This window comes from Lytechinus pictus, chromosome 6, assembly GCF_037042905.1.
Source record: "Lytechinus pictus isolate F3 Inbred chromosome 6, Lp3.0, whole genome shotgun sequence".
In the NCBI taxonomy this organism is placed as follows: Eukaryota; Metazoa; Echinodermata; class Echinoidea; order Temnopleuroida; family Toxopneustidae; genus Lytechinus; species Lytechinus pictus.
This window is the reverse complement of record NC_087250.1, coordinates 7,973,290-8,117,234: the sequence shown is the minus strand read 5'-3', so window position 1 is coordinate 8,117,234 and position 143,945 is coordinate 7,973,290. Positions and strand designations below refer to the sequence as shown.

The following is a 143,945-nucleotide window of genomic DNA, read 5'->3' as shown; positions in this document are numbered from 1 at the left end:
ATAGATAATTTCTTATGTTATTTAGGTGATAAATGCTATATTTAAATTTCAAAATGGCGGCAATATGTTTCTTTGTGGAAATTATCTTTCCCCATTCAAACTTTACATATTAAGATAAGGGACTATGGCGGCCATTTTTTCATTTTTAAAAGACTGCATTCATCACCTTTATGACACAAGCTATGATATATTTCGTTAGAAATCATTGGGTTTAGACAATGCTTAACACTTACATCAAAATTAAGCCATTTTCATAGTAAAAATTTTGTCAAAATTATCTGTCCCCAGTTACAATGTACATACTACTTTGGGCTATGGCAGCAATTTTGAATTTCAAAGTAAGGCCTTTATTACCTTCTCAACCATTATGTGATGTATTTAGTCAGAAATCATGTTCAAGACCAAATTTTACCTATACATCACATAGTTACGTGCGTTTTTGGTTCTCATTCTGGTGATGATTGGTTTCCCTATACGCATGTTACAGAATTTGTAGGGGCTTGTGCGGCCGTTTTGAAAGTCAAAATACGGTATTTATCACCTATGGGAGGGGAAATGTTATATTTCATTAAAAAAATCACGTTTTCAAACAATATTTTCCCTATACAACAGAATTATATGGATTTCATAGTCAGGCAAATCCTAATTCTTCCAAAAGTATTTGTCCCCATTTACATTGTAGATAATACTGTAAGGGCCCATAGGGGCCATTTTGAATTTTACAATACAGCATTTATCTCATGCATGAAAAATGAAATGATATGTTTCGCCAGAAATCATGTGTTTAGACAATATTTCACTCGTATAGATTACAATTACATTCATTTTATTGTTTTTACTCTTGTGAAAATTAGTTTCTTCATTCGCGTTGTTCATAATACAGATAGGGCCTATGGCAGCCATTTTGAATGTCAACATGCAGCATAATTACCGAAATTGCAAGGGAAATGATATGTTTCGTTAGAAATCCTTGTTGTCAGACAGTGTTACACCAATATTTCGCAGTTATTGGCATTTTAAAGTCAAACAAATTCAAAGGTTGTGAAAATTATTTGTCCCCTTTTATATATTGTACACAGTATGAGGGGTCTATGACAGCCATTTTGAATATCATAATACAGCATTTATCACATTAGATAGTATACAAATGACATAGTTTTGTTAATAGTCATGTTTTCAGACAGTAGTCCACTCGCAGGTCACAATCACATGCAATAATAGTGCTCTTGTTTGAAAAAATATTTTCCCCATTCATATTGTACATAATAAAGTATACAGGGGTTATGGCGGCCATTTTGAATATCAATAAAATAAATATTTTGTCAAATATCGCTTTTCCAATTGGTATTTCACTTCTGCACAACAACTACATGCATTTTATAGCTCATGTGTTGGCAATTTTATGATTTTCATGGGTAATTTGCATATTTTGGCGGCCATATTGGATTTTGCCAATTTGCGGAAAATGCTCAAGGTTACACGAGTGGCATCATTCAGATTCGGAATCAGCACCCTCGAATTGACAAGAAACCATCAAAAAAATTGTATATCTAAAAAAACAAGGTTCGATCCCTTGTCTATGGGGCCTATCCTGGACTAAGTTCGTAGTTCCATTCTGCGCATGATCAGAGGAAGATCATTGGTACTCAAGTGACATGGTGGTTTAAAATTCAATGAGATAAGCGCTAACTTTGATGTCTTGATTATTCATATATTCTTTTGAATTGCGTTTTTCATTTACATCCACAAAAAATGCGTCCACGAATGAATGGTATATTTCACAGTGTTTGCCAAGTACATTGTACAACGTCCTCTAATATGGATTCAAAGTAGAAATACAACAAATACCTTCATAGAGTGTTCATTGATATGATATTCTAGTCACATGGTCTATTCAATTTCTTCACCCTGCTATGTAAGGCATGCATACGTAATATCTTGCTTTGAAATCTGCCTATCATAATGAAAGAAATGAAAGGTTATTTGACTAAAATTGTCCATGAAGTAACTGCGAACTGGTCTATAGGTTTAGTACAGGAGCGGATCCAGGATTTTTTTAAAGGGGTGGGGCATATTTTCCTGAGGAAAAATTTGACGCAAAAGCAAAAAAAAAAGTCTTCACTTTCAAAAGGGGGACACACTTCTGTTTTAATGGCATTTTTACACTTCACATTTTAAATATGCCTCTCAAAGGGGGGAGAAGGAGCCGACTGTACCCCCCCCCCCCACCCCGATCCGCCAGTAGGTTGGTATGAGTATGCTTGAGCAGGGCCCAGGAAACTATTTTACGGGGGTGCTGGTGTAAATTTGACAAGCAAAAAAAAAGCGGGTTTCACAACAAAATTAACGTCATTTTGGTCTCGAGAATTTGACCAGCAAGAAGAAGGGTTTCAATACAGAATGAAGGTCGCTTTGGTTATATTTCTCCTTTTTGTCACAATCTATCAGAATTCAAAAGGGGTGCTGCCTATATGGAGAATAATACACGCGCAGCACTCCCAGGAAAACACCCCTGCTTGCAGGGCCTGGGGCCCGTAACACAAAATTTAGCAATGATCGTAGAACATTTTTCTACGATTGATTGCATAGACTACAATGTAAAATCAATCGTAAAGATCAAGCGTAGGATCAATCGCTAACCTTTGTGTTACGGGACCCAGGAGTGAATTCCAGTGAAGGAGACAGGCTTGTGGAGGTGTATGTGGGGAATGACTGAAGCAAGGGAGAATGAGTGAGAGTGAGACACACCCAAGTTCCACCGTTGCTTCTAGCCATGAGAGTTTGTCATTAATAAGACATGGACTGATTTTCTTCCATGCATATTTCTATTAATTTAGCATCAATTCTCTAACAAGATGTTGATTTGTTACTGCATTATGTGGACAGGCGAATCCTTCTGTTGGACCTGGACATTCTCATCCAGAGAGGAACTGTAAGTGGAATATTTACTGCATTTGCCTTTTCTAACTATTGTGTATACCGAACTATGAAGTAATCAAATTAACCACATTCCGGTGCTGGGGTAATAATACCCTGGAGGCTCCTAGAGAGTAAAAATAATTTAGTAACGTATGCTTACTCTCAACGGAGCCTGGATTTTTTTTCCCATACATCTACACGCACCGCTCAAAAACCTGAAACTTTCGCCCCCGAGATTTCTACTTTCCTTCCGAAATATCTAGCCCTAAATTATGTACATGGGATACAACTTCATTTCCGACATTTCTACGATAATTATTGATTTCATTTTTAAACAAGAATTCATTAAAAAAACGCAAATCGCGCTTTGCGTGCTGTCGCCAAGCGAAAGACAATATAATCAAGATGGCGACGTAAACACTGGCAAGTTCTTCCCGACTTTTTATAACATTTTTTTCGTTTTTTGAATGAATTCTTGTTAAAAAATGAAATCTATATCGTAGAAATGTCGGAAATGAAGTTGTATCCAATGTACATGATTTAGGGCTAGATCTTTTAGAAGGAAAGTAGAAATCTCGGGGGCGAAAGTTTCAGGTTTTTGAACGGTGCGTGTAGATGTATGGGAAGCAAATCCAGGCTCCATTGAAAGTAAGCATACGTTACTAAATGAAGGAGCCTCCAGACTATGTAATAATGATTTAAATACTTTGAATAATTTCAGAGTTATTTCATTCCTCATGTGAATTCAAATAAAACTTATAGAGCAAAGTAGCTCAGTTTCTTTAATGATGTATGCCTTTAATTTCATATAAATTGTAGTACTGAAAGGGGAAAAATGCGTTTCTATTAAACTTTGGGCATTGGGACTGGTAGTTTGTTAGTTAGGTCAATGGATGTTTACTTGTAAGCTATTATCTCCTTTTGAATTTCATTATCATGCCTAATTTGTGCATGATAAAAGTAAGTTTTTCTGAATTAAATATATGATCCTTGTACAAACTGATACCTAGTAGAAATAGCATCATGGTCGATGTAAGGCTAGTCAGGAGGCTTCTAGAGAGTAAAAATCATTTACTAACGTAGGCTTAATCTCGATGAAGTAAGCCGACGTTAGTAAATGATTTTTACTCTCTAGAAGCCTCCTGGCTATGTAAGGCGGAGAGCAGATGTCCTGCACCATTAGCATCTTAAGAGATTCCGGCAGCTCGTAATGAGAGTTTGTTAAAAATAATAAGGCAATTCATCTTTGCTGTAGTTGAGATACGTAATGTCAGACACTTAATGCCATTTACTATGACAGAAGCTGCAGCTCTAATGATGGCCTTCTTTTCGGAATTGATTTTCTGATAGAAATATATGTATCTTAGACGTGGGAATCAAATGCAACATATCGCATTTGAATAGAAAGTTGGAAAGATTGGTAAAAATTGATTGCAAATTTGAGTTTTGTTCCAAAAGGAGCGAAATCCAAAACAGTTTTTTTCCAAAAGGAGCTAAATCCACTATACGGTTATTTAAAATTTGTGATTTTTCCTATTTTACATTAAGTTATGCATTCAATGTTTTAGGTGCATGTTGTGGATACAAGTTCACACCATCAGTGCAAATTTTGATGAAAATAACAGAATTTTATAATTGTTATGGATATTTTTTTATTTAGCTCTTTTTGGAATTAGATATCGAAAAATCTAATTCGAAAAGATGACAAAATATCATTTTTTATATTTCTGTAATTTTCAGAGGATTAACATCAGAAAAGATGTGGAATGTACTCTGCCAGTCATATATATGTGTTTCGTGTTAAATTTCCAATATCAATCATGTTTAAATTTGCAAAAAAAAATCATTTTACTAAGGTTTTGTTCCAAAAGGTCCTAAATCCATGAAGAATAAAATTTCAAAATTCTTTAATAATTGATAATGATGCTTGATTTTTGAAACCATGATTTAATTAATCTAAGATTACAGTAATACCATATATATCAAAATAGAACAACAGTGGCTAAGGGAACGTGGTGAATTAAAAAACCTTGATTTACAGAAAAACACCAAAAGTTGATCTAGCTTCTTTTGGAACAAAACTCTTCAAATAAATAAAAACTTATTTGCGATAATTTCGTTAAAAAGTTACTTGCGTTCCAATCATGGTTACTTATTGTTCCAAGATAGTTAAGTGGATATGGACGAAGTACTATAACATGCGATGGAAAACAGAAATTTCCAAGTATAATAATTGATGTATAAGCTTATAAGGTATCTCGTCTTAATATTTATATTTTGCTTTGATTTGTCTTTGTAATAATCAAGAAGTCTCATTTGTATTATCATACTTTTTGGGGCGGATGTAAGATTTAATGGCAAATATCAGATCTAAACCTACAGAAAAATAGACAAATGAATCCGGAGTCCAGAGCTAAGATTTTGAAAAATAACAATACTGACAGGGGGTCGTATTCTGAACTCAGGTTTAAATCAAACCCTGGTTTAATAACTATGGAGAGCCAAATTGGGCACAAATGCGTAACAGCACACATCAATTTTATTAACCCATTTGACACTCAAATTGTTAATAATTTTCTGGGAATGATAACTGAAGTATTTTTTCTTCATTATGAAAGCATCAGGAAACACAATAGTAAACATGAGATACATACAATATAAACATAATTTTTAAATTTTTGGCGCCCCATAATTATAGCACAGAGTAAGACCGTGGTCTAAGTTTACCCTGACTTCACAATTCGAGGCAGGAAGTTTAACTTTCCTTTAAATAATATATTTGTGGTTAATCTCTGTGAAAGTGATATGCCCTACCAATGTGTCTCCGACGGGACGTGAACTTTGATTCCTTGAAAAGGATATGAAATTAACTAAATAAATAACGCAAGGGCGAAGCGCAGAGCATGGCCATGGAAAGCGTAACATTTCTACAGCAAGTTCCCCTGGTTTTTTTTTCTATATCTTATAATTTCAGTCATTAGACTTTCGGATCGTGTTGTCCAGTGGTTAGAGCATTGAACTCATAATCGCAAGGTTGTGAGTTCGAATCCACACTCTGCCATTGTTTCCACTTTAATAAAAAGGCCCGAGATCAATATCTGTCTATAAGGACAGCCACTATGACTGATTAAGCTAGACGTAAAATGTTTCCTATAGTTAATTGATTAATTACCTGCAAAACGCTGTCCTGTCGAGTTCCTGCGGGGGTTACCACAAACAGAAACAGACACTTCGTTTACAAATTATCACAGAGCCCACAGTCATAAAGCTTGTTCTATAAATAAAATACTCTACTTTTTTTCACAAAATTTTACATAAAAGTATCACTCGATCGGTAACACTGGCCCGAATCCTTATACACAGGCACACACTGTTCATCAACATCGGACAAACCATGTTATGAGATTGTAAAGTTTTGCATTGTTTTTGTGGAGCAGTTCTATGCATGTGTTAATGAATAGGCAATGAGCAAAATTGATGATTGCATATACCCACATTTTTTTTTTTTTTTTTGGGGGGGGGATATATTACATGAAGTTATATACAGGCCTATCCATTTCTTTTCACGGACCTAGATGGAAAAAATGGATTGACAACTGGGGGCGTTTCATGAAAGGACTTGTCGGACGTTTTATCCGACAAGTCCCATTTTATCCGACAGTTACCATAGGAACAGTGCCTCTCAGCCAATCAAAATCATGGAAAGATGTCAGATCTGACAACTTGTCGGATGAAAATATTGATGAAACGGTCCCCTGATCTAATGCATAAGATATTCATACTGCACATTATTTAATTACAAGGAAGACATACCATAAACACGCTCACGCATGGAAATATGAAATAATTATCATTTCATGTAATAACGTCAGATAAAGTTAAAGGTAAATGCTAGTTTTGGTAACGATATCAAAATGAGTTCGTACAGAATCCAATGAAATGACCACCAAAGTGTCTGTTTGTATAAATAAAACGCATGTGCCAAAGGATTCTGGAAGAAATTGTGTAATTGCTGAGAAATCAGCAAATAAGCACAGGATTCGGGTAGAGCGTCGGGCCCGACGCTCAAAGCAATAATTATACACAGTCCCACGTGCGCTTATCTGTGTTGGGGAAGTTCAGTCTGAACATTTTTCAGCGTAGATTTCAAGATTTCACAAAGTTCAGTTTATGTAACTGTACCAGATCTAGATCCTCTATGATATACTGACAATTAAGCCTGGTTTTACAGACTTTCTCATAAAATCAGTGTTTACTGCAACTACTGGAATTTCTCTTAAGTGGGGACATGGTATCATCAACACCTAATGAATATTCATGACGATGTGCATATAAGTTTTCACCGTGACACAGAACGCTTTCAAGAACATATAAATGTATTGTAGTAATATGTCATGTTATGCAGGGCCCGCTGGTAGAGCAGTTCCCTAACTGAAGTAGCTACCCTAGGTAACTAAGACGTTATTACTATTATTATTATTGTTATTATTATTATTTCTATTTGTCCAAATGCCCTTTATGACAAAGAGCAACCAAGAAGTCTTTGTCGAAAATTGATGCCTGGAAAACAGCAGTTTTGTCTTGAGGAGCGTTCCACGAAAGGAGTTGTCGGACTTTTTATCCGACAAGTCCTGTTTTACCCGACAGTTACCATAGTAACAGTGCTTCTCAGCCAATCAAAATCAAGCAAAGTTGTCAGATCTGACAACTCGTCGGATGAAAATGTTGAGGAAATGCCCCCTCGACTCTGGAGAAACGACATATTTGTTTTGTTCGTCAGCTCCGAAATGTCACACCAAAACTGCTGTTCCTGTTTACCTTCAGTTTTTCACAATTACATCCCAGCTGTTCATTGTCGATTACTGGGCATTTTCAATACGTTTAATGTGCTTTTGAATTCGTTCTGCGTTTTAAGGCCACCGCACACATTACGACTGTTCGCGATCCGATTTTGGAACAAATCGCATTTTGCTCATTTTCTGAAAATGTGAATGAAACATATCATTTTAAATGTACTTTACCGTTAGGGGAAAATAATTTGTATTATAACTCAAAACAAAAGGTACCCAACAGGCAAAGACTCAAGGCATCAGAAATAATTTAATTAAAATGATACGCTTACCAAAGAAAAGAAACTTTAATAAATCTAAATAACTCCAAATTGGCCAAATAAATCTAAAATCACGAAATTCAAAATACATGGAAAAGCTCTTAAACAAGCAATTAATTTATCAAATGGTGAAATTGAGTCTTACGGTGAACACTATAAATTGGAGATTCCGAAAAATTTGGGGGGCACGGGAAGGCCTTGGAATGGTTCATAAATATACTTGTCCAATAGACAAAAATTTGTATATTGGCCATACGTCGCACATGCTTTCATAATTATATTAATTGTGGAGTCCCACAAGGCAGTTTGTTAGGCCCTCTGTTGATTATCATCAATGTTAATGACTTTTGTAAATCGGCTGACGTCCTTACGTTCATACCTTTACAGATGATCTTGATACATTTTATTACCATGAACATCCTTATACCTTAGTTTAGATCAGCTTATTCCACTTTAAAAAAAAAAGAAACATGGAAAACACATGGTATGGAGAAATAAAAAAGTATAAAGTTAGTAGTAAAGTATAGTATACATAGTATGAATATTAGCAATTAAGTGCGATAACTGATGCTAATGATGATGCTAATGATGATGATGATGATGATAATGATAATTATGATTATTATAATAGTAGTAATTAATTGATGACGGGATATGGTGGCTCATTGGTAAAGAGCGCCCCCCCCCCTCCCCTCATGAACGGGAGGTCGTGGGTTCCATTTACCATTGGTAAATAAGAATTAGTAGTAGAAGCAGTAGTAGTAGCAGTAATAGTAGTAGTAGTAGTAGTAGTAGTATTGTATTATGACGATGATAACGATATTTATAATAATTCCTTCATGACATTATGAGATTTTTCTTCTTTTTGTTACATATAATATTTTTTTTGGAAATGTATGCCATTGCAAGAGGAAATAATGTTTTAATTTCTACTATGTACAGTATATATTTAGTTGTTTAAATAGAAGAATCGAATTAATAATGAGAGCTGTACAGGTGAGGGTGAAATCCCTCTCGCATATATGCAGCCTGGCGTAAATCCTCCGAGATATCGGTGGGATATAGCGCCATCATCTCTATAACCAAGCGATCAAATTACCTTACACATTTTGGGATTTGATATTATTAAGCTACAAACAAAGATTTTATCCTGAGATTTTCATTCTCATTCAGAAGCTGCTATAATTCGGAGATAATTCAGAGATAATTGCACTACGTGCAATTACAAACTCTCATCCAAGAACTCCATCTGGACCTCTTTTTAGAAAATTTAATATGCTAACTATATTTCAAATACATGAACTGCAAGTTGGATCATTTATGTACATGTATAATAAAAACTTGCTTCCCCATATTTTTTATGATATGTTTAAAATGACAAAGGATGTTCATACACTTAATACAAGACATGCTAATAATATGTATATTCCTCTGTTGAAATATCAAACTTCACGTAAATCGGTGAAATATTCTGGAGTAATTACTTGAAATGCAATACCTGTTAATATAAAATTGTCCCCATCTATTGCCTCATTTAAACGAAAGTATAAAATGCATCTCATGAATGAATCTTAAGTACTATATAATTTACCCATCACGATTCAGACATAAATGTACCCCCCCCTTTCTCTCTCTATATTATGTATGTTTCAATATGGCATTGGAGTCCAGCCTTTGAAAGGTCAACGGCCTCTGCTGGCTCTCCCATATTCTTGGTATTTATATTCATATGTTTTCTTTTTGTAAATATTTGATTGTATTTGAATGTTTTTTTACCAGAAATGGAAATGAATGAATGAATAATACTTGTTAGAGATACTACCCCAAATATTACGAGTTGTTTATCAGAAAACTATATACTCAGCTTAAGCTTTCACTGGATATAACAACTGTGTTGTGAAGGACAATCTGATAGTCCGTGTTTTGGATTCCGCATTTATTTTTTAAAAATTTGAGTCATTGTAAACCAGAAAATACCAAGGAGAATTTGTGAGTACACATTATTTTATTATTACAATTGCACGAGATATGCATTTTTTTTGTTATTAGTTTAGCCATTGTCATTTTGAATTTTACTGTGCTGTGCACATATTGTGATTATGCTCGATATCCCTATTGTACGTATAATGTTTAATTGTGATATCAAGAATAAATATTGCAATAGTATCATTTGCAAGATCGATTTATAATCCCAGCATTGGTTATAATGTGATGGATGTGAGTAAATATACTTTTAATTCTGACTATTGCACTTTGGTGCATTCACCATGTTCACAAAGTCATTTCTTTTAAGAAATACAGCTGGAAACCAAAGGAGAGATAATCTGACATTCATATTAGGAGAAATAGAAAGAAGAATGGAAATGCAAGCTCGGTACAGAAAAAGATATGTCCATAAGAATCTAAATACTCTATGCCACAGTCAGTCAAATAATTATGAACATTTATTTTAAATTTGTTTTATTTCTTTTTCTTACAGGAAATAGATCAATCATACACTAAACAAAACAGAACCAAATATCGTACATGTCTTGAAGAGTTACATGCGCAATCCAAAGTTATGATAGTCCTGAATTAAATCCAGATTAAATCCAAACTAGATATAATATATTAAATGTGTTTTTTTTGGAACACCATAGTTTTCAAGTATATTTGAGAGACCTGACGTCAAATCAAGTCAATAAGCACCAAATATATTTCCTCGCACTTCGAGTTATTATTATTTTATGAAGTGACATATGCTTCTTTTTTCATGACTACTTGAAGAGATTGCCCCATTTTAAGGTCTTAATATCAAACATTTCCTGTCCGTGCTTACGTTCGCATTAGTGGATTGGTGAGATATGTCTGCTCTTCATGAATTTCTCAAATCAGTCCTTATGATGTCCCTTTTTCTCGCATCATTTGGTTAGTGAAATACGTATGGTCTTATTGAATTCCTAGGTACAAGCCATAGAATGTCCTTTTTCAGGTCTGAATTTCCTAAGTTTTCAGCTCACGCTTCGTGCACACAGTAATTGATTAGTAAGATGCGTATGATAATCATGATTACAATGACTACAAAAAGTGCTTCATGTGTTTAAATGTGATTCTAACAAAATCAGCAGGCGTTTGGCACCTGGCACTGATGACTATGGTGAGATATGCGTACTCTTAATGGATTCCTTAAAAAAATAGTCCTTAAAATATCCGGCTACACTTCGTAATTCCGAAGGTTCGTAACTCCGAAACACGTAAATTGCCTATACCTCGATGTTCGTTAATCCGAAAACGTAAAAGGGTTCGTTAATTCGAGCATTTGTGGCGTTATTCCAAAGGTTCGATAATCCGAAAACGAAATAAGGTTCGATGTTCCGAAAGTTCGTTAATCTGAAAACGAAATAAGGTTCGTTGTTCAGAAGGTTCGTTAATCCGAAAACGAAATAAGGTTCGTTGTTCCGAAGGTTCGTTAGTCCGAAAACGAAATAAGGTTCGTTAATCATTTCGTTTTCGGACTAACGAACCTTCGGAATTACGAACCTCATTTCGTTTTCGGATTAACGAACCCTTGGAATTGCGAACCTCACTTCGTTTTCGGACTATCGAACCTTCGGAATTACGAACCTCATTTCGTTTTCGGACTAACGAACCTTCGGAATTACGAACCTTCGGAAATACGAACCTTCGGAATAACGAACCTTTGGAATATCCGAACCTTCGGAATAACGAAGCTTCGGAATTACGAATGTATGCGAAAATATCCAAGTCTTGAGTCAATATATAGGCCTACTTGAATTTCAGCTCGAGCTTCACACTCGTGTTGTTTGTTTAGCGAGACGAATACGTATCATGATAACAAAAAATTTCTTATAATGTCTCTTTTAAGGTCTGAATATCAACATTTTTCAGCTCGCGCTTCGCGTTCGCATTATTTGATCAGTGAGATACATATCCATTTAATGGCACTTTCCTTAAAATGTCTCTATTAGGACAGTATACCTTCGTGCGCTCACTAAGTGACTCAAAATTTTTGCTGCTGCCCCCCCCCCCCCCCCAAGCCGTGACCCACGGTCCACCTCTAATTGCTAGCATATTTTCCCTCACCAGGTTTATTGTGGGATTCAAATTACCCTTTACCTTTCTTCTTCCAATAATTCTTGAAAGGAGGCCTATTATGATCTCCACTACCTTTATGTGTGACCTCAAATTCATCAGCTACTATTTCTGCATACTGACTTCAGTAACTATATGGTCATCTGAGTGAGATTTAATGCCAAAAGCAAGACTCTTTTTTAATTCTTATAGGACAATTTACCTAAGGTGAAAAAAATCTTTGTCAACTTTCAGTGATCTGTACCACTCATCGAACATCATCTCTTGGTCCTTTGCAAATTCACATATGTCTGGCCTGATTGTCTTTGCATGCTCCTAAATTTACGTCTGTACGCTTCTGGGACCAACTCGTATGCATTGAGAATTGTTTCTTTTACTGTAGCATAGTCACATGATTGCATTTAAGAGAGCAAAGAATAGACTTTTTCAGCCTTTCCAACAAAAACTCTTTAGAGGAGAAGGGTCTAGTATTCCTCAGGCCAATTCAGTCTCTTGGCCACTTTTTCAAATGACACAAAACAGTATCAACTCCACCTTCATCAAATTTTGGCACAAGGCAAATGTTCTTCGCTACATCAAAGCCTTGGGAAATTTAAATTGAGTACAGTTAGTATTGCATGAGCTAACTCCATTTCTTTCAACTTTAACTGATACTACAATCTCATTTCTTTCATCTTTATTTTCTCCAATTAAATGTTTTCTGATTTTCTCTTTTTCCAATTCAATGTTTGCCAGTTATTCTGTCATTGCTAGGAATTATTCAACATCAAATGTAGCCATGGTGGAATATACAGAAATACCATCAAGTGATAACACATTATTTTCTAGAACTTTCCAAAGATTTCAAGTATGTTTTCAAATTGGATTCCTTTTGCCTGAAAAATTGGCTTTGGTTTCAAATTGGCTTTTCGTGCGAATTGGCTTTCGTTTCCCTGAAAAATTGGTTTTGGTTTCAAATTGGCTTTTCGTGCGAATTGGCTTTCGTTTCCCTGAAAAAATGGTTTTGGTTTCAAATAGACTTTTCGTGCGAATTGGCTTTCGTTTCCCTGAAAAAAATGGTTTTGGTTTCATCATCTCTATAACCAACCAACCAATTTACCTTACACATTTAGGCATTTGATATTATTAAGCTACAAACAAAGATTGTATCCTGAGATTTTCATTCTCATTCAGAAGCTGCTATAATTCGGAGATATTTTTTTTAGATACTACCCCAAATATTACGAGTTGTTCATCAGAAAACTATATACGCAGTTCAAGCTTTCACTGAATATAACAACTGTGTTGTTAAGGACAATCTGATAGTCCGTGTCTTTGGATTCCGCATTTATTTTTTAAAAATTGGAGTCATTGTAAACCAGAAAATACCAAGGAGAATTTGTGAGTACACATTATTTTATTATTACAATTGCACGAGATATGCATTTTTTGTTATTAGTTTAGCCATTATCATTTTGAATTTTATTGTGCTGAATATTGTGATTGTGCTCGATATCCCTATGTTAAATAATGTTCAATTGTGATATCAAGAATAAATATTGCAATAGTATCATTTGCAAGATCGATTTATAATCCCAGCATTAGTTTTAATAGTGATGGATGTGAGTAAATATACTTTTAATTCTGACTATTGCACTTTGGTGCATTTGCCATGTTCACAAAGTCATTTCTTTTAAGAAATACAGCTGGAAACGAAAAGAGAGATAATCTGACATTCATATTAGGGGAAATAGAAAGAAGAATGCAAGCTCGGTACAGTAAAAGATATGTCCATAAGAATCAAAATACTCTATGCCACAGTCCGTCAAATAATTATTAAAATTTATTTTTAAATTTGTTTTCTTTTTTTTCTTACAGGAAAAAGATCAATCATACACTAAACAAAAGATAACCAAACATCTTACATATGTCTTGAAGAGTTACATGTGCAATCTAAAGTTATGATAGTTCTGTATTAAATCCAGATAAAATCCAAAATGGTTGGCGAAGATTCCTTAAATTAAAGTTCACAATGATGGCGATGATGAAATTGATGTTGAAGCACGGTGAATAACAAGAGTACTGTAATGAGTTGAAATGTCTGTGAAGAAGATGTTTGTGATGATTAACAGTCAATTTCAGCAATCCATGGGTAGAAGAGCGTTCATTAAAACGGGTTGATGATCTCGATGAGATCTGAGAATTCCTCTCTCAAAGTAAAATGCGAACAGTTTATTTATGGCGTGCAAATAATTCCATAGAAGATAAATGTTGTATTCCAGTTGGAAATAAACTATGCTCTGAGATAAAGTCTGGTGTGAAACTCTAAGTTCTGATCTGATATGATGAAGAAGCTGCCAGCTTATATAAATTTCCACTAGTCTGGAAGCTTTTAGTATTGTCTTAAAAAAGAACATTCTCCTTCTTTCTAGAGCAATTCAATTCTAGGAGACTCTTGAATGACCTCAGTGAAATTAACAATGTAAACAAAATAGCTAATCCTATTGTGATTTTCCACTGCTGGCAGGCTCTATTGTTTAGGAGTTTATATCGTCTATCTTTGTACATTCCAGAAATAACAAAAATTATCTCATTATAATAGGCATGCTTAACAAAGGTTTACTGAGACATTCTGGAATATTCTTAATCATTATATGCTATGAATATCCTTAAAAAGGAAATAAATAAATGTAATTGATCTTACAATTCAATATATATACTGTGTGTGTGTGTGTGTATATATATATATATACAGTGCGTCCCAGAAAAAACGAAACCGAGATTTAGCGATGATTTATCATAACTTAATCACAAATAAAATAGACAAATGACCTACCAATGTAAAGCTTAGAATCTCCTCTTTCATCTGATATTACTTAGATTATTTCTTCTTCACGCATGAGTGAGCAAAAACAATTTGAAGAGGGGATACCAAAAAGTCATTTGGCGGGTTGTATCTGGCTTTTTAAAGGAAAACCACATTTTTATAAAGTTCAATATCTGCTCTTTAATTTGATACCTCAATTACTGTAACAGAAAATGGTCAAGAAATAACAAAGTTCTGGTTATTTGAAATAAGGCTTGAATTTCAATAATTTCATAAAATGAAGAGGTTTTACAGGCTAGCGTTCAAACTCACTCAACACTCCGTTTTGTTTACGATCAGCCATGCATTAAGTCTTTTGTTAACCATGTGATAGCTTCTGTGGGAAACTGGTGAAAATCTCGGTTTCGTTTTTTTCTGGGACGCACTGTATATATATATATATATATATAACGAGATGCTCATCTCTTTACTCATTTAAGGACAACGTTATATCCATGTTATCAGAATATTTGAAGTAAAATTTTCTTTATCAATGTTTCAGTTCATCATGATATCATTCTTCCTTTGATTTAATCATCACCAATATATCCATCAAGACGGTGACCATCATTATTTATAGCTTCTATTTCACCACCATCCTCATCCTTATATTTATTTATTGCATCTCCTTCTTCATTATAAACTGATGTTTCTCGTATAAAAATATACCCATTCTGCTGTATATATAAATGTACAATCAATTCAATGAGTTGGAATCTGAGGTTGTAATGTTTTTCAAGCAATATGACAATCCTTCTCCTGCTAATTGTAAATATGATATTTTGGTACATGTAGATCATTTTTTGTGTGTTTAATGATATTTTTAGTACATTTCATATCAAACAAACAGTAAATAATATCCTATAAAAAAATATTATATACGAATGATAATTATGAATGCATACAGAAGAGAACAATAAATCAAATCAGATCAAAGAAGTCAATGAGTAATTATGAAACAGGTGAATATTTTGTTTCATCTCAACGTACTACAAACGCTAAAGCTTACCTAAGAATACTACACAAATGCATGTACTTTTACTTTTGTATCGGATGTTAATTTCCCTTCGTGTCATGTATTAATTATTATGAAGATGTTTTGTTGTAAATGAAATCTTCTAATTATTGCATGGAGGCATACAAATGTTTTTGGAAAGGAATATTACTAATCTTCAATAACATAATTAACCTGTCAAGAGAATTGAACTTCTTGTAATTATGATGATAATCCTCCTCCTGCAAATTGTTAATGTTATGATGATTTGGATATTAGCTAGAAGACATTTATGTTGAAATTATCATAGTACAGTTTTTCTGTGATTTAATTATGCCAAAACACTAATCTATATATTCATGTTCGTTATGACAAATGTATTGCAGAAGTAAACAATAAATCAAATCAAAATACGAGGTTTGAATAAATCACTAGAAATTATTTTTGTTATGTCGAATTTGACAAGGTGTTTAGGATTAGAGTGTAACTGGAGTTATATGGAGAGATTTGGTATGCAGCTTGACTCGGGAGCCTTACAATATTTTAAAGTTTTAAGGTTAAGTTTGGCAGAAAAATTAACATTATCATAAAGGATTTTCTTCCCAAAAGAGACCCAAGTTAAAAATTTTCCAGTCCTTCGTAAATGACGTGGATGACATCCCCCGAAAGCCAATAAACTGTTTAACCCACCCCCCCCCCCCCCGGAGACGAAAGCTAGGGGCTCGCAAAAAGGGCTAAAAGGAAAGAAAAAGGAGAACGAGAGAAGAGATAGAAAATGAAGAAAAGAGGAAAAGGGAGAAAGTGAAAAAAGGATATGAAATGATAAACAAGAATAATTAAGGCGGATGGTATGACGGCATTGCTATATATATATTTCGCCTATGTCCCGCCTATGTATTTTTTTTCTTTCTATTTATTTATAATTTTTTTCTTACATTTTTCTTTTGAGAGCCGATTTTAATAACTTGGATAGGCGCCAAATTGAGTGTTCAACTCGCATGACTATACATCCCATAGGGAGAATATTGGGGCACCAATAACTTGATGTTTAACAGGGGGGCACCAATGATCTCTAACTGGAGCCACATTGCTATATAAAAAATTGATCCAAATTAAAGAATTGGGGTGCCGAAGTTCGACCTTCGGAGGCGGGGGGAGGGGGTAATGGTTTAAAAATTAGGAGGGGCTAAATTATTGAGCTTAAATTCGGGGAGTCGGAGTCATATTGATCACTCCATAGATGCACCATTATTTACCAAAAACTAGGGGTGTGAATTTAGTTGACGGGAGTTTCGATCTTGAACTCTTATCGCGGCGGGTTTTTCTCTTTTTTTGGGGGGGGGGTGCGCAAATCAATTTTAAACCGAAGGGCACCAACATGATTCTTACGTTCAAACTGATCAATTTTAACTTGGGGTGCTAATTGAAATTGACGAAAGTAAGGGGCATCAAAAAAAGCCAGCGCTTTTCGTACGTGTATTTGATTTATGTACATCATTTTCGATACTACCAAACTTTCTTAAAATCCCTTTTTTCACGTACGTAATAATCTTCAATCATTTTAGTTTGCCTGCATATTGAATGACATTTCCCTACTTCATTTCCGAGTTAGTAATAAACTTCATGAGAAAAGGACCTTGTTCACGATTTCCAAAAATGTTTAAATATCCCAGGACCAAAATCCAGTTAAAACCGATTAGAGCAAAACCAATTGAAACCAGTTGGCCAACTGGTTTCAATAGGGAAATTGGAACAACTGGTTCCAATTGAAACCAGTTGCCAATGATATAAAGGAAATAGGAAACTTTTTGCATTTTAAGAGGAAATTGAAAGAATATCTTTCACTTGAGAGTCAAAAAGAAGATGCAAATGATATGTTGTACGGTTGATTTAGCCTGAATACTGACCTAGTTCTTTTCTCTTCTCTATACTAGGTATTATTATGTATTTTACATAGTTTGATTGAAGCTTCGATATGTCCTTTCTTCTATTCTTTCTATTTTATTCTATTTATCTCTTCCTATTCTCCTCTTCTTGTTGTTATTGTCGTCACGTTTATGCTGTTGTTCTTCTCCTTATTTATTTCCCTTAATTCGTTATCAGTTTCTTCCGTCTCCTTCTAATCCTCTCTTCTTCTGTTCCTCCTCTTCCTTCTCCTTCTTTTCTTCTTCTTCTTCGTTATATTCTTGTATATATCTTATTTATTGTCTATATATCTTATTTATTGGTAATAGTAAATTCTGATTTTTTTTCTTCATTTTAATATGTAAATAGTATAATTTTAACATTTTATTTTCTTAATTCTGTATATTGAGGACCCCACTGGAAATAAGCTATCGAGCTTTCGTGGGTCATCCTGTGCAAGCCTGTTTTTTTTTTTTTTAATTGAATCCAGTTAAAACAAATTGGGCAACTGGAACCAGTTGGCAATGGTTTCAATTGGTTCCAGTTGTTCCAATTTCCCTATTATAAAACCAGTTGAATCCGATTGGAGGCATCTGGTTTCAGTCGGTTAACCAATTGGAGGCAACTGGTTTTGGTTTCCAACTGGATATCCAATTGGAACTTCCAGTTGGAATGAACTTGATTAGTTACAATTCCATAGTACGTCTTGAGGTCTGAAGATATAGCCTAATAAAAAAACATATAACATGTGCTTAGCACTCAGATTGTGAAATTAATCCCTTCATGAATTTACAATAGTATTTAAATATACAGTATTTGGACACTTTATTATTTCATTTGTTTAAAAACATGTTTCCTTAAGTTTCATCAATGATGCTTTACATATAACATGAGAAGTTAATATATTTCCTGGGGAAATAGATTGAATTTGAATAAACATCATAAAACAATCCAATATAAGTGAGATATATGACATCAGCTCGATCGTTTACTTTTCATATCACAATCAGATGCGCGGATATAGCTGTGGCGGAAATAAGCTTAAAGTTTGGTGCCCCCACCCGGGGGCTAAAGTTTTACTTATATTCATTATGCGTTTTAAGAGGTTTATAACTATAGCAGTCATCACCCATCATCACACTGTGATATCCAGGGGCGGATACAGGATTTTCCAAAAAGGGGGGGGGGCGGGGCACATTTTTCCGAGGAAAAATTTGACAAGCCCAAAATTAAAAAGGTTTTAAACCAAAAATTAAGGATATTTCGTCCCCGAAAAAAAATTTGACAAGCAAAAAAAAAATGGTCTTCACTTTCAAAAAAGGGGGGGGGGGGCACGAACACTTTTATTTTAGTGGCATTTTTACATTACAAATTTCAGTTTTGCTTCTCAAAAGGGGAAGGGGACGCGGGCCGGCTGTGCCCCCCCCCCCCCCCCCCAGATCTGCCAGTGGTGATATCCCTTATTCAATCCGTTTTCAATAACATATTTAAATGCTCTCCTTCGCTGTGAATAGGAAATGAATATTTAATTTCAATTGTGGTTTGACCATACAAGTCACCGTCAATCCCCGGTCGATTTCACCCATTTTAAACGCAGGCTAAATTCTGCGAAAGTCTATTATGTTAATTAGGGACTGTCCCGACTCCCGAAAATGATGGCAACCGGCTGATGACGCGAATCGCGATTACGTCCGAAAGAGGTTCAAAATAGTCATTGCTACAAATTACAATGCGGTAAGTACGTCGTTTATTAAAGGTATTAATTGATAAATAAGCATTATCATGTTCTAAACGTAGGAATGCTTCCATTTGTGACAGTCATCCTGTTTGGAATAAAAAGAAGTGCCGGGGACTGGGGAGTCATTGCGGAGCTCGGCGATGGAGATGGATTCCTGCCACAGGCACAGGAGGAGGCTATTATATCCCAAATAAGGGCACATGCGATTGTTCTGCACAAATATCGAACAGACTCAACACTATTCTGTGATACAGTCATTCAAACTGCAGAGGAATGTTGGGGCAAATGTTGGATCTAAATCGGCCAAATCGTGATTTCGGTTATGAACATTCTCTTTGTTTTGTAGTTGTATGATGGGGGGACCTAAAGCTACGCACTTTGTTTCCAAATGATAAAAACTATGCCAATTGTAATATTTGAACAATTATTTTTCACTAATTTGTAATAAATATTCTAAATATCCTTAACCAAGAAGAAAATATCACAAAACTCACTAATACGAAAATCCCGCCGTGTTTTCCGAACACCTCTTAATTTCGCCGCCCGATGTAGAAGGGGTCCTAAAGCTACGCACTCAATTTATCATGCAAAGAAATAGTATTTCCTGTGCCTCAATTTCTAAAATATGTCCGTATTATTATAGGAAAATATGAAATCAAAGTGAATATAACTCCGAAATTCCAAACATTTGCTGGTTTTCTCTGCATTCAAGGATTTATTGCAGCCTCTGTAGAAAAATTGAATAGGGATCGTTCGTCACAGCTTCACACACAGAGCTAGAGTGCGCATTTATTTTGCCATTGGAATTGCATGCGCGATGAGTGGTGCGTAGCTTTAGGACCCCTTACCATACTATCTATAGACAGTTACATGCGCGCGCACTTGTCTTAAGTTTAATAAAAGTAAAGTGAATGATTACTGAATGGAGGTGGAAATAATATTAAGAACCATGTGGCATGTCATGTGCCTGATGCCCTGAATTGATTTGAAGTACACGGTTGTTCCTAATTTCACGATATAATTCCGCTAAATCCCCCAGCATAGCATTAGCACATGTTGAGTTGTTAAGAGGTCACCTTGCTTTTATACTTATTCACTAATTCTTAAGCAGCCTTAGCAAAAATGAGTGTGACTGTGAGCGCAGGTGAGTGAGCCAACTCGACTCTTGCTTTAACTTAATTTTAAGGCTGCCTAATTTTACTAAAGTGAACTAGATTCTCTACATAATTAAGCACTGAGTTTGGCATCAACGGGAAGAATGAGGTCTGTTGCCATGGTTACATTTATCCATTCTATTTAAAATATGGTAGATGGGCTCTAGAATCGGCTTCCAGGATACATTTTTCTACCAAATTTTGGAATATATTGGATGCACTTGCTGAACATCGGACATGGCAAGTTGTGCGATGCGCCGCACGGCGCAATAAATTTCAGCGTTTTAAATCAAACCCCTTTTTAATTATATGCTCTTAGCTGCAGACCAAGCCAAATAATTTCTGTTATTGCTTATCACTATAGTTAACTCATTCAATGAACAAGGATATGATATAACTGATTAGATATAACCTTGTTCTCTGTTAGTGTTAGAACTCCCTGTGTGGTGAAATAAGGTTGCATTTTGGCTAATTTTCTCTTGTTCTTGGGGGCAAATCCTTTTTTTTTTACACGGTCAGTTTCCATTACTTGGCTCTGTTCAAGTAAATTGAATCTTTTGATTATTTTTGTTTTCTAAATTAAAAGTAAGAGATTGTTTTTTGACAATTCTGAAGCAATATTACTTACCACCAATAAAGGGCCTAAACAACAAAATGTTCAAAATTAAAGTTTTTGAGCTCTCTGGTGAAAAAAAAATGATCCCCAAGTTTTATGAAAAGTAAATTACAAATAACATTTTATGGAAATAATTATTTTTGGTTACAAACTAAAGTGATATTTTGAAGAATTTTGTAAGTGTGTGTAGTGAACTGCATAGATAGGCAGGGTGGTTGCAGTGAACAAGTGAATGAAATCAGGAAATAATAATTATTAGCAACTTCTTTTTTTCTCTAAAATCGGATGTGTTTGCTCAGCTCCATTCACCTCTGCTCTGAGTCTGACTGCAATACCGGTAGATCTAGACTCTAACTTCATTTCCCATTCACCCAGCAGAGCCAGCGATGTCCCATATTTAAGAGATTGCCATATTTGGAAGGACGTTGAATTTCCCGCAATGGCCAGGGGGGGGGGGGAATCATCTAAATGGTAATTTTTTATAGTAGCCACTTATGAATCTTTTTAATGGATTTGGTCATTTCATTCTTATTATCGTGAGTTGTTGTATTCCCGACTGGCCTGGTATTACCGAATAGAATAAAATTGAATTCAATTATTTCACGTTTTCCTCATTTATTTTTCTTTCGCTTGAAACCAAACAAAGGAATTACGAGAATATGATGAAGCGGTACCCACAGCGGTTCCGAAACCATGCAGTGTGGAACCTGAGTCAACGAAGCGATTCCTCAACAGACTCCAGTGATGAGGAGGAGGAAGGGAGGGGTACCCCCTCGCCCCCTTTCACCGACAATGACTCCGGGAGCGAAGGAGAGTCGGAAAGTTCACAGTCGGAATCGGAGCCCGAGATGCCCGGCGGGAAAGCAAGCTTTAGAATCTTGGCCAGGAAAGTCCGTGGGAACTCGCTTCTTAAGGTATATTCTTTCTTCCAATGGGGGGAACTCCTTCCTTAAAGTTCATTCCATTCTTACAATGAGGTAAACTCTCTTTAAGGTTTGTTGCATCTTACAATGAGGGGAATTCCCTTCTTAGGGTGCATTCCATCTTTTACAACGAAGGGAAGTCACTTTGTAAGGCACATTCTATTCTTTCAATGAGGGAAACTCCCTTCACATATTTTTACAATGAGGGGGAACTCCCTTCTTAATATAAATAATAATAATATAGAGTATTTATATTGCGCACATATCCACCTTGTTAGGTGCTAAAGGCACATTTTAGTACATTTTATTCTTGCAATAATGATAAAAATGATATGGACATTGGAAATGCACTGGTATCCATATAAAAAGATACTCATGGTGCAGTAAAGAGAAGAAAATACTGTAAATGCAAATCTAAGAGTACATTCCTTTCTTACAATGAGGGGAACTCCCTTCGTAAGGTATAATGTTTTAGATATTGAAAACAGAAGTGCCTGGAAGACTGAAACATGTTATTTCTTCACAAAATTTTCTATGTGATATATTTTTTTGTAAAAAATCAAAGGAAATAATTCATTGTTTTAATGGGAATGTATTTCAAGACTACGTCGTAGATAAGGATGCAGCTTTGTGTGTACAGTATGTGTATAATTGAGTGTTTTTTTCAGATGTGTATCAGATATGATTATTAGGTGGGATCAATTAACATCAAACTCAGAAAGACACTGGTCCGTTTCATAAAACTTGATACAATAACAAATTTAGAATAACAGTTAGCTGCTGAAATCATCTCATTGGCTCATAGTAAATTTGTTATAGAAATTATGCATTTGTAACTTTCCAACGTTGAGACCTTAAGATTGAACTGCTCAAAGTGACTTCTGCGTAGTGAAATTAATAACAGTTTTTAAAAATCTTCTTTTTTACAAAATCCTCTCATTTTCTACTAATGTATATGATTTATTATATTGCTGCTATTATTAATGGTTATTGTGATTTTATTTTGAAGAAATGAAATCTTTATTTTTAAAAAGAATGTAAAAAAATTCTCTCATTTTGTATCCAGTTAGTAAACTCCAAGCAACCTGATTTAGAGAAAGCCAAAAGAGTCCTGGAGAACCTCACCCCGGAACAGATCTCAAAGGAGATAGCCACAAAAGATGGGAGGGGTAACAGCATTATCCACTATGCCTGTATGAAGGTCTTAATACCTTGGGTTGAGATGCTCATCCGACATGGGGCAGGTAGGATATGATATAAAACAAATAATGCATATTTAGGAGTCTGTTGTGGCGATGCAGCGCATTTGAGGGTATTTGCCATATGTGAAGGCACGAGGCACTTGCACCGAGTACCTTTTCATGTTATTGCGAATACCCGAGATGCCTGCATCGTCAATAACATCACAATTTCTAAAATGTGCATTATTTGTTTCATAGAACAGGTCGGCAGTGTAAGTTTGTAGTGGAAAGGGTGTTGTAATCCCTCCAAATATTCTAGGGAGCGCACAGACGAAGCGGTCACACCCGTACCTGCTTTCTATTAAACATCACAGACATATCTAGTATGCAGGCCTAAGTAAGCGCTGGTACTGATAGCCTTTTCTTTGAAAGAACGCGTATTTCAGATGCCATCTCAGTTTTTACGCACTATGGGTAAGATGATGCCTTCAAAATGCATAGTGCTGCACAAAATATCACAGGTAGGAGATTGCGTAGAATTAAACCAGAACATGTGACTTGAATACACGCTTACTATTGGCTACATCCTTGAACCCGTTTTATAAAACCAATTATACCTTTGATATTGTTATAATTTATGATAATGACAATGATGTAATATAGTCATCATTGTCATTCAGTGGCGTACCTAGGATTTTCTACAGGGGGGGGCAAAACCGTCCGCCAAAAAAATTGACAAGCAAAAAAAAAAAAAAAAAAAATGGTCTTCGATCACAAATAAAGGATTCCGTACCAGAAAAAAATTGACAAGCAAAAAAAAAAAAAAAAAAAAGGTCTTCAAGCTCGTCAGGGGGGCAATAAAGGTCTTCAAGCTCGTCAGGGGGGGCAAAGATACGTCTTTTGCATTGGTTGTGACTCGTCAGGGGGGTACGCTAGTGTTGTCATTCAACATGGAGCGAATGGGACATAGAGCTGTACATGTAAGTGTACCTATGATATTAATATTGAATATGATGCATTATAGTGATATTGAAGTGATACAGGACTGTGATTATCGTCACCCAACATCAAGTTCATGTAGGTAGGATGTAACCAATAATAACTATGATATTGATGTCGGTCGAATCCATGGTTTAAGCAAATGTCATGTATAAATTGCACTTGTTTAACCTGTAATAACAGGTGTCCAGTGCTGATGCGCGTTTTATTCAGAGTGCGCCAAAATGATGCCTGTTGCTATTGTTTAGTACGCTATTGTATTCATGAGTCCACTGTTCTTAATTAAATGAGTTCACTCTTCAAACAGTGGACTCGTGAATAAAATAGCATATTAAGCCATGGCAACAGGCATAATTTTGGCACACTGTGACAAAAGCCTGCATCAGCATTGGACATTTGTTTAAAATATGCGGTAAATAAGCACAATTTATACATGAAATCTGCATAAACCATGGGTTCAACCGACAGTTTAAAAAAAAACCAGCTTTGTGAATTTGGGCCGACATAAACAAGTTCACAAGACACCCAGGGTCCATTATCAAACCCAATAGTTTTTCTGATGCTCGCCTTGTAATCGGAAGGTCATGTGAATTCTGTATAAACCATGGGTTCAACTCACCTATGTGATTTTGGGCCATTGTATTCTTTAAAAATCTGTATTACATGCACTATAGAAAGAACACATGATCTACTGATAGATGTGATAAAAGAGGCAGTTTAAGTGAAATATATACTAAAGTAATGGGAAGAATTGTTCACAAGTGACATCACATATCTTTGTCGCATTGCCAATTTGAGGATCTCAATAACATTAGTGATCGCAATATTCAAATGCTCATAACTTTCTCATTATTTGTCCGATTCTTCTCAAACTTTCGTTGATCTGTTTCTTTGATTTTTCTGTTTTTCACACAAGCTATCTTGTTCCAAATGTTTCATTCTCCTTCAAACCACAACTTTAAACCAGGGTTTAATTTAAACCTGAGTTAGGAATACGGGCCTAGGTGTCTTGTGAACTTGTTCATGTTACCTCGCTTTGTTTTTAGATCTTAATGTGAGGGGTGCAGGAGGGAAGAGGCCCATACACCTTGCTGTCAGAGACAAAGCTAGGCTAGAGGGGCAGGTAAGTCACCCCAAAACCAAAATAATTTTTAAATTTGTAGCCTATTGAGTTTCAAAAAAAAAAATCATCATCATCTCATCATATCTTTGTTGTCACCCCCCATCCATATTCGAGGATCAACGGTTATCCGCAGGATCAGCGGTTATCCACAGGATAATTCGAAGCTTTAAAAAATATATCACTTGTCAAAGTTGATTTATAGTAAAAGCTAACACAATTGCTTGATTGAAGAATTAGGAGAAAACAAGGATTGATGTTTCATTCAAGCGTGAGATGTGCACACTGCACTTTCAATTGAACTTCCAAGAAGTCTCGAAAAAAAGTGATGTGAAAGAAATTCTTGTACATATATCTCATCTTTTATATACATGTAACTTTACAACTTCACATTTTTACAGTATGACAAATAATAATTATTCTTTGAGATAAGCTAATTTTTACATTTTCTTTTTTTAGTACAAAATGTATCTTTTGCTTTTTACAGAGAAATTTCCCTGACGACTTATTGTTGGTTTGGTGATGGCTAGTGACATTTATTTTTCATTCAGAGATCAATATATGAAAAAATACATAAAAACGATGTATAACAATGTGTGAAGGTGGACCCCACGTCTACACACCTAACTATGTAAGTTAAGATTTAACATGAATTTCTTTTTATTTCACAACAATTTTCATTTGATAATGTTCCTATCATTCTTATGAGTAAAGTGTGCCAAAAATCTCACAAAAATTTGAAAGAAATATGTGATTTTGGGAAAAACCTCCGCCAGTTATTTTCAGATTGAACAAAAAAAATGGTACCCCATGTCTGTGCACCCATTCACTCAGGGATTGTGATGAGAAACGCTGCATTTTGAGGCCATCACATGAAATGCAATTAAATGAAATTGTTATTATTTTAATGATTATTATTATTGGAATTGCCAATTTGAGGATATGAAACCTTTTTATATTTCCACCAGGCAAAGGATAAAGCTCAGTTGGTTGAACTGTTGGTTGCTAATAAGGTGCAGGTGAATGTCAAGGACAATCAAGGTCAAACTCCTCTACAGCTCGCGTGTAAATTTGACGGTCAGAAGATGATGGTCAGAGCTCTACTCTCACATCCAGATATCCGAGTGGATGTAAGTAATGATGGTATTGCCAAGATTTATCTACCTTTGTTCCCTAATTTGGCAATAATTAGTGATTTTATTTTTGTCTCACCTCCATAGCAGAGTGAGACTATAGGCGCCGCTTTTCCCAACGGCGGCGGCGTCAACACCAAATCTTAACCTAAGGTTAAGTTTTTGAAATGACAACATAACTTAGAAAGTATATGGACCTAGTTCATGAAACTTGGCCATAAAGTTAATCAAGTATTACTGAACATTCTGTTTGAGTTTCAGGTCACATGACCAAGGTCAAAGGTCATTTAGGGTCAATGAACTTAGACCATGTTGGGGGAATTAACATCAAAATCTTAACCTAAGGTTAAGTTTTTGAAATGTCATTATAACTTAGAAATATATGGACCTAGTTCATGAAACTTGGACATAAGGTTAATCAAGTATTACTGAACATCCTGCTTGAGTTTCAGGTCACATGACCAAGGTCAAAGGTCATTTAGGGTCAATGAACTTTGGCCAAAATGGGGGTATCTGTTGAATTACCATCATAACTTTGAAAGTTTATGGATCTGATTCATGAAACTTGGACATAATAGTAATCAAGTATCACTGAACATCCTGTGCAAGTTTCAGGTCACATGATTAAGGTCAAAGGTCATTTAGGGTCAATGAACTTTGGCCAAATTGGGGGTATTTGTTGAATTACCATCATAACTTTGAAAGTTTATTGGTCTAGTTCATAAAACTTGGACATAAAAGTAATCAAGTATCACTAAACATCCTGTGCGAATTTCAGGTCACATGACCAACGTAAAAGGTCAATGAATTTTGGCTATAATGGGGTATCTGCTGAATTACCATCATAACTTTGAAAGTTTATAGATTTGATTCATGAAACTTGGCCGTAAGAGTAATCAGGTATCTTTGAACATCCCGTCCTAGTTTCAGGTCACATGACCAAGGTCAAAAGTCATTTAAGGACGTTCCACAGTTATGTTTGTGCGCATTATGATCTGCGCATAGTTTACACTCTGCGCGCTGACGTCACAATGGATGAACAGGTGATTAATTAGCTGCGGGTATGTGCTGATTTTTCACATCTTCTGCACTTTAACTGCAGATCCGATGCGTTATTTCATGAAGCTAAAATATTGAATTATTCCATGGACCATTCAAAAAAAGATTCTCTACAATTTCAAAATACTTTACCCTGCAGTGCTGCCAAGAATCACGAATATTACCCCGAGTTTGAATAAATGGTAGAGTGGTTTTGATTTTTTCTTCACATAGATACAAAGCATTCGGCGCATTTTTGGTGTTCTAAAAAGCACATTTGCTCTAATAAAATTGCTGATAGTTTAAAAACAAGCACATGAAGCCCTATTTTTTAATGTTTGTTCCTCTTATGTATACCTTCCTCTACAACTCTACAAATTTTGGTGAAAATGACATGGATTTTGAATAAAGTGCAGCATTTATTGTACTTTTGTAGTTTGTTACTGAAATTTCACATTTTTTAGATTGGGATTTTGTTATCTTTTACGCCATTTTTAAGAACTGACAGTGCTGTTAAACTTAAAATTGCAAACAAATAGCACTATAAATATATTCTCCATTCTAACGATACAATTATTAACTCTCTTGCGAAATTTGATGACTTTTTCATGTATTTTGACTGAGTAATACAGGTTTAAACTCATTGTAGTAATCTTGGGCGGTCTAAAAATGCCAAATTCTTTTAAATGCGCAATTCTTAAGAACATCAATTTGGGTGAACTTTGAAGTTCTATAGCAAAAAATCAAGCACATGGACCTGTGTTAATTTTTGCATATTTCGAATATTAAGGTTCTAAAGTATCTATGTGCAAAGTTTGGTGAAAATGACATGGATTTCACTTTAACTGTGGAACGTCCTTAAGGTCAACGAACTTTGGCCATGTTGGAGGTATTTGTTGAATTACCATCATATCTCTGTAAGTGTATTGGTCTAGTTCATAAAACGTGGACATTAGAGTAACCAAGTATCACTGAACATCTTGTGCGAGTTTCAGATCACATGACTAATGTCAAAGGTCATTTAAGGTCATTGAAATTTTGCCATTTTAGAGGTAATTATTAGATTGCTGTCATAACTTTCAAAGTTTATAGATATAGTGTATAAAATGTGGATAAAGGGGTAGGTAATCAAGTATCACTGACAAGTTTTAGGTCACATGATCAAGGTCAAATATCAATGAACTTAGTATTGTATCATTATATGAATGGTGTTTTTTGTGAATAATTATTTTATAGTAGTTTTCAACGTCAGCACTGCTGCTATATTGAATCGCGTGATGCAGGTGAGACAGCCAGAGGCATTCCACTTGTTATTTTCATACTTTGAAAAAAAAATGGAAATGTGTGAGTCTAAATGAATGAGAATGAAGAATTTTAGGAAATTGTTGCCAATTTGCATTTTTAAACAGTGATTTCATTATTTTCAATGTGTTGCCAATTTGCCAGTCAGAAGATGGTGGTCAGAGCTCTACTCTCACATCCACATATCCGAGTGGATGTAGGTATTGATGACATTGCCAAGATTTATTTACCTTTGTTCCCTAAATTGGCAATAATTGGTGAATTTGTATTTCTTTTCATACTTGAAAAAGAGAAATATGGATATACATGTAACATGGGTCAAAATGAATATTGAAGGCAAAATTCATATGAAAATATGCCATTTTGTATTTTAAATAGTTATTTCGTTTTATTGCATTGCCAATTTAGAGTGTGCAATTATTACTGCTTTGATTTACATGTACATGTATTTACTGTTCCTTTGCTTTAACTTGGATCACTGTGTTTTATGATGTGCAACTTTATATGAGCTTGTACGCAAATGTGTGTTTGCAACCGAACATTTTTCTGCGTAGAGTGTGGTACTTTAGGCAGCGTATTGCTGCTTTCCCCTAATGCAGCAATATGCAGCTTGAGAACATAAAAGTGTGAGCTAGGCTTGTGAAAGAAATAAACCTCTTTTCATTCTGTTCCCTCTACACAGCAACCAGTCAAGTTTGGAAGGGTCAATTCAAACCTTCTCAACATCCTCTGCCACAACGGTCAGTTTGAGAGCGCCCTCTTGCTTCTGAAGCACGGAGCCAATCCCCTCGCCGTCAATGCCGCCAAGAACACCCCCCTCTACATCATCCTGAAAAAAGGCAACGTCAAGTACGCTTTGCGATTCCTTTCGGGCTGTCAGCATAGAGGATGTGACATGCGGAAGGTAAGAAAGGACGGTTACACTTCGTAATTCCAAAGGTTCGTAATTCCGAAGGTTCTTTATTCCGAAGGTTCGTAATTCCGAAACACGTAAATTGCCTATACCTCGATGTTCGTTAATCCGAAAACGTAAAAGGGTTCGTTAATCCGAACATTTGTGGCGTTATTCCGAAGGTTCAATAATCTGAAAACGAAATAAGGTTCGATGTTCCGAAGGTTCGTTAGTCCGAAAACGAAATAAGGTTAGTTAATCATTTAGTTTTCGGACTAACGAACCTTCGGAATTACGAACCTCATTTCTTTTTCGGATTAACGAACCTTCGGAATAACGAACCTCATTTCGTTTTCGGACTAACGAACCTTCGGAATTACGAACCTTCGGAAATACGAACCTTCGGAATAATGAACCTTCGGAATATCCGAACCTTCGGAATAACGAAGCTTCGGAATTACGAATGTATGCGAGAAAGGACAAAGGTCACCACTAAATTGAAGCAATGTTCCTTCCTCCCCCCCCCCCTCCCGAAAAAAAAACACAAAAAAAATATATGAATAAATTGATCTAGATAGGGTCCTTGGCACCTCCCCCCCCTCCCGATAAAAAAAAAATATATATATATATATGAATAAATTGACCTAGATAGGGTCCTTGGCACCTCCCCCGCCCCCCCCCCCCCCCCATACACCCTTTTCCCATCCCTTAATGGACATGGAGGCTCGAATTTGTCAAAGGTGGTTTTGAAGTAGTGGTTTAAAACCATGGTTCACACAGATTTCATCATCAATTAAGCTTAATTCAGCGAGTATATTGAGAAAGCGTATAATAGGAGCAAAATTATCAACCGTTACTAAGGTTACGGCATTAATGAGCCCACTGTTATATACATTAATCAAAACAAAAATGAGAACTCATTGGTTCTGTATCCTCGGTAACAAGCATCAATTTAGAGGCGACGGGCCAGAGTGTTTTTGGAAGAAAATCAAATATTTAGCTCTAATTTTGATGCGATATTGGGCACACTTGCTTTTGAGGATATTAAAAACAGTATCAGTTGATTTTTTTGGGGGGGGAATTTAAAAAAATTATTCTATATATTCCAGTGTAAGTCCAAATTTAACTATATTTGAGTTGCTCTGGGGAGCGTTTCATGAAAGCTAGCTCTTGTGGGACATTTCATCCGACAAGTCCTGTTTTACCCGACAGTTGTCATAGTAACAGTGCTTCCCAGCCAATCAAAATCAAGAAAAGTTGTCAGATCTGACAACTTGTCGGACAATAATGTTGTTGAAACACTCCCCCTGGGGAGCATTTCATGAAAGGAATTGTCAGACGTTTTATCCGACAAGTACTGTTTTATCCGAAATTTACCATGCGATCCGTGCATCTCAGCCAATCAAAATCAAGAACGGATGTCAGGGGCCCGTTGCAGAAAGAGTTGCAATCAATCGCAACTCTAAAAATTATGCGCAACTTGATTTTCAACCAATCAACAGCGCGCATTTGGGACTTGCGATTGATTTTTGTACTTGCGTTTAAACGCAACTCTTTCTGCAACAGGCCCCAGATCAGACAACTTGTCAGACGCAAATGTTGATGAAAGACTCCCCTGATCAGAATTTAGTCCAAATAAGTAGCCTATAATGCAATACTTTTTTCTCGGTTATTTGCAGATTTTGTTGGCTCAGAACATCTATCAGAAGACGGTGCTCCACGAGGTTATCAAGACGGGTAATGAGATGCTGATCAGGTGCTGTATGCTCTGTGGTAGGTATTTAATTTCTAAAGATACATAGCTTCATGGGGTCGAGATTAATCATCATTTGTTCATCAAAATGGCAACCTCAAATTGGCAACAATCATTAATTTTCTATTCATTTTCATACTCTACAATAATAAAATATCGATATTTAAAGTAGGCCTGAGTCGAACTCTGATGGTTCAATGGTGCCTGCCCAAAGCCATCAGTCACCGGTGCAATTTCTTCCAGACCAGTGGACCACTAAAATAAAGAAAACATAGAAAAATTCAGTGTCACCAAAGACCGAGAATATCAAGCACTTTCAGACTTCAATTTCCTTATCTTGATCTATATATTAAAACTTTTACATGATACGATTTTTCCAAACCATAAATCAAGCAAGTAGCTATGAAAATAATATTACTGAGCAGGAATTCTCAATTTTTGTCTCGCACACCAGAGGTGAAGGCGAGACTTAGGGATCCAAATGTCGTCCATTGTCCGTCCGTCACAAACCTTCTGACACATAATTCAACAACTGTAAGTCACTTTTCAACCAAACTTGGATGGTAGATGGGCTTGCGGGACCTGCATGTTATGCTGCAGTCGAAGGTCACATGGTAAGGTCAAAGGTCATTTTCAGGTCAACGTTAAAGTTTACATGCAAGACTCTCTTATGACACCTAACTCCGCAACCGCAAGTCACTTTTCACAAAAACTTGTATTGTCGATGTAGTTATGAGACCTTGGGGGCGTTTCATGAAAGGACTTGTCGGACATTTTATCCGACAAGTACCAGTTTATCCGACAGTTACCATAGGAACAGTGCCTCTCAGCCAATCAGAATCAAGGAAAGATGTCAGATCTGACAACTTGTCGGATGAAAATATTGATGAAACGCTCCCCAGGATGTCATGCTGCAGTCGGAGGTCACATGGTAAGGTCAAAGGTCATTTTCAGGTCAACATTAAAGTTTTCGTGCAAGACTCTCTTATGACATATAACTCTGCAACCGTAAATCACTTTTCAACCAAACTTGGATGGTAGATGTAGGGACCTGCATGCTATTGTGTTGGGCGGTCACATGGTATGGTCAAAGTTCATTTTGAGGTCAACATTAAAGTTTACGTAGTCTTATGACAAGTGTTATTCCATCCCAGTCATTTCACAGTGACCCTCACTGCCTGGCAGCACTGGCAGGGAGAGAGGAAGAGAGACATGCAATATTCCAGAACTTCTTTTGTTTTACTTATTCTAATTTCGCCAATTGTGGGTCATTTTGCATCGTTCAAACTTCCATTTTGATCTTCATCTAAATTTCGATATGCCAATGTCCTAAAACAAATAGAATACAAATTAATCATTCCTAGATTTCTGTCAGCCAGGAAGGGCCAGGAAGCTCTTAAAAGTTTGTTTATACTTTTACGTAAGGTGGACAGCTGCAATCCAACTTCACTCGCTGTGGTCATCATTGGTTGCTGTGTGTTATCAGCTCTTATCAGCTGTCAGTCCACCCCTCCCCAGTTTAAAAGAGAGAAATGAAACTCTCCCAAAAACTGAAAGTGGGGTGTCGAATATACCCCACTTGAGCTCCCATTGACATAACACGCAGGGCAAAGGGGTTCCTGTGTTATAACCTGGTGGGGTATTTCTTAAACGGAGGAAACACGTCATGGTTTCGATACAATTCTGTTGCGTGCCCTAGCAAATCAAGATATTTCTGGTTATTTTCAAAAATTGGGCGAGACACAAAATCGCTTTTGCCTTGTCTCGCTTGAATTTATCAGCCTGAAGCATTGTAATCCCCATGCATGGGTGCAACCATTTTTATTCTGTTTCGGAGCGCAATCGATCAATATCGCAGCAATTCTGCAAAATTTTTGCATGGTTCATAGCCTTTTTTCTTGCTATCTCTCACAGTCTAGAATATATATTTCTCTTCTTCATTAATTACTATTTTCAGTAAGCCCAGAAGATCAGAAAGAGGGTGCGTCTGCCAATTATCTCCTCAACGTCAAGTCTCGCTACGTACATGGATCTACCATCAAGTCAGTCATCCATACGGCCTTCATACTGACATCTTGATATCATTCATATACTCTCTTTCTCTTCTTTATCGACAATTTTTTTCAGTAAGTCCAGAGGATCAGAAAGAGGATGCGTCTGCCAATTATCTCCTAGATGTCAAGTCTCGCTACGAATCAACCATCATGCACACAAACACCTTGATATCTTCCACAGCCTACATGTATTATCATTATAACATTTTATTTTTTTATTGATGAATTTTTTCAGTAAGTCCAGAAGATCAAAAGGAGGGTGCCTCTGCCAATTATCTCCTGGACGTCAAGTCTCGCTACGGATCTACCATCATGCACACGGCCTGCAAACAGACATCTAGATATCCTCCACAGTTTAGTATCATTATAACATTTTATTTCTTTATTGATAAATTTTTTCAGTAAGTCCAGAAGATCAAAAGGAGGGTGTGTCTGCCAATTATCTCCTGGACGTCAAGTCTCGCTACGAATCTACCATCATGCACACGGCCTGCAAACAGACATCTAGATATCCTCCACAGTTTAGTATCATTATAACATTTTATTTCTTTATTGATAATTTTTTCAGTAAGTCCAGAAGATCAGAAAGAAAATGCCTCTGCCAATTATCTTCTGGACGTCAAGTCTCGCTACGGATCTACCATCATGCACACTGCCTGCAAACAGGGACACCTCGATATCCTCCATATGCTCCACGACCTTTGCCCTCTACTCCTCGATGCAAAGAATTCAAAAGGGCTGACGCCTCTGCACTATGCCTGCAGGGGAAATTATGCCGAAGTCACAGAAGAAATATGCATCATGTATCAAAGGTATGTGTGTGTGTAATAAACAAGAATTACTCAGTACTGTACATCCGCACCGTTGTATCACAGATACGACATCGCAAACCCGTTTCAGACAAAAATGAATTAAAAGTTTACTGTAATCTCCACATTTTTGTCCCCAGCCGTACGATATTTTTATTGCCAGAAAAACTACATAGTTGGAAAAGCTAGATATTTGCTTGACATCGATATTTCAATTTTTACACAGTACTGAGAATAGGAGAAAATATCACAAATGAAATACTGTACATGATTGTAATTTTAGTTAAAGCGGTTTACATTTCCCCTGTGCAAAAAAAAGATCATAGGGAATACACCAGTCCTGATTGCATTTTCAATACACGCAAACTGTGGTAACATTCTTTCATCTGCAAAGTCAATGCATACGGATAGAAAGGTTTGCTGACCGCATGTTTGCTCATTAAATGCACGCAGCTGTTGTTTGCTCTGCCGCAGTACACGTTTCCAATCAGATTTATGCCATTGTCTTGAAAATGCTCTCTTTTCTCCGAAACTAAAATAAATCGATGGATAGAAAGTTAACTATGTATAGAGTATGACTTGTTCTTTCATTTTCTGTGAAAAATCTCACCATCGATATTTTGACTAAAATGGTCTGATATGTCAGACCGGATGAACGCTGACGTTGGTCGTTTTCATTAATGAATAACATTATTTCATACCAGTTGCTAAGTTATGTGTTCGTACTAAAGAAGAACTACATGTAAGTATACTCTATAGGCCTACTTGTTTTGATATAAATATTGGTTTCCCTATATATGTGGGTGTGTCGTAGTCTAGTGGTTATGACTTTAATCTGTCAATCTGAGGGACGTGGGTTCGAATCCCAGCCATGGCGTAATTTCCTTCAGCAAGAAACTCATCTACATTGTGCTGCACTCAACCTATGTGAGGTGAATGGGTACCCGGTAGGAAGAAATTCCTTGCATGCTTGAGCGCCTAGGCTATAGAGTATGGAAGTGTGATGTCATCAGTTTTCACTTTTAGCATTTCAGGGTTTTTGATACCATACTTTTTGTAGAGCATGATGAAAAACCCCCACAATCCAAATTTGGTGGGAATCGGTCCATGGGGCCCCAAGATATGACCTCATGAATACATAATTAGCCCCATTGAAGTCAATGTATCATTGACCTGGTTCCTAATATTTAAAACCAGACCAATAATACATTGACTTCAATGGGGCTAATTATGTATTCGTGAGGTCATATCTAAGGCCCCAATGGACCGATTCCCACCAAATTTTGGTAGTGGGGGTTTTTCATCATGCTCTACCAAAATATGGTATCTAAAATGCTAAAAAAGTTTTTTGTGACATCATCACTTCGGTACTCTATAGTCGGGGTAATAATAATTGCAGGGCAGGCCCATTGGGAGAACATTTTTCGCAACTGAAGTGGCTACCCTGGGTAAATAGGCCTATGCCGTTTTTATTAATATTATTATTTATATTTTATTTTCAGTCATGACAAGGAGGTGAAACTAAATTTAAATGACTACGAAGTTGACGGATCTCCATCTCTGCTGAAGTTCACTGCTTTGAAAGGATCTAGCGATAGCCTGGTTGTCCTTCTCAAACACATCAAAGATTCATCCATCCTGATTGAACTCATCAAATGGATCTCAGTCGAAAAAAATCTTTCTTTGGTGCTTCAGGTATGTCTAATTTATTCATCTATGTATCATGTTTTAAAGATACCAATTATGACATTGGTAATACGTTCAGTTTGCTTTTACCTGTGACTTTTTTTTACCTCTATCATTTGTATACCAGGTGATACGACATTTGCTCTGCCGACAATTGGGTTAGGTTTGGAATAGGGGTTTTGTGTTAGTTTTATGATAGGGTATAGTAATATATCCAGGGTTTAAGTTGGTCATTCCTTTAGTGTGTGGAATTTACAGCGGAGCAGTTGTCGCCGTAGCAAATGTCATAGGACCGTATACCACCACCAGCAGAGTCAAGAAGCGTCCTAGATACTGCTGACATTTTTACCGAGTACCTTTACATTGTCCTTAAAGTAGACACATAAAAAAAAATCTGACGGAATTTGGTATGGATTGACAGGAAATTTTATGTAGAAGTATACTGAATAGATTAAATGCCTTAAAATCAAGTTAGTTTCTTGAAATTTAATGTAGAAAGGATCCAAATCTTCCTCCCTGATTTAGAGAAGAATTGTTTGTAAATTTCTTTGGAAGTTTGTTTGTGTTTATAATTTTAAAGATAAACACCAGTTGTGGTAACGTTCTCAAAATGAGTCCAAACAGAATCCAATAAAATGACCACCCAAGTGTAAGAATGTATAGATAGAAAATATGTGCCAAATGACTGTGGAGGAAAATGTGTAATTGCTCAGAAATGAGCAAAATAAGCACGGAATTTCATAAAATGTCCGGTATTATTCCAAATAATATTAATACATCGTCCCGCATATGCCTTTTTTTGTTAGTGATCATCAGAATTATCCGTTTTTAGCATAGATTTCATGATTTCACAAAGATGAGGTGATTTCAATGTACCAGAAATAGATATATGATAATATGGTGGCATTCACCTTGATTTCAAAGACTTTCTCATGAAATTATTGTTTGCTGCAACTACTTTCTTTTACCTTTAACTCTCTCTTGTAGGAGTTGCTAAACCGGTTTGATGACATCAGTACAGGATGTGAATCTATGGAGATGGAGAAGATTATCCTGCTCTGTGCAGCCAAAGGACAGACAGAGTAAGTATCGGAATAAATCCAGTTTTTCTACTTTCCTTTTCCACCCCAAAACCAACAATAACTTGACCAAAATGAATTTTGAGATATTAATTAAGCCAATTTTTAAATTTTGGCTTTTTGAAGACCAATTTACTATTTTGACTATTACAGAGAACCTTCCCTAGCGACTTATTGGTGGTTTTGGAGTCGCTGGTCACATTTGGTCTACATCCATTTTGCCATGTAGCCCATTTACTATTTTGAATAACATGGTTTCTATACAGTAATCTTTACTAAGCACAGTAAGAGATTCCTTCAATCACAGAGAGAGTGTAGCCTATCACATCAATTGTTTTCAGAATCCAAAGTCACGAAACATGCAAAGTGGCAAAAGAGAGACCATTGAAATTGAGACATGACTAATCAAACTTCTGAGTTTACTATACATGTCTTCACTGGCATGTTTTAGTGCTTGGCTCAATCAAAAAAGAAGCTATAGGAAATTAACATCAAAATTTTAAATGACTGTAACAATCACATAGCAGCATACAACACCCCCCCCCCCCCCCCCGAAGATGTCCCGGTAAGTGGGGGATAATCTGAACACGGAGCGTGTCTCTGTGTATCTAACTCAGACACACACAGAAAAACGCTGAGTTCAGATTATCCCTCGCTTACCGGGACATTCCCGGGGATCTGTTCCTGTGTGATTCTTCTAGTCATTTAACATTTTTATTTTGACTTCCTGTTGCTTCTTTGAGATCAAGCCATTCACTTAAAGTGGCCTGTGAAGGAAATGTGTGATAAAGTGGGAAGTTTGTTTAATCGCATCTCATTTTCAGTGGTTGTTCTTTTGCCATTTCATGACTTTGGGTTCTGAAACCAATTGATTTGAGGGGCTATAACCTCTCTGTGATTGAACCAATCTCTTAATTATTGACATATGTGTAGTAAAGATTATTGAAGCTAGCCTGTGTAAAAATATTGTTCATTTTGACTGAGTGAAATTTGAGAAGCGCCCTTGTAAAGTTTGATCAGTTTCTTTTGGAACCCAGTTTAAATAAATGCCTGTATCTTGATCCATAACCCCTCAGTTACAATGTCATCAATTCATGTTTTCATTCTTATGTACATGTAGGAGTCTATTGGAGTTTGCATCATGGCACAGGCGTTCTCTCCATCTGAAAGACTCCCAAGATAACAGTATCATGCACCTGATCGCCCAGGGGGGTCATTTAGACACGGCCAAAGCTATCCTGAAGAACCAGGACGATGATGATGTCAGACTCTGTGAACAGTAAGATAGGATTATTTTCAAACTTGTAGGCCGAAATGACTTTGAATCTGTAGTTTTGGACTAGTCTGCAAGCGCAGACTCAAATTGGACACTCTAGCCAATTACACCCTGTCTGGAGTAAAGACTACTGTAGACCCGAAACTTTCCGTCTGTCTGTCAAATAAGAGGCAGCCACAGTACATACATGTAGTGAGTCTAGTCTCACTACTTCAGACTTTGCAATGTGCACTATGCGAATTTTGAAAACCAAAGGTTTGTGCCTGTATACTAGTTTTGACCCATTTATGCAGATTGCATCTAAAATTATGCTTAATCCAGTATGCATTCTGAGAACCCTAGTAAGAGTTTTACTGACTGTACTAATGAGTTGACTGTTGATGTCTTACCTGAAGACATTTCTCACCACATAACTTATTCTCAGACAGACAAGTCACTCATCACAATGATTCTTTTCTTTGATTGATTAGGAATAGTTTAGGACAAACACTTCTTCTTGCTTTCGAAGTGGGTTGTAAACTTACCACTTAATTTGTTCTCAAGACAGACCCGTTACTCACCACAATGATTGTTTTCTTTGAGTGATCAGGAAAAGTTTAGGACAAACACTTCTTCTTGCTTTCGAAATGGGTTGTAAACTTACCACTTAATTTGTTCTCAAGACAGACCCGTTACTCACTACAATGATTGTTTTCTTTGAGTGATCAGGAAAAGTTTAGGACAAACACTTCTTCTTGCTTTCGAAATGGGTTGTAAACTTACCACTTAATTTGTTCTCAAGACAGACCCGTTACTCACCACAATGATTGTTTTCTTTGAGTGATCAGGAAAAGTTTAGGACAAACACTTCTTCTTGCTTTCGAAATGGGTTGTAAACTTACCACTTAATTTGTTCTCAAGACAGACCCGTTACTCACCACAATGATTGTTTTCTTTGAGTGATCAGGAAAAGTTTAGGACAAACACTTCTTCTTGCTTTCGAAATGGGTTGTAAACTTACCACTTAATTTGTTCTCAAGACAGACCCGTTACTCACCACAATGATTGTTTTCTTTGAGTGATCAGGAAAAGTTTAGGACAAACACTTCTTCTTGCTTTCGAAATGGGTTGTAAACTTACCACTTAATTTGTTCTCAAGACAGACCCGTTACTCACCACAATGATTGTTTTCTTTGAGTGATCAGGAAAAGTTTAGGACAAACACTTCTTCTTGCTTTCGAAATGAGTTGTAAACTTACCACTTAATTTGTTCTCAAGACAGACCCGTTACTCACCACAATGATTGTTTTCTTTGAGTGATCAGGAAAAGTTTAGGACAAACACTTCTTCTTGCTTTCGAAATGAGTTGTAAACTTACCACTTAATTTGTTCTCAAGACAGACCCGTTACTCACCACAATGATTGTTTTCTTTGAGTGATCAGGAAAAGTTTAGGACAAACACTTCTTCTTGCTTTCGAAATGAGTTGTAAACTTACCACTTAATTTGTTCTCAAGACAGACCCGTTACTCACCACAATGATTGTTTTCTTTGAGTGATCAGGAAAAGTTTAGGACAAACACTTCTTCTTGCTTTCGAAATGAGTTGTAAACTTACCACTTAATTTGTTCTCAAGACAGACCCGTTACTCACCACAATGATTGTTTTCTTTGAGTGATCAGGAAAAGTTTAGGACAAACACTTCTTCTTGCTTTCGAAATGAGTTGTAAACTTACCACTTAATTTGTTCTCAAGACAGACCCGTTACTCACCACAATGATTGTTTTCTTTGAGTGATCAGGAAAAGTTTAGGACAAACACTTCTTCTTGCTTTCGAAATGAGTTGTAAACTTACCACTTAATTTGTTCTCAAGACAGACCCGTTACTCACCACAATGATTGTTTTCTTTGAGTGATCAGGAAAAGTTTAGGACAAACACTTCTTCTTGCTTTCGAAATGAGTTGTAAACTTACCACTTAATTTGTTCTCAAGACAGACCCGTTACTCACCACAATGATTGTTTTCTTTGAGTGATCAGGAAAAGTTTAGGACAAACACTTCTTCTTGCTTTCGAAATGAGTTGTAAACTTACCACTTAATTTGTTCTCAAGACAGACCCGTTACTCACCACAATGATTGTTTTCTTTGATTGACTAGGAATCATCACAATGATGGTTTTTTTTGAGTGATTAGGAATATTTTAGGACAAACACTTCATATTGCTTTCAAAAGGGCTCATAAACTAATAACCGCCCAGTTTCTTCTAAAGATAGACAAGTCACTCATCACTGTTGTTTTCTTTGAGTGATTAGGAATAGTTTAGGACAAACACTACTTCATATTGCTTTCAAAAGGGCTCATAAACTAATAACCGCCAAGCTTCTCCTGAAGACTGTTTAGTCACGCATCACAATGATTCTTTTTTTTTATTGGTTGTGAATAGTTTAGGACAAACACCGCTTCATCTAGCTTTCAAAAGGGCTCATAAACTAGTCGCCAAGATAGACAAGTCACTCATCATCATCATCATCATGATTCTTTTCTTTGATTGACTAGGAATACTTTTGAACAAACACCACTTCATCTTGCTCATAAAATAATAACCACCCAGCTTCTTCTCAAGACAGACAAGTCACTCATCACAATGATTGTTTTCTTTGATTGATTAGGAATGTTTTAGAACAAACACCACTTCATCTTGTTTTCAATATGGGTAATAAGCTCACCAATTACCTTATTCTAAAGACAGACAAGTCACTCAATGATTGTTTTCTTTGATTGATTAGGAATAGTTTAGGACAAACACTTCTTCATCTTGCTTTCAATATGGGTAATAAACTCACCAATTACCTTATTCTAAAGACAGACAAGTCACTCAATCATTCTTTTCTTTGATTGATTAGGAATAGTTTAGGACAAACACCTCTTCATCTTTCGATCAAAAAAGGCCATAAACTAACCACCAAGCTTCTCCTGAAGACTGACAAGTCACTTGTGACGATTCAAGACAATAAAGGGGTAAGTCATTTTTTATTATCATCACTTAAATGTCAAGTCTACCCCAGCAAAAATGTTGCTTTGAATCAAAAGAGAAAAATCAAACAAGCGTAATGCTGAAAATTTCATCAAAATTGGATGTAAAATAAAGCTATGACATTTTAAGGTTTCGCTTTATATGCACAATGCAGTGACGTGCAAATGGGAGATTCAGTGATGTCCATCACCGAAGTTTTCTTTTGTCTTTATTGTTTGAATTATACAATATTTCAATTTTTACTGATCACATCATTTGCATACCGACCAGGATGTGCATATAACTATTTTGCTAAATTAAGTGAAAGTTGAAGATTTCATAACTTTGTTATTATACATCCGATTTTGATAAAATTTCCAGTGTTACGCTTGTTGGATTTTTGTCTTTTTATTCAAATAAAATTTTTATTGGGGTGGACTTTTCCTTTAAAAAATCAAATAGCATTTCAATGAACAAATAGTGATTTTCACTGAAGCCCATTTATCTAATTGGCTTAGAACTAATTAGCCAGGAAATACATGTAACACCAACTACTAATGCATCTTCAAATACTCGTAATTTGTAATGACCTTGTTTGACCTCGTGTAGATGACCCTGTTTATGTAACGCCTATAAAGTAAGAAATTTTCTTGAAGTCTGCTTCCATGCTCATGAAATGATTGCTAAATGATTATCTTACCTCCAACTTGTACCATTTGTAATGACCTTGTTGACCTTTGACCTTGTGCAGATGACCCCATTGATGTATGCTTGTAAGATAGGGAATATTCTGATTGTGGAGATGCTCTTTGAGCAGGATCAGGATCAAATCAAGTTCTTTGAGTGTGACGCGAAGGGGAGGAATTGCTTGGACCATGCTATCCGTAATGGTCATGAGTAAGTGGCACTTATATTCTGCCATGTAAACATGATTTTGATTGGCTGGCGATCCCCATTGCCATGGTAAACTGACTCAACAGCCAATAAATTTATTTATTTATTTATTTATAAGTCTTTTTTTAGTAGGGTGGCTCCATCAGTAATTGGTATAATGTTGTCCTTGGAGGCCCTACAACAAAAATACAAACATATAACAAACATATATTGATAAATATCAAGTTCTTAGAATTTGATTCGAAGAGAAGAACTTGCTTGGACCATGCTATCCATAATCATGAGTAGGTTGCAGTAGAGCATAAGCTTACCATGTAACCATGATTTTGATTGGCTGCTGAGCCCCATCACCATGGTATCATGCCTCAGCAGCCAATCAAAACGGAGTTCTTAGAGTGCGATGTGAAGAGAAGGAATTGCTTGGACCATTCTATCTGTAATCATGAGTAGGTTGCAGTGGAACATATCTTTGCAATGATTTTGATTAGCTACATGTACTATTAAAAGCACTGTTAGAATGTAAATTTTATTTTACAAGCACACCACAATGCTTCCTGATAAATAATTAATTTGAATGAATTTTTTTTTTGGCCAATAGAATGGTTGCCGTAACTCTGTTATCACAAGAGAAGTGGCGGTATCTGATGACTCACTCTACCGGCGAAGGAGCAAACAAAACTACCCCCATGAGGAAACTCATCACAACTATGCCAGGTAAGTCACATTGTCATCGTCATCACAAGCACCACTGTCATCATCATTATCAGTATCGCCATCATCATCACCATTGTCATCAACATCATCATCAGCATCATCACCACCACCATCATCATCATTATCATGACCGTCATCTTCATCAACACCATTATTACAATCATCATCACCATCATCATCATCACCAACATCATCATCACCATCATAATCACCATCATCATCATCATTACCATCATCATCACCACAAGCATCATCATCACCATCATCATCATCATCACCACAATCATTATCATCCCCACCATCATCATCACCATCATCACCACCATCATCATCATCACCACCATCTTCATCACCACCATCATCATCACCATTATTACAAACATCATCCCCACTTGCCTACTTCAATCAACCATTTTTTTTTCCTTTTTATCTCCCAGTCTCATCTGAATATTTCTCTCTCTTCAGAACTTGTGTCCAAGAAATGATACTGTACTAATTACCACTCTACTATTTGCCTTTATGCCTCTCAATTCCTCTATACCTCTTTCATTTTCTTACATTTATTACACCAAACCCATCATTCCTATTCACGACTATTCACATGGTGAATCCCAATGCTTAAATCATTTTGAAATGATAATGAATTCTGTAACTTGATCTTTTTTTATTTCAGGTGTCTGTCGTTTTGTCCTTGATAAATGCATCACAAGACTGACAGATACAGACATGGACGACACAACATCGGTAAAGATCAAAGTCGACTATGAGCTCCTTGAGGACTGGTTTTCTGATTGGATGCAAACCTCACCAACCTCTAGTAAGATATCTTATTTCATTTCCACAACGTGCATTATTGGTTTTATAAGAACGGTCGGCAGAATGAATTTGTATTGTTTTTCGGACTGGGATGCAAACCTCACCAACCCGTAGTAAGATATCTTCCATTCATTCATTTCAATTCACATCGTGCATCATTGGTTTTATAAGAACGGTCGGCAGAATGAATTTGTATTGTTTTTCGGACTGGGATGCAAACCTCACCAACCCGTAGTAAGATATCTTCCATTCATTCATTTCAATTCACATCATGCATCATTTGTTTTATAAAATGGGTCGGTAGAATGAATTTGGATGCAAACCTCACCAACCCCTAATAAGAAATCTTCCATTCATTCATTTCAATTCACATCTTGCATCATTTGTTTTATAAAATGGGTCGGTCGAATGAATTTGTTTTGGTTTTCGGATTTGGATGCGAACCTCACCAACCCCTAGTAAGATACATGTATCTTCCATTCATTCATTTCAATTCACGTCGTGCATCATTTGTTTTATAAAATGGGTCGGCAGAATGAATTTGTATTGGTTTTCAGATGTGAGGTTATTTAAAGGAATATGCTGCACAAAATGTTGCATTATGGGTTCAGAAACTGGCCAGATTAAATTTGTTGAGGACTTTAAGTGGCACTATACATCGCTGCTGGTGGGAAAAGTTTTAATGCCCCTTTGTGGGGCGTCGTGGTCTAGTGGTTAAGACTCTTGTCTTTCATTCTGAAGGACATGGGTTCCATTCCAAAGAAATTTACCCACATTGTGCTGCACTCAACCCGGGGGAGTTTAATGGGTACCGACAGGAGTACCTAGCAAGGTGGATACATGTATGTGCGCGATACAAATCCTGTATTATTATTTATTATTTTTGTACTGAGAGCCTACCTCAGTGATGGATCTCTCCTTTTGACAGCAATAAAAAGATATTCGGATGGAAAATATGGGGCATGCTGAAATGAAACCCTTTTTTTTTTCTTGTCAAATCTTTTGTGACATAACTAACCTTCATCCAAGAGTGAAGGCTTTATTTCCCCCTTATGGAAAATCCATGATCTGCTCCAGGCCTATTTCACTAGGGTTAACAGAAATCCAATATTTTACCCTTCGTGATTTGTTACAGGAAGCCGAGGGAACTTTGCTGATAGAGGTTACGGGATGTTGATGCGTACGATCAGCCAACTTGGGACTGCGGACTACCACCTCGACGATGCAGAAGAATCGGTAAGACCCATGGAGGGTGTCATAAAACTTACGATAACAAATTTACAATAACAACTTTAAAGATAAATTCCAGTTTTGGTAACGATCTAAAAATGACTTTTTACAGAATCTAATATAATGACCACCTAAGTGTCTGTTTGTATGAATAAAAAATATGTGCCAAAGGATTCTGGAAGAAATTGTGTAATTGCTGAGAAATAAGCAAAATAAGCGCGGATTCGGTCACTTCCGTCGGGTCTTTATTTTAGCAATAATAATACACTGTCCCACGTGTGCCTATCTGTGTTGGTGATCTTCAGTGTGAACATTTTTCAGCGTAGATTTCAAGATTTCACAAAGTTCAGTTTATGTAACTGTACCAGATCTAGATCCTCGATGATATACTGACAATTAAGCCTTGTTTTACAGACTTTCTCATGAAATCAGTGTTTACTGCAAATACTGGAATTTCTCTTTAAAGTCACAGGAATCATTCAATTTAATTTGCTAAGTTTGTTATTACTACAGGGGGCTTCACAAAGAGTACTGTATGACATATCGGGTGCTGCAAGAAACTTGCGATCAATTGCAGGTCTATTATTTGAGCCTAAATCAATCATATATCCTGCAATTAATTGCAAATCTGTGATTGATTTCTAATCTGCTTCTCGAAACATGGAGTGTGATCTCCTTTGCTACAATTAAACTTGATCTATCAGTTGTAAGATTGCAACAGAATATTTGCAATCGATTGCAAATATTTTCTTGCAACACCCCCTAATCAGAGTCGCACTTAAATGCCTCGTTGCGTGCGGCATAAAAGGCATGACCACATTGGTCAGATCATGCCAAGAGGATGCGCACTACTGCGTAGTGATCAATAAGATCGCGCGTTGCATATCATGTACGTGTCAGCATTAAAGTGTGACTTAAAGTCATACTTAAATCTTTGTGAAACAAGACCATGGAGAGGACTTCATGGTGTATTCACTGACTAATTAGCTCCCAGCCAATCGAGCGCAAGGATTCACAGTAGCTTATAACTTCTGTCAGGGGGTGCCGTGGTCTAGTGGTCACGACTCTCGTCTTTCAATCAGAGGGACGTGGGTTCAAGTCCCAGCCATGGCGTCTTTTCCTTCTGCAAGAAATCCCACCTATCTCCTCCTCAGTAATTAACTGTAGTACGAGATTTGCTGGTCACTGTTTTCGTAGTGAGAAGGAAGTTATTTCTGATGTACTTTTTGTTGCGCCTCCCTCATAAAACAAGAGGACGGAGACCTTTAAATTTTATTAATTACATATATGTAGGATACAAATAATTTCTTACATGATTACCCAATTCTCATGTCAGATCGCGAAGCCTGGGCCCGTCTTACAAAGAGTTACGATCAATCATAACTCTATGGAAATCCATCAGTGTCATAACTTTTTTCTTTAAAAAAATTGCACAATGTCTTTTGTATGCAAAGAGAAGCACGGTGAATTTTCAAGAAAATAATGAATGCATGAATTTACATCATAGCTAGAAAATATTTTGAACAAACATGCATAATAGATGTTTACGTTGCTGGTCGTCCATAGTTTTGATTGATCAGATCAATCATAACTCATTGTAAGACGGGGCCCAGAGTTACCATTGATGTGTCATTCTTGGATGCGTCCAATTTGTAGTGTAGTATATGTAATACAATTTATTGGCTTTCAATCCAGTAAATAAGATCACATTGATCGATCTATTTGATAAGTCAAAAAAAAAATCGAGGAACCAGCAGGATTTGAACCTCTCATCTACTGATTGCCGGTCAGCGGCTGTACCACCGGGCCATCACTGGTCCATGGCACAGTCACGATGAAATAAGAACAAAGCCCTCCGTTCCCCTGATTCAATCTGACATGCATTCTTATATTAGTCCACCATGGACGATGAATAGGAATGTTAAAGGCTTGCTGGGGAAGTTTCATTATATTGTAAATACAACTTATGGCTTTCAACCTAGTTATATGCTGACTGGCAATCCGTAGATGAGAGCTTCAAATCCTGCTGGTTCATAGATTTTTTTTCAGACTTATCAGAAGGATCGATCAATGCGATTTTATTTACTGAGTTAAAAGCCATTGTATTTACAATATAATGAAATTTCCCCAGCAAGCCTTTAACATTCCCAGACCTGCCAACCAGTACGTTTTAGCCGTATTTAGTACGTTTTTGCAAAAAAAAATAATAATTAAAATAATTTTTTTTTTTACTAAATCGTAATTTATTGAGAAAAATAATCTCTATATGTCTCTATTTCATAAAACGTCACAAACATGGTTATTAGATCAATGTAATTTCAGGTAACTTTTTTTTTTTTCAATCATTTTGTTAAAACCAGGGTGAAGATATACACATGTTTTAATATATATTTTTTTTCCATCTGCAAGAGCAGTGCGCATTTTAGCTTGCATGCAGCTTGAGCGCCGCGATGAGCGAGTGCGCCAAGTATTTTATTATGAAATACACAGTGATGGGAGATTGAAAGAGAACGCAGTAATATATGTGACCGACCCCGTCTACCGAGCTCAGAATCATCCAATAAGGCTCATGGTATGTAACAAGATTCACCCTAATGGTCCGTTCACACTTTGCAGGTCTTTCACAAGAGGAGCTTTAAATCATTAGTTGATATCATAAACAGGATTTTTTTTTTTTTGAAAATACAGTTTTTTTTTCACAGAATACAGTTTTTCATTCCCAGAGGTTGGCAGGTCTGCATTCCATGTTTTACTTATACGTTTACATTCAATAATTGGTTAAAATGTTCATTGAAATTCACCTTTGATAACAAATGGAAGATTGCATGGTGATACATGAATGATATTCAAATGAAAACATTCAAGAAGTATTTATTTGCAAAAGGGGTTAGATCCACGTCAGACCATTCCAAGAATTTTTTTTTTTATAATAATAATTATAATAATAATGGATATTTAGAGGCGCTAAAAACAAAAAGTACCATAGCGCGTACAATGTATGAATAATAATTTAACAACTACAATATTCAAGATAAAAAGGGAAATTCATTATTGAGGAAAAAGTTATGTCTTAAGGGAAGATTTGAAGCCAAGAACACTGGAAGCATTTCTTATTGAAAGAGGGATAGCATTCCAAGTCTTGGCAGCTGCTACAGCAAAACGTTTTTCGGCAGAGGAGAGTTTTGACAAGGGAATGCAAAGTCTGCATGTGTCAGTGATTGAACGAAGATTACGAGAGGGTGTGTATAATTTGATGGTATTATTAAGATATTCAGGTGCCAATTGATTTAGAGTTTTGTTTTTTTATTCTACCATATTGCAATATTCTTACGCGAAACTAAATTGTCATGATAAAATACCCTACCATGTGAACATAAAATTGGGTATAAGAGAATTCTGCCTGTCTGCATATTTTTTTTTTCTCCAAAAATTACCTTTGTGGATCTAGCCCCTTTTGCAAACAAACTGAAATGGATCTAAAAAGGTGATTTTTCTTTGCCAATTTTGTTCACTTTTTAATGTGAATTTCAACTTTTCTTTGGTATCATCTTAGAGAGCTACTAAAACCCTATACATTGAGACAAAAAAAAAATCAAATTTGATGAAAAATGGATCAAACCCCTTTTTGCAATTGAGCTCATCATATATTAGATATGTTATATGCTTTACTTGGAAATTTTCTTTGCTACCATTTATGGGGATATGATTTTGACTGAAATTGTTTATTTTCCTATTGTTCGTACAAAAGGACTCCAATTTCTACAGTGATGGGAGATTGAAAGAGAACGCAGTAATATATGTGACCGACCCCGTCTACCGAGCTCAGAATCATCCAATAAGGCTCATGGTATGTAACAAGATTCACCCTAATGGTCCGTTCACACTTTGCAGGTCTTTCACAAGAGGAGCTTTAAATCATTAGTTGATATCATAAACAGGATTAGCAGGAGTGGGTCTAGTAATACTGGTGATAAATACTAGTTAATACTGCCTCAATAATTTTTTATGGGAAATGATAGATTTTTATACATATTGTTCATATATGGATAAAAAACACCGAAGAAGGAAATGAAAATTGTAAACATGTGATGTGTCTTTTTTTCGTTAATATTTACATTATGCTTTTTAATTTATTTTGTCATGACAACGAATGCATTTCTTTATGGTTAATTTCTTTGTGTTTAGCCAGTTGAGGAAACATTTCCATGTATATATTGTAGCGTTGTGGTCTAGTGGTTCTGACCCTCACCTTTGAAACAGAGGGTCATGTGTTCAGATCCCAGCCATGGCATAATTTCCTCAGCAAGAAGTTGATTCACATTGTGCTGCACTCAACCCAGGTGAGATGAATGGGTAACCAGCAGGCTTGATTCCTTGAATGCGCCTTCAAGCAGCTCGAGCTAAAGCCGGCGTAATATATAGTTTGCCACTGAAAAGTGAACTAGATAATCCGCATACATTCGTAATTCCGAAGCTTCGTTATTCCGAAGGTTCGGTTATTCCGAAGGTTCGTATTTCCGAAGGTTCGCAATTCCGAAAGTTCGTAATTCCGAAGGTTCGTTAATCTGAAAACGAAATGAGGTTCGTAATTCCGAAGGTTCGTTAATCCGAAAACGTAATGAGGTTCGTAATTCCGAAGGTTCGTTAGTCCGAAAACGAAATGATTAACGAACCTTTTTCGTTTTCGGATTAACGAACCTTCGGAACAACGAACCTTATTTCGTTTTTGGATTAACGAACCTTCGGAACATCGAACCTTATTTCGTTTTCGGATTTTCGAACCTTCGAAAAAAACGAACCTTCGGAACAACGCCACAAATGTTCGGATTAACGAACCCTTTTACGTTTTCGGATTAACGAACATCGAGGTATAGGCAATTTACGTGTTTTGGAATTACGAACCTTCAGAATTACGAAGTGTAACCAGATAATCAGCGCCTCATGTTTATCATTATATCATAGATTGATAAAAAGAAATAATGATAGTAATGATTATCATTATTATATGTATTATCATTAACCGTATCAGACATCTGAGCAGGGTAGCTTTCATACATTGTTGCCTGCTTAAGAGTGTGATCAAGTGGTTGGTCGGTTTCCACTTGTTTAACCACAGACAAATTTATTGCCCGCTCAGGAAAGTCTATGAGAAAATGCGTGTAAATGTAGCGGGCAATAAGGCAGAGAGCTAACATCCCCGTATTCTACGCGTTTTTGTAAGCGTCCATGAATCACACAGTGCTATACGTCACGATGTTAATCAAGTTGAGACAATGTTGGATTCTGCGTCCCCAGGCCGGGGACACATCATTTCAATTACATCACAGTGGTAAAGTTCTGAGGCCCAGTCTGCTCAAGATGACAAAAATAGATTCCCATTCTTAAACTCTAAAATATCTGAATTTTAACGATTTTTGCTCTAGATGTCTGATTTGGTTAATAATAGCAATATTGACTGGCCTGGGGGCAAAAGGACATATCTCGCCCCCACTAAAATTGATATCACCCTCGTCTACGACTCGGGCGATATAAATCTAGTTTGGGCGATATATGTCATAGCGCCCCGAGGCCAGTCAATATTGCTTTATTATTATCATCGTCATCATCTTTATTTTTATCCTCTTTTAGATCCAGAAAGACGAGAGTAAAATGCTCCTAAATCACCCGGTCGTGCGCCTGATGTTCCGCTACAAGAACAAATCAACGCGGCTCAAATACTGGATCAGTCTGTTCCTCCAGCTGACCTTGGTGATCCTGGTGACCGGACATAGCCTGGTCATTCCTCCGCCGTTCTACATAGAAACAAACGAAGACGGCACCAACTACACGTGGTTGGCCGATGGGCGCACCAAGTGGCTCGACAACATGAATCCGTCGGCTCTTGTTGTCTTTGGTCAAATCGGCACCTGGATAATCATCGTGCTCACTCTCATCTACTTCATAGAATTTGTAAGAAAATTCTTATTCTATCTTTTCACAAGGGTGTCTCAATTTGAATTTTAAATATTTGGCTTATTAACCCTATTTTCACTGGGCTATTTCAGACCAGGATATACGGAGGGGGGGTCGCTGCGCGATCGCCGCAAAAATTTGCACGCGTGTAGAGCCAGATGTAAACTACATTACAAGACTGTATAGTAATATTTTCAAAAAATTAGTTTTTGTATTAATTATGCAAATAAGCTTATGAAATTTGCAATAATTTTTTTTTTTTTTTGCCTTTAACTCAATTTATATAACTAGTAGAAAGCTAATTTTTTGTGAGCCTATGTTTACATTTCTAACAAATATCTACAAAAAATTGGAAAAATATAACTAATTTCTTATCTATTTTATTGGTTTTTTTTTCGTCTGATACATGTATTTCTTTGTTTTTTAATGTTTTTTTCCACTGAACTTTGTTGGGGGACGCTTTTGCGATCATAAATAGCATTTTAAAAATCCATTTAAACAAACAAAAGAAAAATAATCATACATTTATGATTCTTGGTTGTTAAATTTGCATTGGCTTTATACACGGAATCACGTTTTTGAGTAATTTTGGGTCTGACGTGCTCTTACAAAATGATGCGTGATTTCGGAACCACGTAGCCGGGCGTCGCAAATTTGGTCTCAAAAGATGCGCAAGACTTGAAAGTAAAAAGTCAGCGAGCGGAGCAATAAAAAGATTTCGCGCGACGGTGTAGTGACGAAATTTGTTGATCAGTTTAATAAGGCTTAAAGGATTCCCTTGATGTTCCGTGCAATTTTTCGGAGTGCACAAATAAAATGTGTTCAAGATAATGGAAGATAAAAATCATAAATTTTCTTATTTTTTTATCCTAAAAAAGTTATCAATTTAGCGGTAAATTTGGTTGCTTAATGGTCTGTAGTGACTTCCATTGAAAATGGAAAAAGAAAATTCATAAACGAGTCCGGAAACAAAAAGGGGAAATTTTGCTTTTTTTTGTGAAAATCTATAAATAAAATTGCAAAGATGACATCTACAATAAAAAAAGTTTTCATGAATTGAATTTGAGCGTTGTTCATGTTTTTTTATGAATGTTCATGCCAAATTATGGCACGGTCACGCCAACAGCAGCTGAGATGAGAAGGGGGATTGTGGTGTCCCACAGTACTCAGTATATCTGAAACAGCCCAGTCCTAATAGGCACTGGCGGATCCAGGGGGGGGGGGCAAAGCTGGGCCATGCCCCTTTTTGAGAGGTACAATTAAACTTTGTTTTGTAAAAATGCTGTTAACACAGAAGTGTGTGCCCGCCCCTTTTGAAAGTGAAAACCTCTTTTTTGTCTCGCCCACCAGAGGTGAAAGCGAAACTTAGGGATCCAAATGTCGTCTGTCGTCCGTCCGTCACAAACCTAATGACACATAACTCCACAACCATAGGTCGCTTTTCAACCAAACTTTGATGGTAGATGGACTTGGGGGACCTGCATCTTATGCTGCAGTCGGAGGTCACATGGTAAGGTCAAAGGTCATTTTCAGGTCAACGTTAAAGTTTACATGCAAGACTCTCTTATGACGCCTAACTCCGTAAGTCGCTTTTCAACCAAACTTGGATCGTAGACGGACTTGGGGGACCTGCACCTTATGCTGCAGTCGGAGGTCACATGATAAGGTCAAAGGTCATTTTAAGGTCAACGTTAAAGTTTACATGCAAGACTCTTGTGACACCTAACTCCGCGACCGTAAGTCACTTTTCAACCAAACTTGGATGGTAGATGGACTTGGGGGACCTGCATCTTATGCTGCAGTCGGAGGTCACATGGTAAGGTCAAAGTTCATTTTCAGGTCAACGTTAAAGTTTACATGCAAGACTCTCTTATGATGCCTAACTCCGTAAGTCACTTTTCAACCAAACTTGGATGGTAGATGGACTTGGGGGACCTGCATGTTAGGCTGCAGTCGGAGGTCACATGATAAGGTCAAAGGTCATTTTAAGGTCAACGTTAAAGTTTACATGCAAGACTCTTATGACACCTAACTCCGCGACCGTAAGTCACTTTTCAACCAAACTTGGATGGTAGATGGACTTGGGGGACCTGCATCTTATGCTGCAGTCGGAGGTCACATGGTAAGGTCAAAGTTCATTTTCAGGTCAACGTTAAAGTTTACATGCAAGACTCTCTTATGATGCCTAACTCCGTAAGTCACTTTTCAACCAAACTTGGATGGTAGATGGACTTGGGGGACCTGCATGTTAGGCTGCAGTCGGAGGTCACATGATAAGGTCAAAGGTCATTTTAAGGTCAACGTTAAAGTTTACATGCAAGACTCTTATGACACCTAACTCCGCGACCGTAAGTCACTTTTCAACCAAACTTGGATGGTAGATGGACTTGGGGGACCTGCATCTTATGCTGCAGTCGTCGGAGGTCACATGGTAAGGTCAAAGGTCATTTTCAGCTCAACATTTAAGTTTACGTGCAAGGCTCTTATGACAAGTGTTACTCCATCCCAGTCATTTCACGATGAAGTTTCGATACAATTCTGTTGCGTGCCCTCGCGAATCACGATATTTCTGGTTATTTTCATAAGCGGGCGAGACACATAATTGCTTTTGCCTTGTTTTTTGCTTGTCAAATTTTTCCTCGGGATAATGTGTCCCCTTTTTGGAAAATCCTGGATCCACCCCTGCTATTTTAGGATTAAACTTTTTGTGTCAATAAACATTTAAAATATTACACATTTCAATTATCAAACATTTTTACTTATTTAATATTAGAAATAATTTATTATTTGAATAATTGAATATTTTATTAATTGAACAAGCTAATATAATGGCATGTAATGTACATGTACATGTAATAATGATTCTTGCATATAGGCTTACCGTGTGTGGATCTACAGACACTCGTCGTTGAACTCCATCCGCGGATTAGCCAGCATTGTTCGAGAGATGGCCCTTCTTATTTTCATCATCCTCTTCATCATACCGGGCCTTGGTGAATGGACATATGGCCATGGGGTCAAGTTCAAACCGGTCAGTACTTGTTTATTATTAAACATATGGCCATGGAGTCAAGTTCAAACTGGTCCGTACTTGTATATTAAGGCATATGGCCATGGGGTCAAGTTCAAACCAGTCAGTACTTGTTTATTACTACACATCTGGCTATGGGGTCAAGTTCAAACCAGTCAGTAGTTGTTTATTAAGATAATGGCCATGGGGTCAAGTTCAAACCGGTCAGTAGATTATGAAGACATATGGCCATGGGGTCAAGTTCATACCGGTCAGTACTTGTTTATTATAAGACATATGGCCACGGGGTCATGTTCAAACCGGTCAGTACTTGTTTATTATTAGACATATGGCCATGGGGTCAAGTTTTAACCGGTCAGTACTTGTTTATTATAAGACATATGGCCATGGGGTCAAGTTCAAACTGGTCAGTACTTGTTTATGAAAGACATATGGCCATGGGGTCAAGTTCAAACTGGTCAGTCCTTGTTTATTATTAGACATATGGCCATGGGGTCAAGTTCAAACTGGTCAGTACTTGTTTATGAAAGACATATGGCCATGGGGTCAAGTTCAAACCGGTCAGTACTTGTTAATTAAGACATATGGCCATGGGGTCAAGTTCAAACCGGTCAGTCCTTGTTTATGAAGACAAATGGCCATGGGGTCGAGTTCAAACCGGTCAGTACTTGTTTATTAAGACATATGGCCATGGGGTCAAGTTCAAACTGGTCAGTAGTTGTTTATGAAGACATATGGCCATGGGGTCAAGTTCAAACCGGTCAGTACTTGTTTATTATTAGACATATGGCCATGGGGTCAAGTTCAATCCGGTCAGTACTTGTTTATTATTAGACATATGGCCATGGGGTCAAGTTCAAACCGGTCAGTACTTGTTTATTAAGACATATGGCCATGGGGTCAAGTTCAAACTGGTCAGTACTTGTTTATTATTAGACATCTGGCTATGGAGTGAAATTTAATATGGTCAAAACTTCATTCCTAAGACCTATGGCTATGGGGTAAATTTCAAACATGTCAGTACCTCATTCTTAAAACATGGCTGTAGGGTCAAGTTTTAACCGGTCTTTACATCATTCTTAAGACATATGACTATGGGATCAAGTTTATAAACTGGTAAGAACTTCTTTCTTAAAGCCTGCTATTGGTAAAGGTTCAAGAACGTAAATCTAACTTTAAAGTCTTACAAATGTAGAGTGGCCATTAATTTTTTTTTTCCGAATGGTATAATTAAAAATTTGGAATGTTTTGTACATGGTACCCGCTCATTTCTTTGAAAGAGGACTTTATGAGCTATTATTTTACAAATTCAGCAATTGGATATCAGAAACCACAGGCAACAATTCAGTAACTTTTATATCAAAAGGAAAATAAAAACCATGCAGATATTCTATTTTGATCGGGCACCAAACCAAGATGAATCTTCATGTAAAAATTTCATTTTAAAAGTGTAGTGCTTATCCTTATTCAAGATGGGAAAGTTCGAGAGAAAAGTTTCTTGTGAGCTACTTGCTTATTACAGGATTCCCAGCCTATCAGGGAAATCAAGGAAAAAGTATAAACCAAGAATTTGATGAAAAATACCTCAAACCAGGGAAAAGTGCCTCAAATGAGGGAAAAATCAGGGAATTTTGATCAGCCCAAAAGTTGAAAGCACGGTAGTCAGTCAGACTCTATTATATTTTGTTGCATATCAAAGCAACATCCATTGAATGACTGGTTATGGTGGTACTAATTAGTTTTACATGATTGTTTTTATACTAAAAAAAAGTAATTTCCTGTAACAACTTAGAAAACATGCGAAACTGCTAATGGGTTTAAATAATTATCAGGGAATTTTTAAACTTCATCAGCGAAAAAATCAGGGAAATATCAGGGAAGTTTGTTTTCTTGAAAAGCCGGGAACCCTGTTATTAGCCAAATTTGCTGTTTCACAATTCATGTATATCACCTTAGGGAGGCAGCGTAGCTCAGTCGGTTAGAGCGCCTTTTCCGGATAAGATCGTAGACGTGCGTGGGTTCGAGTCCCGCAGCATGCTGGAAGACGTCTAACAAAAAAACTGATGCTAGCATTGTGTGTTTACGTGCCTCACCGCTGTGTTTAGTGCGGGTGAGAATGCAGTTGGAAAACACTCCATCCATCCGAAAGGACGCAAATGTTGGTCGCGTGTATAGGAGAGTCACAACCTATGCATGTTAAAACCAATACACTATTCGTCAGAGAGTAGGGTGTTCACCCGGTGTATTGCACCTGCCGGTCCCTGGTACAATACTGCAAGAATCTTTAGGATTGAAGGAGGCAGTCAGTGTAGCTTGAAGAACTTGAAGAACCTTAATTTCTTTATTTCTTTCCCTTTTTTTGCAGGATTGGCAATGGCAGCTGGGTGCATTCGCAGTGTTTCTGACCTGGTTCAACTTTATCCTTTTCCTGCAGACCGTCCCATTCTTTGGTCTATACATATTCATGTTCCTCGGTAAGACGTCTTTCTTTTCAAATTACTGATCGGTGTTACACCTTAGTGCAGTGGCAGATCCAGGGGGGCATATCCGACCTGTGCCCCCACCCTTCCCCCCTCCCCCCTTTTGAGAGCCATAATCAAAATTTGTAATGTAAATATGCCGTTCTTACACAAGTGTGCCCCGCCCCCCATTTTGAAAGTCACATATCAATGGGACTATGTCGTTCATACACCTTTTTTTCTAAATTTTACATGGACGAAATGACCTTCAAATTTTCGTCTGAAAAATGTGTCCCCCCCCCCCCCTTTTGGAAAGTGCTGGAGTGAGTAGAGATGCTCAAGGCACACAAGTGAAGGAGAAGCTAACAAAATAACAAATAACAGAGAATCTTCATTGATAAAATGAGTTAGAGAGGTGAGTTTTTAGCTTGATCTTAAATGCTTCGACACACTTGCTAATACGGATCTCTCGTGGGAGGGAATTCCATAGCGAGGGCCCTGCATAGATGATTGCTCCTTTATATATGATTTTTTGTTTAATCTCCCCCTAAACAGAGGTGCTATCAACTCTTCTGAACTTCATCTTTGTGGTTGGTATTTTCATCCTGGCCTTTGCTGTTGTTTTCTGCATTCTTCTCTTGAACCAGGTAAAAATTTATTGAATGTGAATTTATCAACGACAACAACAACTACATAATACAAATTTACACATAATTCATGACATTGTCAAAATACAAACACAAATACCGAGCATATTCCAACATTATTAACAAAGTACATTGTATACAAAATTTAATCAACGAATCAATAATTCCCGATCATATCATCTGTACATGTATGTATTGTACATTGAACATTATGTATAATTTGGTTGATTTCTTAAACAATGGAAACAAAGAAGTTGCCATGAAATTTAAATTAACAAATGTCAATATTGGTAAGCTATTGAAGAAAATTCTCTTATTAACAGTACACAAAAAGGGGGGATTGTTGTTAAAAGGAAAACCAAAAGTTAGTGCTAGTCGAGATTGGTTCTCCAAGATTCTTGAACCAGGTAAAAATTTATGAAAAATCTTTTCTGGCTTGCAGAAGTTTAGTAGGTTGCACATGCGCTTGGATTTTCAATTATTGTACAGCTACATGTAGCTTAATGGATTTACCTCAAGCATGTGCTACGAAAAAATGAATAATGTCGGCAGGAGCTAACGTCCTTCCTCCTGCCAACATGAATGGAAATTGGTGAATAATAATAACAGTTACATTTATATAGTGCTTATTACACTTTGTTTCTAAACGCTTTACATTGCAATTATTATTACCCCGGACATGACCTTTTGGTGTTGGTGTTAGGTCAATTTTTACACGAGTATAACACCAAACACAAAATGAAGATGGTCCTGAAAAGTTACTCACTAGTTGTTGAGGTATCAATAATGCAATCTGGCTCAGTTTAACTAACTCAGAATAGGTTTTGGAGCTAGGGAAACCAATCCAAATTGTGCTTCCAACGCCAACACCAGACTTGTTGAATGTATGCACATTCTCCACTCCCTGGGGAGCATTCCATCAAGAGTTCCAAGGCTTGATTGCTCGGCATGCTACAGAGGCTTTCACATTCGACATTCCACGATTGATGTACTTGGAAATCTCAATACCCTTTTGAAAGCCAGGTTGTTAATTTATAGCTCTGCGGAGGCTGAATGGATTTTAACGTAGGGGTGTTGTGGCTCAGGGGATAAGTTTCTGGACTTTGAACCACAAGGTCCAGGATTCGTATTTTTTCAAGCAATATTAATACACTGTCCCACATGTGCTTTTCTGTGTTAGCGATCAACACAATTATCGGTTTTCAGCTAAGATTTCATGATTTCACAAAGTCCATTTCAATGTACCAGATCTAGATCTATGATAGTAATAAGCCTCAATTTTGAAAGCTTTCCTATGAAATAATTGTTCGCTGCAATTTTCTTTAGCCTTTAAGCTCTATGTAAACGTATATTGATATTATCATTATTTACTTAATTGTATATATATTTTCAATGATTCCTTTGCCAGGATCCTTTCCACACAATGGGGAACTCCATAGCTAAGATATTGGGTATGGCCACGGGAGAGCTCAACTTTGACACGGTCTTTCATTCCCTGGACTACCTCTACCAGCCCGTGGCTTCCATCGACTTTACAAACATGGTCTTCTACCCAGCCTCTACGCACATCATCTTCTTCTTGTTCATTATCTTCATGCCGATACTCATCACGAACCTGCTGGTAAGGAGTCTAACTCTTGACTTAATATTGATGTGGGCCCTGTATATTTGGGTACGGTACTTGATTGAATGAGCAAGAAATTCAGTGAGAGCTTCAAATAACAAGGAAAAACTTTTTTAAAAGTTCAAAGCTGGGCGTTCACTCAAACATTTGATGTACGCTCTGCAATCTTCCAAGCAGTCCACATAATGGTGTCAAAGAAACTCTTGTTTCTTGTCTTTTATTCAACTATGTTCAAATTTTCACAGTATGAAGAGCGAGATTAACAGTTACACTTTCAGATGAGCCCACTTTCTAATTTTTGCTTTTGAAGATCAATTATATAATTTTTGTTGGTTTAAGGTATGTGGTCATATACTCCTTCTTTTAAATTGAAGTGTTTGAAAGTGGAATTATTTCATCTTTATAGTGTTTTCTTTCTGTTACAGACTGGTTTAGCTGTGTACGACATTGAGATTATTCAGAAGAAGGCCAAAATGTACAAACGTACACTGGAGGTAAGAATATTTTTCTTTCATCTGAATTAGGTTTTTCTCCTCTTTACATCGAACCAGTAACCCTATTTTTAACTGGCCTTTTGCAGACAAACTTCAAAATGGGGGTGGGCTAGTTTTCTGTGCAAACCTTCACTCAAGAAGAGTGGTCTGAATATTCAGTTTAAAGTCTCTGACTGGGACTTATGCACAGAAAGATCATCTCATTTTAAGTTGTATTTGTGCTAGTCTTGTGTCAAGGCCCCATTTTTTGTTGTAAAGTTCATTCCCCTTTGGATCCCGGATGCGAAAGGTCTGATCAGCACAGTAGTCTACCAACAATCAGCAATTTCACTTCTTAACTATGGAGCAAAGAAGACTGACTCTGTTTAACAGGGGTAGTGTCGACACAGTAAAGGGTGTCACTAAGTAGGTTTTTCACAAACTAATTTTTTTTTTAATTATATTAATCAAATGAAATGCATGTATGTATATGTATGTTAGGACAGCATTTGCTCCTCTGCTAATTTGTCTAAAGATTTATGGTGTCGGTTAGTATTTTTTGTCAAAATTTTTTTCACAGGGATTGGGTTTAGAATCATGATTAGGATTAAAATAAAGGCCCTGTCACCGTGAAAGCCTTGTGTGTAACTATTTTTGCTACCAGCAGGTCACCTGCATTAACAGTATCTCGCACGTATCTCACAGAAGCACACGCAAGTCTAATTTGCATGCGGAAAAGTTTTGAACATGCTCAAAACTTTTTTGTGGGTGAGTAGCGGGCAACCAGCTGCAAGGCTTGCAAGGAACGATGTGACGGCCTTCAAGTTAAGGTAAGGTTTGAAGTAAGGGATTGTTTGGCTTAATGTGTGGATATTCTTTAGGAGCAATTTTCATAGGACCACATGTATAGAACCATATTTGAATACCTCTGCCCATCATAATATCATCCCACCCTAGGCCAAAGGCATCCTGGATGTGCAGGACAACTCCGTGATCTTGCTTTGGAAGCACAGTGTCCTACGAGACCAGGTCAAAAGCATCCGAACCGAGATCTCACCCATGCACAAGCTCTACTACAAAGCCATTGGTTACAAAGAGATTCACGATCAGCTCGTCGCCTTTCTGGAAGAACTGGAGAAAACGGTAAAGCAATTTTTTTTTCTTATGCCATCCACTGCCTGGGCCCCGTTGCATAAAAGTTACTGTTATAGGTAACTTTTTCAATTGAAAATTTGATCTAATTATATATGCTAAATGTAAATGGTGTTAGACCAAATGGCTAATAGTGAAAATGGTAATATCCTATATGTAACTTAAAATTAGACAAAAGGGCAAATGGGCTAAATGACAATTAGACTAGATGGTTAGTAGACGTACTGGTTGTAGATGAACTAGGATAAGAACATGTGCAATTACACCAAAAGAACAGTAGACAGAATGGGTTTAGACCAGCTGGCAATTTACCATTACACATACCATTACCATAGTAGACCAAGTGACAATTTACCAGTGTGCATACCATTATTATATGACATACATGTTTTGCCATTAAGGGGAAGTATACATGTACAAACGGAAAGTAGACAAAGTGGGTGTGGACCAAATGACAATTCACCATTACGTAGTAGTGACACATACCACTACGTAGTAGACCAAGTGACAATTTACCATTACACATACCACTACATAGTAGACCAAGTGACAATTTACCATTACGTAGTAGTGACACATACCACTACGTAGTAGACCAAGTGACAATTTACCATTACACATACCACTACGTAGTAGACCAAGTAACAATTTACCATTACACATACCATTACGTAGTAGACCAAGTGACAATTTACCATTACACATACCACAAGGTAGTAGACCAAGTGACAATTTACCATTACACATACCACTACGTAGTAGACCACGTGACAATTTACCATTACACATACCACTACGTAGAAGATCACGTGACAATTAACCATTACACATACCACTACGTAGAAGATCACGTGACAATTTACCATTACACATACCACTAGGTAGTAGACCAAGTGACAATTTACCATTACACATACCACTACGTAGTAGACCACGTGACAATTTACCATTACACATACCACTACGTAGAAGATCACGTGACATTTTACCATTACACATACCACTACGTAGTAGACCAAGTGACAATTTACCATTACACATACCACTACGTAGTAGACCAAGTGACAATTTACCATTACACATACCACTACGTAGTAGACCAAGTGACAATTTACCATTACACATACCACTACGTAGTAGACCAAGTGACAATTTACCATTACACATACCACTACGTAGTAGACCACGTGACAATTTACCATTACACATACCACTACGTAGTAGACCACGTGACAATTTACCATTACACATACCACTACGTAGTAGACCAAGTGACAATTTACCATTACACATTCCACTACGTACATGTAGTAGACCAAGTGACAATTTACCATTACACATTCCACTACGTAGTAGACCAAGTGACAATTTACCATTACACATACCACTACGTAGTAGACCAAGTGACAATTTACCATTACACATACCACTACGTAGTAGACCACGTGACAATTTACCATTACACATACCACTACGTAGTAGACCACGTGACAATTTACCATTACACATACCACTACGTAGTAGACCAAGTGACAATTTACCATTACACATACCACTACGTACATGTAGTAGACCAAGTGACAATTTACCATTACACATACCACTACGTAGTAGACCAAGTGACAATTTACCATTACACATACCACTACGTAGTAGACCAAGTGACCATTTACCATTACACATACCACTACGTAGTAGACCAAGTGACATTTTACCATTACACATACCACTACGTAGTAGACCAAGTGACAATTTACCATTACACATACCACTACGTAGTACACCACGTGACAATTTACCATTACACATACCACTGCGTACATGTAGTAGACCAAGTGACAATTTACCATTACACATACCACTACATAGTAGACCAAGTGACAATTTTCCATTACACATACATGTACCACTACGTAGTAGACCAAGTGACAATTTGCCATTAAACATACCACTACGTAGTAGACCAAGTGACATTTTACCATTACACATACCATTACGTAGTAGACCAAGTGACAATTTACCATTACACATACCACTACGTAGTAGACCAAGTGACATTTTACCATTACACATACCACTACGTAGTAGACCAAGTGACATTTTACCATTACACATACCATTACATAGTAGACCAAGTGACAATTTACCATTACACATACCATTACATAGTAGACCAAGTGACAATTTACCATTACACATACCACTACGTAGTAGACCAAGTGACATTTTACCATTACACATACCACTACGTAGTAGACCAAGTGACAATTTACCGTTACACATACCATAGAGTACCGAAGTGTGATGTCATCAATTTTCACATTTTTTAATATCAACGTTTATGATGCCATACATGTATTTTGGTAGAGCATGATGAAAACCCTCCACAACCCAATTTGGCGGGAATCGGTCCATGGGGCCCCAAGATATGACCTCATGAATACATAATTAGCCCCATTAAAGTCAGTGTATTATTGGCCTGGTTCTAAATGTTAGGAATCAGGCTGATATGTCATTTGGGTTCTTACAGCTACTCATAAGTGATCTCAGAAAGATGACATTTCTAAGGCGAATCTAACATCGTGTCTCGTTTATCCGACCATGCACAAACTCTTACAGTAGCGATATACCATATTACACATACCATTATCATATCATTGATTGTAATGATAATGGCTTCTATTAATATACGTTGCAATTTCTAGGGAAGCGTGCAGTTCACAAAAACAACGGAGATGAAGATCGAAGACATGGCCGTAAACATCAGCGACATGAGGAACAAACTGATAATGCTGTCCGAGAATGCGATAGACTCGAAGATAGAACAACTGGAGACCATGAGCAGCATGCAGGAACTGAAGCAGCAGATGCAGTCGCTTCAGGAAAGGTTTGATAAGATAGACAGCAAGAGAGGTTACTAGGTATCCACCTTGTCACAATAGAGTACTGCCCCGTCTTGCAGAGAGTTACGATTGATCTGATCAATCGCCACTATGGACGGCCAGCAACGTCAACATATAAAATGCATGCTTGTTTAACAAAATTTCTAGATATATCCATTAATTCATTGATTTCTTGACAATTCGGTGTGTTCTCCTTCGTTTACAGAGGACGTTTTGCAGATTTCCTGCAGAAAAAATTATGACACTGATGGACTTCCATAGAGTTACGATTGATTGGATCAATCGTAACTCTTTGTAAGACAGGGCTCAGGAATGATGACATAAAAAACTTGTTTTGCATTTCAGCATTTTTGATACCATATTTCAAAAGAACATGATGAAATACTTCTACTATGCAAATTTGGTGGGAATCGGTCCATGGGGGTTTGAGATATGCCCTCATGAGTACGTAATTAGCCCCATTGAAGTCAATGTATTATTGGCAAGGTTCTAAATGTTGGGCTACAATTGCTCCGTCGTAAATAGTAATATTATAAATTTGTATAGCGCAGGCACTATATAGATATACTCTACTGCGCTTTGGTTACTCCTATCGCTCATACTACATGTACTTACTAAAAAAAGATGATGATCTACTTAAACACTCTACTGCACCGATGTGTATTCAATAATGTTTTGAAAGCAGGTATGAATTGGGCCATTCTAATTCTAAGGGGATGTTGGTTCCACAGTTTCTGAGCTGCATAGTCTCCAAGAGTTGCTTCGGTCTTAGAGTATGGTATTTTCAACAGGAATCTATCCTTATCACTTTGCAGGTTGTGTGAGGTTGATGGCAGTTTCAAGGAAAGCAATTCTGAAAGATAACTACGGACTGGGCCATTCAATGCTTTAAACACCAGTAAAAGTATCTTAAAATTCCACAAACTATTTTCACATGACCAACTTCAACCCTGGATTTAACACTATACCCTACCCTAAACCTAACATAAACCCCATTGCAACCCTAACCCTATATCTTAGAGGAAATCAAGCCCGGAGCAATTGTAGCCAGAGCAAATGTTTAGGCACTGCTCAATTCATGATCAGTGTGCGTAGATGCACCTGATAATTTTTTTTTTCCTGGGGCTTTTTTTAAAGCTCACCGGTCCAATTTTGCTTCATTGTAATTACAATTTATATTAGACCCTATGGCCCGTATTCTGAACTCGGTTTTGGATTAAACCCTGGTTTAAAGTTGTAGTTTAACTATGGAGAGCCAATTGGGGCACAATTCTCTATTAGTACATGTTCAATTTATTAACTCTTATGACACTCAAATCATTGATAACTCTCTCAGAATGATAACGTAAAGTATTTTTCTTCATTATGAAAGCAAAGGGAAACAAAATAGTAAATATAAGAAATATACAATATGAGCAGAATTTTTCTGGTCTTTAGCTCACCATAATTTTAGCACAGAGTTAGACCATGGTCTAAGTGAAACCTGACTTCAGAATACGGGCCTTTGGGAATGTCAGGGTCTCTTATTGAGTTTTTCAGGGCTTTGTAGGGCATTCTGTTTCTGTAAAATGTGGAAATTGCATTTAGATTCTAGGCCTAGATCTAGATCTACGCTACCATTGAGTACCTAGAATGTAAATTAGATCCAGCTTAGGCCTAGATCTACATGTATTTCAACAATCAAATAATGCGAACGCGAAGCGCGAGCTGAAAATTTATGACATTTTGACCTAAAAATTTGACATTCTAAGCACTCTTTGTAATCGTATACAGAATAGGTATATTACTAAACATCTCATGCGAGCGTGAAGCGCAAGCGAAAAAAATGAGATCGAGACCTAAAACGGGACACACTATTCATGTTTCGTAAATCACAAAAGGATGACTATGACATGAATAATGCGAACGCGAAGCGCGAGAAGAAAATTTTTGAAATTTTGAAACTGGATAATTCAAGCGCGTTTTGAGTAAAGAACAAACTGCGTGTTTTTGAGATTTAGACCTAGAATCTGGGCATTCTAGATACATTTCTTTTATTATGAAAATCAATAAAGCGCGAGCTGAAAAAAAATTATGGCGATCTGAAGACGGTCAATTTAAGCACTATTTCAAGCATCGTAGGAAAATTGTGAAGTGGATATTTCTGTTTGTTTCTGTTTATGGTAACTCCTGTAGGAACTCGGCAGGACAGCGTTTTGCTGGTAAACGCCAAGCTGGTATATAACCAATTACCTCGGAAGCATTTTACGTCTAGGTTAATCAGTCATAGTGGCTGACGTTATAGACGACAGATATCACCCTCGGGCCTTTTTATCCAAGTGGAGACAATGGCAGAGTAGGGATTCGAATTCACAACCTTGCGATTATGAGTCCAATGCTCTAACCACTGGACCACACGACCCGATTTCATGGGGAACTAACCCCGAACCTCCGTGTAATAATTTTCCCAGGGTAGGGTAGAAGACAGGGTAGAATATTATTTAATTGATATTCAAATTATTTCCAAGTTTTGTAAACTCCTTGTAATATGCAGCCTTTTAGCTGCCATGTGTGGTTTATATGAACAGATTTATCTTCACGTTCAATGAATGCCTTTGATAATAATACTCACCATTAAGAAAGTGCATAATACAATGTTTCTAAGTGCTACACATTACATGTTAATGTTAGGTCATGTAAAAGTAATCAGGTTACACAGGGGCCGCAGAAGGGGGGGGGGGCTAGGGGGGATTCAGCCCCCCCCCCCACTTTTTTCCAAAACCGTGCACAAAAACGTGGAAATGACCATAGGATTGTGATTTTTTGCATGGTCAGCCCCCCGCCCCCACTTTGAAAACCTTTCCGTGGCCCCTGTTACATGTATTATATACAGATAGATCACATACCTGTATAAATAAGGTACACCCTAACCGCACTCTCCAGGAGCTGAAAACAATGGATTTCAGGCTTATGTTGATTTCAATTTTACCTGTGAAATTCGTAATCATTATTTATACTTTAATAACTCTGAATTTGCAATATTTGTACATGTACTCTTTATGTATGTTAAACATACCTATGTATTTATTGTTGTATATATGTTATCATGTGCGTATATACTTGTTTTGTTTTTATGCATATGACACCAAGTGATACCAGCATATTGCTAAATGGGCACCTGAAGTAAATTATTGTTCAAATATAAAATAAAGTAAATTAATATATATATATATATATATTATAAACATTCATTATTTGTATAATATGTGTTTACTATAAAATATATATTTATGTTAAGAGAGGAATCTCATCTTTGATATGAGATCAACATCATAGCAAATCATTCGCGGATTGCAGATTGCAAGCAATAAATATCGAGGCATGTCAGAAGTGATTTGCGCAGAACTTCGCGTGTGAATCTGAATCCACTCTCATTTCAGGGATCAGTGACAATAACTTAACAAAGAATACAAAAGAAATGCTAATAAGCCAATCGTCAAATAAGCATGGTCATTGTATCATTAAACCAATCTTGTTTAACTTTTCTGCGCAACCTGATTTTGACATTAAAATTTCAAACTCGTCTTGCTCATTAATGCGTCAGTGAAGTGTTCATCTCATATCAGGTATCAAAATGAAGAGGAATAATTGAATTGTATGATGATGTAAATTAAATATCATAATTCATTTTCCTTAGAAGAAAAAAGACATGGGAATCGCGGCTTCCTTTTTTTCTGCGATGCACTGGATATATCTGGCTATGATAAAAAGGTGTGGCCTTCAAGCTAGGTAACTGTTTGATCATGTGTTTGGTTATATATATCAGTGAATAAATTTTAGTCAAATCTTACTATACAGATCATTGTTTCAATGGCCATTCATATTACCGGTACTGAGAATGTACGTAATGAGGAGTTACACAAAACAAAAAAGATCATCAAAATGCTATTGATTATATCAATATTTGATCGCATGGCTGTAAATATATCATTGAATAAGTTTCATTCCGATGTTGCTGTGCAGAGTATCGTTGCAATGAATGTTCGTATTACTGAGAATGTATGTAATGAGGAATTTAGGAAGAAGAAATGATAATCATATAATGGTATTAATTGTATCAATGTTTGATTGTGTGGCTATATATATATTAATTAAGTTTATTCAAATCTTACTATGCAAATCATTGTTACAATTAACTTTCATATTACTGAGAAAATGCATGATGAGGAATTGAACAAGAAGACAAAATAATCATAATATCAATTGTATTAATTTTTTTATAATGTGTCGATCTGTATTTATTTAAATAAATGAAAAGTATTCAAATCATACTATGCAGAGCATTGTTACAATGAACGTTCAAATTACTGAGAATGTAGTAATGAGGAATTTAACAAGAAACAAAAGTAATCATGATGATAATAAATAGTGCTTAATAGTAATAACACATTTACAGATCACCCCTGTCATTGGATCCTGGTATGCAGTTTTTCACAAATACCTACATGTAGGCTTTTGCATCATACATGAAATTGAGAAGACTTATTAATGCTTGGAAGAAGTATTCTGTCCTATTGTAACAAAAATATCTGTAGTTAAGAATAAAATGAGACTTTGTTTCTGTTATGGTTACTCTAGTCTAGACCAATGTATAATAGCATTGGGGAATCCCCCCCCCCCACCACCACCAAGGCTATGCCCCTCGCCCTTCTCATGGTCCAGGAGACTTTAACACCCTTTTTTATTCAAGTTTTGGCCTTGTTCTTGTGCTATAATTGAGAAATGTGTTCTATAAAAAAGGACCCTGAAAATATCAACATTTATGGCCCCCCCCCCTCCTAAATTTTGAAAATCACATGTGTGGGGTTCACACAGTTGTACCCCTGGGGAGCAATTCATGAAAGGATTTGTGGATGTTTTATCCGACAGTTGCCATAGTAACAGTGCTTCTCGGCCAATCAAAATCAAGGAAAGTTTTCAGATCTGTCAACTTTGTCGGATGAAAATGTTGATGAAATGCTCCTGTGATCAAAGATAATGGAATGAAATCATGTTTATACATGTATTTCATATTGTACCGTATGTATTAATAGGTGTTAATTCTAAGACACCGTTTGCCATCGCCAACTCATGTTATTATACTTCAGATTGCCTTGCCAAATTGTCATCCATTTTTTAATTATTCTACTTCAATCTGTTTGCCAGATATACATGTATCTTCTTGTCATTTTTATACTGTAAAAAATGGTTGGTTATTATTGTAAGATTTTGAAATATATTTTCTACTTCAATATGGAGCAGAATAAATAGAAGACATGCATGTAAAATTATTCATATGATTATGTTTTAAGGTCAATTCCTATTCAAGTTGATAAGAATAAAGAAAAATTTATAGCATTTCCTTTTCTACCAAAACCTAATGGACCTACTGGAATAGGAAAAATAACATATACTTTTAATGACATTGAACTCAATTTCTATTAAAGCAAATAAACCTTTACATGTATGAATTCTAAATAACAATGACATTTGACTTCATGACAATGAAGTCAAATTAAAAATAATAGTACTGCTGTATTGATTTTGTAATTGTATATTCAGGTTGATCATTTATAATATAAATATTTTGTTGCTTGAAATAGAAATCAGGAATCAAAATCCTCCAAAAATTCATTTTGCCCAATTGATCGTGGGCGTGGCAGTCTCTGAGCAGAGCCAGATAATTAATGTTTTGTGTGATGTTTATTATAAACCAGAGCATCATCTGAGTGTAATTTTCAATAATCGGGTATTTTTTATCCAATTATTGAGTGTGTGATGTGTATTGGAACCCAGAATATAATCTGAATGCACGCATGATTTAATAATGAGATTGATTAGGTTCAATTATGGTGTGTGTGTGGTGTTTTGTAACGAAGAAAATAATCTAAGTGCATTTTTTTATTATACTGATTGGTTATTATGTTCAGTTATGGTTTGTGCTTGAATATATATATATATATATATGGGGGCCAGGGTTCGATTCCCGGCAGAGACATTTTTTCGGCATAACCAATTTTTCCAAAGGGAAGATAGCTCTGGGAAACCTTGATTTAAGCTACGCCTACCATTGTTCTCTTCATCCATTTCTTTCACTATATATATATATATATATATTTGAGTGCAATTTTCAATAATCAGATAGGTAATTGATTATGTTCAATTATTGCATACATGTACATGTGTGATGTGTTTTATAACCCAGAAAATAATCTGAATGCGTGTTTTAATAACTTAGTAATCAGATTATTGAATATGTGATGTGTATTGATATTATTTAATAAATAGGGGAGACCGGGGTTAGTTGGAACATTTTTGACAAAAATGGCTGTAAAATCCAAATAGATTTTATTCGAGAAACAATAAATATATCAGCTTGAAGCATATATCTCAGGGCTTCAAATGTACCCCATAAAATTTTTAACTCTATTATGGTTACTGAAAAAATCCACCTTGAACAAGACTATCGCAAACGTTCCAACTTACCCCCATATCGGGGTAAGTTGGAACATGGTATGGGGTAAGTTGGAACACTGCATGGTCAATTAAGAATTATACTAAAACTACTTAAAACTGTAATATTACATGGTTTTAGCCTATTTGCTTTATCTTATTCAAGTTCAAAATATTAAAGTGTGGATTCGTTGAACTTTATGTTTTCTATTATACAGCCACTCACGCAAGCAGACTGTGTAGTAGAATTCCGCATATTTGGGTGCGTTTGAGTTTACATGCAATTAAGTGTACTATCAGCAATTTCATGTACTTCTGCATCAAATTTATGAGACAAAAATTGATTGTTTTTATTTTTTTCATAATTAATTATGCAAATAAGCATATAAAATTTTCCAGAAATTTGTTTTTTTTTGTATGTTTTTGCCTTAAACTATATTTATTAAGCTAGTAGAATTTTTGGTGAGAGTATCAATTTTCACATTTATAACAAATATCCACCAAAAAATGCAAAAAATATAATTTCTTATGTATTTTTTTTTTTTCGAACTTTGTTTTCTCCGATGGACTTTGTCAGGAGTCTTTTGCGATCATAAATAGCATAAAATTAATCTATGTGAACCAGCAAAAGTAAAAAATAATCATACATTTATGACTTTTGGTTGAAAAACGCAATTTGCATTGACCTTGTACATGGAATCACCTTTTTGAACAATTTTGGGTCCGAACATGCACATACAATTTGTTGCGTAATTTTTGTTGCGTAATTTTGAAACACAGGCATCACAAATTTGGTCTCAAATGATGCACAAGACTTGAAAGTAAAAAGTCAGCTAGCAGTGTAATAAAAAAAATTCGTGCGACGGCGTAGTGACAAAATTTCTTGAGGGGGGCTCAAATTGACCCCCCCCCCTTTTGATAAGGGTTAACATTGCATTAGGTGCCTACAATAGGCCTTAAATGCACACTCAGACCTAACTGATAAACAAAACAAGCATGGTATACAATACATGTTCAGAAGAGTGTGAAATACTTTGTTTTTTTTTCTCATATCCAATATTTTCATTCATAATTATGTTTGGGGTAAGTTGGAACATGTTCCAACTAGCCCCTTCAATTTTGTTCCAACTAACCCCGGAGGCTCATTTGACGTTTATAAGCTTACAGCACAAAAAAGGGACTTCACCATGGCATATTAATAACCTCATTTTGTAGCTTGGTATAAGTGTCTATTATACCCCTAAACTGGCCAACTTGATCTGTAAACTTCTCTGAGATAATCAAACATTTCTGAACGAGAAAAAATTTACTCAGAAGGTCAAAAAACAAAAATTTGTTTCTAACTTCACCAGGCTTGTTGCACATGTGTTGTCTGTAATATGGTGGATGGCCGTTGATAATGACAATAACTTGAGGGCAGTATTGCAGAAATTTATTTAAAGACGTTAAAGAAAATTACAATGTTTCAACTTACCCCATGTTCCAACTAACCCCGGTCTCCCCTACTGCTAGAAATTGTATTGAATCAACCGAGATAAAGTAGTCATGCATTGTCTTAAAATGCATACTTGCCTATAGTTTCTATTTCGTACATTGTAAAAACTCCGGTGTTGATTTAACACCAGCACGGAATATATATGTCCACACCAGAGAAGTATTGAAACAACACCAGTTTGGAATCAAACTGATGCTGTTTTAATACTAATTGGTGTTGTATAAACACCTACATGTATCTGGTGTTAGACCAAAACCAAACTGGTGTTGTTTAACACTTGTCTCGTGTGGACTTATACAGATTCCGGGCTGGTGTTAAATCAACACCAGAGTTTTTGCAGTGTAGGGACAATCCCTAGAGAGGAAGAAAAGAAGTGACACTTTTCACCCCCTCACTGCCTTGTGTTTTTTTGTTTTTGTTGAAAAAGTGTCTGTAGTATTGTGTATGATATTAAGCAGTACTTTTATCTATATTTTTTTACCCTTTCTTTATCATTTACCGTATTTGCATATATGGACCGACAGGCTTTGCAAGTGAAAAAAAATGCAATGAAAGTTCTCTTACGTGTATTAAACTAGAAAAGATTTGAAATATAATGTTCTATAACTCATCGATTTTTATTTCTTTCTCTACCTCGTGCATAAGGTTTTATCATGACTGGCTTTCACATTTTAATATGTATATTGTACTTATACCTTTCTACATGCACATGAACATTCCAGCTGCCACGGTGGCATAGTCTGCATGGCACAGACACTTGGTTTTTGCAATTCGCATAGTGCATATTAAATAGCGTCTGAAATAGTAAGACTAGATTCACTATGTATTGTGGCTGGCACAGACAGAGAGCTTGACATATAGTCTTCAATCTAGACATGGTATGATTGGTCATAAAATTTCTAATATGAGTCTGCTTGCAGACTAGCTGTGGTCTGGCGGTTCTGACTCTCGCGTTTGAAACAGAGGTTCATGGGTTCAGATCCCAGCCATGGTTTACATGTAATTTCCTTAAGCAAGAAATGACTCCACATTGTGCTGCACTCAACCCAGGTGAGGTGCATGGCAGGGTTGGGCTCAATTTCTTCAATTACAATTACGATAACAATTACGTAATTGAAGAAATGTTCAAATACAATTACTTTTCAATTAAATTACTTTTTTTTCATTTACAATTGCCAATTGCTTTTGTCAATTACAATTACATTTAGTTATTTTCTATAAAAGTCATAAATGAAATTAATTTGTATTCTGTACGTAGCACCACCTATTTCAATATAATTCTAAGTTACAGAGAAACTATGTGTTAAAGAGCACCGATTCTGCCTCTTTCTCTCTTTGATGCTGAAGCAGTTGACATGTAAAATGTCATGAATTTAAATCATAAATTAAGTAAGTTTATTGTAAAGTAATAAAATGTAATTGACAGTAATTGAAGTCAATTGCATTTTTTTTTCAATTACAATTACTTTTCCTTTCAAAATTTCAAATACAATTACAATTACTAATAAAACGTAATTACTTACATAATTGATCAATTACCTTGTAATTGTGCCCAACCCTGGTGAATGGGTACCTGGTCACGATAAATTCCATCAATGCACTAGGCACCGTTAATATTAACAGCTGGAGCTGAAGCTCGGGTAATATATAGTCCGCCAGTGAATGGGCAAATATAGAGAATCACTGCCTCATAAATATTGTGTATTAACTGAAAAGAAGATCGAAATTAAGCAACTTAAATAACTGGTTACAACACCTACAATCAGGGAAGATGCATGATGCAATTTAATACTTTTTCATGGAAAATTTTAGAATAATAAACAAATCAGAAAATTTTTTCAATTTTTTTATCAGACAAATATTTCATTCAATTTATCTGCTTGCTTATTCATTTTGCCATTTATATGATTTTCATGTATTTGATCACTTCTATATCTTAGCATTTATGGATTCCTTTCATTGTTTGTGTGTGTGGAGGGACAATGCAGATATGTATTTTGAGATGACTATTTGATATTTGTTTAAGAAATGTTATTAATATTTAGTGATTAAGACAAAGGATTGACCGTCCTGTGTTTGTGTGATTTGCAATCATTTAGTAATCCTTAGTCAATTTTGCAATTGGCTGAATTTGTTAATAATAAAAACAGAATTAAAAAAGTCAATCCTTTGGATTTGTACATCAGATATATTCAGACTAAAACTCATATATGTTTTTATTTGAAAGCCTTACTTTTGTTTCTCTATAAATTATTTTATACCCTTTGTTTATACTTTCAAGTAAATATTATGTATATTTCGTTCAGATGACGGTCTAGTTGGATGACAATGTGAAAATGAGGAATAAATATTTGATGTGATTTCTACTTTGTTATGACTCTTTTGTTCTTGTTGTTGTTGCCCAACATGGTGCATTTGGGGGAGGTTTATTTCCAATTGGTCCAATGCCAGTTCGTCCAATATTGCCAACTCGTCTACTCTCATTTGGTCTACCATCAGTTCGTCCACTATCCACATGATTGTTAATTCTTCTACTAGGCTCACCATTTTGTCTAATAACCAGTTGGTCCAATAACTGTTTAGTCCATATACCATTTGGTCTAATTGGACCAAGTGTTAATTGTGCAAAATGAATGAAAATAAAACGGATATTGGACCAACTGATTATGAGATGAAATGGTCATCTATAGACGAAATAGTGATTAGATGAAGTGATGATTGGAACAAATGGTCATTGGACCAAATGGTTGTTAGACGAAATGGCATTAGACTAAATGAAAGTAGACCATGTGTTGAGTGGACGAGTTGGCAGTAGACGAATTGGCAATTCACCATCGGGGAACTTTGGCGGGAGGTGTGGTTTAAATTAAAATGGAAATCCATGGACTCTAGCAAAACATTTATTTGAATAAAAAGAGAAAAATCAGCCAAGCATGACATTAATAAGTTCAATCGAAATCAAATGTAAAATGAGAATTTAATGACATTTTGAAATTTCATTTATTTTTCATAAACCACGATGCAACTATACAGTGATATGCAAATGAGACAATGATGTGGGGGGTGTGGTCTAGTGGTTATGACTTTCGTCTCAATCAGAGGAATGTGGGTTCTATTCCCAGCCATGGCGTGTTTTCCTTCAGCAAGAAATATACCCACATAGTGCGAACCCAGGGGGTGTTTCACAAAGATTTAAGCCGGGATGACGTAAGTCGCACTTAAATGCCAATATGTGTACACGATTTACAACGCGCGAACTTATTGATCAATGTACACAGTATAGTGCGCGTCCTCATGACACGATCTGACCAATGAGGTCAAGCCTTTTATACTGTACGCACCTAGACAGGTAAATGCCGGGTACCATGCAGCGGTTGAGGATATTCACACCACAGTTAAAATTAAACGTCCATCAAGAAAATATTGTTCGAATCTTGCCCCCTTCCCCCCCCAAAAAAAAAAAATTGTTTAAATGTTGGCTTCGAGTGGACACCCATTCCGAATTGTTTCAATCCTCAACCGTGTTCTATAATTATATACAAAACAAACTATATTTAAGTATTATTGAATATGAGAAATAATTCCATTTCTAACTTGCTCTTGGAAGATACGGTGCTAAGTTGCACAGTACACGTACGTGTGCTACATTCAGCATTTAAATGCATGTTCGTGTGGGAAAGCAAATTTCACAAGCTACGAAAAATGAAACACAAACAAGTAACGCTTTCAGAGCAAATTCTTGCTTTGAATAATCCTACACCTGTAGATGATCCTATTGATTACTGGGATGAAAGTGAGTATGATATTTACTGAATAAATATTGTTCTATATAGATAATACGATACTGCCATTAAAGAGCAGTGTGTCATTTCAGTCCCACACATGTCATTTTGTGTAACCGAGATTATCGGGGAGCCACGCCGCCGCGAGTAGCAGCCGAAGGCGAAGCCAAGCAAACGAAGACACTGGCCAGGAGCTCTCAGGCGCAGGCGCCACTTGTTCACTGCAACCATCCTGCCTGTGGGGAATCTATCATTAAAATATCAGTTTTTTGACCAAAATTATTAATTTCCATACAGTTACCCTTCCTGGTGGAGTACTTCAGGGATTGACAGTAGAGGCGCTGGTCCAAAAATTGGGATTGTCCCAGAAAACAAGGATATCCTCATAAACCAAGACAAATCATGTCTTGATAAATTGAGACTGTCCTTGTTTATGGGGACGTTTTTTTTTCACTTCCCCCTACGGGACAAAGACAGCAATTACGGGAATTGAGAGTGCTAAAAATAGATTCAGTGACCTCAATTCCCCCCAGTTCACCGTCTATTTTTCATGACTTACTGTCTTCCAATAATCTTGTTATGAAACCCGATATGTTTACATTGACTAGCACACTTGATTGGTGTCGGCACTTGACAGGTGAATGAACTTTCCTAGATTTCTTGTGTGAAGAAATCCTTATAAACTGAGACAGTCCCTGTAAACTGGGACGATCCCAATTTTCTGACCAGCGCCTCTACTGATTGAAACTAGGCCTACAAGGTAATTTATTTTTCATTAATCATGACATCAGTAACTTGGGAATAATTTTTGTATTCACCGGAGCGTTCAAAAACTTGAATTTTGGGGATATTTTTGTGTACGCCCTCTATTGGTGGAAAGTAATATGGCAAGAAAATTTTCATTTTTCAATCTCTATTTTAATTCAGAAAAAAATAATTTAAAGAATCAAATTTACGTAAGAGCGCAGAGCCAAGTTGTATGATGAATAGGTGTAATGGAAACTCTGTAAAAAAAATCAAGCATTTGTCCCAAAGAAAAAGAGAAAATAAGCCAAATATTGCCACCCTCAATATTTTGCCACACATGGAGATATAACAGAGAACAAGGTTATATCATAACCTTGTCCATTGAATGAGTGTCGGGCGCCTGGCTAGAATCGCGAATTTGATTAAGAGACTTGCTTTGACTTTTGCGATCAATTACTGGCATGACTGGTGGATTAGTTCTAACACTAAAAACAGATCTATCTCGAAGTTGGCCAGTGAGTACGAAGCCAAAACTGCGCTGAGGCTGAGCTGTGTGTGTGTGATTTGGAATTCTTGAATCTTAATGATAATGTTTTTTTTTTGTTATTTGAAATTGTTACTTAATCTTGTTGTGGTAGGCACGGCCATAGCGCACTAATCAGTGGTGCTCTCGCGGATATGCACAAAATTTGTGTAGGCGCGTCGGTTTGCTTATCAGTCAGAGGCGCACGGCCAATATGGGAGACTCTCCAATAAGGGAGACAATCTCCCATATTGGAGACTTGCTTTGTAAAAGAACAAAAGAAACAGCACCAACAAAAACATGATTTTTTTTCCACCCAAAATTTTGTCTCACTGAGGTCAGAAGCCCATTTGTTTTGTGTGTGATTGACAACAGAAATCCTTATCAAAACAAAGTAGACAGTGAATTTTTAAAGTAGACGGTGAAAAGGGGTAATTTTTCATGAGGAATCTGCTTATCAAATTTTTATTTGCCGCCAAGGTAATCCTTTTCCAGCAAATGTAAACAAAGGAAATTGATCTCCAAAACTGGAGACTGTCTCTGAAGTTGGATACCCAAATTCTTTACAAAAGTCTCTGATATTGGAGATAATCTCCCACATTGGAGACAGTCTCCAATATTGGCCATGCGCCTCTACTGGCCAATATGGGAGACAATCTCTCATATTGCAGAGATGCCAACCCTCCCGATTTCATCGGGAGGCTCCCGAAAATTCATCCCAACTCCCGCCCTTACGATTACCATCCTTATCCTCCCGAAATTACGATTTTTTTTTGCATTGATCAAATTGGATTGGAAGTACATGTATCGTCTGCTAACTTTAGCATGTAGTAACTCCATTACGTTTCGCTGCTACTAAATTCTGTGTGAAAGGCAGACAAATAAGGAGCAGCGAAAAGCTGGTGCATGTGATATGCCCAACGGGAATCCACTGTGCACCAGGCCGGTAGGCCCGGCTAGCTTCGCGAGGCGTGTGCGCTCGCGGCCGCTGGATTTGTCGAGTGGTGCGATGGAATATCGGTGTGTGATTTCGGCGTATTGATGGGTTGATATTGACACGAAATGGCGGAAAATCAACAAAAAAAGACCAAGAAATGGTCTCAGAAGTATAAGACTGAATACAGTCTCCAGTACCCGTGTATTCGGAAGTCGGAAAGAGGAATCTACCATGCATTTTGCACAATTTGCAGCGTGGACATTAAAGTTGAGCACGGAGGTCGTGATGATGTTCGGAAGCACGTAGGGAACAAACGGCATACGGACATTGCGAAGACGAGATCTTCGAGCTCCACTAGTATACCCTGTTGACTTATTTCACCAAGCAAGGGACCAGCGAGGAGGAAGACGTTACCCGCGCTTTAATAATAATAAAGAGGATAATTCCTCATTATTATAGTTGAAAAGGTAGGCTACTTTTCTTCTATTGTCCCCTCATTTTTTTTACATGTAAAAATGCATATTTGATATTTTTATTTTTATGTCAAAAAAGTGGGAACAATGTTTTTTTAAAAACATGTGAAATGCTCCAAAATAAGGGTCAGATTGCACCAGAGAGCATCTAGAAACCCAGAGCTTCCAGGGCCCTAAGGCGGGCCCTCGACCCCGGCCGCAAGGGTCGAGCGCTCCGCGCTCGAGATGTGCGCTACGCGCACATAATTTGGTGTCGGTTGCAAATCCTCCCTAATTCTGATTTCCAAAAGTTGGCATCTCTGATATTGGAGACTTGCTTTGTAAAAGAACAAAAGAAACAACACCAACCAAAGCGTTATTTTTTCCACCCAAAATTTTGTCTCGCTGAGGTCAGAAGCCCATTTGTTTTGTGTGTGGATAACAACAAATATCCTTATCGAAACAAAAGTAGACGGTGAATTTTTAAAATAGACGGTGAAAAGGAGTAATTTTTCATGAGGAATCTGCCTATCACATTTTTATTTGCCGCCAAGGTAATCCTTTTGCAGCAAATGTAAACAAAGGAGATTGGTCCCCCAAACTGGAGAATGTCGCTGAAATTGGATACCCAAATTCTCTCTCATGGGAGACAGTCTCCCATATTGGCCATGCGCCTCTACTGTCAGTGCGTTGATGCCCAGTTTGGTGCCAATATTATGGCAAATTGTAACGACTAACGTTTAAGTCTATGGCAGGGCGGAGGAATACTCAATTTCCCCCTCTGTGATTGTACCCCTGTACAATGCATACAGCGGCATCGTAACCGACTGGATTTTAGCTAGATTTTGATACCAAATTTAGCTTCGAAATCCAACGTAACCCGCTCAAAATAAGCTCAAATCTATCGATGATTCAGAGAATCTGATAAGCTCATTTTACGTTTCACCACTTTTTTTTCTCATTTTATGAATTTAGGGTTTGAATGGGTCCATAAATATGGATCGTCATCGAAACTTGAATTGAAGTTTCGATGTACATGGCTTTATATAGACCTGCGCAGGGAATCGCCCTATGCATACTGAAGTCCTAGATATAGGCTTGCAATTGCATGATGATGTTCATGGATTTTCCTGACGTGCGGCACGATGTTTACACACGAAATATGTATATTACGTCACTTAAAGTGATTGGTTAACATTGGTTTGACTTTTTAAAAATCTGAGCTAGAAGGTCACACTTGTCACCTGTGTCTGTGATATGTTACAAAAACGAAGCCCAGAAAAAATTGCGTTCGAAAATAATTATTTAGTGCTTCAAAAATTGAAATATAAAGTGACCGAAAACACCATCTTAATTTCATCCCATACACTTATGTGTACTATAGACGCGACGCCTCTTTACAAAATTGGGGTTTGCCTTGTAGTTTTAGCTTTTCATTCTCAATAATGGTTGTTTTCAGGGTTTATTAGTTCAAATACATGCACTTGTACACATGATTCATCTTGGTTTGAGGATTTTTTAAATCGGCTGCTCACAAAATTAAACAATACCTTTAATGTGCTTGCGCGCATCCGTGGAACATACAGTTGCAAGGTCAATTTCTTCTATGTAATTTTTGGCATATAAAAATGATATACTTTGCTACTTTTTCAAAAGTTATATGGAATTTCAGTAACTTTTAAGTAATTTTTATTATGTTTTAGGACTTGAGGATTATTGTTACGTATTTTTCATGACAAATTATAGAGCTTTGTAAATTTTAGGGTCCTACCTTCTTGTGGTGAGCTAAGCGATATCTGTCATTCTGTGTTTGGAGTTTGATGTGTGTGTGATGTGATTGGATGTACCGGCTTGTGGAAATAAGATTGACTGTCAATCTTGACGCGTACAGCATGACAGTGTGTACGTTACTTAACAGGTAGATCTATGTTACCATGGTTACACAGATAATTGTCTTTATAATCACTGAATTTACGGTCATCAAAGTGATAATAAAGTTGTCATGCAGTAAAGCTAAGCTTATCGTGGCAACATTTTTAATTACATACATACATGTAGATAATACAACTTTGTTCACTGTCTTGCTTGTAATTTGAGACACTCTTGAATAAAAATGAAATATTTTGTTACATACTCTGTTTGTTGTATTTTCTTTGTTAATTTGTTCTTGATAAAGTTGCAGAGATCAATAAATGAAAAGTAAAATAAAAATAGAAAGATTGTAAGTGATAATCAATGAATTGAAAGTTAAAACGATGATAATACTATAGAAACGTTAATAATATCTGAATTTGTTTTATTATTTCTAGACACTACAGCCAAAGTAGCAGAGTTTGATGAGGGAGATGAAGAAGATACTATTAAAAAGGCTCCTTCAGTTTTAAGAAGAAAGACTGCTCATCAATCGATTGAGGAAGATGGGAGATACACGGGACTGAAGACCTCGAGGAAACAATGGTCGTCATCAGGTCAGGAAACTGGGTGGGGTTTCACAAAAAATTGAAGTATGTCTAAGATGGTGTTGTAAGAAAATATTTGCAATCAAATGAAACAAATTCTGTCGCAAATTTTACAACTGAGAGATCAATTTTAGGTGTACTAGATCTGGGCCCCATATTACAAAGAGTTACGTTTGATCCGATCAATCTCAACTATATGGAAATCCATCAGTGTCATAATTTTTTCTACCGGAAATTTTCACAATGCACTTTGTGAACCAAGATAAGCACACTGAATTGTCAAGAAAACGATGAATGTGTGAATATACATCATATCCAGAAAATGTTTTGAATAATTATGCATTTTAGATGTTGACATTGCTGGCCTTCCATAGATGTGGTTGATCGGATCAATCACAACTTTTTATAAGACGGGGCCCTGATTACACTCTATGTTTCAAGAAGCAGATCAGCTCCCATTTGCAATTAATTGCAAGACATATGATTGATTTAGGGACTGAAAGTAGACTTACAATTGATCTCAAGTTTCTTGCAACACCCCATTAGTGTCGCATCACCACGTTGGTCAAATTAGGCCACAAGGATGCGTGCCACTGCGTATTAATAAGTTTGCGCGTTACTTAATCATGTGCTGATCAGCACGAAGCATGACTTAGTTGGAATCACTCTTAACTCTCTGTGAAACATCCCCCTAGTTGATCAACTTTGACTGCTTTTATACTTGCTTTACAAAGACATATCAGGCTTCAAGATTCAATATTTTTAAGGGAAATGCTACTTTCTCATTGGGTGCATTTCTATATTACTGCACAAATGGGTGAAAAGTGAAAAGGTTTTCATCAGGTCTACTTGGGGGCAGACTGATTTGAATCGCCATTTAAACCGGGGATTATGATCACCCCTTTTACAGAAATTTGTATGTTATACTGGGTCTGTATCTTGGTAAAACCCCTGCTCAGATAAACCATGTGGTGCCTCTTTTATTGTAGGACAAGGAGACAATGAATACATCAGTGAAGAAGATGATGAACTGGATGGAGATGAGGAGGATGACGATGTTGAAGATGCTGAGGAAGATGACGATGACCAAGACGATGATGATGATGACGCTGAGGAAGATGACAATGACCAAGAAGTTGATAATGATGAAGAAGACGAACTCATGACTCAACAGATCAGAGAGATGACTAGGAAGTTGAAAGGTACAGTAAACTAGTATTTGAAATAAAGGATGGGGATGATGATACTGCCGCTGCTGCTGCTGCTGAAGATGATGATGGTGATGATGATGATGATGATGATGATGATGGTGATGATGATGGTGATGATGATGATGATGATGACAACGACGATGATATGTCTAGAGGGTATTTCATGGAATTTGTGTGCACTGACTAAATTGCCAGCTCTATTTCATTGAAATCCTTGTCATTGATTGGTTGAGAAGCACTAGTCTCTGTCTGTTACCACGGTTACTGTCGAAGCTGACAACTTTCATGAAACACCCCCCCCCCCCCCCCTGATGATGATAATGGTGATAATGATATTGACGAAGATGATTGTGTGACTGGGTAAAAATTGATAATTGTTGTGAATTCATGAAATCAAAGCACCTTGATGTAAACTATACTTCTAGCCAAAATAAAAACTGCTTCAATAACTGAAGCTAATCAGTATTTCCTCTAAATTGGTATGTCACAATACAATAATGAATTATGTAATTGGGTAAAAATGTGAAATTGTGGCTAATTTAAGGAATGGAAGCAGATTTATTTTAAATCATAAGAAAAGTTGTGGAAATCTATTTGAGTTTGACTATGATTTTTTTTCAGGTAAAAGAGAGAATGTCTCAATGGATGTTGATGAGGAGATCTCAGATGATTATGATGAAGTGGATGACAATGACGATGATGATGAAGACGAGGACGATGATGATGAAGAGGATTATGATGATGAAGATGAGGAGGAAGAGGAGGATGGAGGTATCGAAGGCTTCTCCCAAATAAATACATCAGAGGAGATAGAGAAAGGAAAGGCAGTTCAGTCACAGCTAGGTCAGTAAAAAATTACTTTCATATTTTTTTTATTAATTGTTTTTTTGCCAAATAATATCCACTAAAAGGGTCAGGGCCATATGGGGGCAAGTTAAAAGCGACTTTAAGAACGACTGGTAAATGTGGTAACTGATATTCACCATTAAATGTTTATTGAGGGTTATTTAGGTGTAAGAAAGATTCACCAGTCGTTCTTAAAGTCATTCTGAACTTACGAACAGCTTAAAAACTCACCTGGGGGACCAACCCAGATATGCATTTTCAAGTAGTAAGGCAAAAGAGAAAAGCGAAAAAAAGGACGAAGAAGAAGAAAAAAAAAAAAAAAAAAATTAGGTCCGGGACAGTTCAGTCACTGCTAGGTTAGTAAAAAATTACTTTCATATTTTCTTATAATATTTTGTTTGCCAAATAGCATCCACTAGAGGGTCAGGGCCGTATGGGGGCAGCTGTTCGTAAGTCAATAGTGACTTTAAGAATGGCTGCTGATCCTTTCTTGTGGTAAATGATATTCACCATTAAATGTTCATTGAGGGTTATTTAGGCGGAAGAAAGGTTCACCAGTCGTTCTTAAAGTCATTCTGAACTTATAAATAGCTTTATGAAATGCCCACCTGGGGGCAACCAACCCAGATATGTGTTTTCAAGTAGTAAGGCAAAAGAGAAAAGAAAAAAACTAAAAAAGGGACGAAGAAGAAGAAAAAAAATTAGGTCCGGGGCAGTTCAGTCACTGCTAGGTTAGTAAAAAATTACTTTCATATTTTCTTAAATTTTTGTTTGCCAAGTAGCATCCACTAGAGGATCAGGGCTGTATGGGGGCAGCTGTTCGTATTAAAGTCAATAGTGACTTTAAGAATGGCTGCTGATCCTTTCTTGTGGTAAATGATATTCACCATTAAATGTTCATTGAGGGTTATTTAGGCGTAAGAAAGATTCACCAGTCGTTCTTAAAGTCGTTCTGAACTTTCAAACAGCTTTATAAAACACCCACCTGAGGGCAACCTACCCAGGTATGCGTTTTCAAGTAGTAAGGAAAAATAGAAGAGAAAAAAAAGAGAGAAAATGAAAGAAGAAGAAAAAAATATATATGAATTAGGTCCGGGGCTGTCAGTACCTTGCAACCTCTGCTCATTGAAAATCACTATTTATTTCTTCCCACAGATAATTTTGCTATGAGCCAATCAGATGCAAGGATTTCAGTAGCTTACAACAAATAGTCAGTGAAAATGCTCCCCATTGATAATTTTGCTTTGAGCCCATCAGGTGCAAAGCTTTCAGTAGCTTATAACTAAATGAAAATTGCTGACAATATTTCTCTAAGGCCGTGTTTATGCATCCACTTTTCAGGCCAGAATCAGCGTTTCCAAACGTGGTTAGTCCAAAACACGGTTGCGTCCATGCTTACTTTCATTTAAACGCTGATCGTAAACTCACAAAAAGGTGCGTTTGTAAACGTCGTTTGACCAGAATCAGGCTTTCTGGGGAAGTATAAACAGAACCACGATCGTAAACATGTTTAAATGACGTCATTTGGTGCATGCTTCCGGTGAGATGAAAATCCGCGGGCAAATACAGTCGCATTGCTCCATGGTCGCATGTTACCTCCACGGAATTGCCACTCATCTCCCTTGTTACATTTGCATGTGTGATAATTGATATAAGTACTATCACTAGTATTACTCTTCCAATTTGTCATCACGATGAATGTTGAGGGATTTACAAAAAAAAAACCTGGAATATGAGTTATAATGAGGAGACATCGCCAGATGCCCATAAACAAATAGATGTTATATTATTTTATTATGTATACTTTAATTTAATTCTTTATTTTTTCTCACTATTATCCTCACCATGGTGGAAAATATATGGCTGGGTCAAGTAGCTTAATGCAATGACTAAAATATCGGAAATTGTTCGATGTTTAAAAAACAGTCAACGTACCTTCCCCATAACAACTCTTTCGAAAAAGGGCGCGCCCAATTTGACCTCGCTTTCCTGCTCAACGAAAATTACGATGCGAAGCCAGCTGGAGTTAGTGATTTCGCCTCTGAAAAGTGAAGCATAAACAGCACTCCAAGAACCACGTTTACGATCGGCGTTTTGAATCGACGTTTGAAAAAGCTGATTCTGTCCTCGCAATGGAAGCATAAACACACCCTAAGTCAATCATTTCAGTAGCATACGTGTACAACAAATAATGCAAATCATTTACTTTCTCATGAAATTCTCCCAACATCATTTCTTTCCACAGGATTATGGGATGGCTTCATGGAAAGTCGTATAAAACTTCAGAAGGCTCTTCACCTTTCTAACCAGCTCCCTCAATGTCAGACGTTAGACAGGTTCTTAGAAGACGGGGAGGAGGACGGAGATCTGCCGATTATTCTCAAGAAAAGTATATACCTTTGTTCAATATTCTCACCTTAAAGTAAAAAGCCTTACATTCAATTTTAAAATTTTCTTTGTAGTATTATATTAGAGAAAGGAGGGTAAGAAATAGAAGGAGAAGGCGTAGAAGAAGAGGGATAAGATGGGGGAATAGGGGAAGAAGGCGAAGAAGAAGAAGCATTATGGGATAGCTTCACAGAAGGTCGTATAAAACGGGGGCTGCGGAACGGTTTTCAAAGTGGGGGGGGGGGCTGACCATGCAAAAAATCACAATCATATCGTCATTTTTACGTTTTTGTACATGGTTTTTGAAACGGCCCCTGTAAAACAGCAAAAGGCTCTACACCTTTCTAACCAGCTCCCTCATTGTCAGACCTTAGACAGGTTCTTAGAAGACGGGGAGGAGGATGGAGATCTACCGATTATTCTCAAGAAAAGTATTGAACTCTTCAATCAGTATTCTCAGAAGGAATTGTAAACGTTCATACACTATTCTTATCCTATACATGTATGTACTGTCTATTCTTTGCATTATCAGAAAAAGTAAGAGTATTTAAAATGTGGTATATGAAATAATAGTAGTAGGAGTAGTAGATGTGGTAGGAGGAGGCGGAGAAGAATGAAAATAAGAAGTAAAAATATAGGAGAATGAGAAGAAGTTAACTTTCCTCTGTTGATAGGCTGCATTACCTTTTGGAGATGACACGAAAATAAAAAGGAGAAGAAGGAAATTTACCCAAATGTGATGTAACTTCTGAAGGTTTCTATGGCGAAGAAGAATAGTGTAGTAGGTTTCACGGTACACCATGTATCTTTCTTGGGCAAGTGTTGATGGATGGTCCTTTTCAGGACCAACACTTGCCCAAGAAACATACATGGTGTACCGTGAAACCTGCTTCACTGACCCAAATGTATATTACATGTATTTATGTAATATTAACAGCACTATAGGGAGACATCTGAAAATTATACCTTACGGTGTAAGTACAGCATATGACTATTATGTTACAAATGTTTCTTCCCTCTTTGCAGGTGAGAAAGAATTGACTAGACTCATGCAGTCTCTTGTCAGTCTCCAGGATACATTATTACAGCAAAACCCAGAGACAGAGCACATCATCCATGGAGAAACTCCTGGTAATCAGTCTATGAAGTGAGTAAAATTGACAACCATATTGCACATCTGTATGAAGTTTTTCACACGTGCACAGTAGCATATCCAGCTGCCAATTCTTACTTTCTTGCCATAAATAATACTCTTTTGCAACCAAAATTATGGCATCCTGTGTTTCTTCATTAAATTCAAATATCCAACATCAACAACATTTAATAAAAAGTGATATCCTTTTATGAAAAATTGTCTGTATTTGGCATTATTTTAAAAAGAACTAACAGGATTCAAGATTCTTTTGTTGGTCAGTGTATGCATGCAAATAAATTTAGCTTCCAATTGCTTTAACACTAAGTATACACAAAGATGATTAGTACAATATATCATTACCATATAGAAAACTGTACATAAACAAACAAAATAAATTATTAATACTAAATCATCATTATTTATTTCATTTAACTGGATAAAATGAATTTTAGGTAACTGCATGCAAACAAAGGTCAAAGGATTACTGTATGCAGTTTCTTATTCCCATAGGTTAGCAGGTCTGGTTTTAATGGTCATGTCGAGAAATTCCTCTTTTTTGTGATGGAATTTCCTCATTTTTTGCTGGTATGATTCCTTTTTTATTTTTTTGATTAAGATTGGCAGCTCTTTCATTTCAGGGCCGGCATTGTTTGCACACAATGGTCGGCCCATCTAAACTATCGAATCTGTATATCTACATGTTTGTATTAAATGTAAAAGAATTTAGTTGCAGCAAACAATTATTTCTTGAGAAAGTCTTTTAAATCAAGGTTACCTGTAATTGTTACCATATTATCAAATATCTAGATCTGGTACATTAATGTAAATTTATTTTTGTGAAATCATGAAATCTTAGCTCAAAACTGATAATTCTGATGATCGCTAACACAGAAAAGTATATATGGGACAGTGTGTTAATATTGCTTGGAAAAATACCTTGACATTTGATGGAATTCTGTACTTATTTTTCTCAGCAATTACGCATTTTCTTCCAGAGCCATTTGGCACATATTTTTTATTTATATATACAAACACGGTAATTTTATTGGATTCTGTCCGAACTCATTTTTAGAGCGTTATTACAACTGATTATCTTTAAACTCATCTTATTAATCATTTCATCAGTGTCTCCCCTTCTCTTCCCCCTTCGCTTTCTTAATCAATCGTTGTTGTATACTTTCTACCACTCAGTGCAAACAAAGGCGACGACGATGACGAGGAGATACCCAGCGACGACGATGAGCCAAAGACGGTGTCGCCTGCCGTGGAGAGAAAATCACTGAAGCGGAAACTGGATCCCTCGGACTTTGAGGAGCACCTTGCCAAACATCACAAGAACTTTGAATCATATAGGAACAATACAATCCAAAAGTGGTACGAAAAGACGAGGTTGTCAACCGGAAAATTAAATAAAAAGGTCAGTCATTATTATCATGATACTAACAATGATAATGGAACATAATGCGTAATGCTTGTGTTTCGTAGCATTTTACAGTTAATTGTCATTACATGTACTTGCATCCATCACTTATCCACACAGAAAGTGTGCTATCTCCATTCCCTAAGCAGCAACTTAGGCAACTCTGCTCTACAATCACATTGCAGTTCACATCCCACCGTGTAGCATGCTTGAGTGGAGAGTAACATATATGTATATGTGCCTTGCCAAAGGAGATAAGCTGTGGGTAGGATATGAACCCTCAACCCTTAGATTAAGAGTCAAGTGACTGAACCACTAGACCACCGACCACCTTCACGAGAAATCGCAACCTATAACTGAAGGAAAATGTGATTCCTGAATTAAAACAAAATTGTAAATATTTTCATTCTGGTTGTGTAAGGTGACAGTTTGACTTCTTAAATGAAATAATTTTGACCTTGATTTACTGATTAATGCATTTACATTTTTGAATATATTTGGTTGATTTTTAAATTCAAAATTGGAACTCATATTTTTATTCTGAATTTTGTATGTTTATTTTCTCCCGAATTTCTGAATATTCAGTCTTTCAGCGGCTTTGAGAGGTCAGCACTGGTCCAAATCCAGCAGATTTTACAGGATCAGAACCGATTGGTGCAGAGGACGCAGCTTAAGAGGTCAGAGTACACAGTCTTAGGTCAAAGGTCACAGGTTTCAAAGAGAGAAGAGGAAAGCGAAGATGGAGAGAAAAAAGTAAGCATAAGATGGGAGGTAAAGAGAATGGATGAAAGTAAGAGAGCAGTGGAGAAAAGGAGAGAGAGAATGGGAGATTATCTGAGGAAAGGAGAAGAGATGCTAAAGAAATCAACACAAAAAAGAATAAGTAGTTTCCTCTTTAAAGGAGATGTTCACCCTGACAAAAAAGTTTAATGTTAAAAAAACAGAAAGAATAAGAAATATTGGTGAAGGTTTGAAGAAAGTACATTAAAGATATATAAGTTATTAGAATTATAATTTGATTTGTGAAGTCATATGCGAGCAGCTTTTCTACATATCATTTGGTAAAACAAATCAATCAAATGTCATTTTCTCAGAAAATTGAAAGTGGTTTTTATTGTACCTTCAGTATATCGGTACACAAATGATTTCACACACACCTCAAAAAGAAAATGAAAAAAAAGGCACCACGAACCATTAAAAAATTATATTTCTGCATTTCATATTCCATAACATATGGGGCAGCTGCTCGTTTATGACATCACAAATCAAAAACTTGAAATAATAATAAGTCCCTTAATTTTTAATGGATTTTCTTCAAACCTTCACCAATATTTCTTATTATTTTTTTCTGCTATTTGTACGACACAGTTTTTGTCAGGGTGAACTTCCCCTTTAAGAAAAAAAATGTTATCAAAACGGTTATGATCAAAAAACTTTTGCAAAAAACATTGATTCTTTAAGCGTGTGAGATAGCATGTACTAAAAGCATGGCATTACTTCATAAGTGATAACGGTACCGTAATTTAAATCAGGGGACTATTTTCATTCTCATTTCTGAAATGCGTATACTTTGTTTACCAATGGAGGGGGAGGATAGGCCTGGCGCATGCCTTCTTTATTGCCACACAAGGCCCATTTATCCTATTTCAGAGTGCTAAGAAACTCCATTCTTATTTGCACTATATAAACACTGAGTATCATTATTATCATTATTGCTTTTATCATCATCATTATTATTCAGGGTTCCTACAGTCATGGAAAATCCTGGAAAATCCTAGAAAAATGTGTGGTCATGGAAAGTCAGGGAATTTGGAAAATTTGTGAAAAGTCATAGAAAAGTCATGGAATTGCATTTACCTCTTGGCTATGGCAGCTTTCCAGTTTGTCGCGTCTCGCAACTCTCATACTCTGTGGTCATACTCTGCTATTATAATAAGTGTTCATGATTTCCATTTTTCCCAGTTTTGTGACATCCCAAATTCCACATAACTCCGGGATGTCATGGGAAGTCATGGAAAGCAGCAATTCAGTCATGGAAAAGTCATGGAATCCTGTTTTCAAATTTCTGTGGGAACCCTATTATTGTTTGTGGGGTTTTTTTGTTATCAATTTGCTATGGAAAAAGATATTGTCTGTTATCGCGAACAACTTTTGTGATTGCCTTTCTCTCCAGGATGAAGACATACCAGAACTAGCCAACCAACATCTCAAGAACCATGATCCAGAGATCTTTGATGATGATGACTTCTACCATCAGGTATGATAGGCTTGAATTTATCGTCATTCGTGCCTCAAATTGGCAACAATTTTAATTTATACCAGAAACTGTTGACCAACATCTGAAGAAAAATAATCGGGGGTTCTTATTTTTATTTGGCAACCAGTCAATTTGACTATTTTCGCCATCATAAATATTATATTATTAACGTTTGTTTTCTTTGAAAAAAGTAATTGAATAAAGTAAAATTCAAATATTTATTTCTTTTTCCTTTCTTTTTTCTTTTTCTTTTCTATGTCTTTTTTTTTTCTTCTTTCTCTCTTTTCTTCTTCTTTCTCTGCTTTAAATTACCAAATTGGCAACAATTATAATTAATGCCAGAAACAGTCGACCAGCATCTGAAGAAAAATGATCTGCTTTAAATTAGGTGTACCAAATTGGCAATAATTAGAATTTTTGCCAGAAACAGTTGATCAACATCTGAAGAAAATTGTTCTGCTTTAAATTACCAAATTGGCAACAATTATAATTTATGCCAGAAACAGTTGACCAGCATCTGAAGAAAAATGATCTGCTTAATTTACCAGATTGGCAAAAATTATAATATATTCCAGAAAAAGTTGATCAACATCTGAAGAATAATGTTCTGCTTTAAATTACCAAATTGGCAACAATTACAATTTATGCCAGAAACTGTTGACCAGCATCTGAAGAAAAACAATCTGTTTTAAATTACCAAATTGGCAACAACTATAATTCATTTACTAAATTACTCAGATTGATTCCATTCTGCTTAGGATTTGATGAAAGTGTTGCCAAAAAATTTAATTGAAAAAAAAACAAACGTGAAAACAAATCTATTTGTATGTAAGATAATAAAAGGACTGCTGATAATGATAAATTTTATGTGTGTGTATTTCAGCTGCTGCGTGAATTGATAGAAAGAAGAACAAGTTCAACAACTGATCCTATACAACTAACCAGGTGAGTTGTACAGCGAGAGAGCAAGAAGTTTGGTGAATGATGTACATGTAATTACATTATGTGGTCAAACCGGGCTTGCACACAACTTTTTATACGCCCGTCGTAGACGGGACTATTATGATATCACGCTCAGTGTCCGTCCGTCCGTTAACTTTTTCTTGTAAACGCGATAACTTCGGTTTGACTTAACCTAGGCTCATATAATTGATGTGTATGATACTAGCATAGATCCCATGAAGCCTATTGATTATGAGGTCAGAAGGTCAAGATCACAGTGACATGTTTTCATCTTACCCTTCTGAAGTCCTTGTTGACGCGATAACTTAGTTGAACTTAACCTACATGTAGGCTCATATAATGTGGTGTGTATGATACTAGCATGGATCGTAGCAATTCTGTTGATTTTGAGGTCAAAGGTGAAGTCACCACCTTCCACTTTTCTTGCTTGACCAATAACTCCATTTTCCACGTTACAGGCGGTCGTATTATGTGCTCGCCTTAACGACACTCTTGTTAGGGTTGAAAATCGCAATGAGTTGGATTATTTCCAGACATGCCTGTATGCCTGGCTTCTCAGAAATGATGTTTCGTACAAAGTTTGTTTGATGGTTGTTTTATGATATTCCAATTTCTTTCATGTTCATGAATGAAAAATGTGAAAAATAGATGAGTTTCTTGTTTACTTGATTTCACTGTTTTACTTGAAATTTCTGTGACATTTTCCCTGTATTTTACTCAAACAATAAAAGAACGTCATGGACAGTCGTAGAAACTGTTCTTTTCCAAAATATTAATTTCACTCAGATTCACGGTCATTTGCAAACGGTCTGACACTTTCTTAGCAGTTTAAGGTAAACTCTTGTTCACTTTAGAGCGAATTTGAGTTCACCACAAAATGAAAACCGGTTGATATTTACACTGCTCCACCATGCCTTGGTGATGTGTCTTCCCGACTGCCCTTTTTCTTTTAGTTTATCAAATAAAGTCATAGATATTTCATATTTTTATATGTGTGTGTGTAAAATATGTCACTCATGTAACAAAATAAACTTCAGCAAGTATTATCTTACTCAATTAATCAATAGTCCATCTTTTTTTCTACATTCTTGGAGGACAGACTTTGAATTAACAGAATACAAAAGAATAATAAAGTAGGGAGATGACATCATCAGCTTGCTCATTGCATATTCAGGAGGATATGCATAGACCCGTTTCACCAAAATAATGCAAAACTTTGAAATGTCAATTTTCAGTGTTTTGACCCTCTGTTTTACTCTTTTTATTCAAAGTACACAATTTTCAGTCCTGCATATCCCTTCAAAGTAAGTTAATGTTCTTAATTTATTTGTTGGGGGGTGTCGTGGTCTAGTGGTTAGACTCGTCTTTCAATAAGAGGGACATGGGTTCGAATCAAAGCCGGGGCCTAATTTCCTTCAGCAAGAAATTTATCCACACTATGCTGCACTCAACCCAGGTGAGGTGAATGGGTACCCGGCAGGATTAACTCCTTGAATGCACGAAGCGCCTTTAGCAGCCGGAGCTAAAGCTGGGGTAATATATAGTGCGCCATTGAATCGGTGCCTCATAAAAGCTGTATTATTATTATTATTTTACAGACAATGGTTACAAGTGCAGAAGCTTAGAACGAAGGTTAAGAGACAGGTCGATACCAAGGCGAGCAAAGGAAGAAAAGTCAGGTAATTAAACCATTCAGGAGTGTGTTGTGGCTCTGTCTCCCATCCTTGGGGTGTTTTGTGAAATGAGGGTGGCAGAATGATCCCCCCACAGGTTACAATGTACATATGGGCTATTCCACGGTTACTCACGTTACATTTGGAGACACCTTGACTCATACTTGGAGCTGTAACTCCATTATTATTGATAGAAACTAAACATCTCTTTATCACAACATAGTACGCAGTCTGAATATCCTTTGTATAAAAACAAAACTTGGGAAATTTCATTATGCTCCTGGCAAATCTTTGAAATATGTCGGTTACTCATGTTACATGATTTGGACATGCATAAAATGAAAAGTGGACTTAAGTGAAAAGTGTCCTCATGCAAGGCTTTTATGAAAGTTGATTATATCCATTTCAAAGAAGTATATTAGGGAGACAAATTTGTATATAATTAAAAAAATAAAGAACACATGGTTTTTACTTGGGGTGCAGATAAAGTGGTTACTCACGTTATGGTTCAGATGGGCTATATGTACAAAGACACATTGAGCTCATGTCCACCAACCTATGGAATTGCCCATATGTATAAGAAATATGTCACATCACTTAATGACTTTATCTTCCTAGATATGGGCCCCGTCTTACAAAGAGTTACGATTGGTCCAATCAACCTCTAATGTATGGAAATCCATCAGTGCGCAGTGTCCTATTTTTTCCTGCAGGAAATTTGCAATGTTCTTTGTAAACAAAGAGAAGCACCCTTTTCAGAAAGCAATGAATGTGTGACGAAAACATTCATTTTAGATGTTAACGTTACTGGCTTTCCATAGATGTGGTTGATCGTATCAATCGCAACTCTTTATAAGACAGGGCCATGATGTTCATGACAAGCTATATAGTTTTATGGCACCTATTAAAAGACCTACGGTACATGTATCTTACTTAATTACTTCCTGCCCGTTATGCCTCCTGGCATGTAGGGCAGCAACAAAAGCTCTCCACTCCTGTCTGTCATGGGCCAGTCTCTGCAGTGATCCCCAGGTCTGTCAGAGGTTAGACATTTGGCCCTCTATGGTCCATCGTCAGGTGTTCTTGGGTCGACCTCGTTTTCTCCTTTCTTCTTGGGTCCATTGCAGTGCTGTCCTTGTAATGTCATCCACTTCTTTTTTTTTTATATACCCAATTTTAATCATTAAAGAGTGGGGGTTAGCTAGCAGCATGACAAATCGCCCCTCCCCTTTTTTCACCTGAGATTACAATTAAACTAAATCTACTTCTACCTATTAAATGATTTTTTCGTTTTCTTCCCAGATATGACGTCCATCAGAAGCTAGTTAGTTTTATGGCACCAGTGGATACATCCACCATGTTACAGGAGGCTAGGTAAATTAACAAAGTGCTTTTCTGTTTTGCTACATACCGGTAATTTGGTTTGGTGCCCTAATGCAGACCTGCCAACCTTCTACAACCAAAAAAAAGTATTCTTAGAAGGAAAAAAGGTATTTTTTAAAATTTGGCTCAACATAACAATCACCAGCCTGTTGTAGTGAGATCGGTGAAAAAACATGTGAAATGACTCTACTTATAAACTTGATAATTCACTCTTTTCAACATTTGCTTGTAGGCGAGATTTACTTGTTCTTTTCATGCAACAAGTTACTCGCCCGACAGTGATTTTTACTGGTCTGGGACTGTCGGACTGGCACTAGTGTCACGCGCTGTGACATACTCCATGATCAGAATTTTTTTTAATAGGTAACAAATCATAGAAAAATTTATTGATGTATTCAAAGCAAAAAAGAGGAACAAATACTCTAAAAAGGGAACGGTTGGCATGTCTGCTGATGAGGAAGGATGCAATGAAATTTAACAAGTATCAAACAGGCTGGAAAGATATTAGGTATTGAAATAAACTCTGATTACAGATGTAATGTCATTAGTAAGTTCAAAGACATTCTCACAGATAACAAATACCCTCTGCATAGTTGCTATAGATTGCTGCATTCCGGAAAACATCTTCAAAGTTTGAAGAGTCGTACAGATAGATCTCTGAATTCTTTTGTACCCATCTCAATAAGATTGTACAACTCAACTCCTGAAAATCAAGCGTACGATTAATCGCTAACCTTTGTGTTAAGGGACCCGGGTCGTCCATCTGTTAGTCCCTTTATTTGAGATTTTGTCTAAAAATTATGAATTTTAAGCCAGTTGAGGACTACCTTATACTTCTAAAGTTTGGCCAGCATGACCAATATTTAGAATGCATATTAACTGTCTGTGTAAGGCAGTTCCCTGGATGTCTAATTTTGCTGATTCATATCAGTGATGTTGCTTCCTATAACTTTATATAGGTTGGGTATTGCCAGACAAGTTAATACATACATTCACAGACTATTTACTCCAATAAACTTTTTTCTGTAGGATGTGCAAGTATTCATTCCCACACGACTAGCTAAAATAAGCATAATTCTTTCATTTTCTGTAAGATGTACCAGAATTCATTCACTCACTCAAATCATTTTTTTCTGTAGGATGTACATGTACATGTATTCATGCAGAGACTATCGACTCCAGTAAACTTGATTCTTTTCTTTTTTCTTCCTCAGGATGGAACTTTTCAAATCCATCTTTGGGCAGAGCCTGACAGAGGAAGAAACAGCAAGATAACATTGACTTTGAGAGACACCCTAAGTTGCATCTTTATCGTGAAATCGCTCGTTTCTTTTTTTCCCCGAGGAGAGACTGGCAGACAATGGCATACTCACCGCCATGCATCATCATCATCAGTTCTTCCATACTGTCATTTTGGGTACTTGTGGGTGATGTTTGACAATAGATTTGCAATATAAGCAGATGATATGGGTCAATAGACCAGTTTGTAGTTACTTCATGGACAATTTTGGTAAAATGACCTTTCATTTCTTTCACGATAGGCAGATTTCAAAGCAAGATATTACGTAAGCTTACCTTACATAGCAGGATGAAGAAATTGAATGGACCAGGTGACTAGAATAGCACACCAATGAACACTTTATGAAGGTATTTGTTGCATTCCTACTTTGAATGCATATCATAGCATGTTGCACAATGTACTTGGCAAACTGTGAAATACCAGTCGTTCGTGTACGAATTGTTGTTTTTTGTGGATGTACATGTAAATGAAAGCCACTATTCAAAAGAATATATGAATAATCAAGATATCAAAGTTGGTGCTTATCTCATTAGATTTTAAACCACCATGTCACTTTAGTACAAATGACCTTCCTCTGATCATGCATAGAATCTTTTGATCATGCGCAGAGTGGAACTACGAACTGGCTTATTGTCTGGTATTTTTCAATACACTGTCCCACATGTGCTCATCTGTGTTGGTGATCTACAGTGTGATTGTATTCCAGCTTAGATTTTCGGGATTTCACAAAGTTCAGTTTATGTAACTACCACATCCACAATGATATACTGTAGTTTATCATTCATCTTGGGGTTTTACAGTCTTTCTTGTAAAATAGGTGTTTAAACAACTCCACCCAATTATCTTTAATCAGTGATTTTCTTTAAGACTTATTGCAAATCCTTAGTAAGACAACAGCTTTCTGGGGCTTAACTTATATTTCTATCAATTGATCCTTTTTTTTTATTCCTCAGTTAAATGTTTCTTTAATTTATGAATCTCACTCGCATTGCATCCTATAGGCCTCTAGGGAAAAATTAAGTTGTGGACCTTCAAGTAAGAGTCTGTCTTTCAGGATTGGTAGCTCATAAAATAATAAAAACACACAAATTTCAAAGCCCTTTGTTGTTTGTTGCATTAGGTGTTAACAACGCAAATAATAATGATGCAAATTACTACAGAAAGCTAAAGTTTATATCATGTACTTAGTTTATTTATTTATAGTGATTAAAATTGTTCACATATTTTACCAGACGTAGATGATATACATTGTTATATTTACCCAGTTGATCAGGGCCCCGTCTTACAAAGAATTGCGATTGATCCAATCAACTACAACTATGGAAAGCCAGCAATGTCATCTCAAAAGCATGTTTGTGCAACATATTTTCTAGATATGATGCCCATTCATAAATCTATATTTTTCTTGAAAATTCAGTGATTATCTTTGTTTACAAAAGGACATTGTGCAAATTTTCTGAGAAAATTATGACATTGATGGATTTCCATATACTTCAGGTTTATTGGATCAATCGTAACTCTTTGTAAGACGGGGCCTTAGTGTACTGTCTGGTAATAAATATTAAGTAGACTAAGGGGGTTGTGCAAGAAAATACTTGCGATCAATTGCAAATTTCTATTGCAATTTTACAATCGATTCTATCAATTCTATCAATTTCATCTTAAGAAAATTAGAATACATTCCTTGTTGCAAGAGGAAGATTAGCAATCAATTCGGTTGATTCACAATATGGAGCGCCACCTATCAGATTCAGCGGACAGGCCGAAATTTGGGTTTATTTCCAAATCGTCCAGTTGCCAACTCGTCTACTATCATTTGGTCTAATTGGACGACTAACTGTTAAATTGTGCAAAATGAATGAAAATTAATTGGATATTAGACCAACTGGTTATGAGACGTAATGGTGATTAGACGAAGTGATGATTGGACCAAACGGTTGTTAGAGGAAATGTTGTACAAAATGGCATTAGACTAAATGAAAGTAGACCATGTGGTGAGTGGACGAGTTGGCAGTAGACGAATTGGCAATTTACCAAAATTCGCATGCCTCATGGGAAACTGTAGACATTGAAATTAATCTCTGTGGTGCGCGCTGCATGCATGCGACTCGGACGGCTTGCATATGCTGTCGACCAGGGTCCAGGAAGAGAAATTTGCTGCATACTTCTTTGCGAAATTTAAAGCGTTTGCTGCCTGTAATGCCGACCCTAAAGTTAGAACTTGGCGCGTCCACCGCAACCGATAGGGGGCGCACTGTATTGTGAATCCAGCGACTTGACAGACATAAATTGTATAAATGACTTGGAGACCACCAAAAGATTTGCAATTGATCAAAATTGTCTTGCAAAGCCCCTTTACAAATACAAATGATTCATATACAGTACATGTATGCCGTGTTTCTTGAATCTCGCCGAATCAGCGAAAGCCTCGTACAATATGAATGAATGCCATGATCGACCTAAAACACAATTTCCATTTTCGCATTACAATTAGTTGTTTGTTGCAGAATAAATGTTTCATATATTGTTAAAAACATAACTGTATTTAAAAGTTGTGTCGGCTTCCTGTGTTTCTGCCATTTTAAAGAGAAGTATATAGAATAGACAACCCCCGGATAAAATCAGCTTTTCCCCTAAATTCAGCAGCATATGTCCCCTCCATTCTAAAAATAAAAATGTAAACAAATAAAACTATAGCAAATTTCAAAAAATAAAAGTTACAAGAATAACAGAATATTTCTAATATTTTTTACAAAATTCAACATAGCTCTCACATTCATTGCATCATAGTCTTTACTAATACTAATAATTTTCATGGAATATATTATATATCAATTGTAAGGAGATATTTCACAGAAATAATCAGGAAATTATATGGAACTACATTAGGGCAACACATCTACAGTATCATATAAAAGATTGGTCAATATAATTAGTAAGTTAACAACTCAGAACTACAAAATGTATACATGTACACTACAGAGATAGTTATATTGAAAAGGAGCTTAAAGACAACCAATAAGTGCAAAAAAGTTTAAGTCTGACTGTAAAATTGCACTATATTCCAAGTTGCATGTGGTATATTTAGGGAAAAGTTTGCCATTTGCCAATTAAAATGAAAGGTCAGTTTTCTTTCCTTCTCATGTGAGAATTCACTGACTTTACCTTTGCAAAACGCAATTCATGTTTTGGGTGTGTACATTTTCTTTTAAAAAACAACAAGAATTTCGAACTTAGATAAAGTTTGAAACGGAAAATCACCGTGACTATGGGGGTGCTGCAAGAAAATATTTGCAATCGATTGCAAATATCCTGTTGTAATTTTACAATCAATGGATCAATTTTATCTGTAGCAAATCAGATAACGCTCCTTGTCGCAAGAATCAATTCAGCAATCGATCACATATTACAATTTATTGCAAGACATACAATTGATTTAGAGACCGAAAACAGACTTGCAATGGATCGCAAGTTTCCTGCAACACCCCAATACATCATGCTGATAAGACGCGCTCTAGTACAGTTATTTATGAGATTACATGTGAAATATAATTTGTGCATTGACAATGCATGACTTTTTTGAAGTCTTTTTAGTCCCGACTTACATGTAACCCTATGTGAGGGGATGAGAAATAACCGTTTCTTTATAATGCAAATTTTTAGTCAGGTACAAAAGGAATGTAGCTAAAGAGGAGCGATATGCTCCAGTGGACATACACTCACTGCATGCAGGAAAAAGCTCATACATGCAGTGAGCAGATGAGACTGGCTGTAGCTGCATGTGCCTACATGAAGCGGTAATCGATGTCTCATCCTGATATTCTTGATGTATATAGTTGATTTTGGACACCTTAATATCAACTGAAGTGACCTCAGTCAAGGGTCTTCTACCCTCTTTTATTCGATTTGAACATGATGAAATAAAGATTGGCCTCATACCCAATAGAACCGCAAAAACAACTGCTTCGTCTGATTTATGACTTTGAACCCTTATCCCCTTATTTCTTGCAACACCCAATACATCATGCTGATAAGACACGCTCTACTACAGTTATTTATGAGATTACATGTGAAATATCATTTGTGCATTGACCCTTATGCATGACTTTTCTGTTTTTTTAGTCCAACTTAAACAAGAGGAACAATTTAAAACAAGTTTCATCAAAATCGGTTATGAAATAGGCAAGTTGTGGACATTTAAAAAGTCTTGTAATTTTCTATGGGGATTCACAAACTTTTTAGACGTCCATAACTTGCTTATTTCACAACCGATTTTTGATGAAACTTGTTTTAAATTGTTCCTCTCATTTTACTCTTTCCAACAAGATTGCTTCTCTTCTTAGGTTTTGGTTTCCTTTAACCCCATGTTCTACACTCCAACAGTACATTACAGTAATATTACAATTGTCATTTTTGAAGTCCTTTCTAAGAACTTGGTCATGCTATCCATGGAAAATGGAACAAATCTTGCAGTGGAAGTCCTGTTGCCTGTCCTGTATGCTTATCGATTTCAACCAATTTTTGTAAGCAGTACTAAGGCTACATTTTCTCTCATAAATAAGGCAATTTAGGAACGCTATAGATACATGTAGTATGATGGTGGGCCCCAAGTCTGCGCACCTAACAATTTGAGTTAAGATTTAACCTGAATTCCTTCTTATTTCACAAAATCTTTTGGTTAATAGTGTTCCTTATATTATCAAGAGTAAGTGTACCAAAATTCTCATTAAAAAATGAAAGAAAATATAAGATTTTCTTGAAAAATCCTTTGGGCAGTCATTTTCAGATTGAAAAAAAAATGGTACCCCATGTCCTAGCACTCATTCACTTTGCACACGATTCGGGGATTTTGATGACAAAGGCTGCATTTTGAGGCCGTCACATGAAATGCCCTGAATTCATTATTTTTCCACCATTTTGAGTCGGATTTTTTTATGAATACCTGTCTATGTATTGCATGTGTAAAGTTCGTGCTCGTTGCGTATCTTCTTTTACTAGAATCGCGCAGATACGCGGGTGCGCAGACTTGGGGGAACTGACCATACACTACATGTATATCATAGCGTTAACACTGTAGAAATTGTTTTCTTGTGCCTCAATTCCCATGGTACTTGGCTTTTACATAGCACTTAATACTTTGGAATGACATCTCTGTTCACAGATACATGTATATTACCCCGGTCATCGGATCCTTGCATGCCCGCACACAATGTATGCACCTTCTCCACTCCCTGGAGAGCATTAAAAAACAAGTTTCAAGACTCAATTGCTCGAAATATGTAGATATAACCATGTCATTGTAAGAAATTCAATTTAAGACCGGTTATATCCCAAACTGCAAAAGCGATAGTATTTTTTAATTTTTTGCATCATTGGCTTTATTGCAGGGACTGAAAATTTGTGAATAGTAGTCATAGCCCCATCGCAGTCAAAGTCCCATACATCCGGTGCGAGTTTGATATTTGCAATTAATATATATGTTGTGCCTACCTATTAGTCCTATTAGTGTATACCTATTAGTCCGTACATCGTCCTAAAAAAAATGAGTAACCTGGACTTATTGTCATTGTTTGTAACTTTCCTTTGTTTTGTTTTTAATAAAGGTGATATTAAAAAAATAAGGACCACTAACATGTACTATACACCTCTAATGCCCCCGCTGAATGCAATATAATATGATATAGCACTCGATGCCAGTCAATAGTATTACCATGATAGTATTAGAGTAAAAATAAAACAATCATATAGCTTACATGAATGCATACAATAAACAAAACTTCTACAATGTATCTTCTACATGTATGTACATCAAGGAACAGTGATTTTCCATTTTATACCGGTAAATCAAAATGGAAAATCTGTTTGGTTCTTTATTTTGATGTGAAAATTCATTGAATTTACCTTTTTTGCAAAACAGACAGAATTCATGTTTTTACCGTGTAAATTTTCTATGACAAAACAGATTTTTTCCATTTTTGATCAAGTTCGCAATGGAATTACAAGGTTTCAGAAACGGAAATTACCTTTTTTTTTTATTAAATGGAAAATTACTGTCCCTATATAAAACATCTAAACACTAGTCTGTAGGTGGAATAAGGCTGCATGAAATCAATTTTATATGATTGAAAAAATAGAACAAAATCTCTAAGAACTATACATGTATTTACATTTATCACAAATTATTATTTGCATGATTAATTTCAGGAAATAATATATAATTGCACATGGATGGAATGATTCCAAATATTGAAAACTAGGTGTTAAAATTGACATCAGTTGGTGTCCCTTTAGAAGACTACAACCTGAGGTGTTAAAATTACACCCTAGTTATTGAACAGAACACATAGGGTTAAAGTACATGTAACACCCAAAGGTGTTGTCATATTACCCATACATGTGTAGGTGTTGAACTAACAGCAAAATTAACACCAGAGTATTATTTTCCTAGTCTATACACCAATCATACACACCATAGTGTCCGCTGTGTAAGGTAGAGAAAATAGAGAATAATAATGATAATAATAACAGGCATTTGTATAGCGCCATCTATCTATAAACGATCTATTCCGAGGTGCATTGTTATTATTATTATTACCCCGGCTTTAGCTCGAGCTGCCTTTCTGTGCTTGTGCATTCAAGGAATTAATCCTGCCGGGTACCCATTTCACCTCACCTGGGTTGAGTGCAGCACAATGTGGATAGAGTCAGAAGACTAATCCACTGGGCCACAACGCTCCACAAATATAGAAGTAAAAAAATAAAATATATACGATTGGGGGTAGAATATACTGCATGGGAGGGGGAGAGGTGGAATATACATGTAGCCTAAAGGAGGGGGGCGGATGTAATCTTTCAAAAGATTCTCTATTATTCTAGGCATCTTTCTGTATTAAAGTCTGGATTAGAAAATGTGTAAATGGATATATACGTGTATGCCTAAAGTCTATCTAAATTTACAAAGTTAATCAATTAATTAATATACAAACTATAATTCAAAGGGTTGAAAAAGAAATATCTTATTAAACACAAACATGGTCAGCCTGATCCCAAAAATTTCACAACAAATTTTGTAAATAGTGTACAAGTCCTTGAATGGGATTGCGCAATAAGGCAGCAAGTGGCATCTTAACAGAAACTGAGGTTTTTAAAGATAAATGCCAATTGTGGAAACGATCTCAAATTGAGTTTGAACAGAATCCGATCAAATTAACACCCAAGTGTTTGTATACTTGTATGAATAAAAAATATATGCTAAAAGGCTCAGGAAGAAAATGTGTAATTGCCGAGATATCAGAATTATCGGTTTTGAGCTAAGATTCATGATATTACAAAGATAACTGTACATCAATGTACCAGATCTAGATATATGATAATATGGTGACAATTAACCTTGATTTTCAAACTTTATCATAGAATAATGTTTGCTGCAACTACTTTCTTTTACCTTTAATGAGTTTTATACATTGTATTTTACGAATCGTGTTATGAAAAATTAAATCAAAATTCCAGTCTATTTTGAGCCTCCTTGTAGGAATAAAATGCAAATTCAATTCCAAATTGTAATGACGTCATCATCAACTGCGACTACCGATAACTGGAAGCAGATTTGGACTCAAGTACGGTCACAAGGCTTGCAGCAAAGCAGAATTTTGATTTGAGTATTCCTTGCATCATGCTGAACTTCAAACAAAATAAATTTACTTCTTTAATTCACTTCTTTAAATTTACTTCTTTAATTTACTTCAGTGCTAACAGTTTTACTTCAGTATTTACTTCTTTAATTTACTTCTTTAAATTTACTTCTTTAACTCACTTCTTTAAATTTACTTCTTTAATTTACTTCAGTGCTAACACTGAGATTTGGCAGATAGAGCACCACCCGTGATTGCAGCTCATAAAAAATGCACCACTGGTAAAAACTTCTTTAATTTACTTCTTTAAATTTACTTCTTTAATATGATTTAATACAAATTTCCGTTCCATCGATCATGAAGTGGCCATCGAGCTTCAGAGTGTCATGTCATTGGGTTTAATTTGTTTTTTTGTTTTGGACAAACGGCCTTTATATACTCAGGCTCACATTATATCTCCGAAATGGCGTATTTGAATCCAAAAGCACCTATCACGCATCTCCCTAGCACCTATACTCAACGTACTACAAATAAAAATACATCGGTCATTAATTCTGCTATTCCACAGTAGCAATGGCTTGCAATATGAAATCATTTTAAAAGTGAAATATGTTGAAAAAATAATAATATAATAACATCTATATACATGTTGCATGTAATACAAATGTTACTACATGTAAGCACCGAGTATTATTACCCCCGGGCCCTCTGCACTGTGGAAAACGGGTGGTGCTAACACTGACATTTGGCAGATAGAGCTCCACCCGCGATTGCATTTCATAAAAATGCACCACTGGTAAAAAAAGGCTCTGGAATCAGAATTGCCAAAAAAATATTTTTTTTTTCATAATTCTTTAAAAGATATGATAATGCAGGACATCATATGAATACACAAAACAAAGCACAACGGTTGGAGGGGAGTTGCACACTTCAAGCTTTCAGTACTCTCTTCAGTAATTTAGGATTTTCACTAAAATATGCAATAACAGAAATATAGTGATTGATAAAATACAGTTGCATAGAGATTAATTAATTTTAAGTCATGAATGGGGTACTCTAAAACAACCTTCATTTTCAAGGAAAGTGCGCAACCCATCGGACTAGGTGTTAATTAGACCAAAAGCTTCAGTCTCTGTATTTTGGTTGTTCCGCTGAACTACATTGGCTCCACTCACCATACATAGACTGAAGGGGATGGGGCCCCGTACCTACAGCCAACGTATAGTGAACTAGCGTTTTATAGATCGAGATTTTAAACTGTTTTTTAAGCAAAATTGAAAGTTTCATGGTTTCCATTATCAGGGAAATGTAAATAACTTAAGTAATTGCATACCTTGGGCCGGAGTTATTGAAAAAAATCCTCTGGATGATTGAGAAATCTGTCATCTAAGACATTTTCACCTGACCTGACGGTTTTTCTTGCAAGTTGCCATCTTGAATGACGTCATTATCGTTATTAACTTAATGTCTCGAATCGATATATCACGATTATAACTAGTACTAGTACTAGTATAACTAGTATCGTTTATCTTCGGTTTCGTTCGCATATGGAGCAGATCGTATAATATCGAAAGCAATATCGATATCACATTCGTGATTGTTGACGTTCGTTTGTAATATTTTATAGTTTGGCTGCCATTTTGACCATTTTTATCGTGTTCAACCCAATTAAACATCGGTAAAGTATATTTTTCATGCCTTTTTCATCTATATCGTTTAAAGTATTTTGATAATTAAATATCAATTTTTAAAAGTTTGTTGGTTATACATCCTTAGATTGTAAATTCGATGTGTAAAATTACATCAAACTTTGGACTGTGAATTGACAAAAGGGAGGGAATGAGAACACATGCGAGCCCACACGTACACCCTACCGTCGGTAAATGGGGATTACAGTAAAATGTCAGAAATTGTTGAATAAATCCCCAGAAACGACGGTTATTCCTGTCTAGGTGTTAATATGCTATGGAAACACCCCATCAAGAATTTATCACTGAAATATTATCGTCATGTGACTAATCACATGATTGGCATTAGCGGCAACAATGATCAGAGTTTTGTGGTAGAGGCTTCACTCACTGCACACCAAAGCCCGTATTCTGAAGGCAGGTTTATAGATAAATTCCAGTGACTTAACAGAATTTAATGTAATGATCACCAAAGTGTCTGTTTGTATGAATGAAAAATATGTGCCAAAGGATTCTGGAAGAAATTGTGTAATTGCTGAGAAATAAGCAAAATAAGCGTGGATTCTGTCACTTCCGTCGGGTCTTTATTCCAGCAATAATAATACACTGTCCCACGTGTGCCTATCTGTGTTGGCGATCTTCAGTGTGATCGTTTTTTAGCTTAGATATTATGATTTCACAAAGTTCAGTTTATGTAACTGTACCAGATCTAGATCCACGATGATATAGTAATATTTAACCTTGGTTTTACAGACTTTCTCACGAAATCAGTTTTTTACTGCAACCAATGTCATTTAGCTTTAACTTCGACCGCGGTCTAACTCTGTGCTAAAATTATGGGAAGCCATAAGTGTCAAAATTTTTATTTAGTTGTATGTTTCTTACATTTACTGGGCTCTTTCCTGATTCATCGATGATGAAGACAATCATCTATTTATACTTCCTAGACAATTACAAATGACTTGAGAGCCAAATGAGCTGAAATATGATATCTCTACTGTTAGTGATTTATGTACAATTGGCTATCCATACTTAAACCACAACTTTAAACCTGAGGTTAAGTTAAACCAGACTTCAGAATACGGGCCCAATTATTCTTTCTTGAAAATGAAATGTCCTGACCTACTAATAATCTTCTTTGGTCAATGTTATCAATGTCAATAGCCCATATTCTGAAGTCGGGTCTACTTAAAACTCTGGTTAAAAATGTGGTTTTAACTATGGATAGCCAGTAGTGGCATAAATCTCAAACAGTATAATTTAAAAGTATCAGCTCATTTTTCTCTCAAACCACTCTTACCTGTTTCGGAAGGATAAATAAGATAGCTTTCTTCACCATTCCTGAGTTAGGAGAGAGCACAGTAAACATACATGTAAGAAACATACAATGTAATTGTAAGGAAAATTTTGACATTCTTTGGATTTCCATAGTTTTAGCAGAGAGTTGTACCGTGGTCCATAAAGTTAAGCCCGACTTCAGAATACGGGTCAGTAAGTTTGAAATGCAGACTCTAAAGGGAGATAGAATACAAAGGAAAGTTGCATTATAGTCAAAGTGATACAGTAAAAGGGTCGACAACAATCTCTAAAATGCATATTTGTTCAAAGTGTTTTCCGATAATTATGATTAACCTTCATACATTCATCACTGCCCATTCGGCGTGCTCCTCTTTATTTACACAAAAAGGACATTGTGCAAATTTCCTGTAGGAATAATTATAACAATGATGGATTTTTACATAGTTGAGGTTGATTAGATCAATCACAATTCTTCGTGAGACTGACCCTGGTCTAAAAACTTGCTTTGACTGGGGCGATTATTCGACATCAAGAAAGTTGACTTGTACAGAGTTGCAGGTTGGCTTTTCATCAGGCGGTGTGGTAGGCATTTCAAATAGATTTCCAATTCATATCATGAGCAAGCAAGTCTTATGGTGAAGAGCCAAAGCTAACATCACTCAGTTGTCTTTGGAAAACTTTTCTTTGTCGAAAACCCTCAACGAGTCCAGAGATTTCCACGGGTTTCTCAAAGAATTTCACGAGGGGAGACTCGTTCAACATCGACGCAAGGAACTGTTCGAATGTAATCGCCCACTCATTATCTACCAGCTTAGGGAGTTCTGTTGGTAGATTGTTCGGCCTGGGCGGTGCCGTTGCAGTGTTATCAGACGTTGATGCATGGCTAGGCGTACTGGTGCTGGACTCTTTACCAGTCACTTTGGCAGGTTCTGAGCCACATTGGTCAGCACTGAGATCAACAGTACTAGACTCGTCACCAGGCTCTTCGATGGATACAGCCTTCAAGGCATCCGCAATAGTGTTATCTCCCTCCCCACCTCGTACCAAACTCCTGTCCACAAGACTATCCCCGCTGTCGGCCTCCTTCTTCTCTTCAACAGTTTCGCCTCCAGTAGACTCCTCCCCAGGCTTTTCAATGCTGTCTCCACCCTGCACTTCCCCACCTACTGCAGCCAGACCCACGCAATCCTCTACGAATTTCCCATGGAGCTCCTCGCCGAGTGAGGCGCTTGACGTTGAGGGCTCACTCCATGTTCTTGCAGGAGAGGACTGAGATCTCTTGTAGAATTTCTTGCCGACCTCACCGAGCTCAAAGAGAAGCGTTCCGACGGTGGCAAGGGAACGGTAGAGTTCCTGCTCCTCGGGATGATCGACGAACATGTCGTAGAGGCTCTTCAGTAGCTGGATGAATTGCTCCTGGAGATATAGTAAGAGACGGAGAGAAAGAGAGAGAAGGAAAGAGACACAAAGAGAGCAGAAACTGGTAAAAAAAAATTGTGACTAACTTTTCATAATCAACAATATTTGGTCATATCATGTTACCATGATATATCAACGTAATCGTAAAACCATTATCAAATATTCAATTTTTTTTTTCATTATCACATATTTTTTATAATATTGAAATATCGCCCAATGCTAGTGTGTATGCGCTGTCCTTTACCTGGTTCATACGAGGTAGATGTTTGAAGCTCTTTCTTCTTTCCTCCTCTTCTTTCTCTAGCTGCCATTTCTTGAGGTAATATTGATAACCTTGTGCAGGTTCTGTAGCTGTTGGTAAGAAAAAAAGGAATATCATTTTTTGGAAAAGTCCAATGTGCTTTATGCCACATGCTTTCCTATGCGCTCTTTGAAAAAGAAAAAAAAGTGAAGAAAAAGGGAGAAAGTAACAAATACGAGCTTCAAGTTTATTTTATTGATTCCATAAACATAAGTGATTATAATCAAAGAAAATTAAAAAAATTAACAAATTTTTAATTTTCTTTGATTGTAATCCTTTATGTTTATGGAATCAATAAAATATACTTGAATCCACAAACATTTAGGATTACAATCAAAGATGATAAAATTTTTTTTACAAATGAACAAAAAAAATACAAGTGATAAACAAACATTTTTTAACCAATAAACTTAATAGCAAATGAAACAAAATGATGATCATGATCATTAGACTTTATAACATCATTCAGTAAATCTTTCCTGAAAGACTGGGTTACATGTATTTTGACACCTGAACAGTCGGGGAGGGAGGGGGTCTGATTCACCCCCCCCCCCCCGCTCATTGCAAGACCATCGTGATGCCAATCCAATTGGCATGCACATTGCCTCTGATGGAATATCCAATACTGAAGCATTATTTTTCTATAAAACGATATTGTCTTTACATCATGGTAATTATGCTTGTTCATGCAAGAAATCTGTTTGTTTTTTGTTTGGGAGTTCTCAAGGACAGTTGTGGGGGGGGGGGTAGGCTCTAATCCCAAATGATTATTAAACTGTGTTGAAACAGATTAATTATGATACTCACGTTTTTTATGATCCTGATCTCTGCTGGCTGGAAGGCTATCCTCCCCTGGGAAATCAAAGACCGTGCTCTGATCAGGCGGAGGTAGCGTCGGATCGGGGTTCGTCAGGAATGGGTTGCAACGCTTGTTGGGTGAAGTCACTGATGGTGATAGAGGACTGGAACCAAGGCTAGAGCGTTGCGGAGAATCCTGTAAGATGATAATGATGATAGTAAGTAAAGAGGCTTTAATAGGAGGAAATTATAATTTGTAAACAAATTTTCAGCATAACTCCTATGTGTTCAAGATCGCATGCTCGATCTGTGATTAAAATCATTAGTCAGACATAGGAGTAATGCCAAAAATTTGTTTACAAATAATGATAGTGATGACAATAAGAAGAAATCCCTGTAAAGACATGCTAGTTTATAGTGCATTTGGGTGTTATAAAATTGACACTCTCGCTCATTTGCCACACCTCATGGCAGAAAGGATTTCCGTTGGTTGAACGAGAAGAGAGCGCTAATATACAGCCTTTCTAATTGGACATTGCTTCATAAATAGCCATGCCTTTACACAGAGATAAAACAGAGATGTGGCCTTGTCTGTTGATTGTCACGTTTTTACTTGTGGTGCTTGCGGTCTCGATGCGCGCCGGCAACGGGCAAAATCGTATGGATCCAAAAGTTCAAAGAGGAGCGATGTATGAGATTTGAGGCAAGGAACTATGGCTATGCGTGAGAGCACCAGGCATTGTGTATGGGATAGGCTGTGATTCTTGCATGAGAAAGAGATTTGAGGGATCAGCAAGAGCCCGTAAAGCAGGAGTCTCATGCCTAAAGGTCACCAAACACCTTACGACTGGTCCAAAATCCGATTTTGGAACAAATCGCAGTTATATTTATTTTCTGCAAATATGAATGAAAAGTATCTTTTTATTTGAGGTTCAAGTTAACCTAAAGAATACAAATATAACCATTTTGGATGATTGCAAGCCTTTATTTTGGAGTAAAGACCAAATTAGTTTCAAATCGTAGCCAATCGTGCGATTGCTATGAAGTCATTATGAATAGATGTTAAATTCGCTTTTATACTAACAAGTATGATGGTATAGTAACAAATTTAAACATACAGTGTAAGTATTCATACAATGATTTAGAACATTACATACATGTAGTAAGATATTCGATGTTTCAATATTAGCATCAAATTCTACTAGGATTTATTCAAAAATCGGGTCACAGAGCCATTGTAAGGTGTGCAGTGGCCTTAAGGTGTAAGACTTGGTATGTCTCATAAAATAAAGACAGAATGATGACAGACAGTCGACCTGCTCGAAAAATCAAGTCCTTGCTCCTGCTCCACAGCTCCATTCGCTGACTCAAGCCAGCCTTCTCTCATCTACTCAAGCCTATTTTACCCCTCCAACCCAACCAGCCTTCGACTCAAGACTCTCATCCTGCCTACTGCTCAAGCTTTTCACTCTTTCTGGTTTACAGTCCTCTTTAAGACTACACTCATTTCCGAAAGATACTCTACTTCCAAACCACCACTTTCTCGCCTTTCCATTTCACCTATATCTCTATCCACTTTTATCTCAGTCCTTTCCAGAACTTTACACATGGTGTACCGTATACCACTTCAGCGAATGTTCATACCACCATCATCTGAAGACAAATTGGTTCTCAGAATACCGAATCAAAACAATTTTAAAGGTATTTTATCACACTGATTTTAACAGAGATAAGAAATTTCACTTTATCTGATATAACTGCTATCAAATATTGCACATACCTGTATAATTTTTATGTCATTTTATGTAATGTTTGATATTGCTTTGTAATCTTGAATATGTTTGAAGTGCAGAATAAATAATAAATAAATAAATATACAATTAATCTCAGACTACCAGCCAAGAGTATCGTCCAAGCAGAGAACTTGGACCTTCCTACCTGAGGTTTGGCTGTTACTGATGTAGGAATGGTAGTAGATGTAGCTGTGGTAGGGGTTGCAGTAATAGAGGTCGCTGTGGCAGGTATTGTGTCTGGTCCGAAGAATTCTGCTGCATCAACGGCTTCCTCCGCATCAACAGCGCCCTCTACATCAACATCACAGTCGTCAGGTGAAGGGACGTCCACTGTGCTACATTCTGACGTGTTTTTTTTTAAAGAAGATAGGAAATATGTTAGGACTACCTTGATAATATACACAAACTTAAAAAAAATCCATATTGCATTGTTCGAAATGAAATCTGAAATAGAAAATTATTACTGCCCAATTGACCATGGGCCCGGCAACCACTGTGCAGCCCCAGATACAACATAGCTCTATCCCTTGAATCGTTGAACACCAAACAGGGTAGTAGCAAGTCTCATCTTTTAACGTCTGTGGTCTGACGCGGCCCGGGGGCTTGAACTCCCGACCTCCCAGTTGTGAGACGGACGCTCTACCAACTGAGCCAACAGAAAGGTTGAAGAAGTTTTTGAAATAGCATACCCACCAACCCTTACAGCCAAGAAATGGGAACAAATTAATGAGAAATTTTCTAACAAATATACATACACACTAACTTCAATAATGCTTTGCTAATTGTCATCTATTAAAACCTTATCAAACTTTATATACATGTATATAATCTTGGTACAGTAGCTGTAGTATTCCTACTAAATGCTTCTTACTAAATACTATTTCAAAGCATTATTGAAGTTACTGTATATGTATATGAATATTTGTTTGCTAATTCTTTCTATCCACATTGTATGTATACATGTAGATGCATTAAAAAAAATATATATTAAAGTTTGCGTATAGTACCTTTGTGGTCGTAGCATTCTTATTACATACTATCTCATACCGACCACGTGGTCCTTTTAAATAGAATATTTCCTATTTTAGGGAAAAGAAAATTATTATTTTAAACCATGTGTTCCTATTTCTGTGAATTTTTTTTTGTGGTATTATATACATGTATACAAAGTTTGATAAGGTTTTAATAAATGACATTTGGCAGGAACACTAAGACAAACTCTGATTGTGAAGTGCACATAAAAATAAATAAAACAGTCTCTACAGAGCAGTGTACAGAGTGGATTTGTCTCATTATACATCAAACCTATTATCATTTTGTTATCATTTAAAAAACAAGCGCCAAGGTGCTCTTACGTCATCTTATTTACCTCCCTTTCTTACCTGTATGAGTCTCACTGGGGCTCTCTAGATCTGCAGGTGTTAAGGCAGGGGGTAAGTGCATCTCGTATAACAGCCTGAGTCTCTGGGGCATCTCACCTCGACACATGGTCCCCATACCCCAGGCAAAGTCCCTGAAGTTGATAAGGCAGTCGTGATCAGAGTCCAACACCTATTCAAAAAGTTCCATTGCAAAGTGTAAGATTGTGGTATAGTACGATGATAAAGACATGAAAGACATCCACTTTGAAGCATCAAAATATCATGATCATCTTTAAATGGTGTAAAACATATCGGGACTGGCTGATGGTTTCCACATATAATGCAGTGTTATACAAAGTACAGTATATCCTAGAATATTATAATCATATCAGTATAGACAATTAATATTATATACAATTTTTCAATCCAAAAACTGAACAAATTACTTGCTCTCGATCGATCCATCTCGATATCAGCATTAAATGCAAAAGACTCAAACTTCAAAAAATTCCAACAAAGTTACCAAACCATCTATTCCCTTGAGAAATATATTACACCAGGCTTTCAAGAAAGAAGCCCACAAAAATTAGGGGTCACACACTTAAACATTTTCAACATTTCCTGACTTTCCTTATTTTAAGTGTTTCTCTTTGTAGTATTTATTTTGTATTAAAAGCATAATTATATACAATAAAATATGGTGGATTGCCCATATGCAGCTTGACTGGCACAGTCATGGTGGTCTTCCATGGTTCTGACAAACACCATCCCACAATGACCCAGGGTAACAGAGCACGAAGAGAGTCTGGTATTTCTCTTGGTCTAACTTACCCTAAAGGATCTAACACCAAGCTTGTCTGTACGAGAACTAGTAGCCCAGGGTGACAGAGCAAGCAAGAGAGTCCGGTCTTGGTCTAACTTACCCTAAAGGATCTAACTCCAAGCTTGCCTGTGTGAGAATCAGTAGCCCAGGAGGACAGAGCAAGTAAGAGAGTCTGGTCTTGGTCTTACCCTAAAGGATCTAACACCAAGCTTGTCTGTGTGAGAACAAGTGGCCCAAAGCAACAGAGCAAGGAAAAGAGTATGGTATTTCCTTGGTCTAACTTACCCTACAGGATCTAACACCAAGCTTGTCTGTATGAGAACCAGTAGCCCAGGGTGACAGAGCAAGGAATAGAGTCTGGTCTAGGTCTAACTTACCCTAAAGGACCTAACTCCAAGCTTGCCTGAGTGAGAACCAGTAGCCCAGGAGGACAGAGCAAGGAAGAGAGGCCGGTCTTGGTCTAACTTACCCTAAAGGATCTAACACCAAGCTTGTCTGCGTGAGAACCAGTAGCCCAGGAGAGAGCAAGTAAGAGAGTCTGGTCTTGGTCTAACCTACCCTAAATGATTGAACACCATGCATGTCTGCATGGGAACTAGAAGCCAAGAGGGACAGAGCAAGGAATAGAGTCTGGCCTTGGTCTCACTTACCCTAAAGGATCTAACACCAAGCTTGTCCGCATGGGAACCAGTAGCCCAGGGAGACAGAGCAAGGAAGAGGGTCTGGTATTTCTCTAAGTCTAGCTTGACGACAGACAGGAAGTGTTGGGCGTGGTCCATGATGGGTGTGTTGGATAGTAGGTTGCCGGTCAGGAACTCCTCCTGGAAAAAGTTTTTTAAAACATGTTTGATGGTAGTAGCATTACATGAAAATGTAATGTACATGTAAGTGACACAGAAGAAAACATGAGAAATAAAAGTTAATACCAATTGTAATTACCAATATATCATCATCAATTACCCTAATCGTAGTCATCATCAATATCATCACCGTCATCATCATCATCGTAACCATCATCATCACCATTATACTCATCACTCATCATCATCATTATCACCTCCACGACTCTATCATCATCATCATCTTCATTGCCATCATCATCACTACCAATATCGTCATCACAATCACAATCGCTATCACCATTGTAATCATTATCATCGTCAATCTTAATCATATACCCCACCACCACCACAACCATCATCATCATTATCAACATCATCATAATCATCATCATCACCTCCATCATCATCACCATCATCATCATCATTACAATCATCATCATCATCACCATCATCATCATCACCTCCATCACCATCATCATCACCATCATCATCATCACCTCCATTATCATCATCATCATCATCATCACCATCATTATCATCACCATCATCATCACCAACATCATCATCACCATCATCATCACCATCATCATTATCATCACCATCATCATCATCACCATCATCACCATCATCATCATCACCTGCATCATCATCACCATCATAATCACCTCCATCATCATCATCATCATCACCTCCATCATCAACATCAACATCATCAACATCACCTGCATCATCATCACCATCATCATCACCTCCATCATCATCCTCACCTCCATCATCATCCTCCTCGACCCCATCACATAATCACCTACATCATCATCTTCTTATTCTTTTCCTTATCTCACCTTGAAGAGGACATAAAGTTCCTCCAGTTCTTTCTTTCCAAAAGCCGTGTCCGAGACAAGACTCCTGATCACACTCCTCCGAGCGGTGTCTTCCAATCCCTGGACGACCCGCAATCTCTCGTTCAAACGCATCTTCTCTATCTTCTCATTGGAGATGGAACCAAACTTGGAGTAGGAATTGTAGATCAGCTCCGATACTTCCACAGAAACCTGAAATCGAAGATTGAAATATGATATTATAATGGTGACGATGAAAATGATGATGATGATGGCGACAACGACGAAGATGATGATGATGATGACAATGATGTTGATGATAATAATAATGATGATGGTGATGTCGATAATGATGATGGTGATGTTGATAATGATGATGGTGATGATGATGATGATAACGACGACTAAGATGATGATGATGATGTTGATGATAATAATAATGATGATGGTGATGTTGATAATGATGATGATTTTGTTTGGTTGAAAAGTGACTTACGGTTGTGGAGTTATGTGGAGTTATGTGGAGGTATGTGACGTACGGACAACGGACGACATTTGGATCCCTAAGTCTCGCCTTCACCTCTGGTGGGCGAGACAATAAAAATGGCTATGCCTATTAAAGTGGACAGAGGTACATGTACATGTATAAACATGAGATAAATGCTAAATACCTGTGGTGAGTCTTTTCCTTCGCTTCCCACGATAACAGATGAGTGAGGGACGTGCGGCATGGTGGCATCCCGATTGCCGACGTTCTCCAGATAGCGGCTTAGAACGACCATGGCTTGGCCGTCGTCATCGCACTCCAGGAGCGCTTCATAGTTAGCGTCGAGGACAGCGAGGGCGATCTGGAAGATGACCTTTGATCCGTCGTAGAAGAAGCAGTCCATGATGCTGACTGCGCTCTCAAACGGCATCACGCTGAAGAGAAATATAGAGATTATTATCATCATCATCATTATAATCATGTTATAATTATTATCATTATAGTTATCATAATATATTATTATTTTCATCATCATTGCCATCATTATTATAATTACTGTTATAATCATCATTATCATTAAAATGTATTATTACTTTCATCATCATCATTATCATCATCACAATTATTATAATTATTTTTATGATTACTATCATTTACATTATTATTATCATCATCATCATCATTATCATCATTGATTTAACATTATTATTTATTTGACCAAATCTTTCAAACATAGTCCCCAAATCTAGACAGGGCTCCGTAACACAAAGGTTAGTGCTTATTCGCTATCACGAAATGGCCTATCAAGATCTTTGTTGCATACGCATTTTGCTCAGTAGACCGACGAGGAACGAATCAGAATTGTTCTTTCAAATTAACAATTGATTGCTAACCTTTTCTTTGGGTCTGATCAGTGTAATATACATACATGAACCACAATTGCAGTTGATCCATTGTTCTCAATGTTAACTCTTTGCCCGCCATGGACAGAATCACTACTGTGCCACATATGGATTATGCTAATTCAGCTTACAACAGCTTTTGATTGGTTTATTGTAAAAAAAAAGCTTTGTGAGTACACAGTCAATGAGATGCACACATCACTATTGTGTATGTGTGTGAACAAAAGACTTAATGCACTCTGGTTGTATTGTGAATAGAACTTGGCAGTCTGCTGTATTTGACTGTAGTCGAACAAAGCAGGAAAAACAATTTTTTTCCCCTTTAACTGAAATGGAAAATAAATTTGAACAAACTTACCTTAGAAAGACTGTAAGGAACCAAGATAGAGAGATCATACTCAGCATTCCTAGTTCTTCCATCTTCATGTATAGCTCTGACATGGTTTCCTTGGTTAGGGCTTCAAATACACCTGGGCAAGATAGTATAAATATAAAACACACCATTAAGGGCATTAGTAAGAATTATATGCACCGTGTACCATTGGAAAAGTTCTAATATGCCCAAGGATTAGCTGAGGGCAAGTGAACTGTTTCAAACTTGTATAGCTCAGACATGGTTTCCTTGGTTAGGGCTTCAAATACACCTGGGCAAGATAGTATACAAATAAAACACACCATTAAGGGCATTAGTAAGAATTATATGCACCGTGTACCATTGGAAAAGTTCTAATATGCCCAAGGATTAGCTGAGGGCAAGTGAACTGTTTCAAACTTGTATAGCTCAGACATGGTTTCTTTGGTTAGGGCTTCAAATACACCTGGGCAAGATAGTATACAAATAAAACACACCATTAAGGGCATTAGTAAGAATTATATGCACCGTGTACCATTGGAAAAGTTCTAATATGCCCAAGGATTAGCTGAGGGCAAGTGAACTGTTTCAAACTTGTATAGCTCAGACATGGTTTCTTTGGTAAGGGCTTCAAATACACCTGAGTAATACAGTATACAAATAATGAATGTTTAGGGGTGCCATGGACAGGATACCTCACGAGGTGAAAGATGAATTGATCCATCAACTCGGATATGCCTCTTAGAATGGATCATTCATTTCATCTATCACCGAATGAAGTATTCTTTACATTGCAAGAATGAAAAGAATATTCATTATTTGGTTTACTAGTATATGACAACTAAAATAGATCCTTTATCATTTGAGATTTATGTATTTTGATCAAAGATAAGCTCACGCGGTGTGAGCTTGTCTGTTGATTGTCACTTACACACAACATGCGCACTGCAAACACCACTGTTTTTATTTGTGGCCCCTGCGGTCTCGATGCACACGTGCAATGGACAAAATCGTATGGATCCAAAATTGCACGGATGATGACGTCATTGTAAAATGGGCTGAATGATCGATATCACACAACCAATCAAATGACAAGGATCCATCTAGGTGTCATATAATACAAAAATAATGCACATCATCACAGGCAATAGGAACAATTAGGTGCACAAGGTACCATTGGAACAGTTTTAACATGCCCGAGGCTCAGCCGAGGGCACTTGAACAGATTCAAAGGTAGCAAGAGTGTGTAATGATTCGAATTCCCAAACAAATTGACGTGCATCATTTATACGTTTTATACGTTTTATACATAATTGACGTGCATCATTTATACGTTTTATTTATACGTTTTATACGTTTTATTTATACGTTTTAAATGTTTTATAAAAAAATAGTGATAGTGAGGATCCTTGTTTTAATCCTTATTTTAAAACCATGATTGGTCAATTTAACTAGTCATTCGCACCAGTCATTAGCAACTTTTTCAAGTTAGCTAAAGTAAATGACTGGTCACGGACAGATTTTAGCTAATCATTTGATTAGGATACATATTATCATTTAAAGGCCACCCACCGCACACCTTACGACCCGACTGGTCTACGACTGGCTTGCGACTGACTGAGTAGAGATGAAATCGCAAGGTGGTCATAAGCCTCGACACCGCACACCTTGCGATCCGACTACTACGCTGTCTGCGACTCACGCATGCGCTTTTTGCTTTTTCCATAGCAACTGAGAAAATGCGCTTACTACTGCGTATGCGCGTTGTTTATCATATATGCGTTGTGCAACTTTGCTGTCTGATTGGCTGGAAGTTGGATTGAGCTTGCGATCCAGTCATAAGGATTCGACATGTCAAATCCTTACGATTTTCCTTGCGACTTGTCTCTGACCGGTCCGCGACTCAAGCTGACAAGTGCTGTGACGTCACATCTCCCCTCACTCAGTCGCAAGCCAGTCGTAGACCCGTCGGGTCGTAAGGTGTGCGGTGGCCTTGATACAATATTGATTGGCATTGATAATGATACCCTCTGAATTGGATCATATTGACGAAAGCACAGCCCTCGACCGGCCGCACAGACACGTTTTTAGCGCTAAAAATGCTCTAATAGAGGCCTCTGTTACAACAGGTAGTGTTTCAGCTATGCCTAATGTTACAACAATGCGTTATTTTACATCTTTTTGGATCAATGTTTGACATCACAATCCAAAGGATGTGACTGGGCATACTATTAGTGCTCTGTAAACTGCGATGTCGAAACCATCAAAATGTATCTTGAACAAAAATTGTATACATTTCATCTATTTCCTACGAATTTGTTAATTGATTATTGAAGTATTCTTATGACACTTATTCTGTTTTGTACATTTATACATATGTATATATATGTTTGTTATGTTTATTATCAGAAAATGGAAGTGAAATAAACTAAACTGAAACTGAATTGAAACCTGCAATCTGATATCTTATTTAGAAAGTCAAGTCGTGATCATTTAAGTCTAGTCTGACTGCAGTTCTCAACTGAACCCTTTTTATAACAACAACGAGTCCTTGACCACTCTAATAACTTTTATTCTGGATTGGGGAGTGGAGTGGACCTCTTTAAGAATGTAATGAAATAAGAAACTCATAAAGTGATTGTACATTAAAGGTGTAGCTAAAAGAAGAATTATCGATACTTTCTAAAGAAAGTTGGAGTTCGTAAACATTTAAGTCCTTGTTTTATTTCCTGTACGAGTATTGATAAAGAACTGATAAAATATTGGTAAAAGTATTGTGAGATTGGGCCCCATATCAGATAACTGGATGTACGTACCCTGATCCACCAGTGCTCCAATGACCCTAGTGTTGTAGTAGTCGGGAAGGAGCCGTTCACATACAGCCGTCAGTAGCCAGAACGCTTCTTCTTCGTTGGCATATAGTAACAGCACTGAAGTTACTATATTCATTGCTTGGCAGTAACCTAATAGATAAAATATCAATATTAGCAGGGGAATGTTTACATAGGGTCGAGTCGATTTTGCCCCCGACATGCTCGATATAGCCCTGGGCCCCGTCTTACAAAGAGTTATGAGCGATCCAATCAATCATAACTCTATGAAAATCCATCAGTGTCATAATTTTTTCTGCAGGAAATTTGAAAAATGCCCTTTGTAAACAAAGAGAGGCATGGTGAATTTTCAATAAAACAAAGAATGCATGAATATACAAATTTCCAGTTTGGATTTAGAGAAAAGCACAGTACAATTCACGCCTTATTATCCTTTGTTGAAAAAGTTGCTCATGCTGTCGATAAATCCTCACACATGGTCGGTATTTTCCTGGACTTCTCCAAGGCCTTCGACACTATTAATCATGACATCCTACTTCATAAATTATCGCATTATGGCATACGTGGGAAGGCCTTGGAGTGGTTCAGGAATTACCTCTTTAACAGAAATCAATTTGTTTTTCTCAATGACCATTCCTCTAATTTGTGTAATATTAATTGTGGTGTGCCACAAGGAAGTATTCTGGGACCTCTCTTGTTTACTTTATATATAAATGATTTTTGCAGAGCATCTAACATTTTATCTTTCATTATTTTTGCTGATGACACAAATCTATTCTTCTCTCACAATGATCCGCTTACACTTGTTAACATAATAAACTCTGAATTAACTAATATTTTGAATTGGATCAGAGCTAACAAATTATCAATTAACCTTAAAAAAACTAAATACATTTTATTCAGTAATACCATAGATTCCTTACCTTTTGACATTTTTATTGAAGATTTTAAATTGGAAAGTGTCTCCTCAATTAAATTTTTGGGAGTTCGTGTAGATAACAAACTCTGCTGGAAATGCCATATTGATAATATTTGTAAAACAATATCCCGAAATATAGGCATCATAAATAGGTTGAAAACGTTTATTCCTGTTACTTCTCTACTTACATTATATTCTTCTCTTATATTACCATATATCAACTACGGGATCCTTGTTTGGGGCAATACCCACCAAAGCTTACTTAACAAAATATTATTATTACAAAAAAAGCCCTTCGTATTATTTCATTCTCACACCTCTTATATTACCATATACATGTATCAACTACGGGATCCTTGTTTGGGGCAATACCCACCAAAGTTTACTTAACAAAATATTATTATTACAAAAAAAAGCCCTTCGTATTATTTCATTCTCACACCCCCGTTCTCACACTGATCCGCTTTTCCTTGATTATAAAATTTTAAAGATTCAAGACTTATACCAATTTCAGCTTGGACAGTTTATGTACATGTATAAAAACAATATGGTTCCTTTTGCATTTCATGATTTGTTTTCTCAAAATAACAATTTTCATAGGTATCCTACCAGACAAGCCGATAACTTTCATCTACCTATCTTAAGAACTCGTTTTGCGCAAAATACTTTTATTTTCACCGCCCCCAAATTTTGGAATTCACTCCATAAAGATGTTCAACAGGCCCCCTCTATCCACTCCTTTAAGAGAAAACTAAAAATATTTATGTTACTGTCTTACCAAAGTAATTAATTAGTTTTATATTTTTAGTATTGTCTAAGCACGCTATTAAGTCACACTCTCTTTGATCTACGTTTGCACTCTCGTTCTTTCCCCCCCCCCCTCTCTCCTTCTGACCCTTTCTCTCCACATAATCTGCGTGTGTGTGTGCCTCCCTCTCTATCTGTCTCTCTCCCCCCACTTTATCTTTGCCCTCTCACTCCCCTTTCAGTACTTAATTCCTTCTCTCTCCCCTCTATTCTTCGTCATGTCTTTGTTTTCCTTTTAGTTTTTTTGTATCGTCCCGTATCTCTGTCATCTTTTTATCATTTCTCGCTATTACTCACCATCTTATTATTTCCAATATTCTATTTTAACTTATTGTATTTACACTTGCGAACGAGACCCATTTTTCAAATGTTTAATATACTACAGAGCTGCCAAGTTGTATTTTGCATTTTCAGTATTCTTATCCCCCAAAATCAGTATTTTGACAAAAAAATCAGTATTTTTACCGTGTGAGATAAATATTTTGTATTTTTCCCAAAAAAAGTGTATTTCATATTAAAATGCTTGGCGCACTCGCCCATCACGGCGCTCAAGCTGCATGCAAGCTAAAATGTGCACTGCTCTTGCAGATTGAAAAAAAAATCATTGAAACTTGTGTATATCTCACCCTGGTTTTTACAAAATGATTTGAAAAAAAAAACAAGTTACCTGAAATTACATTGATCTAATAACCATATTTGTGTACGTTTTATGAAATAGAGACATATAGAGATGATTTTTCTCAATAAATTTCGATTTTGTAAAAAAAAAAAAAAAAAAAAAAAAAAAAATATATATTTTTTTTTTTTTTTAAATACAAAAAACATATTTTTTAAAGAAAAAACGTACTGCCGTATTTCGGTTGCAAAAACGTATTAAATACGGAAAAATCGTACTACTTGGCAGCTCTGATACTATCTTAGGGGATCCACGCTCTGACGTTGCTGGCTTTCCATAGTTGTGATTGATCGGATCAATCGTAACTTTTTGTAAGACTCGGCCCAGAAAACACAAAAAGGAGCCCTGGAAAATTCCCATTCATTGCAGTGTTAAAGCTTACCCAATGTAGCAGATGTACATGTAGACAATATGTTGTGAAAAGTAGCCCCCCAAAATAATTTCTTTTCTTTTTTTGCCAGAAATATAGGCTATGTTGGACTGATGTACTGGGCCCGGTAACATGAAGCTTAGAAAATGATCGTAGGTCGGATTACTACGATTGATTCCATTGATTAATGTGCATGATCAATTGCAAAACTCAGCACTATGATTAATCACTGAGCTTTATGTCACAGGCCGGGGTATAATATTAAAACCATCGAAATTTGCTGATGGTCTTTAATACTTCTACTATAACATCCTACATGTATACCTATTCAATTAAATTCATTTTGATTTATTCATCTATGATATTCAATAAAAAAATTACATAGAAATGTTTCCTCCACTAGCTTATACATATGAGAAATTAAACACTACAATTTTTTTAGCACATGTGAACATGACAGTTAAAATAATGACAAATAATGACAAATGAATCAAACAAAATTACATAACGCAAAAGAGAATCATACAGTAGCTCAGAATGTGGGTAGTCCTGAAAAGGAACATTTCTCAATTCAATCTGAACTCCGTATTAAGACACAATAATAATACACAATCATCTCATCTATCTCTCTCTCTCTCTCCTATCCCACCCGGAGATTCTTACCAATGGTTGGGTTACGATAGGCATACGCGATAAGAACCCTCCTCAACGCTCCTATACCCCAACTCACCCCCCCCCCCCCAGTGGCGGATGGTGACCCAAAGGAGACAAATGATTGGAGGGGCACTGTATTGTTTGTGAACAATGCTGTGCCCCTCCAATGCTTTGTCTCCTCCGGGTCACGGTCCGCCACTGCCCCCCCCCCCCTCCTACCCCACTCTAAGGTTCTTACCAATGGTTGGGTTACAGTAGGCATACGCTGTAAGGACCCTCCTCAACGCTGCTATACCTTACCTCACCCCCCCCTCCTAACCCACCTTAAGGTTCTTACCAATGGTTGGATTACGGTAGGCATACGCTGTAAGAACTCTCCTCAAAGCTGCTATACCGAGCTCGGACTGGAAGGCAGGATGCTCGGGTAGTGATCTAAATAGAACAGGGTTTTAATCAAATAGTTTTTATTATATCCTACATAAATCAAATCCTGTATAGTGATTGGTTCAAATAGCATCACGTAACCATGGATATTCTAGTTATGCCGTCAAAACAAAACGCCCACTAAGGAAAATTGACTATTCCGTGACAGATAATGCAATCTCTCGGTCAGCAAGGTGTCTCTACCGGGCAAGTCCCGTGAAGGGACGGCGCAGGCACTAATCCGCGTTCCGAAATAGGTCAGTCAGCAGAGCGCGTTACCTATATTTTGTTCAGATTTTTTTTTTTTTATTAACTATGAGTACAAGAACTAGATTATCAATATCTATTATTCTAACTTATTAAAGTAGGATATAAAACAAATGTAGCAAGGTCCCGTCTTACAAAGAGTTACGATTGATCTGATCAACCTCAATTCTATGGAAACCCCATCATTGTAATAATATTTTCCCCAGATGAATATAAACCAATATATTACCTATGAAGGTCTCTCTCGATCTCATCGGTAGCAATAGTCTCTCTCCCCAGACTCTGTTCAACTAATGATTGGTAATACCCAGGTTGTGTTGCCATCTGAAATATGAGACCAAATTTTACAATAAACAATAACAATATTCCACTATAATATCATGCTTTTCATATGAACACAATTGGTGGTATTTTGATAATTACATATAGGTCTCACTCTAGTACTTTATACCACACTTGTATGGAATGCTGGCTTCAGAATACTTCTTCCGTATTCATGGAAATCATTACGTACCAATAAATTCATAAAAATTCATTATATTTTTGTATTTTCCTATTCTTCCAATTTCAGGATTCTATTATTATTTGACAACTTTTTGCAACAGGATAAGAATAATTATTTGTGAATAAAAGTTGACAAGTGGCACTCCATAATAGTGTGGTCTAAGTTAAACCGGGTTTAACTAAACCATGGCCATCAGAATACCACCTAAAGGCCCATATTCTGAACTCTGGTTTAATTTAAACTCTGGTCTAAAGCTGTGGTTTAACTATGGAAAGCCAAATTGTGAAACAAGTTTTTAGAAGTACAGGTTCAATTTTGAAGCTCAACTCTCATTCAGGTCATCCATTATTGCCTGGAAATACTAACTGAATCAGTTTTCTTCACCATCGTGGCATAATGAAATAGCACTGCAAACAGAATAAACCTAGTAAACAGCATATCCGGTCGAGCCGTGGCGGCCAGCGATGAATAATCGGATGCATGCATTCACACTCAGCATGCACAACAGATGTTGACTTTTTCCCATGATGCATTGCGAATTTCAGCTTTTTCGCTGCAACGAATAGATGGTACACCGTATTTTGATTCCACCGAATTCTTAGGTGGTCATTTTATTGGATTCGATATGAACTTATTTCGAAATCATTCCAACTGGCATTTATCTTCAAAGGGCACTAACCTCATTGATGGCGCCAGAGTACAGCATCCACATCTCCCCTCTTAGGCTATCAGGAAGGCCTTTGATAATTAGATGCTGAGTCTCAACTGTACGATACATGCATACACCCCTGCAAGCAAAACAAGACAAGGGTCTTTTAATTTTCTCCCATAATAACATGAAACAAAGTTTGATACCTCCCTGCACATATCGAATTGCCATTTTGGTATTAAACCTACTGTGATTTGATGAAGATTCTCCTTCTTGTCCAATCTGCAAAACTTGAAATATTGGATAATTCATATTATAAAATATGCGCATGGTCTGGTTTAAAAATAAGATGTCATGACTTTCTTTCTTTTGTATCTGATCTCGATGACATTTTCAGCATTATACTGCTTGGACTTTTCTTTTTTATTCAATCAACTTTTTATTAGGTGGACTCCCTTTAATAATTAGATGTTGCATCTCAACTGTACGGTACATACATACACCCCTGCAAGCAAAACTAGACAAGGCACTTACAACTTTCTGCTCATTATAATGTGTTAATTTTCTCCTCATTATACATCTGTGAAACAATATTTGAATCCACCCTAGACATGTCATTTTTTTCATTCTACAAATGTTTTAATCCCCCTCTCTTTCCATCACCACCTGCCTCTCTCTCTCCCTCTATCTTTTATTTTCTCCCACTCTCTCTCTACCTCTTTTACTAACTTTCCATACTCTCTGAAGTGCATATTCCATAGATGTTCTTTCACTCTATCTTGCTTTCTTTTTTTTATTCCCCCTCCTCCACTTTTTCCCCCACTTTCTCTCCCCATTTTTCTCCATCTCTCCTTCTCCCCCACCCTCTCCCCTCCTTTCCTCCCCCTCCCCCTTTCTCTCTCTATCTCCTCGCATCTACTAACCTTCCATACTCTTTTAAGTGCATATTCCATAGATGTTCGTTTGCCGTCTCTCTCACTGCTTTGCATTCCTCCCTCTCCCTCCCACTTCTCTCTCTCCCTCTTCTTCTTCCCCCCCCTCCATCTCTCTCCTCCCCTTCTCTCTCTTTCTTTCTACCAACTTTCCATACTCTTTGAAGTGCATATTCCATCTTAGATGTTCTTTCAATGTCTTTCTTGAAGTTTTTATCCCCCCCTCCCTCCCTCCCCCCTTCTCTTTCATTCTCTCCCTCCTCCTGCAATCTCTCTTTCTTTCACTGTTTCTCTTGCTTCAGTTATCCCCACTCCCTTTCTCCCCTCCCCCCTCCCTCGTTCTCTCCTTCCCTACCCCCTCTTCCCATTTCTCACTCCCCCTACCCATCTTTCTCTTGCCACTAACCTTCCATTTTCAATGAAGTGCATATTCCACAGATGTTCTTTCACTCTATCTTGCTTTCTTTTTTCTCTCTCCCCATTTTTCTCCACCTCTCCTTCTCCCCATCTGTCTCCTCTTCCTCCCCCTTCCTCTCTCTCTATCTCTTTCTACTCACCTCCCATACTCTTTGAAGTGCATATTCCATAGATGCTCTTTCACCGTCTCTCTTGCCGGTATTTCATCTGATCCTCTTCTGTTGAATACCTTCACTAAGGCAGGTTGGAGCTGAAATGCTACGCTGTGATTGGGCGACTCACTGCTTGTTTCAGGGGCTAAAATGAATATTCAATAGATAGTCATGAATAATAAAACACTAAGGCAGGTTAGAGCTGAAATGCTACGCTGTGATTGGGTGACTCACTGCTTGTTTCAGTGGCTAAAATGAATATTCAATAGATAGTCATGAATAATAAAACACTAAGGCAGGTTGGAGCTGAAATGCTACACCATGATTGGGCGACTCACTTCTTGTTTCAGTGGCTAAATGAATATTCGATAGTCATGAATATTAAACACTAAGACAGGTTGGAGCTGAAATGCTACGCTGTGATTGGGTGACTCACTGCTTGTTTCAGTGGCTAAAATGAATATTCAATAGAGTCATGAATATTAAACACTAAGGCAGGTTGGAGCTGAAATGCTACGCCGTGATTGGGCAACTCACTGCTTGTTTCAGGGACTAAAATGAATATTCAATTTTCATGAATATCTTACAGTAAGGCAGGTTGGAGCTGAAATGCGACACTGATTCACTACTTGTTTCAGGGGCTAAAATGAATATTCAATAGATAGTCATGAATATTTAACACTCAGATGAGCTGGAACATAAATAATACGGTGTGATTGGGTTAATTACTGCTTGTTTCAGGGGCAAAAATGAAAACAAATATTGCTGCCAGAAAGCAGCATGCATCGAGGAATATAAATAAGATGAATGAAATAAAATGAAAATTGAATGACCTTCATACAAAGGAAAAACATCTTTTCGGAAATATTAAAAATTATGCAGCGAAATCATTACCTACAAGTGGAATCAATTACATTCAGTTTTTTAACTTAAAAAAAGAAATTGAAAGGCTTAAGGAAAATGTTGAAATGTGAATACACCCACGGGTGTTTATTGAACTCACATGTATTATTACCATAATCAAGGAGGTCTGTTAACACTCTAGAGTAAATAAAGCCTAAGGAAAATTTGAATGTATGAATACACCCACTGATGCCTATGAAACTCACATGCATTATTATCATAATCGTTGAGGCATGTTCAACAAAAGAGAAATAAAGACCAATGAAAATGTGAATATGTGAATACACCCACTCATGTAAATGGAATTGACATGCATTATCATAATTTCTGTTAACACTGTAGATTAACAAGACTAAGGAAAATGTGAAAGTGTAAATACGCCCACTGATGTCTATGGAACTCACATGCATTATTATCATAATCGTTGAGGTCTGTTAACACTGTAGAGTAATACATCATGGATGAGTAGTTAGAGCTAGGATCTGATGAAAAGAAAAAAATAAAATTATGAAATATTTATCTCAAACATATAAAAGGGGGAGTTCACCCTGATGAAAACTTTGCTGTAAAAATAACAGAAAATATATATTGGTGAAGATTTAAGGAAAATCCATTAAAGATTTAGAAAGCTATTCGAATTTCAAGTTTTTGATTTGTGACGTCATAAACGAGCAGCCACTCCATATTGTGATGTAATATAAAATGCATAAATATAATTTTTTGATGGTTCGTGAGGACTAATTTTTTATTTTCTTTTATGATCGGGTGTGAAATCATTTGTGTATTGATGTACTGAAGGTACAATGAAAACCATTTTCAATTTTCTGAGATAATGAAATTTTATTGATTTTTTACCATTGATATGTAGGAAAGCTGCTCGCATATGACGTCACAAATCAAATAATTGAAATTGTAATAATTTTTTTTATTCTTCAATGGATTTTCCTCAAACCCTCCCAAATATTTTTTATTATTTTTCTGCTATTTTTACAATAAACTTTTTGTCAGGGTGAAGTTTCCCTTTAATCAAAACAAATCCAAAGTGAAGAAAGGAGGGTTGTAATAAAAAACTTGGCAGTGGAGTGATTAAAGAGTAATTTTAATTGGCTCCTCATCAATTCATTGAACAAAAAGTGCATGCAACATTGTTATTGATTGGCTATTGTAAAAATAGCAAATATTGCTCTTCATGCAATGGTTTTTTTCGCAGGAGGCGAAATAAAGATAATCTATTCAACTCAACAATGCAAAATCTTGTACCGATGCACAAAGAGGGATATTTACTATTTGATTTGTACAAAGCCTTAAAATTTAATGTAAAGTATACTCGCATGAAAAGCAAAAGAAATATTGGCATAATTACTCATATCCAAGATCTGGCGCCTGTTTCATAAATCAACTTGCAACTGTTGTAACTTTGCCATTATGGCAACTACCATGGTAACCTTGATTATGATTGGCTGCTGAGCCCTGTTACCATGGTAGTTGCCATTATGGCAAAAGTTACAACAGTTGCAAGTACTTTATGAAACGGGCCCCTAAGCTGACCTACAATGTCTCCATAAAATGTTTAAAATTATATTAGCATTAGAAAGCATTAACAGCAAACCTGCAGGCATCGTCACACAAAGAAAAAAAGTAATTATGATATATAGAACGAAAGAAAAATAGAGACAGATATTAATTCGGTGGATTTACTATACGATGCGCCATCTAGCGGTTGCAGCAGACGGGCCGAAATTCGCGATGCCTCACGGGAAAAAGTCAAATCTGTTGCGCACGCGCTAGTACTATAAAGTGCATGCATGCAACGATTATTCTCCCTGGCTGACGAGGCTCGACCAGATACATGTATGCTGTTTACTAGGGTCCAGGAGGTGGGAGAGAAATTTGCCCGCCTATTTCTTTGCGAAATCTAGACTGTTTTTGGTGAATACTTGCCATATGGTTTTCATTTTGGAACCATCACAGTAACAATACAGTATACTAGTACTGTACGCTGCATGCACCCGCGCCATGTCGACCCCGCAGTTAGAAAAAAAAAATTCTCCCTTCCACAAGGTTCTTTATTTTCGAAAAGCATAATTACACTGTATAAACATTTACAAATTTTTCAGACAAACAGTAAATATACATAATTCCTAATACATAGACACATAGTCAAACTGACCTATTATACAATCAATAAGTTGTCACAGCCAAAGCAAATTTGGCAAGAAAAATAAGAGATCTGATACATATATCTAAGAAATAAACATTGGTAATAATTATGTATGATAAGGTGACAGATTGCCAGCTTGTTTGAAACAGTTTCTGAAACAAAACCGTTTCTTTCTGAACTTATTTGCTCTGAAATTTGTTTCATATAAACATTTTTCCATTTCATAATAAAGTTTTAAAGCCGACATAATTGTGGTAAATGTCTTTTCAAAATTTGGCAAAATATATCTCTTTTCTTAAGATCATCATGATACAGTTAAGAGCATTATTATTTGTACCACAAAATCCAAACAATTTTTTTTTTGTACGTTAAGAAGGTAGAAGTTAGAAATTTGGCCTGTTTGCTGCAACGGATAGATGGCGCACCGTATCGTGAATCCACCGAATTGATGGGATATGAAAATTCATATTGCACGGACAGACGGTAAGATATTCAGAAAGAGGGAACCTACTTACCACTCTCGTTGCTACCGAAGCTTGAACTTAGTAAGCTTTGCATTGGATCAGCGGTAGAGCGTGTTATACTGCCCTCGTTTGACGACGCTATGGAGATGCCGTCTCCTGTAGGTCTGTAAATGAAAACAAGAATGATTACAGTCATTGAACTGAATTGATACCCTAACATAAACATTATATAAAGAAAGACTTCATAAAAATTAAGAATAAGAAATAAAGGCTTTTGCTCCCGCTGATCTTGTTCTCTAGAATGATCTTACCTTGGTTTTTTGTGAATGCACTTCTGTTGACACAATAAACGTTAGCTAAATATGCATCTATTTAATGATTCTTACTCTTAATTGTCAATAACTCCTCAAGTTCTCTCATTTGTCACTGCATACATGTATGTATAACTTCCTTTTCTCTCTCTCTCTTTCTTCCTTCCGGCATTGCGCCTTGAGCACTCTGCAGAGTGGATTTGGTGCATTATAATTTATTGTTATTATTATTATTAACATTATTATTACAATAAATTATCTTCACCATTACCATTATTACCAATATTATCAATATATATATTGGTCTGTCGTTTTCATTCTGCTTTCGATTTGCCATAGGCATTACCTGGCATTTTCGGTTGTTTTTGCAAGGAAATCAGATATATGTTGAACAAGAAAATCTCTGTCAGTCAGCTGTGCAAAGAGGAATGTCATCTGTAAATTAAAAAAAATAAAATATATTGTGAACACTTGATCATCTAGGTAAAGTAAATCTATTACCACGAGTAACCAGTATCAGCTATTAAATATTTATTATTATTAGTCATTATCATTGCTATTATTTTCAGTAACAACATGATAACTATCCCCATATTTGTTAATGACATCATTATTTTTTCATTTTCATTTTTCACTGCCTTCATTATCATTGTCATTAACATTAGGGCCATCATCATCATCATCATCACCATCATCATCATCATCATCATTATCATAATCATCACCACCACCACCATCATCACCATCACCAACATCATCACCATCACCATCATCATCATCATCATCATCATCACCACCATCATCACCATCATCATCACCATCACCACCACCACTCCTACCAATACCACCATCATCTTACCTTAGCTCAAGTTGATATATGTAGCCCTTGGCTAATGAGGGATGAATTCTCAACCTTTTCCATCACCATCCTCATCATTATCATCACCATCATCATCACCATCATCATTATCATCACCACCACCATCACCACCAACATCACTATCATCACAATCATCATCATATCATCCCCACCATCATGGTCATCTTCATCATCATCATCACCATCATCATCACCATCATCATCATCATCATCACCATCATCACCACCATCATCATCATCACTATCACCACCACTATCACCATCATCATCATCACCACAATCATCATCATTATCATCATCACCATCACCACCACCACTCCTACCACGACCATCATCATCATCATCATCATCATCACCACAATCATCATCACCTTCATTGTCATCATCACCACCATCATCATCACCACCATCACCACCACTCCTACCACCACCACCATCCTCTTACCTTAGCTCTTGTTGATATATGTAGCCCTTGGTTGATGAGGGATGAATTCTCAACCTTCTCCACCACCGTTACATCTCTCATCGGTATAACCACCTGAACAAGATTCTTGATCTGACCACAAAAAAAACACAAACAAATTCAATATCAATACACGAGCATGCATGTACAATGGTGCTAAAAAGTTTGTGAACCCCACCAGAAAATGCACTCCTTCATGCTGAGTGTTGAATGTAGCCCGCAACACTACTAAGTCCGGTTAGCCCAGAGAAACGAACTTTAATTGAATGTAATATTTTATCATCTGACTTCACAACTAAACATCTAAAAGATTGCGGAACTTGAACACTTCCTAAATATGTTCATTTACTGGTGGGGTTAACTAACTTGTTAGCACCAATGTATTTCTGAAAAATAAACATTATGCCAAAGAATCATTCATGAATATATATATTAGTAATAGGGCACTTTAGCAATCCCTTTGCAGACGCTTTCTATAATGCTGATTATCTTTGTTAAAACATATATGCCAAAGTCATGAAAGAAACATTCATGAATGTTTGTATTAGTAATAGGGTACTATAGCAATCCCTTTGCAGACGCTTTCTATAATGCTGATTATTTTTTGTTAAAAGCTCTTCATAAAAAAGCAGCCTTTGTCAAATATCGGTGAATCAAAACAGCAGCACTTGTCGTCACTGACAAACGGCGTAATTGCAATTTTCCATCCGGACCGATTCTTAAGACAATGTGCTTTTCCAGGGGCCCGTTTCATAAAGAGTTACAACTGTTGTAACTTTGCCATTATGGCAACTACCATGGTAACCTTGATTCTGATTGGCTGCTGAGCCCTGTTGCCATGGTAGTTGCCATTATGGCAAAACAACAGTTGTAACTCTTTATAAAATGGGCCCCTGGTCCACCAACTTCTGACAATGACCTCCAATCTGTCCATTGTGATTTGAAGGGCATTTTCAATAGAATTATGAACGTTGAAGAAAGCATCTGAGAAGTGGATGCTGAAATAAGCTATTGTAGCTGTGCAAGTATTTTGGTCTGCATGATTTGCATGTGCAGTATTGGGCCTTTTACATGAGGCACTGAAATTTGACAAATTTTTCTTATTATTGTTATAAGCTACTGCAAATCCTTGCATCTGATTGGATAAGAAAAAAATTTGTGAGAGAAAATCACCGACAAAACTTTCCATGAAAGGCTTCCCATATGTGAATGGGGGCACGACTATATTACTGGTATCCCATTCTAAGTTATCCAATTCTATAAAATATCTCTATGAGAGTCAACAGACATACTTTGCCGCAGCACCTTCTCTTTGGAATAATTTGCCACTAAATTTACGAATTAAAACATAATTTGAGACTTTCAAATCTAAACTGGTGGTAGGTGTTTCATAAATCCGTCTATATGTTACAAGTGACTTAACGAATGACTGGTGATCCTCTCTTGTGGTAAATGATATTCATCACATTTTCTTTGATGCTAATTTAGCGCCCAAGAAAGGATCACCAGTCATTTGTAAACTTGCTCATAACTTACGGACAGCTTTAAGAAACACCCACCTGAAGTCTTATCTTATCTAAAATTATCCGTTCTTGGTCAAAGACACTCATCCAAACTCTCTTATACTTTCTGTTTTTCTTGTGCACCTCAGAATACCATATTCTCAGGTAGACGGTGCTATATTAATGCATATTACCATGATTATGACAAAAAGCTAAATGCAATCCACTTACCCTGCTAGCAAAACAGATATAATTCCTTGAGAGATACATGGTACCGCCGACGTGTGATTTGCTATACGGAGCCCAGAGCGTACAAGGGATGTTACCATCCAGCTTCTCCGCAACAGGTAACCGGAACACTCGCCTGCAGGCAAAGATCAATAGAATTTGTTTACAGACATATTTACTGAGTTAAAGTATTTCCTGATTCAAACATGTTTGAATGGGAAGTTCACCCTTACGAGTTTGGTTTCATAACAAGCAGAAAATTAGCACAAAATATTGGTCTATGTTTTAAGGAAAACTATAAAATAATACAAAATGTTATAAAATCAAGAGATTTCAAAAGAATTGAAGGTTTATCATTTGTGACGTTAGATTGGGAACTTATTTTGAATATTAGATCTTGTTATTGAATTAGAATACATCAATAGGGACAGTGATTTTCCGCGATCGCGGAAAACGGACGGAATTCACGGAAAGGGTGTTTTGAAACGGAAAGTGTCATTTCAAACGGAAAATCACGGAAAACGTATTTTCCCTCAAAATACACAGAATAGCAACAGAAATTACGCCAAAATCATAACAAAATGAGAATATTAAATGGCCACAAAACCCCAGAAAACACGATCTCACTTCGCTACTTTCATAACAATTCACACATCGTGACTGCACTCGACATCAGCACACTTGATTGTACCCCGCACCGTACCCGTACCCTGCCGCCGGCGCCGGGTTGGGCTTCACATGCACACACATATCGTTCACTGCACGGTCGTGTGTTGCTGCCCTCTACGTTTGAAGATGTAACAGCACGATATCGTGGTCTTAAAATCCAAGATGGCGGATTGGCAAAAGCCGTTGACTGATGATAACGATGTCCAAAAAACCCCAAAATTATCGATGAAATATCATTTCACCATGAAATAATGCTAATAATGTGAAAGGTGAGGATGTATGCATGCTAAATGGGGTTGGAAAAATATTTTATGCACCCGCATAGATCCGATTAGAACGGATTCTATTGTGTTGTTGGTACAGTAGCAGATACAAATTTTGACCAGTGCGAGTGTACGGTATTCAATGTGTAAACGGAATTGTCACTTTTCCGTGTGTACAAAGTCTATGGGGGAAACGGAATTTCCGTTTTCTGACATGCTGAAACGGAATTTGAGATTTTCTGAAACGGAAAAGGCAACTTTTTGAAACGGAAAATCACTGTCCCTACATCAAGTTATAAAGGAAAGAACATAAAAATGAAATTCGTGAACAAAGTAATCAGAATGTAATCTTACCTGTAAGCTTCACTCCTTGCTCGAGCGTCCAAATCACGTTTGAGAGACGAGACCTTCTTGGGAGCTTTTTTCCTGAAGAAAAAACATAAAATACGTACATTTAACATTTATCTAGACTGAATGTCATATATTCCAATGATCCACACAATGTTTAGGAATTGCATACAACAATTAATTGGGGTAAAAGGGTACCCGTTAGGAATGAATTCCTTGAATGCTTGAACCTGGGGCCTGTTTCATAAAACTTGTTATAACAAATTTGCTACAACAGTTAAAAGCTACTGAAATTCTTCTATCTGATTGGCTAATGGTAAAGTTGTTACAGAAATCATGCCTTTGTTACAAGAACACGTCTTTATGAAGCGGGACCTTAATCAGAGTAGCCATGCTATAGCCAGGATTTAGAAGAAATAAAGCTGTAAAAAGTTGCATATTATTATTACTAAGTACTATAAATATTATCAAATCTAGCATTATGAAAAAGTCAAGAAGTTGTTGCCTCACTTGACTTTTGATCTGTCCGGCAGATTACGATCTTCTGAGAAGCCTTCTTCGGAGAGGAGCTGGCGCATGGCTAGATTGGCAAGCTGCTCCATCAGTTGGAATGTTTCCTCGGGATGGACGAACATGGAGAAGTAATACCGCCCCTCTCGGGTCGTCACTCGTATACTCTCGGGAAATAGAACAGAGTTGCTCCTTTCCAGGTGCTAGGGAAGAAGGAAAAGCAAGATTACCTTTAGTGATGATGATGATTGTATGGACCGGTGGTGGTTGTGATAATGGTGGCAGTGGTGGTGGTGGTGATGATGGTGATGATGATGATGGTGATGGTGGTGATGATGGTGATGGTGGTGATGATGATGATGGTGATGGTGGTGATGATGGTGATGGTGATGGTGGTGATGATGATGATGATGATGATGATGGTGGTGGTGGTGGTGATGGTGGTTGTGGTAATGATGATGGTGATGGTGGTGATGATGGTGATGATGATGATGATGATGATGATAGTGGTGGTGGTGATGGTGATGGTGGTTGTGGTAATGATGATGGTGATGGTGGTGATGATGGTGATGATGATGATGATGATGGTGGTGGTGGTGGTGGTTGTGGTAATGATGATGGTGATGGTGGTGGTGATGATGATGATGATGATGATGATGATGATGATGATGATGATGATGATGATGATGATGATGATGATAATAATGATGATGATGATGATGATGATGATGATGATGATAATAATGATGATGATGATGATGATGGTGATAATAATGATGATGATGATGATGATGATGATGATGATGATGATGATGATGATGATGTTGGTGATGATGGTGATAATAATGATGATGATGATGATGATGATGATGATGATAATAATGATGATGATGATGATGATGGTGATAATAATGATGATGATGATGATGATGATGATGATGATGATGATGATGATGATGATGATGATGGTGATAATAATGATGATGATGATGATAATAATAATGATGATGATGATGATGATGATGATGATGATGATGATGATGATGGTGATAATAATGATGATGATGATGATGATGATGATGATGATAATAATGATGATGATGATGATGACGATGGTGATGATGTTGATGATGATGGTGATGATGATGATGATGATGACGACGATGATCATGATCATCATGATCATCATGATGATGATGGTCATGATGGTGGTGGTGGTAATGATGACAATGATAATGGTGATGATGATGATAATGATAATGATGATGATTGTGATGATGAAGATGATGGTGATTACGATGATGGTGATGTTAATAATGATGATCATGGTGGTGGTGGTGGTTGAATTGTGGTGATGATGATGATCATGGTGGTGGTAGTGGTTGAATGGTGGTGATGATGATGGTGATGATGATGATGGATTGAAGGGTGTAAAGATATTGGCTGATATGTTCTTTACAAGAAGAGGATATAGTCAAACCTATTTTATTACTTCATTTAGTTTGATTTCCCCATGAGTCATATTACAGGAACCTCTGCATTATTAGAGACCACTTGCTCATGAGGACCACTTTTCTTGTCCCCCTTGAGCGGCCTTTAAATACAGGTTAGACTATATAATAGAATTATATTCTACTTACTGTAACTTCTGTCCATCTGATTTGGAGCCTGGACTCGTTTCCCATGAGGAAAGAATAAAAACAGAAATGATCCACGCTGAGGTACAACCAGCCCTGGCGAGGTACACGCCCTTTCCAATAACTGCAGGAGTAATCTATGAGAATAAACATCGGTTGAATATAACAAATTAGTTCATGGGTACTTGTGATATCAAGCAATCATTGCCAATAGGGCATCGGGACAAACCATTGCCTTTCTAGCTGATTTGGAGCCTGGACTCGGTCCCCATCAGGAAAGAATAAAAACTGAAATGTTCCACGCTGAAGTAGAGCCAACCCTGAGGGTAGCTACAGGAGTAATCTAAAAGAATAAATATTGGTTGAATATAACAAATTATTGCACGAGTGGCTCTGATGTCATATAAGTGATTATCAATGGTTAATGGGCATCGGGACAAACTATTGCCTTCCTAGATGATTTAGAGCCTGAATAAAAACAAAATCCATACTGCTTACCAATTAAAAAATCTCCTTCTACAGAAGCTGTCTCTTCAGTAACAGAACAGGGAAAGTTTTATCGTTTCTTTAAAATAAATATGTGTATTGAGCAATGCAAATATATTTAGTCAATATATTAATAAAAGCATGCATTTATAAACAAATCTGTGTTAAGCAATGAATGTCAAGCAAGATTAACTTATTCTTTGGCCAAATGAAGAAAATATTTCACGTACCTGGGTTGCTGTTTTTTTTATAACCCTGTAATATTATTTACTGTATTCATGTTTCAACATTCAAACTCACATTAATAAGACAAGAACAAGAAAATCAATATCTGACATACATGTATCCAAATAGTAAATTCAATGTACATGTACATGTTGGTTACTCGAAGGCAGAGCAGCCAACCTAAACATAAACACTTCAGTACTTTAAAAGCTGAAAATCAGTAATTTGGTGAGGAAATCAGTACTTTCAAAGAAATACCATAGGACAACACGTAAAACTGAGCTTTAAAAATCAGTATTTTGTATAAACCACCAGTATTCTTCTAATTTTTCAGTACTAAATACGGAAAAAGCTGTACTACTCGAAAACTATGCTAAGGTATTCATACATTTCCCAGAAGTTTGACTTACAGTTGACAAGCTTCTCATCTTCCTGTATGGTGAAGAGTCGTCTCCATTTATCAGATGCAGCCTTGAAATGCTTGCTCTCTTCATCTATGCATTCAACAAATCAGATGCCCATTGTTAGGAAGAAAATCATACGAAAAGAGATCAGCAATAAAGACAATTATTACCCATATATCAGACATCTGAGCTGGTAATTTACAGACCATATTGCCCTAGATTTCATAAATATGGCGAAGGGATAGGTATATTATTTGTATTTTCCTCAGTCTCAATGCGCGTACTGACTTTGCATGCAGAGACGACGCAAAATATACCTTTGTATTTTCCCTGGTCTCACATCCGTGCATATCCATACATGTAGAAAGAGATACGCGTCATATTGATCCGCGCAACATAATATACGTCATAACGTAAAACAAAATGAGACAAACGCTGGACACTGCGACATTTCAAATATGTCACCATGGTAAAGCTTGGAGGCACAGCCTGCTCAACATGAATTAATAGAATCACATTCTGAAAGGGTATACGTATCTAAATTTACACAATTTTGCTCTAGATATCTGATTTGGATAATAATAAATATATTGACTGGCTTCTTTCAGGAAACAACAATTGGCCTTAAGAGAACCATATTGCCCTAGTCTAAAGACTCAGGCAAATATGATTTCAATGCGGGCAATATATTTTATGTTCCCCTCGAGGCCAGTCAATATTACATGTAAGTATTCTATGTGAGATACAGTGGCAGTCAGTAATCTTGAGTGTGAAAGTAATTTTACACTAAAAAATACACGCTCAGGTACAGAACAATAGGATGAACAAGCCAAAATAGCCATTTCCTTTGTTCTGGAGCGAGTGTAGAATCAAGTGTAATCTATGCTCAAAGATTACTGACTGGGGGCCCGTATTCTGAAGTCGGGTTTAACTTAAACTCAGGTTTGAAGTTGTGGTTTAAGTATGGATAGCCAATTGTTACATAAATAATTAACAGTAGAGATATCATATTTCAGCTAGTTTGGCTCTTAAATCATTCATAATTGTTTAGGAAGTACAAATAGATGATTGTCTTCACCATTGAAGAATCAGGAAAGAGCAAAGTAAATATAAGAAACATACAACATAATAAAAATTTTGACACGTTTGGCTTCCCATAATTTACATGTAAACCCGACTTCAGAATACGGGCCAGTGTCTGTAGGTCCCTTTATGGATGCTAAAAAAGTGAAATTAACTTCTTCTTTTTTTTCAGAATGCTTGGAATACTAAAATAAAAATTCTGCTTTATTGCAAGTCTTGTGGTTAGATTTATGTCCGAATCTGCTTCTAATAATAGCCAATAAATATCATTTACCAATGGGAATTGAATGTGTCTCTAATCATACAGGGAGGCTTGCCATAGCCTCGAAGTTTGATTTTTAAAATCAATCCCATTATTTAGAACTGTGATTGTTTATATCAGACTTTGACTTGTTATGCAAATCCTTTTTGTAATTTTGCATGAATAAAATGATTTCCTTATGTTGACATGTTATTAGGTATATACTATTTGTTTTGTTCTGTGTATATACATTGTATCTTCATGTGTGTAAACCAGTGAGAGAAGAATTTTCATTGAGGACAATAAAGTTATTCAATTCAATATTTTGCAGGTTAGAATGTTCATATGGGCTATTCCACGGTTACTCACGTTACATTTGGAGACACCTTGACTCATACTTGGAGCTGTAACTCCATTATTATTGATAGGAACTAAACATCTCTTTATCACAACATAGTACGCAGTCTGACTATCCTTTGTATAAAAACAAAACTTGGGAAATTTCATTATGCTCCTGGCAAATCTTTGAAATGTGTCGGTTACTCATGTTACATGATTTGGACATGCATAAAATGAAAAGTGGACATAAGTGAAAAGTGTCCTCATGCAAGGCTTTTATGAAAGTTGATTATATCCATTTCAAAGAAGTATATTAGGGAGACAAATTTGTATATAATTAAAAAAATAAAGAACACATGGTTTTTACTAGGGGTGCAGATAAAGTGGTTACTCACGTTACGGTTCAGATGGGCTATATGTACACAGACACATTGAGCTCATGTCCATCAACCTATGGAATTGCCCATATCACATGCTATTAAGTACAATCTATTTTCCAAAATCCGATCGCAAATTTATTGTGGGTGTTCTTTTCATCCAAAGTGAACAAAACAAATGGAAAAAGTCAAGCACTTAAGACACATTTTGATGACATCAACACCATTCAAAAATCGTAGAACTAAAACCTTGTAAGACTAATGGGGCGTTGCAAGAAACTTGCGATCAATTGCAAGTCTATTTTCGTTCCTGAAATCAAGCATATGCCATGCAATTAATTGCAAATTTGCGATTGATTGCTAATCTGCTCCATGAAACAAGGAGTGTAATCTGATATGCTAAAGTTAAAAGTGATCAATCAACTGTAAAATTGCAACAGAATATTTGCAATCGATTGCAAATATTTTCTTGCAACACCCCCTAAGAATTATTTTGATTTTACCTTCTTTTGTTTCTGTTGGTGAGGACGTTTCAACATTGGCCACTAAACTCTCGATCTTGCATTTTACAAACTCAGTCACGTCATCATCAGCTTCAAAGTTATCTGTTGAATACAGTTATGAACAGTGTGAATATCATTACAAGAATGTGAATATAGTTATATACAATTGTGAAAATAATCATGAAGAGTGTGAGAAATCATTATGGACGATGCAATAAATTGTAATGTGAAATGGGTCAATTTATCCAATAAAACATGTTTTTACTTTATATTCTTCACAGTCACACCATATTCACTTTAGGACTCAAGCATGCGAATGAGATGGAATGAGAGAAAAAAAATCATAATTAAATTTAGGTATACAAAAGTGGTTTGACTGCCTGGTTGAGTATGGAACATTAATAAATGATAAAAAATTGAGAGTGATGCGCACCTGTAAGGTTGCCCCTCCAGAGTGCTCTTATACACGACTAGTTTAATGATAGTTAAGTTCCATATTTTTAAGGAATTTTTGTGTCAAAACTTTTTGGAGGTTTTCAGGAAACCGCTGGATTGGTTTGTTCAGTTTTAATCTTGAGAATGACGAGAATTTGAGTATGGATCTTTTGCTCCTGTCATAGGTAGAGTGTTCAAATCACTACATACTGCCATAGTGATTTCTTGTAAGGAGTGACTTTTTGACTTACTGTGGATTACCACCAGGTATGAATAGAACTGTTTCTATTGCTCACCTTTCATGACTACTGGAACCTGAAACTAACAATGGCACTAAGTGGAACATCTTTTATTCTGTTCACCCTTCTATTGTGTTTGTTTAACAATGGCCATGATGGCCAGATAAAACACCCTGCATGCATCTACAATGTCAAGTGGCCAGCAGTATATCTTTGCAAATATATGGGTACTCACATACCATATTATGATAACACTTGTGCTACTTTTCAAGCTTCCTTGGTGATTTGTGGGGATGTAATAAGCCCCAATCCTGGACCCGGCAACGTAACCACCATTGATAAGAATTTGAATTCTGATAAAGGAACATATCATATCCCCAAACACACAATTGAAGGTACACGAATATCTTATAGTATCACACATTCTAGGAAAATCGGACATGAGTGTCTTCCGCGATTAGATCATGAAACATGGCAACGAATTCATGACCTTGGGATTGCTCGAAAGAGAAAAACCCATCGGGGGACCAAAGGGAAAGGAAGAAATATCCCCCCAAAGATGGTTGACTTTGCCCTAAAACACATGCAATCTGAATCTACAATGAACCTGAATAACCCTATACCTGTACTACTTCGGCAACGAGATCAGCGAGTAAACATTAAAAGGAATCCCTGCTTTAAGAAAGTGGAATTGCTAAGTGATCATATATCCTACGATATCCCTTCTGTGTTCCTAAGTAACCTCCGATCTATTAATAATAAAATAGATGAATTGGAAACTGTTGCCTATGATTTAGATGCTGATGTCCTTGCATTAACTGAAACATGGATTACTCAAGACACACCATCAGAATGATTGGAAATTCCTGGCTATGAAATGTTCACGAAATCAAGAATGGGTAGAAAAGGGGGAGGTGTCGCCCTCTACGTGAAACCAATGCTCAAACCAAAAGTTTTTCAAGTGGATATTCCGGATAATGTTGAAGCAAGATGGGTAATGCTTAGACCAAAACGACTCCCTCGTGAACTATCTTGCATTGTTATATGCGTTGTATATTTTCCACCTCAAAGTCCATATGCTGACGAGTACATCAATCACTTAACAATCACGATTGATGACCTTTTAAGTCGGCATCCTGATGCAGGGATAGCAGTTGTTGGAGACATGAATGACTTAAACATTTATCCTTTATTAGTCAATGACCGATTCAAGCAAGTTGTGAGCCAGCCTACCAGAGGAAATAACATATTAGATAAAATTGTAAGCAACTTCGATAAGTACTTTTTACCTACTCAAGTAATTTCCCCTCTTGGCATGAGTGACCACAATTGCGTATTGTGGTCACCTTTTAGGCAACAAGTCAGACCGAAAAATGTTGTAAAGAGAAAAACAGTCCGTCTTCTTAAAGATAGCGGACTCCGATCATTTGGTCAATGGATAACTGAATATAATTGGGAATGTATATCTTCACTAAATGATCCAACAGACAAACATGAATTTATCTATAACACTGTAATGTCAAATTTAGACCTTTACTTACCTACAAAGGAGGTTCGCGTTGGTAGCTGTGATAAACCCTGGATAACTTCACGACTGAAAAGTGATATACGAGCAAGACAGGATGCTTTCCACAGAGGTGACAAAGAGCTGTGGCGTCAACTCCGCAATAAAGTTATCCGTGCCCTGTCCGATGCAAAGCAGCATTATTACAACACGCGGGTTAAAAATCTTAAGGTGGAAAATCCGGCTGCTTGGTACAAACAAATAAAAATACTTACCAAAAGAAGTATTGCTCCACCGACGATTACAGTACCAGATATTGATAGTAATGACCCTCTGAAGTTTAAAGAAGTTGCGACTGTAATCAATCAGCATTTTCTTGGAGTAGCTGCTGACCTACCTTCGCTAGATCAGCACTCTTTACCAGCTTCCTTACCTTCCCCTGTTGCGTGTCCTCTAGTGCAGCCCTACGAGGTGAATAAAAAACTGGAACAAATGAACAGTGGCAAAGCAACAATTGCCAACGATTTACCTGTCCGCATTGCTAAAGAATTTGCTTATGAGCTCTGCTTCCCACTGACTGATCTGATGAACTCGTCCTTTCAACAAGGAGTGGTACCCGCCCAATGGAAACTCTCACAAATAACCCCTATCCCAAAGTCCCGACCTGCAGTCATTGATAAACTTCGACCCATAGCTCTTACAAATAGTTTTGCAAAGATTGCAGAGTCATTCATTTCCAAATGGTTGTTAGAAGATATTGTGTCTCATATTGATCCTAATCAATTCGGAAATCGCCCTGGTCTATCCACAGCACATTACTTAATCAAGTTATTGCATAGTCTGTACGAAAATAGTGACAAACCAAAATCATTGTCAACGATTGTGTGCACAGACTTTAGTAAGGCCTTTGATAGGCTCGATCACAATATCCTGGTTAGGAAACTGATTGATCTTAGAGTAAGGCCATGCCTCATTGAATGGGTGATCAGCTTCTTAGAATCTCGAAAACAATGTGTAAAATACCAGTCTATCCTATCCGATTATATGACCAGTAATGCCGGGGTACCCCAAGGCACTAAACTCGGACCGATTTTATTCCTTGTCATGGCAAATGATGCCTGTATGAATGTAACGTTACCATATTTTAAGTATGTGGACGACCTAACCTTGTTGGATTGCCGTAAACATTCAGATCCTTCATTGTTGCAAGTTGTATTGGATGATCTTCAGAACTGGTCAGCTCAAAACCACATGAGTCTAAATCCAACAAAATGTCTCACCATGGATGTTCAGTTCCTCAAAACTCCCAATCCTTCAACAATTCTTTCTATCAATGACTCAGTGCTTATGAATGTCCAGTCAATGAAGATCCTTGGTGTCACAATACAATCTAGTCTTAAATGGGATTTGCATATATCAGAAATTCTCAAAAAGTGTAACCAGAAATTGTACATGTTCAGGATGGTAAAAAAATATGGTCTTTGTTTATCTGATATGAAAACAGTTTATGTGGGGTATATTCGCCCAATCATGGAATACTGTGTACCTGTCTTCAATGGATCTCTCACTAAAAAACAAGTCACTGACCTCGAACGAATTCAAAAACGAGTCTGTAGAATTATGCTTGGATCATTGTATACTACATATGCCGATGCTTGCCGAATTTGTAACCTTGATACCTTGGAATATAGAAGAAAAAAATTATGCACCGAATTTGCCAAATCCCTGGTAGAAAACACCCATTGTTGCACTTGGTTACCACCTAAAAAGAAAGTTTACATGACGTTAAGAAACACCCCCAAATTCCAACAATTTAAATGCAAAACAAACCGCTATCGTAATAGTTCCCTGCCCTATCTTATCGATCTACTAAATGAAACCTAAGCAAAACGATTCCATTAAATATAATAAAGTAATAATGTACTTCAGTTTTAGCCCACCATATGCCGAGATTAAAATGTAATTTCAATATATGGTTTGTTACGTTCGTTTTGTTTTGTATGATTTTTCTACCTTGACCGAATGAATTTACCAAACTTATCATACTTCTCATGATCCTTTTCAATTTACAATCCTATGTTTGTGTGATTTACAATGTTTATTTGTGTGCCTTCACATGTTTTCCAGTTAGACGAGCAGGCCATTAATTAATCCAAGTCCACTTTTGTTTCTTGATTTTTAATTATATTCTTATGCTTTGTCTTCCCCCTCTCTATCTCTCCCCCCCTCTCTCTATCTTTTTATCTTTACACTCATTTTTGACCTGTAACTGTTCTCCATCATATTGTCTGTGCTTCTAATGTTACTTTGCAAGACATTATGTTATTTTTATATTGTGAATTCGAGTTATAACGCAAACGTTTTACATATTATATGAAATGCAATTATTACATTTTTTTTGGTATATTTTGTTTTCCTACACACATGTATGCTTGAATTTCTTCTTTATTTCTTTCATTTCCGTTACCTTTCTCCGATCACCAAGCTTACTGTTCTCTGTTAAACTTTTTCTTTCTTTGTTGTCTTACCTATTCCCACTTTGTATCTTTCTTCCCATTTCTTCTTTCTGTCAACTCATTCAGGTCTTCCACTTCTCCACCCCATGATTTATTCTTTCTGAACATCTCTCCTTCTCTTACTCTCTTTCTCTCTCCCCGTTTTCCTTTCTCTTATCCCATATATTTCA

At 36.7% G+C, this 143,945-nt stretch overlaps 3 protein-coding genes across 3 annotated transcripts; 2 read left to right on the top strand and 1 right to left on the bottom strand.

Moving 5' to 3' along the window:
- The first annotated feature begins 19,504 nt into the window (after nucleotides 1-19,504).
- Nucleotides 19,505-66,245, top strand: LOC129263436 (transient receptor potential cation channel subfamily A member 1 homolog). The gene is made up of 25 exons (XM_064100820.1): nucleotides 19,505-19,599; nucleotides 22,020-22,287; nucleotides 23,363-23,540; nucleotides 25,523-25,599; nucleotides 26,565-26,726; nucleotides 29,752-29,973; nucleotides 31,641-31,734; nucleotides 34,337-34,580; nucleotides 36,080-36,272; nucleotides 37,251-37,345; nucleotides 38,463-38,621; nucleotides 41,501-41,615; nucleotides 42,362-42,507; nucleotides 43,103-43,218; nucleotides 43,892-44,035; nucleotides 45,170-45,270; nucleotides 49,013-49,111; nucleotides 50,893-51,213; nucleotides 54,092-54,247; nucleotides 56,613-56,721; nucleotides 57,262-57,353; nucleotides 58,762-58,974; nucleotides 59,403-59,471; nucleotides 60,408-60,593; nucleotides 63,308-66,245. Exons 1-25 carry the CDS (start codon nucleotides 19,595-19,597, stop codon nucleotides 63,521-63,523), a joined length of 3,780 nt encoding a protein of 1,259 aa, XP_063956890.1. The 5' UTR covers nucleotides 19,505-19,594; the 3' UTR covers nucleotides 63,524-66,245.
- Nucleotides 66,246-75,115: 8,870 nt separating this feature from the next.
- Nucleotides 75,116-97,491, top strand: LOC129263858 (protein AATF-like). Its single transcript, XM_064100819.1, has 13 exons — nucleotides 75,116-75,264; nucleotides 80,222-80,380; nucleotides 81,361-81,573; nucleotides 82,204-82,425; nucleotides 84,674-84,817; nucleotides 85,843-85,963; nucleotides 87,143-87,368; nucleotides 87,957-88,124; nucleotides 89,545-89,628; nucleotides 90,512-90,573; nucleotides 92,190-92,270; nucleotides 93,567-93,638; nucleotides 94,862-97,491. The coding sequence occupies exons 1-13, from the start codon at nucleotides 75,135-75,137 to the stop codon at nucleotides 94,920-94,922; spliced, it is 1,743 nt and encodes a 580-aa protein (XP_063956889.1). The 5' UTR covers nucleotides 75,116-75,134; the 3' UTR covers nucleotides 94,923-97,491.
- A 6,081-nt stretch (nucleotides 97,492-103,572) lies between these two features.
- On the bottom strand, nucleotides 103,573-139,819 carry LOC129263859 (TBC1 domain family member 9B-like). The gene is made up of 25 exons (XM_064100698.1): nucleotides 139,813-139,819; nucleotides 139,082-139,183; nucleotides 136,545-136,628; nucleotides 135,427-135,560; nucleotides 133,787-133,989; nucleotides 133,283-133,354; nucleotides 132,000-132,132; nucleotides 130,249-130,359; nucleotides 129,270-129,358; nucleotides 128,664-128,776; nucleotides 126,392-126,469; nucleotides 125,073-125,229; nucleotides 123,614-123,722; nucleotides 122,659-122,753; nucleotides 122,077-122,171; nucleotides 118,299-118,445; nucleotides 115,489-115,600; nucleotides 114,413-114,662; nucleotides 113,745-113,954; nucleotides 112,711-112,881; nucleotides 111,259-111,427; nucleotides 110,022-110,218; nucleotides 108,093-108,279; nucleotides 107,229-107,335; nucleotides 103,573-106,981 (listed from the first exon to the last, which is right to left on the bottom strand). The coding sequence occupies exons 1-25, from the start codon at nucleotides 139,817-139,819 to the stop codon at nucleotides 106,196-106,198; spliced, it is 3,918 nt and encodes a 1,305-aa protein (XP_063956768.1). The 3' UTR covers nucleotides 103,573-106,195.
- Between the last annotated feature and the right edge of the window lie 4,126 nt (nucleotides 139,820-143,945).

Coding starts and splice junctions, on each gene's coding strand:
- LOC129263858 (XM_064100819.1), top strand. CDS start 75,135: ATGTTCGTGTGGGAAAGCAAATTTCACAAGCTACGAAAAATGAAACAC. Junction 85,964..87,142: donor CCTGGTAATCAGTCTATGAA/GTGAGTAAAATT, acceptor TCTACCACTCAG/TGCAAACAAAGGCGACGACG. Junction 93,639..94,861: donor ACCATGTTACAGGAGGCTAG/GTAAATTAACAA, acceptor TTTCTTCCTCAG/GATGGAACTTTTCAAATCCA.
- LOC129263859 (XM_064100698.1), bottom strand. Junction 129,359..130,248: donor ATATATCAACAAGAGCTAAG/GTAAGAGGATGG, acceptor TTTAATTTACAG/ATGACATTCCTCTTTGCACA. Junction 113,955..114,412: donor AAGGAAAAGACTCACCACAG/GTATTTAGCATT, acceptor CTTCGATTTCAG/GTTTCTGTGGAAGTATCGGA.
- LOC129263436 (XM_064100820.1), top strand. Junction 26,727..29,751: donor ATCCAGATATCCGAGTGGAT/GTAAGTAATGAT, acceptor CCCTCTACACAG/CAACCAGTCAAGTTTGGAAG. Junction 44,036..45,169: donor GCAAACCTCACCAACCTCTA/GTAAGATATCTT, acceptor GATTTGTTACAG/GAAGCCGAGGGAACTTTGCT.